At 40.9% G+C, this 144,179-nt stretch overlaps 2 protein-coding genes and 1 long non-coding RNA gene across 10 annotated transcripts in view; 1 reads left to right on the top strand and 2 right to left on the bottom strand.

Annotated features, from left to right (window-relative positions):
- Window positions 1–5,378, bottom strand: part of LOC119850091 — a 23,433-nt gene extending 18,055 nt beyond the window's left edge. Inside the window, exon 1 of the long non-coding RNA XR_005290702.2 lies at window positions 5,309–5,378. This is a non-coding gene — a long non-coding RNA (uncharacterized LOC119850091). The remainder of the gene's footprint in view (window positions 1–5,308) is intronic.
- Window positions 5,379–27,134: 21,756 nt separating this feature from the next.
- On the top strand, window positions 27,135–118,909 carry APPL2 (adaptor protein, phosphotyrosine interacting with PH domain and leucine zipper 2). Of its 6 annotated transcripts, none has more exons than XM_043519564.1 (21): window positions 27,135–27,965; window positions 35,887–35,985; window positions 43,128–43,187; window positions 43,601–43,672; window positions 48,517–48,604; window positions 51,529–51,570; window positions 51,677–51,735; window positions 53,176–53,322; window positions 56,020–56,102; window positions 63,077–63,235; window positions 64,786–64,974; window positions 66,039–66,081; window positions 66,163–66,219; window positions 66,301–66,389; window positions 68,336–68,494; window positions 68,652–68,698; window positions 75,079–75,253; window positions 76,329–76,365; window positions 76,509–76,649; window positions 79,134–79,181; window positions 80,113–81,208. In XM_043519564.1, exons 1-21 carry the CDS (start codon window positions 27,912–27,914, stop codon window positions 80,239–80,241), a joined length of 1,977 nt encoding a protein of 658 aa, XP_043375499.1. In that variant the 5' UTR covers window positions 27,135–27,911; the 3' UTR covers window positions 80,242–81,208. The 6 variants fall into 6 exon arrangements, with proteins under 6 accessions (XP_043375499.1, XP_038243706.1, XP_038243684.1 ...); XM_038387778.2 differs by lacking the exon at window positions 80,113–81,208 and adding an exon at window positions 118,561–118,909 and having other exon boundaries at window positions 27,518–27,965; window positions 68,324–68,494; XM_038387756.2 differs by having other exon boundaries at window positions 27,518–27,965; window positions 68,324–68,494.
- On the bottom strand, window positions 82,051–143,845 carry WASHC4 (WASH complex subunit 4). 3 transcript variants are annotated; one of them, XM_038387703.2, is made up of 33 exons: window positions 143,625–143,845; window positions 137,109–137,248; window positions 134,860–134,913; window positions 134,619–134,684; window positions 134,390–134,435; window positions 131,306–131,373; window positions 126,959–127,041; window positions 125,101–125,143; window positions 124,441–124,544; window positions 120,817–120,937; window positions 118,061–118,184; window positions 117,819–117,946; window positions 116,800–116,960; window positions 114,318–114,444; window positions 112,436–112,561; window positions 111,802–111,909; window positions 107,848–107,994; window positions 107,600–107,679; window positions 106,425–106,530; window positions 105,709–105,825; window positions 104,065–104,233; window positions 103,396–103,550; window positions 102,639–102,713; window positions 102,440–102,544; window positions 101,079–101,213; window positions 100,147–100,255; window positions 99,302–99,368; window positions 97,867–97,953; window positions 91,089–91,236; window positions 89,308–89,404; window positions 88,430–88,626; window positions 87,494–87,593; window positions 82,051–85,436 (listed from the first exon to the last, which is right to left on the bottom strand). In XM_038387703.2, the coding sequence occupies exons 1-33, from the start codon at window positions 143,683–143,685 to the stop codon at window positions 85,369–85,371; spliced, it is 3,522 nt and encodes a 1,173-aa protein (XP_038243631.1). In that variant the 5' UTR covers window positions 143,686–143,845; the 3' UTR covers window positions 82,051–85,368. The 3 variants fall into 3 exon arrangements, 2 of the variants coding, with proteins under 2 accessions (XP_038243631.1, XP_043375491.1); XR_005290678.2 differs by lacking the exon at window positions 82,051–85,436 and having other exon boundaries at window positions 88,430–88,561; window positions 143,625–143,778; XM_043519556.1 differs by lacking the exons at window positions 131,306–131,373; window positions 134,390–134,435; window positions 134,619–134,684; ... (1 more) ...; window positions 137,109–137,248; window positions 143,625–143,845 and adding an exon at window positions 126,532–126,683 and having other exon boundaries at window positions 126,959–127,034.
- Between the last annotated feature and the right edge of the window lie 334 nt (window positions 143,846–144,179).

Here is a 144,179-nt window from a genome sequence, read left to right as displayed (position 1 = left end):
CTGTCATTGCTCCCACCATTACTCCCAACAGTGGCAGTGCAAAGATGGGACATTTTAAGAAAATTGCTAGCACAGACAATGCTGGAATGGTGGGACATTCCCTAACATGGGACAAACTTAACAAAGTAATGTTTAAGGACACATTTCTTATAGGAAAGAAAGAAAAGCCACATTGGAGCTTCTAAAATCCATCATATAATAAAAAGGAAAATAGAGATTTGTTAGTAAAAACTCTCTATGGATAATAGGAAAGTTTAAAAATAAACATCCTCTATAACTAAGAGTATGGCTACACTACATCTTAAATCAATATAAGTTATGTCGCTCAGGGCTGTGAATTAGCCACCCCCTTGGGTGACAACTTATACTGATATAAGCACTAGTGTGGACAGTGCTATGTCTCTGAGAGAGCTTCTGCCACTGACATAGCTGCCACCACTTGTTGGCAGTGGATTAATTAAATCGACAGGAAAGCTCTCTCCAGTCGGCTTAGAGCGGCTACCCAGAGTGTACCATACTCCCTAGTGTACCACAGTCTAAGATTTAAAACTGCAGGGCTATAAAAAAAGAGGGTGTATACTTCAGTTTACTTGGATCACAGAAATTGCCATGTTGCAACAGACCAATGATCCATTTAGTCTTGAATCCTGCCTCCAATGCTTGATGCTTGGAAGAAGATTTAAACACCCCAGAATATATTTTATTGTGAAATACTACACCTAGGGTGAAAAGAAAAGGATACTTGTGGCACCTTAGAGACTAACAAATTTATTTGAGCATAGGCTTTCGTGAGCTACAGCTCACTCATCAGATGCATACTTTGGGTGGTAATTTTGTTCTTAATCCCACCTGTCTATTCATTTACATCCTCCTGACTCATGAGGATGAATAGCTCTTCTAGTGCTATAATAGCTAGCATAACTGAAGGTTCTATTATTCTATGCATTGGGCAGATGGTATAATTACATATATACCTTACTCAGACAAAACTCACGTTGTCATCAATGGCTATTTTACCTAAAGAAGGAAAGGGGTATTGGGCCCATACATGCCTAAGCCTTTTTGTGAAATTTAATAAAATATTAGCTTCTGTAACAGAGTATGACAGACCATGTTTCAGGTTAATTATATGTCATGCAATGCTAGCTTTGCTGTTCCTGATTGCAGCACAGCCATAACTTTGGTCTTCAAAGATGCAGCAGTACTGTACAAAGCACAAAACTAATTTCTTTGTAAATACAGTGTAATATTTTTATTAGTAATGTGATGGGAATTATTTTTTCTTTATAACTCCAGCATGATGATAGAAAGCTATATCTCTGTCCATTCCTCAAATAAAACAACATTTTATTTTAATTAGACCTACTTTTAAAAGTATGTTTGCCTTTCAGGACTTGTACTCTTTTTATATGATTTTATGAAGGAAATTAAATACTAGGATTCTGATTCTCTTATCACTTATGCCATGTTTACACTAGTGCAACTTCATTGACTTCACTGGAGTTATTCCATATGTACATTGGTGTCAGTGAGAGGAGAACCAGGCCTAGATCTGCTTTTCTTTTACGCTTGTCTATACACACAAGTTCCACTAGTATAAGTTACATTCATGTCTGTAAACCAATGTATCTAAACTCTCGTGCTCAATCTGGATCCATCCAGAATGGAGTTTTTAACCTATTACTTGATTGCCATTTAACATGAGCTAGCTAACATGTTTGTAAATGTTAGTCTGTTTGTGGTTTACCTGTATGTATCCTGAAACAAAAGTTTGTGGTGTGTCCAAGCTAGCATTTACAAACAGATTATATAATTTAAGTTAACTGGCAAACAATTAACTTAAATTAAAAAAATTCTATACTAGACAAACCCTCTGTTACACTTGCACCAGTGTTTGCATCTAGTTAAATCAGAAGTGGGATGTGTCCATGCTGCCACTAGCCTGATTTAACTCACATCAGTGAAGTTGTGATGGTTGTGAATTGGAGTGATTTCTAGCAACTGCAGCCTAGTGAACCAGTAATGGGAGAGAAAGTGTGAAGGAGGCACGGCAGCTCCCACTAATAGATGTAAAACGATAGTGGTGCAATTTTTGAGTATAGATAAGATGTCTGATGTAGTCACATTCATTATACTCATTAATATAAACAGGAGTCACACAAGCATTAATGGGATAAAAAAGTTCTAAACAATTAACATATAGTCCAGGGTTTAGTGAGAAGACCAGCAACTACAGCACACAAATTTAATTACATAAAGTTTGGAGAGCATATGACCAACATAATTTACACTCACAAACTACATGTATACTGCACTGTAGTGTGGACTACAGGGGTGTGACTTGCAGAGCACACCAAAGTGTTGCAATCTAGCTGCCCCATGTGGATGCTGCTGGAGTGAACTAAAAGGTACATAGTTCATGTTAATGTAGTCCTCTTGCAAACAAAACTATGTTAACCAAACTAGATACTTTTTAGTTTTCACTAGCAGCATCCACATGGGGAAGTTAGAGCACAACACACTGATGCTCTTTGCAATTCACACTCCTGTAGTCTGTACTGCAGCCCAGTGTAGATAAATCCTCAATCAGACATACCTCTGTAATTCATAGATTCATAGATACTAAGATCAGAAGGGACCATTCTGATCATCTAGTCCGACCTCTTGCACAACGCAGGCCACAGAATCTCACCCACCCACTCCTACGAAAAACGTCACCTATGTCTGAGCTATTGAAATCCTCAAATCGTGGTTTAAAGACTTCAAGAAACAAAGAATCCTCCCTTAAGTGACCAGTGCCCTATGCTACAGAGGAAGGCGAAGGCAATGACACTGAACTACAGAAGTTGGGGGGAAGAAAATGAATAGTTCCCCATCACATATTCTTGAGTGCTATGGGGCACACAGATACATTCTAGGACACTCTAACATGAATCCCTTTTACCAAGTAACCAACTCTTTTCACAGACCTGACCAGAGGTGTGTTAGGTACAACAGCCTCCAGATTGGCATAAAATAGATCCCTCAGGATCTTCCACAATAATGGAGAAGTTCTCAAAGAAAATCTAAATCTGGAAATGCTCAGTGCTGCTCTCAGCAGCAGAGACGTAGAACTTCATAACCACTGTACTGCAAGAATTGCAGGTTTGCTATAAAAAAAAATAGAAAGTAAAAAAAAGTAACAATCATGTACAGAAGTTTAGGGTTTGTTTTTTTGGTTTGTTTTTTAAATGTACAATAGTATGCTTTTAAAACCGCAGGGTTTCTTGTTTACATGTTAAAAAAAAACACTGCAGTTTAAACTTGTTCTAAAAAGATAGTACAAGTAGCAACAGAGTTTATAGAATCAGTTAACCAATCTTAAACAATCTCCTTGAATAAATCAAATTCTATTCTTTTATTTACCTGATTACACCAGTTAGTGTATCTACCTTTCTAGAACTATAACAATATATATGTCAGATGTTTACTAGTTAACAACTAGTAAATAGAAATAGCAACTACAGCTATGGTTGCAGGAGCAACTCCATTAAAGTCAATGAAGTTAGATCAATATAAAACTGGTGTAAATGACAAGAGAATCAGGCCCCACATTTCTAACAGAATCTACCTCTGCTTTACTGGGTAGTTTTAAATGATTGTGAATATCCTAATAACAAATAAACAAACAAATAAATAAGAGGGGGAAAACACTTAAATATATTGCTTAATGTTAACCAGATGATTTGAAGATGAAAAGTGCTATATAAATGCTCACTATTACTACCATTTTTAATCACAGGTTTCAGAGTAGCAGCCGTGTTAGTCTGTATTCGCAAAAAGAAAAGGAGTACTTGTGGCACCTTAGAGACTAACAAATTTATTAGAGCATAAGCTTTCGTGAGCTATGCTCTAATAAATTTGTTAGTCTCTAAGGTGCCACAAGTACTCCTTTTCTTTTTACCATTTTTAAATTATCATAGCCCTTTTTTTTACTCCAGCAGCACTGTCAAATATCAAATCTATTTTCAAAATAACACAACAAGGTATGGAGCCAGCTGGATGGATCAGTTAGTAACACACATTAACATGAGGATAACCTCCATGAAGGAACAACTTCTCAGACAAGCAGAGTGTACAGGAAGGTGCATGAACTGATTACAGAAGTGGTGTTCTTAGTCCTTGAAGGTCCAGGGAAGTGAAGAGGATACAAGTTACATCCCTAGTTGCATGTCCACATGTAGCTTTTGACTCCTGCTGCCTACGGCTGCAGGATGTAAATGCTTTTGAGACCTGAAGAAGAGCTCTGTGTAAGATTGAAAGCTTGTTTCTCATCAACAGAAGTTGTTCCAATAAAAGATATTACCTCACCCACCTTGTCTCTCTAATGCTTTATGGGGCTGATCTAAAGCTCACTTATGCCAATGGAAAGACTGTCAGTGACTTCAATGGGCTTTTTGGATCAGGACCTTTATGAAAGGAAACTGGAACATTGTTAGGGATAAAGATGCCATTCAGAATGAGAAGAATGTAAAGTCAAAGATCCCCACCCTGACCAATCCACATTCACAGATCCAAAAACAAAACCTCAGTTGTCTTATAGGTTGGACAAGAAATGCTTGAAGTTCCAGCCACCAAACACAGAAAGCGTTTATTACCAAAAATACACAAATCATAGTTAAAGGGCAGATGCAAACACTGCTCCTAACAAACATTTACTATTACAGTGTCCTTATATTTTTATTACTCTTTAATATCTTACTACTTGATCAAAACTGGCTCAAGTATGGTATTATTTATTAGCCTAGAAGAGTAATTTCCCAGTAAGCTGACTCCTTTTGATGGGATGTTTACACAGCATATTTTGCACAGTATGTTCTGAATTGTTAACATGTGCCTTCTCTAGCTTCAGCATTTTAACAGCTATTTGGAATGGATTTGGGGAGCCTTTAAAAAGCAGTAATTAAAAAAAATATTTCCCCCTCCAAAAAGATAAAGCCTGCACGCTGCATCCTGAAGCAGCTGGGGAGAGTCTCTTGTTCAATGTGAGAGCAGCCCTGGCGAAGTGAAATGTAGTTTCCAGTTCTAGAAACGCCCTGTCTCTTCTTCTTTAAGGAAAGAAAAGCCTCTTCTCCGTGAGTCTGAACCTAGGAACAGCTTCTGGGTCCTGCCTCCCCTCCTACCTCCTGTCCCTTCCAGACCCCCTCCGTCCTCGAATCCTACCTACTGCCCCCGGCCCCACCCCTCCTACCTCCACCAACCCCATCTCCTACCCCCGCCCCTGTCCCGCGAGTTCCCTCCCCTGCCCTTGCCGCCGCGCCCCTCTCACCTCGGCTGCCCGCGCCGCTGGCCGTGGAGTTCCCACAGCCCATGGCCCGGCGGGCGCCACGCGGAGCTGGGGCAGGCGGCGGGAGCCCGGCCAGGGGATGGAGCCAGCGGGGCGGTGGCAGCAGCAGGCTGCCCAGGGATCGCGCTGCGGCGGGCTCGGGAAGGAGGATGCGGGGGTGGGAAGGGGGGGGAACAGGGGAACTGCCCATCGCCTGGGTAACGGCGGAGACCAATCGGCGCTGCCGGCAGCTCGGCTGGCCCTGAGGGGAGCTGGACCCCGCAGGGGGCTAGAGGCAGCGGGCGATGCACCCAGCCCCCGGCCTGCCCAGTTGTCTCCTCCGTGGCAGCCCCAGCTCGCCCTGGCTCTCTGCTACTCCCTCTGCCCCGCAGCCCAGCCACCACCGCCTCCCGCAGGGCCCTGGGCCCTGCTCCCAGCTGCAGGGGGTGGGGTGTTTAATGTTCCGCTGTTCAGCAGTGGGAGTCTTAGTCCTCCGCCCTGGCTGGACCATACAACAGTCCATGATCCAGCTGGGATCCAGTCCCCTCCACTCTCATCCTCACTTCTGCCCTCCGCCGTGCCCACCTCCATGAGACTAAAGACTTTACGGGCAGGGAAGGTGCTGGGTGACAGCCCTGCTCTCCCACCTGGCGTGACAGGATGAGGTTGGGAAGGAGGTGAGCCCACCTGGCAGAAGGCTGAAGTTTGTTCAAAATTTGTGCAAATCTGACAGATGTGTTGCCTTGAAACCCTGCGGATTGCTCACACTTCGCACCCTTTGACCATTAAGCCACTATTCGAAGATTAGAGAGGGAGATCTAACCATCTGCTAATAAAGGCCTTATGGAGAAACAAAACCACAGATTTCTCGGGTACCATGAGAAATCCTGATCCATTTCCAATTAAAATGTGTCCACTGTAACATAGGTGATATATGCCTGCCAATCAGCTATCCTCAAGGTAATATATCTGTGTGCAATGTTCTATTTAGACATTTATTCTATGGCCATTGCTATAGTATCTGTGTAACACTGAGCCTGTCTCCTCATCTGAGAGACATCTTCAGATAGGATGTGTCCTCACCCCTCTGAACACTTTCCCCATTTTTCTAATGTACGCATTGAGAGCTTTTAACTTTGAGATACGATTAAATAAATGCATAGGTATACATAAATCCTGTTCAGTTTGACCCCAAACCATTAGCAGAAAACAATGTAGCTTCACATATTCTACAAATATGTAGTGTGCCTCATGCAATTCCATGGTATGCCTCAGTCCATCCTCCATTCAGTGCAAGTGGACACTTGTAACCATAATAAAACACAAAATCCAGCATAACTTTACAAGCTTTCTCCTGACAGCACTTCCGGCTTTATAGCAGTTAATACACAACTTAAAGTCCTCTTGAGTTGATTAAAAGGACAGATTTACTTTCCCTAACCAATTCCGCTAGCCAAGACAATAGAAAGCTGCAAGATGATTTTTGCAAAGTCTGCAAGTGATTTTTTTTATCCCAAAATCTGCATTGTTCCCTCAGGGAGTTTTATTTTTATTTTTTTTGCAACTTGATCCTAATTCCATACAGAGCAGTTGAGCATTTTCAGAATTTACAGCCTTATTCCTATCTAATCCTTTCAAATGAAAGGAAAGTGAGAATGTGAGAGATCCTCCAGTGCAGCTGGGTGTAACACACTAGCTGAATGTTCCTGCTACAACAAATCAGCACTGAAAGAGTTGACAATGCTGCCATTTAAGTGCTCATAAGCAGGCTTCAAATCCGCCAGTGCCGGTCCCAAGCCCAGATCAAAAAAGAGGAGGGCTGGTTGATGGGACGACGTCCCGTCACCGTAAAAAAAAAAGTTCTAGATACAGAAACTACTCACATCAACCACATAAACCAAAAATCATGGCCTGAGGAGGATGGAAAGCATTCAGATGCGCATATGACAGTGGATGATCAAATCCATTGGGAAGTTACCCCCTCGATGGTCCAAATTCTGACGATCAAAAAGAGTACATCCATAGCTACCTGGAATGTACAAACTCTAAAAAGTGCAGGAAAATTAGCACAGGTAATCAAAGAAATGGATAGATATAAAATTGACTTCCTAGGACTTTGTGAATTTAGATGGAAAGATCAAGGTATGATAACATGTGGCGAAAAAACAATGTTATATTCAGATGGAACCAAACATGAGAGAAGTGTAGGAATCACCATGAATAGGCTGCAAAGAAATCACTTATGAATTGGCAGCCAATATCAGATAAGCTACTGACAGCTAGATTCTATTCTTGTAGGGTGACCAGACAGCAAATGAGAAAAATCGGGATAGGGAGTGGAGGGTAATAGGAGCCTATATAAGAAAAAGGCCCAAAAATTGGGACTGTCCCTACAAAATCAGGACATCTGGTCACCCTACACTCTCGACACATTAAGTGCACCATAGTCCAGGTATACACTCCAATAAACGATGCAGAAGAAGAGGATAAAGAGATTCTATGCAGAATTGAATGATGTAATGAAAGAAATACCAAACCACGATCTTGTCCTGGTTATGGGAGATTTTAACACCCAGATCGGAAATGAAAGAAGAGGTAGGGAAACAGTCATCAACCCACATACAACTGGAACAACGACAGACAATGGCACAAGACTTCTTGAATTTTGTGCCGAAAACAATCTTAGCATCTGCAGTTCTTTCTTTCAACATAAAAACATACACAAAAAAATACATGGATTCACCAGATGGCCGTACACAAAATGAGATCAACGATATCTGTGTTAGTCAGAGGTGGAAAACATCAGAGTTAGACACAAGAGTATTCAGAGGAGCAGATATAAGGAGTGATCACTATTTGCTGAAAGCAAACATCAAATTGAAGTTTAAAGCATTTAAAAAGAAAGAACACAGACTCAGATTATTCAATACACAGGAACTACAAGATTGCAGGATACGAAAAGAGTACCAGATACAGGCCAAGAACAGGTTTGAGGCCTTTAAAGACCTTGAAGAAAACGAAGTGGAAAAATACTGGGATCTTTTCAAAACAGCTATGCTAGAAGCAGCTGGAAAGATAATGGGTAGGAAGAGAGGAAGCAATAAAGAACAGTGGATCTCAGAAGAAACATGGAAAATTGTAAACAAAAGAAAACAAAAGGCTCCAGTACAGGGGTGGGCAAACTTTTTGGCCTGAGGGCCACATCTCGGTATGGAAATTGTATGGAGGGCCCGCTGGGGCAGCGTATTGGGGCGCACAGGGAGGATGAGGACTCCAGCTGGGGGTGCACTCTGGGGTGGGGCTGGGGATGAGGGGTTTGGGGTGCAGGAGGGTGCTCCAGGCTGGGATTAAAAGGCTTGGTGGGTGATCAAGGCTGGGGTAGGCAGTTGGGGCACCGGGGAGGGGGTTAAGGGGTGCAGGATCTGGGCAGCCCTTACCTGAAGCAGCTGCTGGAAACAGCAGCCCGTCCCCACTCCGGCTCCCATGCAGAGGCAGGGCCACGCCACTCTGTGCGCTGCCCTGTCCTCAGGCACCATCCCACCACAGTTCCCGGCCAATGGGAGCTGCAGACTGGCATTTGGGGCGTTTGAGGCTGCCCCTGCTTCCAGGAGCCACACGGAGCTGCTGCACACGTGGATTGGAGCAAGGCAAGCCCCCTACCCCGCTCCCCGGCTGGACCACCTGAGTGGGGAAAGCTCCCAAATCTGCTCCACGGCAGGAGTTCAAGGGACGGATTATAAGGTCCAACAGGCCAGATGCAGCCTGCGGGCCATAGTTTGCCCACCCCTGCTCTAGTACTACAACATTCAGCTGAAGAAACAAAACAAACCTACAGGAACCTTGACAAAGCAGTAAAGAAACAATGTCAAAAAGATAAGCAAAATTGGATAGAAAGTAAGTCTAGCGAAGCTGAAGAAGCAGGGGAAAGAAACGAGACAAGACCATTGTACATGATCCTGAAATGGATCAAAGGATATGGATCAAAATTCAGAAGTGTCCCAGTGAAAGGGAAACAAGGAGAAATTTTGAAAACACAGGAGGAACAAGAAAATAGATGGGTGGAACACTTCAAAGAAGTGCTAAACCCATCAGAACCAATTACAAGACTGGAATTTAAAAATGATAGTAGCATAAGGGCCCTACTGTCAATCAAACCCTAACCCTGCCCCTTGACCCCTTAAGCCCTGCCCACCTGTCACCGGAAGTCCCGCCCCATGGTATTACTTCCGGGGCAAGGCGGCCATGTGACCGGAAGCAAGGTGTGTCATGTGACCCCTCTAACAACTCCTCCCACTGCCCTCTACCAATCAAGAGGAGTTTCGCCCCCATAGGACCGCCCCGAGAGGAGATTTGACCAACTGGGGGAGTTCTGGGCAGGGTGACCCATCCGGAAGTGATTCATGTGACCCCTCTAAGAACTCCTTCCGCATCCCTCTACCAATCAGGAGGGGTTTTGGCCGCATAGGACTGCCCCGAGAGCAGATTTGACCAAAATAGGGCAGGTTCTGGGACAGGGTGATCCGCCCAGAAGAGGGTCATGTGACTCCTCTCCCAATCAGAGCATAGCACCATCACCCCATAAGTCCCAGCGCTGGGCAGAAGAGACCATCTTTTACCAAGAATGCGTTGTTTAGAAATCGTGGAAACATGGACTCCTTCAACACCCCCGTGAGAACTTCAGACTTTGTTTTAGCCCCAAGCACTCTTGGACTTGTGTGGAGAAAGCGCTACATCAGTGACAGTTCCGAGGAGGACCCTTTGACTCAACCGTTGATGGATACACTGGAAACTGACCCCGAAACCCAAACCCTCGTGAGGCACCCTGATGAGCGTGATGGCCTCTTGTCGTCCACCCCCCTCGAGGAGGAAGGCAATCATGGCTTGGGGGAGTCACCAGCGGACAAGGTGTCCTTTTTCGGATTTTCTTCTTGAGATCTGTGTCTCAAACATGAGCAAAAACAGCTGATGCATGATAGCGGTTATGTGGCCACCCTGACCCCGGAAGTAATACCCCCATGGGGCAGGACTTCTGGTGACAGGTGGGCAGGGTTTAAGGGGTCAAGGGGCGGGGTTAAGGTTTGATTGATGGTAGGGCCCTTATATTACTAATGATAAACCATTAGACCTAGATACAGATGTATCTGAGGTAAAAATCGAAGAAGTAAAAAAAGCATTGCAGAAGCTGAAAAAACAACAAGGCATCTGGTTTGGATGGCATTCATCCTGAGATACTTAAATATGGAGGTGAAGATGTGAAATCAGTCATCTGTGCAACAAAATATGGACAGAGGAGAAAGTGCTGGAAGAATACACCCTTGGTATCATAATCAAGTTACCAAAAAAATCAAGTTACATTCTAAACAATTGTTCAAATTGGAGGGGAGTAACACTTCTATCTGTCACAGGAAAAGTATTAGCAGCAGTCCTCCTGAACAGAATGAAAAGAAAGATGAATACCATCCTACGTGAACAACAATCTGGATTTAGACAAGGGATCGTGCACAGATGCTATTTTCACCCTGAGACAGATTATTGAGAACACAATTGAATTCCAAGGCAGTCTTGCCATCAGTGTGTGGACTTTCAAAAGGCATTTGATAGTGTAAACAGAGAAACCATGTTGGAAAATTGTGGAACTATATGGAATTCCAACAAAATTAATTAACTTATGAAGGCATTCTATGCCAACTCAAAATGCTGCATTAAAATGGAAAATGGATTGAGTAAGCCATTCAGCATCAAAACAGGTATAAGGCAGGAGAGCATCCTATCTCCTTTTTTTGTTTATCCTAGTCATCGACTACAGATTAAATACATATGTCCTAAAATGGAACGATTCCAGGCTATTTGATCTAGACTTTGCTGATGACATCGCTCTTATCAGTGAAGATGCCAGCGGACTACAAAAATGCACAAACCAAGTAAAAGAAGTAATGGAGAAGATAGGTTTGAGATACAATGCAAAGAAATGTAAAGTCATATTAATGGGGACTATTGGGACAGAAATCAAAACTGAAGAAGAGAAACTGGAGAAGGTGGACAATCTTACATATCTTGGAAGTACAATCAGCCAAGATGGTACTAGTTCTGAGGAAATACGAAGAAGATCGGGAAGGCAAACACTGCATTTGGAAGACTTAAAAACATCAGGCAACATCACACTCAATATATCTCCCTCAAGACAAAACTGAATGTGTACAAAGCAATTGTTATCACCATCACAACATATAGCAGTGAGACATGGCAATTACCAAGAAAGATACGCAAAAGCTGGATGCATTTAATCACAAATGTTTGAGAAGAATGTGGGAATAACATATAGAGATAGGAAGACGAATGAAGAAGTCAGAAAAGTTACTGGACAAGGCACCCTCTCACAAATAATCTACAAAAGAAGACATCAGTGGCTGAGATATGTGCTGAAAATGGAAAAAGAATGCTTACCAAATACCGCCTTTGAATGGAAGCCAGAAAATGCAAGAAGAAAGAGAGGAAGACCACAAATAACATGGAAATGAACAGTTCCGAACGACATCAGGCACCTCAACGTGAAATGGGAAGATTTAGAGAGAAGGGCAGTTGACAGGCAAGGATGGCAAATGTGCAGCAAAGCACAGGATGGACTATGGTCTAAGGTAAGCAGGCTTCAGAGCCATCATTCAAACACCCATGGAAGACTGTTATGTGAACACTCAGGTGTACACTGGACATGCATACCTTTTACATCAACGTTTTCTAAAGAAGGACAAGAGAACAAGTAGCTGTTGCCAGGTTTCTCACCACCTCTTAAATGCAAGGCAAGACATCACTTTTTTAGGAGGAACATAAAAAAAATACCCAAACAGTTAATTATTTCATCCATCTATTCTATATGGTTTCTTAGACTGTGCTCACCACTGTAGTATCTGGGCAGCTTCCAGTAGGGCATTGAGCAATGTGGCTAACATCGGCCATATATTGTTTGTTCCCTCATCCTCTACCCAGTGGGAGAAGTGTGTGCAGTGCACTGTCTTGTTTTGGTAGGTGTTTTTGGGGGGCTGGTTGGATTTTTTGTTTTGGGGGAGTGGGTTGTTGCAAGGAATTTTTGTTTGGTTGGTTTGTTTTTGTGTTGGCTAAGTGATGGTAGTTCTGCATTTGTTCTGTGGTGTTCTGACATCCGCTCTTCCCCCACGGTAGCTGGGGCTCATGAGCTCACAGCTGGTAGCTGGGGCTCATGAGCTCACAGTGCCTCTAGCATTTTGTCATAGCAGTGCCAGAGCAGATTCTTGCCTAGAACAATGGGGTGGGGTGGGCTGGCGGTAAGGCATGGTTATTTGTGTCATTCACAATGATCCCTATCAATGCAGTATCTTGTAGTCCAGCTGCACATCAGCAAGCACGCCATGCATGCATGCACATTTATGTTAGAGAAGGCAAGAAGAAATGGGTTTTGCACTTGGAGTGAAAGGTAGTAAGGTTTGGGATGGTCCTTATATTCCTTAGAAATCTGAGATGGCTAGACGTTTTGAAAATGTATAAAAGAAAAATGAACTGCTAGGCTGAGACTCCGTATACCAAGCTTCAGTCCAAAGTGAATATTTATGGCTGAGTTATAAGTCCCTATGAAAAAAGAGGTATTATGAAGGTCAGGCTGAAAGGCATGTTACTTAATATCTAATGGGCACCATTATGAAATCTTAATGAATGTACAAGTAAGTACTACCCAGTAGTGGTTCCCCAATACAAAATGATACCAGATCACAGAAATGCCATTTTTTGGAATAAAGCTGAATATGGTTTTAATATACAGTATATAAGATGTGAAGCTTAACTGCTAATCACAGAGGGCTGGATCATCTTGTTCCAAATTAAAACCTGTGAGGGGGCTTTTGGGGTGAAAATCTCATGCAGATTCCCTCACTCCATGTCACTGCCCTTCCTCAGATGGAAGATGGCATTAGTCCCACCTACAAACCTGGAAGATTCTTGGGGACTGCCGGGCCATCCATGGGAAGGGCCCTGAGATTCAGTACTGGCTCTGGTCCCTGGTTATCCATTTGGAAGGATGGCTCAGTAGTCCCACACTAACAGGGATGCTATAAAGATCAAAACCCCAGAATTGGTGTGGTGCTTGTTTTAGTGATGCATTTGACTTTAGTCAGGAACTTTGAAAATAAACTAAAGAATGTCTGGGTATACCTCTCAAATGTCTCTCATTTTAAGGAACATGACTCATTTTTGTTCCTAAATTATCTATGTTTCATACAAATGGGATGTCCTCTTATTTTTATTATTAAAAATTATTTACAACAAAAACAAAATAACATGAAACAGATTATAAAAAGAGTTGTTTATGTGAAAGAAACAAATCCTTCTGAACTGTAAATTTCCTATATGAGCTTTTTTGGGGGGTGTGGGGGATCTCCCATCATCTTGAGGCTTGTTGCACACTGTGTCCCACCTTTGGCTTAGGAAAGTTGAGAGGAATTTCAGAGAGGTCTTCTCTAGACCAAAACGGAAATTGACCAAATTAGATTGACAGCCAAGTGGTAGATCTCAAACACATGAGATTAAAAAAAGAGGAGTAGTAGTGATAGAGAGTCCTGCTTTTTGCCTTTTGACCCTTTCCACTAGTTTGGTAGAAATCCAATCTACTGCTATTATTTGTGCTGGGCGGCAGGCTTAGGGAAGGAGGAGGTCCATATGAGCTCAAAAAGTAATTGGTGTGTATTAAGAATGCCCCCTAATAACACTGAAATGTTAAAATATATTATGTTCTTGATTTCTCTCATATTATAAGATATCTACATAGAGAATCTTTTGCACCATCCCATGACATAATACTAAAACACAATGTTTCTAATGGTTTGTGCCTCAATTTACGCAAGTATACAAAAATGTTAATTTACAATCTACATTTCCCTCCACTTAAAGGCTGTTGGCAGGTGCAGAACAGACACAGATGTTCTCAAATCCATAATCTCCCTGAAAAATCTTGTTCCTTCATCAGTAGTTAATATCCTGGGATTAATCTTCTCCAAATGAAGCTTACAAATGCAATTCAATTTAAACAAAAAGCTTTTCTGCTCTGATCATTGCTTTACAAATACGTTCAGCCAAAAGGTAACAATTTTAGCATGTTGGATTCTCAATTCTAGCATGTCCATAGTTCAGCTACTAGATTACCAATCATCCAGATTTCTCCTGGATAGTCTTAAATACCTGCTATGGCATCCTAGCAATATGGCTAGCAGACCCAAATTAATAAAGCTTGGGAAGCTAGCCACTGCTGTTATGTTAACATTTTTGTTGGGTTTTTAAAAAATTAATTGCACCATTGTGAGCATCTGATGCTATGAGTATGGTGCTACAAAACATCTGGTGGTTATGTGGCTATGGGGAGTTTAGCAAGGCATTCCAAATAAATCTAAAAGGGGGAATGGTTCTTTTAGGGCAGGATCACTAATGAAAGTCCCTAGTCCAAGTCAAGTAGGCACAAAGGTACTGAGTGTAGAGTTAGCTGAGGGCGTTGGTGTACCAATCACTTGGTGATGGGCCTTGACTCTGAGTTTCATATAACAAAGATCTGTAGCTTGCTATGACAGAGTGTGGACTAGGGGCAGGGCACTAGACTAGGGCTCAGGAAACCAGGGTTTTATTCCTTGCTGTGGCTCTACATTGCTGGGTGACTTTGGGCAAGTCACTTCCCACTCTGTACCTAATTTTCCCCATCTGTAAAATAGGGAAAATTATACTGATCTCTTTTTTAAAGTGCTTTGAGATCTAGGGATGAAAAGAACTTGACATTACTCTTTCAGAACACCACTTCATTGCTAAAGATACCTTTCATTTTTAATGGAAACAAAAAACAATTAAAAATGGAAACAGACAGCACAAACAGTAACCAAAGAACCATCACAACAAAAACAAGCTAATAAAAAATAAGTCTGAAAAAGAACCCCAAGTTGTTAATAATTATTATTATTATTAACATTTATATTGCACTAGTGCTTCAAAGCCACACCAAGTGGGACCACATACTGCCTGCTGTATAAACACAAAATAAATGATAATCCTTGTCCCAAACTGCTCGCAGTCTTAACGACAAGACATAGCAAGTGGAGGAGATAAAAAAAGTGACCCTGGAGAGGGGAAAGGAGGCAGTGGGACAGGGGAATAAATGTAATGGATGTGGTCAATTCTCAGTCAGTCTGTAGCAGAGATCACAACTTGCCACCTGCCTAGCTGCTATCAGGTGTAGTTAATCCCTTCTAAAGTATTTTAACTGCTAAAAGATTTTTAAAAATATATTTTAAGCACTGGGTCATGCTAATAGTACTTAGCTTACAGTAAGGGGGCAATGCAGAGCTCACAAACTGCTACACCTTTCTGAGGGGTGTAGGATGCTCCCTTCTCTATATGCCCAGCATGCATTCGTTGCTGGCAACAAAGTAATGGTGGACGCATAGCTGCCCATATTCACCTCCCTACCCCTTTCTTTCCCCTTGGGATGCCACACATTCCATTGTGTTCCGGGACTGCAATTCTGGCCAACCCTTGCTTTCCCCACTCCAGTGCTCAGCCACCCAAGGGCTAATCACAACCTAGCCTTAAATGATTTACGCCACATTATTTCAAATGGCGATATAACAAAAACAGCACCAAACTGCAAGAACAGTACATAGGAGAAAAAAATAATCAGGTCTCCCCTCCTGCAAAGTAATGTAAATTATACGTTCATATTTTACTCACCACCCCCAAAAAAGGAGACATCTGATCTTTTATTTAAAAAAAAACCCCGGAAACATGCAGGGGACTGGACTAGTCCCTTCCAGTCCTACAATTCTATGACTCTATGATTACCTGATTTGCCTCAAATTATCCATTAACACCATTTTTTAAAAAAAATCACATCTTTTTAAACCACTCTTTAAAAAAAAAAAAACAGATGTGCCAAGAAGCCAGCAAGAATTCTCTTTTTAAAGGCCTATTCTTTTTGAAGGGCTTATTCCTGCTGCCACTGGAGTCAGAGATAAAATTCCTATCCTTGGGTCAAATTTTCAACAGCTGTAAATAGAACATGGATTTACATTGGCTGAGGATCTGTCCCAGATAGGAGCAATTCCTAAATTACCAGGCAGAAGTTACCAAGCAATCCTGTTATCAGCAATGAACAAGTAATGTGCCATTTACAGTACTGATTGGAGGGTGTGATGGTGCCCCCCATAAGGCTTTATGGAAATATGTTTATGAATGTATATATGACATAAGTGGAATATGTTTTATGCTACATATGGCACATCTGTAAAGGTTTTATGTTACATTTGGCACATCTGTAAAGGTTATGATCTACTGAATCTATTCATCCTATTTGTATGCATGTGTCATTATCATATTCGAAGTTATGAATATTGGCTATATACTTGTTTGATTTTAAATAACCTTATTAAGGCATTTGGTCAGCTTCTTTAGAAAGGACTTTGCAAGTTAAGTGTCCAATCAAGAAGCACTTAACGCACAATGGATCTTGGAAGGCTCCAATCCACATAAGAAGTCTACCTGAGGACATTCAAGGTAGCATGTAAGCAATGGCTGCTGCCTATAAAAACCGAGTCATGCATGGACGTGTGTCTTGGCCATGTGACTCCAAAACTTCATCTTGGAGCTGGAATTTGCATAGGAGAGAGGAGGGGGTCTCCACCCACAAGAGAAAGTCTATTTAAGCCCGTGGGAGACCCCTCCATTTTGTCTTCAGCTGGCTAAAGAGATAGCCTGTCCACCCCCAAGGATACCTGAAAGAAACTGGAACAAAGGACAGTAACTACAGAGGGTGTGAGTGATTGCTGGACCCAAATTAGGAGACTAGTCTGTAAACGGAAGCTTATTGGAATTCCTCTGAGGGTGAGATTTTTATCTGCATTCCGTTTTCTTACCGTCTTAGACAGACTTGCATGTTCTATTTTATTTTGCTTGGTAATTCACTTTGTTCTGTCTGTTACTACTTGGAACCACTTAAATCCTACTTTCTGTATTTAATAAAATCACTTTTTACTTATTAATTAACCCAGAGTATGTATTAATACCTGGAGGGGCAAACAGCTGTGCATATCTCTCTATCAGGGTCATAGAGGGTGAACTATTTATGAGTTTACCCTGTATAAGCTTTATATCGGGTAAAACAGATTTATTTGGGGTTTAGACCCCATTGGGAGTTGAGCATTTGAATGTTAAAGACAGGAACACTTCTTAAGCTGCTTTCAGTTTAAGCCTACAGCTATTAGGGAACGTGGTTCAGACCTGGGTCTGGGTTTGCAGCAGGCTAGCAGGTCTGGCTCAAACCAGACAGGGCACTGAAGTCCCAAGCAGCGTGGGCAGGGAAAGCAGGGACAGAAGTAGCCTTGGCACATCAGGTGGCGGCCTCAAGGGGGTTTCTGTGATCCAACCTGTCACAGAGGGGTCTGGAACTACTAAGTGAAGAGTTTACTGATTGCTTAAGGAAATTAGCAATTTAAATCTCTTGTTAGCTAAAGTAACTGCTTTAAAAAACACACACAAAACGAAGAGTAAAGAAATTGACAATCTGTCAGAACTTGATTGTTGTATTTAATTGTCAAAATCATCTTTGTTTTTAAAAGCTAATACTCACAGTATCTGATACTTAGCTGTTTTACAAAGGTAACAAGCATGTTCAAGACACAAGACAGATTGTTCTCTTGGGAGAGGAAAACAAATCCAACACTATTATTCACAGATCAGTGTCTTCTTAGTAATTGACTGGCCCATCATCTGTTGACATTTCTATGATTTAGCATGTAGAGCAGCAGATGAGCTGGCAAGGAATTTGCTGGGAGCTAAGGAACTCCATTAATTTTATTTTAAAATCTTAACAAATATTCAGTTTGGAGCCCAATCATCCAGCTCTCACTGAGTTCATGGGAGTTTTGCCTGAGCAAGGGCTTCGGTCGGTGTCAAGCCCTCAGCAGACTTCAGCGCTAAATTTTATTAGCCTACTATTCCCTGAACCATTCTACAAATATGGATGATAATGAAACACGTTTCTGGTATTTACAGCACATTCAGGCTTAAGAGAGTGAGTGCTGTTATCAGTTCTCAAATGTGGTTACATTTGGGCTGGCAGAGTTCTTCCAGGAAAACGGTGGGGAGGGGAGGAAGAAGGATCCAATTGTCCTTTCAGACAACCTCTTTGGACATCTTTACAAGGATCCATGTTCTGATCACTTATGGGTGGATCCCATAATGCTTTGAGGAAGAGTAGGCGTGTCTGGACCAAATTCCAACTTGAGTAATAAATCTTTAAATTCCTCTTGCAACTTTAATTGGATGCAGTTTCTTGTTCCTCTTGTCTCAAACGTTTGTGTAGTGTTGGTATATATGGCTAACATGTCCCATCTCTGAGGTAGGTGCCTTTCAATGATGGGTGAAGAAATTCTTACACTGTACATACAGGGAACACTCCTGAATTCTTTCTGCACCCAAAAGTTTTGTTTCTATGGCATGTAGGGATCCCTTGGGATGAATCGTAGTGTATAAATATAAGATATTTCTAAGGGGCCTTCTACCCTGTAGGTCATTCAGCTTTCCTAGTGCCTACACTGGTAAAAAACAGTCCTTCTATGGCACTGCTCAGGAGGAAGATCACAGCTTCCCCTGTGCCTTTAACCTAATATGCAAGCAGAGCAACCGTCACTTTCCTCTGCCTCCCTCAAGAGTTTAGTCAAACCCAGCAACTGCCCCCAATAAGTTCAGCTGCAACAAAATCAGCTGTTACCGACAAAGAGAATCATAGAATAAAAAGATAATCACATACACACCTAGGCATATATTACAGAAAGAATCACTGGGTTGGCACATCACTACGGCCCCAATTCAAATCCCTATTGAACAAAACACTTGAGCATGTGCTTAAATTTAAGCACAGTCTTAAGTCCCATTGGCTTGGATTTAAGAACTTTTAAATCTTTTGATGGTTTGGGGCTTATGTTAGTAATAGCATATTATAAGATTAGTTTATCCAGATCGCTGCAAGAAAAATCTCTTCCTGCCTGGGAGAAGTACATTTAAAAAAGCATGCACCTCAGAGGAAGATGCTTTGGACAGCGTCGGAGTGTAACCCCAACCGTTCAGTTAGAGGTCTTCTTCTCATGAGGTCTTCTCCCTCTACACAAGATGGTTGACTGACAAAAGGAAAAGTGCATTTTAACACTGTATTTTAAGAAGAATGCAGGTTTTTAATCGATTGTTATATAGTAGTAGATTTTGAGGAAAAGCACTTGAAGAAGATATTTATTTATCAAACATCAACTATTTATTATACCAGCAAGGATACAAATGTACAGTGAAACTACACTGTGTATGCATGTTGTTCTCAAAATAGATTTGTCATCTTCTTAACTACTATATATAGGGACAGATTGGAATGAGTCATTAATTTTTGTGACACAATAACATCTAGTGGACGCCACATGCAGCTAACAAGAAATGTAAAAGCACAAGGAAGTAGGCTAGAGAGAGGCATGGAGACAGACTGAGTTTTGTGACTCTGTGTGGAAAAACTAAATCCACTTGCATCCATCATGTTCTTGATGTAATACTAGAAGCAATTTACTGAAACCTGATACTCCCTGCTTCCTTCAAAACTTATGTGGAGTTACTCCCAGTATTGAAAACTCCCGTGTTTTCGAAAATCATGACTTGAGACCTCAAAAAATCTTGAAAGAAGCTTAGAAAATAATAAATTTGGTGGAAGGGATAGGGAGAGGGTGTCTTTGCTTCTGGTTTTTGAGCTTTTAGATTACATTTGGGTCAAATTTTCCAACTTTTTTCTGCAATCACAAAAGGGCTAGAAATTTACTTTAAAAAAATTAAAACTGAAATTCTCACGTAATCACATGACTCCAGGAGCTGGGGCTTAATGCAAATATCATGAGACTCACAATAAAACTCCAAGAGTTGTCAACACTGTACAGTGTAATTGAGAGGAGAATCTGATCCCAGGTAGCTTCTTAGAAACTAATCCAATATTTCTTGATTTATTTTTCTAAGAATTGAAAATTATTAGCCTTGGCAATGTTTTCATGCTTTGGTACAGTGTAAATCAAACATAGCATGACTTTTTCTGATATACCAGATGTATTTGCAGCTCCTTCAAGGTAATGGCTGTAGGATTTCTAAAACTTTTTAAATTCATATTCTTATTTAAAAGCGAATAAACATTATTTAAATACTCAAGAGTGTATCATATTAATTTATTTATTCTTATTCTACCTTAAAGACATGCATTTTTGTTTTTTTTGTTTTTCTTGGTGTTTATTGCTCTTCAGTATGGTTTTTGTTTGGGAGACTTTAGGGGCTAGTTAGAAACTGGGGCCCCAATACGGAACCACTTAAGCAGATGCTTAGTCTAACTTGATTTAAACTGGAATTAAAGTAAAGTATGTGCTTCAGATCTTTCCCAAATTAAGGTGCTTTCCTGAACTGGTATCTTGGCTATGCTCCTATCTGTGGAGGGTGCTTGAATAATGATTCCATGTAGCCTTGTAACTGAATACTTTGTTTTTAAAATTTTAATTGTCTTTTTTTCCTTTTAAGTGAAAGCAAAACAAAGGCAAGCACTATTTTGTCATAAATAACACTCGCTAGGATTTGAACTGGAATAGGATATATCTACACTGCCCAAGCTCCCCTTTCTGTCCACACACAAATCAGTTCGATTTGGATCAGTAAGCACTCAGGACCCAGTTCGTAGGACACTGTTAGTGGGGTGGTTCAGACTCAGGTTCAAGCCCTGTCATTTTGCACTGTGGATGCAGGTCAAGCCACAGACCCAAGTCAGAAAGTCTGCATAGTGCAGTGTGGACATGTTAGCATGGCTGTAAAACCTGTGTCCAGCATCTGTAAACCCAGATTTATAATGCAGTGGCGATGGCAGGCTCTCAAATGCTGGCTTGGAAACACCAAGTCCCCAAGCCCAGGTCCCACAGGCTTGGGTTTACAATACAGTGTAGACATACCCTTACTGACCCTGCAGACACTTATGCACTGTGACAAAGTTCCTCCTCTGCGTGAGTCCTGTGCTTATTGGCGGATTTGCTCACCTCAGAGATTCACATCAGCCCTTAGTTTGGCCACTTTTGCTAGTGGCTCAAACCTGCCATTCGCTCAGCTAACCTCATCACTGGCCAGCATGGGGAAAAGGAAGGAGAATAATCCCCTCAGTCTCTGCTGCTCCGCCTAGTGGATCAGGGGTCAGGCCAGGGACCTTCCCCTTTGGTGGGACCCACAGTCCAGGTCAACTCCTCCTGTATCCAATAGGGAGTTGGGGGGATGGGGGGAACCCGGGGCCTCCCTCTACTCTGGGTTCCAACCCAGGGCCCTGTGGATCACAAATATATACAGTGTTTCGTGTAACACCTGTGTGATAGCTACAACTCCCTGGGCTACTTCCCCATGGCCTCCTCCCAACACCTTCTGTATCCTCACCACAGGACCTTTCTCCTGATGCCAGACTCCTCAGTCTTCCAGCAGCATGCGCATGCCCATGCCCACTCCCACTCCCACTCCCACTCCCACTCCCACTCCCACTCCCACTCCCACTCCCACGCCCTCTCAGCTCCTTGCGCACCCTTCACTGACTGAAATGAGGTCCTTTTTAAACGAGGTGCCCTGATTAGCCTGCCTGTCTTAATTGAGTTTAGAAGTTTCTTAATTGGCTCCAGGTGTCCTAATTAGCCGGTCTGCCTTAATTGGTTCCAGCAAGTTCCTGATTGTTCTGGAACTGCCCCATTACCTTACCCAGGGAAAAAGGACCTGCTTAACCTGGGGCTAATATCTCTCCCTTCGATCACTCTCCCGTAGCCATCTGACCAGATCCGGTCACAACACAAACAACATCATGTACATGACTAGTCCCCATGTACTCCATGGACCTACACACAGGAGTAGAGTTAAGTACATGTATAAGTATTTGTGGAATCAGGGCCTACAGGTCAGATTTTTAAAGTCACTATTTAGGCACCTCACTTCCATTGAAATAAATGAGTTAGGTGCCCAAATGCCTTTAAGAATCTGGTAAATTTCTAAACATGCATTTAATGTAAAGTATTACCCCAGTATAATTCCAATATACTGCAGGGAAGAAAACACTCACCTACATCACCAATCAGGAGAACAGGACTGAGCAGCTCCTCAGGCAGGGGAAGATTTCTAGGGAACTCAATGTGCCATGCTCGAAGTCAAATGCAAGAAGGACCATGTAACTAACCCCAATGTTCTTCACTGGTGAGGCTCAGACAGGCAGCTAAAAATGTGGCTCTATTAGCATGCTAGTGCATGCTCATACACATATATTTTGGTGGCATAATCTATCTAGCTTCACTAGAAGAGCCACATTCCCTTCCCTCACTCAAGATGGCAGATAAGCCAATTCATTTTTTAAATTATTCTAAGATTTTTTTTAAACTTAAAATAAATCACAAAAAAATGAGGCTTCCTCTTAGGAGTCTGTATATGGAGGTTAGCCTTCCCTTGAAGGAGGTATTCTGAGGGGGAGTGAAGTAAAACAGATAGATGCTTACAAGCACTGTTGAAGTCATATACTTTGCAAAATGCACCTTATCTGCACAATGAATGCAAATCATATACAGGATAAACATGTTTACTGAAATCAAGAGCATCTGTAAACATCCATTTTAGGACATTACTAACAGGTTTAATGGAAATAAATAAAGCCATGTGTTTTACATTAAAATGAAAATATGACCTTGTTTACATGAAAATCAAAAGTCTCAGTGGTATTTTATTTTGTCTTGGTACTGTTTTGTGATTCATAACTAAAAATCACAAGATATTATTCCTTTCTCTCAACAGATAAAATTCCCTGCACAGTGCATGCTTTGTTATTAAGCTATACCATCATACATGTGCTATTGACTATTGCTTTGGATTGCTCCAGATTTTAAGAGACATATTATTGTCATCATTTGGCATCAGGTTGTCATTTTTCAAACCCACCATTTTGCAGCTATCCTGTTGACTAAAACATCAAAGCTGTAATATTAAGTTGTTTAACCTTTTTATTTATCCAGGATAGTTACACTGTTTAGGAGAGATTGTTACACAAAAAGCCCACCTCTAGTCCAAAGATCTCACAGTGTCCCATTGTTTTTTGGGGAAGTTCTATGGACTGGGTACACAGGAGGTCAGCCTAGATGATCACATTGGTCCCTTCTGGCCTTGGAATCTACGAATCTCCTTGTTATTGAGCACAAAGCTTAAGAATATGAAGCACTCTGTGTTTAAATACATAAATAGACTCAGCTAACTTAGCACATGTGATCTGTATATTACTACTCAGCCATTTCTCATAGTGTTAAGTATAAGATATGCAGCTGAAAAGGAAGTATGATGTCATCTGCTCTTTAAAGTTATAATAGGATATGTGAAGGAGAAAACATAGTGATATGCGTTCCTCTATAACTAGTGTAGCTGGAAAAAATCATCAGATTTGCAAAATTACTGAAAAACCTGTTTCATACAAAGATTACAGCATATATGTAATGAAAACTATAATGCTAATTACCAACACATCCAGAATAAATATTTCACAAAATGCTAATACAAGCTTTCCATAAATAGCTATGGTACTTTAAAAATAAATATTGCAGTGTTCAGTATCATTATAGCTAATTATAATGATTAGACTTTGCATATAATAAAACAATTTAGAAAACTCAGGACAAGAGAGGACTCCTGGGGGATTTAAGAAAACTAGGTAAGTGGAAGATTAATTTCAATGTTCACAAATGCGAGGGAACAAATATTGTGGAAGAAGCAATTTAGGCTACTATTATGCATTGCTCATTTCTAAATTATTATTATTCTAAATCCTGGCCCATGACTGGGGCTCCTATGTGGTTCGATAATACAAAGTAACAATTCCTATACCCCTATTTTTAAAAGGGTTTTGGCTACCAATTTCAAAAGAGACTGGTGAATTTGGATGCATCAGTTTGGGGACGGGGGGTTCAACTTGAGGCACCTTAAATGTAATTTATAGCAAGTCTGCCCACTGGTACTGCTGCTTTGACTGATTGTGTAACTTTTCTTTATTGTGTTTTTAAGTTTATGTCAAGCATGCTCAGAGTTCTGGAGCTAAAATATTGAGTTTTAAAATCTAAATAAAATAGAGGGGCCTGATTTTCAGAAGTGCTGAGCATCCTCAGAGAGACAGGAGTATTTAAAGTGACTCAAGTTAGGCACCCAAATCGCTAGTCACTTATGACAATTTAGGCCTTTCTGACAAAAAGGCTCTACTTTCTCTACGATTTTGCAGTTTTTATTTTTTACATTAAAATAGTTACACTCCCCTTCACTAGAACTGAAGGCCAAGTTACTCCATTCATGAAGCTGAATAATCCCTGTTACACACAATTATGAAAAATTTAATTGTCTCTCCAGTGATCATGTGCACACTAAATAGCTTTGAGTCCTGTTTGCATAGAACTAGCAGAACCAGTCACACCAAATAAGTATGGTGCAGTGCTGGAAAGATAATTATAGGCTTCCAAACTTGAATCATTAACTAAACAAAGCCACCAAGAAAAACAGGTGAGCCCTCAAAGGTTGTGCTCTCGAGTGTGTCGAAGATAAGAAGCAAAGCCACAGGTGTTACCTTGGTTTGGGAAGTATTTCAGAGTACTTTGTTGTTGAACTACTCCCCCTTATGCAAAACCATTAGGAAAATGAAGTGGACAATTACCGGAGGAAGGAAGTGGCATGCTAGACACAGTTAAGAAATCATCCACAAATGTCCTGAAGCTAATTTAAGAGGCATGGATCCTCTGGTCATAGCATGGAGTCTGAGCCTCAAATGGGCTTTTAAAAAGTTTTTAAGAAAAACAAAAAAAGCCAGGACTCCAAGACAAATGGAGACAGACACTATCACATGCTATCAAGACAGGTTCAAAAGTGTCTTCTGTAAAGAAGTTTTCTTCACAGGTTACCACACCATCTTAAAGACTCTGAAACACAATTAATATTTAAAACTTTGTTATTTCTGTTTTCTCCAGACATGAATGTGTCGACTACGCGTCTTATACTTGATATGTGTGAAATACTAGCTGATTATCTTTGTTGCTATGCGGTCTCTTTCCTGAGGCAGGCAAAGGGAAGTCAACATGACAATCCAGTTTGCTGATTTTAATTAAGGGACTGGAACAGAGAGTCCAACTTCAGCGCCAGCCGAGCAAAGCCATGCCAAGGCAGACTTGGCACATTGGGTTAAAGGGTCAAATCAGAAGCAATACCATTCAACATCAGACCAACATAAATTCTGAAAAAATATAACTTAGCCAGAAGTACAGTGCCTGATGACTCTTTGTCAAACTTAATTAACGTTGACCGTCTTGCAGTTGATTTGCAAAATTTTCTTTATGCCCCACTTCTTTTGTACTTTCTGCAATCAGGAGGACAGTCTATTTTAGCAGTCACCTTGTTTACATTTTAAGGTGTTTATAATGTTTTAAGAAACACAAAAGCAGAAAAATTAACAGGGATTTAGATGCAACAGATGGGCACTGAGATTAATGGGAGCAGAGTTAGGCCAATGCTGAGCAGTTTTGAAATTCCACCCTGTATGTATTTAAAAAAAAAAAAAGAAAGAAAGAAAGAAAAAGGCGAGAGCAACATCATAACTATATGAAGAGAGTGGAAACTTCTCTGTGGGGCCAGTGTCAGATCATTTTAGACCCAAAATTTTACTTCCCTTAATGTTTCCTGTTTGATCAATGTGTAGTTCCTCTGGATTCTTAAGGCCATTCTTTTTAAAGGGGCTGCTGATTTTGGTTGCCTCAGTTACTGGTCTTCAGACACCTTGGACCAATGAGAGATACAGCTCTTCAGCACCTTTGAAAAATCAGAAAAGTCATTTGCCTTGGTCACCAAATGCTTTTTGGCATGTTCAAATGTGGAATTTAGACACCTCATACAATTAAGATACCCCAGGTTAAAAAGTTGCCCTCGTTAGTAGGGGATGAAGCACTCAGCGCATTCCCTCTTAGTGTAGGAACAAGCCAGGAGCACTCTGCTCCGGTAATTTTGGGCTGCCAAGCAGATAGACAAGTAAGGCTGCTCTAACTTACACCAGGGGCTGCACTGGGCCTACAGAGTAGCCCAGAATCTGGGAGTCCCCTTTACTTCCACTCTTGGGCTGTGACTTCTGTGCTGCACTTCTTGAAAAGCAGAGCACAAAATCTGGCCCACACAAGACAGACAACAATATGTTTAAACACAAAGTATGTGGGGACAGACAGGATGTACGAGTTCCACAACATCACCCAGGGGGGCAATTCTAGGAGAATAAAAAGTTGGAGGGGGAAAGGAAACATGTCTCCTCATACCCTTTACTGCTTCTGCCAGTGGACAGGGCTGCAGATGCGAGAGTGGGGAGAACAGATCAGTCAAACCTCGGGAGAGTAACTGTCGGGATATAGAGTAGCAGCCATGTTAGTCTGTATTCGCAAAAAGAACAGGAGGACTTGTGGCACCTTAGAGGCTAACAAATTTATTTGAGCATAAGCTTTCGTGAGCTCCAGCTCACTTCATCGGATGAAATGCATCCGCTGAAGTGAGCTGTAGCTCACGAAAGCTTCTGCTCAAATAAATCTGTTAGTCGCTAAGGTGCCACAAGTCCTCCTGTTCTTTTTGTTGGGATCCAAGTTCTAATCAATCCTCTGACGCAGGGTACCAGGGGAAAGTTGGAGACAGGTCACTCGCCTGCTGCAGGGGGAGGTGGGAGTGTTGGAGAGCAACCCCCCTGCACGCATTCCACAGAGGCAGCTCCTATCCTGGAGGGAGGCTTGGGGCTGGCCTCGCGCTCCAGGCATCGCGCCCCACTCCTGACCACCTCTCCATCGTGACAAAATGCAGCTGGTGGTTTGGGAACCACTGCTCTAAAGGCTGAACACTGCATTTGCTGTTAAACTCATTCTATTGTTGCAGTTAATTGAGTTGGGAAGTTGGGCCGGCAACCATCCCTCATTTCCAGGCACATCCCTCAGTTTAGTCCCCAAGTTCCACTCAAATTTAGCATCCCCGCACTTTTCCTGGGCTTCCCACCGGATACAGGGGCACGCGAAAGTGAAAGTACTGGGAACCCATCTTTCAACCCCCACGCAGCATGTTAAGTGTCCGGTGCGTGAATAATTTCCCCGCGTCCCTCACTTTGGCTCTCGGTGCCGCACTGAGTCACCCACGCCCCCGCTGGGCCTGGGCGGGAGTTTCGCGCCCGTGGCTCCGCAAAGAGTTAAGCCCGGCAGGAAGCGCTCAGCAGCCCCACTTCCTGCGAGGGGCTCTCCCCCGCTGTCCCTCTGCCTCGTGACTCGCCGCCTTTTGCAAGGAGGAATTGGGAGGGGGAGGAGCGTGCCCGGCTGTGTTTACCTGGCTCCTGCAGAAAGCAGCCTCCCTCCCTCCCGCCGGGGCGGGGACAGGAGCCCAGGTTGGGAGCCTCGCTCTCCGCTGCAGCCAGCCGAGCAAGACGTGTCAGCGCTGGGACGCCCTGCAGCAGCGGGGTGAATCCGGCTCAGTTACTCGCGCCCCTCGGAGATCCAACATGCCGGCCGTGGACAAACTCCTCCTGGAAGAGGCTTTGCAGGACAGCCCGCAGGTACCCGCCCCGCCCCTCTCTCTTAGCGCTGCTCTTGCCCTTTCGCTCCGGGGAGCCCGACTCAGGCTGGCGGGAGGCGCCTGGGCTGCGCGGCGTTTCACAGGCCGGCTCAGAGAGGAGGGTGGTTTTCGCTAATCCCGCCGTGCCAGGGGGCTGCTCTGGGGCTTGCCCTCCTCGGCGCCGTGCTGCGCCGCTGCCCGTGACGCACCCGCATTTGCAGCGGCGTGAAGGCCGCACGGGATTCGGCAGGCCCGAGCAAAGGGGGGCCGCGCAATCCGGGCTGGTGGCTGGGGCCAGGGGTGAGACGCTGAGCAAGGGTAACAACTAGTCGGAACAGGAGTTCGCGTCGGACCACCTTGTGCCTCTGCGGCTCCCGGTGTGCGTGAAAAAAGGCGGGTGGGGCGCATGCCACCATTTCCCAGATTGGGAAACTGAGGCACGGCAGGGGTTAGGGGGTTTACAGCGGCCTAGGTGAACAGCGTCTTTTTGCTGTGGGGGCAGGGAAGTAGCTACCCAGGAGTAGGCTGAGGAGATTCAAAGTGGAGGAAATTTAGGTCCCCTGTCACAGGGGGCCGGACTGCGGGGGAAGGTTTATAGACCGTATGGGAGCGGTTGGCACCTGGGATGAGAAAAGGGTGCCCTGCCCTTTCTTCTCTGTCAAACTACTCCCTCTCTCTCACTAGTTGGCTGTGACTGGCTCCAAGGCTTTCCCAGAGGAGGGACCCATGGGGGGAGGGCAAGGTGTCAGCCTGCGACGTGCTTGAGGTGCATGTGTACTTAGCCAGCCTGCTGTTGGTTTCCCTAGCTCCTCTGACCAGAGTGGTGAGAGACTGCAGGGCTTATAAAACTGGGACACGATATTGTTTGTTATAAAACTGAGAGAGACACCAGGGCAGTCACTGAAAACGGGGATGTTCCTGGGTTTTAGGGACACAGTCGCTGCGTGGATTCATAACACTTAATCCACACACTTACTGCCCTATCCGCTTCCACCCTTCAGGGACTGGAGAAGAATTTCCTTGTATTAGACTAGATCCCTTCCCTTCTGTCTAGCGTGCTCTAGACCACACAGTGATCTCCAGGCTACGCCAGCTGCAGCCAATGCTGCATCCCTATTGGAAAAGCGAACCATGGAGTTGGGGAATGCTCCACACAGAGGAGAGGCTAGCAAGTGCCCCGTATTGATGGTGAGAGGGAGAGATGGGTAAGAAAGAGGAATGCTGAGAATTGGGGGTGAAAAGGAGGGCAAAAAGAGTGGGGAGGGGAAAATCGGGGAAGGTAGGGAGATACTATGGGGGCACAGGGAAACAGAAGTCAGCGGGAGGGGTTTATGGATGGGGAAGAGAGGGGACTTCACCAAGGGATGGGAAGAGGGGCACATGTAGGAAGGTGTGTGTGAAAGGCATGATGAAGAAACAAACAAAAGAAAGTGGCCGTATGGGGAGGAAAGAAAGGAGGACAGGTGTGATTGGTAATTAGGAGAGAATTAAAGTCCTAGATCCATGGCAAGGAGAAGCACTAGTCTCAGCAGGATGGACCTACTGAGGCTCTGTGACCCCATTCTACTACCACCCCAAATTAGCTGGTCCCAGACCAGCAGGAGGAAGGAAATCAGTGCTGGGAGGAATCAGAGCCCCCTTCCTTTTGATACAGGGGGTACCCCACAATTTAGTGAACTAGAATAGATTTATTATTATTACTTGATAGTTATGGTGTTTACATCTCCAAGGCTCAATGCAAGTATTAATTCTGAAGAACTTTATACAGCCACTAAGTAAACTCATTTTTCTGTTCCATCAACACCATCTCACATGATTAAAAATTTAACAAAAACTGAAAGCAACCAAAGAAAGCACAGACTAAGGTTTGTAAGTCTCCCCAGTCTTTAATGGCCTGAAATAAAGGAGTTTAACCCTTCCTTTGCAATCGGTAGAAATACTGGAAGAATAAAGACTACATAAACCTAAACTTTTGCAGGATATTTTTCACTTGATTCCTTCATCATTTACTGTTTTATCTAGGTTTCTGGAAAAATAATTTCACTTTTCCATAATTGCCACATGGTCCTGATTTTTGTAATAATAAATTCATTTATATAAATTTTTAATTCACAAAATTAATTACATTTTCAATATAGTAACTTTTTGCATGCAAGAGGCCTGATTCTCCATTGTCTATTATTCATTTGTGTTGTGGTAGCACCTAGGAGTCTGTCATAGACCAGGACCCCATTTTGCTAGTTGCTGTACAAACACAGAACAAAAAAGACTGCCTCTGCCCCCAAAGAGCTTGCTGTCTAGCACCTCTATAGTAATTTACTCTTGTACAAAGTGGGCCTGATCCTCTTTTGGTCTATACCTTGTATAGTCATTTTCAGAAATGCAAAGGGAGAACAAAACGGATATAAAACAATTCCTTTCCGACAAGGTACCAGGCAGTGGAGAATTAGGCATAAGTTATTTATTAATAAGGTTTGCAAAGCTCACTTTCTCTCCAAGAGTAGTGTAATTATATCTTCATTGTCCCCAAGCACTATACAAAAGAGCCCCCACCTAATGAATGTATTCCATTTAAAGTGTTTGACTGCAAATTAGGAGACAGACTCAAGTAGCCACCCAAGTAGCCATCCTGAATTCAACACTCACTCATGTGAAGACCAGATTTGGCCCCAAGTTTCCAGCAGCAAGAGTGGTGGCATGATTAATGAAGCTTCCACAGAAATGTTAAAAGGTTATGTTTGGATTACCATGGTTCACTGGTGTAGCTTTCAGAGTAGCAGCCGTGTTAGTCTGTATTCGCAAAAAGAAAAGGAGTACTTGTGGCACCTTAGAGACTAACAAATTTATTAGAGCATAAGCGAGCTGTAGCTCACGAAAGCTTATGCTCTAATAAATTTGTTAGTCTCTAAGGTGCCACAAGTACTCCTTTTCTTTTTGGTGTAGCTTTATCTAATATGTAAGAATTTGACAAAACAGCAAAAAGGAAACTATACATCTGTTTGTTAGTTACACTGGTTTAAAATAGTGATTTTTAAAAAGAAACATCATAAAGATTTTGAACCTTAACGTCCAAACTATTTGAATCATTTATAGAGTGTATTATTTTTGAACAAAAGTGCTAATAACTGCGGCCAAGATGTAATGAATAAATAAATGGGTACCTAAAATTAAGTAGCTGACTCCATATTTAGGCATTTGAATAAGTAAAGCTGGGATTTTTCAAGGAGCCTATGCTATTTTCAATAGGATATAGGCATTTAAGGGCCATCTGTGCTCCATATTATGTAAATATATACTTAGGAGGCTAACTTTAGGCATCTATTTTTTGAAAATCTTGGCCTGAGAATTTTCTTGCTTAACATTTCCCATAATTCTGTTGCTTTATCCTGTAACCATGATCCTTTGTTTATTGTGTCTGGTGAATCAGTCTTTTGTCACAGCACAATATAACAATGTTCAGTGTTAGGTAAAAGAAAAGATGGGGTTATAGAGAATAGAAGTTTTAAATTGGCAAAACTATAGTCAGTGATTGCAACAACTCAAATCCAGGTATTTTTGCAAATTAGTATGTGTTTCAAGTATTAAAATCCAGACTGGGGCCCTGTCCTGGAAACTCTCAGAACATGGGGTTCCCATTGAAAGGAAGTTCCGCATGCCAAGGGCTTGCAGGATCTGGCCCTATGTAGCTTTCTGTTGGTGTGTGTTGAATTCTTTCCCTCTTTGATTTGTATGTGCTTTTGTTTTAATGAGAACAGTATTTTGCGCTTCTAATGCTCCTTTTTATCCTACCATCTTAAAATTCTTTCCGAGCATCAGTTATCCCCCACAATGTTTCTAAGACGGGTAGTAATATACCCATTTAACATTAGTAAACTTAGGTTTTGTGAGATTTAGTGATTTACCCAAGGTAAGCCAGTACAGCCATGCAGAGTCTAAAATAGGACTTCCAATCACCTGCTTTAATTACTAGACAACACGACTTCACACCGTAAATACACTTCTCAGCACCAGGGCTGGATTAACCTTTTGTGGGCCCTCATGTAGTCATTGTGGGCTCAAATTGTGGGCCTGGTGTGACAGTGCCATAGTATACCTGGTATTGAATCTCAGAGACATTTTTCATGTTGATATTACACCTCTGCATGACTATATGCATTGCCATACACAATTCCCTCAGCCCCCAGTTTTTCTCCTTGAGCTGTACACCCATATGGGTTTACCAGTGTCCACAGTGAGCAGAACTTTCATAGTGATCAGGGGAAACTCCCCACAGATTTATCTTCTTCCTCATTCAGACCTTCTGTAACTGTCTCTCCAGTACCACCCTATGTCATCAGTCACTGTATGTGGTCTAAGCCCAATAAAATTCCACAGCCAGCAGGTAACTGATCAATTCTGACAAATGCCTCCCTCAGCTCCCATCCTGCCATTTGAACAAGCCACTTGCAAACACCATTTCCCCAAAGTGAGGACTTAGCCCCTGGGAACCTGAAGTCACCAGTCTTTCTCCCTCTGCTCCCATCTACATGCTAGTCTAGTACCTGGTCACCACTACCACTCCCCATGCCTGTTTCCCTTCTACCTTGGATGCTATTCTCCCCTGCAAGCCTGACCTGCTTCCTCTTTTCCTGCTTCCCTTGACATTCCTTTCCTATGGGTGACCTCTGTTCCTTGAGGTTAACTCCAGTTTCTTTATCTGCTCCTAGCTCATTCGCCCCCAGTAGTCACAGGGCCACCTGTAGCTTCTCTGGCTGCAGCCATGGGGCCAATTGCCAGAGACCAGCCTTAGATAGCTGTAGCTACTAGTCTAAGGAGGGGTGGCAATTCCAAGGCTGAGCATGCTTGAACCTTGCAACGGCGGCACTATGGACTCTAAATCCTCAGCGCTGGCCCTAGGCAGCTGCAGACTCTGCAGTTAGGCACTTCCCTCCTCTAGGCCATGGCTTTAAGTACCTGAGATGCCCATCACCTGCAGCAGAGGCCACCAATTCTCACACACCTCTCAGGTAGCACATAGTCGAGCAGAAAGTGCAGCCTGAATGATTTTGGAGGCTGGAGTTCCAGGGGGCTCCCATCCCCGCAACAAGCTCACATGTCCCCCCTTCACCCCCCACCCACCCCCACCCCCCCGCTATGGGACAGGACCCTATGAAGACAGTGGAGTTACCCCATGTATAATCAGTTCTGTCCAAAGCCTGTTGAAGTGAGTGGGAGTCTTTTCATTGTCTTTAATGGGCTGTGTATAGAAGCAAAGGACCCCATTCTAGACTCTAGGAGCAAAATGCACTGGTTTACTATTACAACAGGAAGGTCTCGCATTACCTAGTGAATAAGCAACATCTATAGCACCTAACTTTTTTTGAGAGGCTTCCCACCCAATTACTAAATGTAAACCTGCTTCGCTTTCAAGGGTTGAAAATATCAGGTAGTATGGTCACAAAAGCAAGGCATTTCTGAATTCAGTAGGAATTTTGGATGTGCACAGAACAGAGACAGGACTGGTTCCCACAGTAAAGTGGAACAATTTTCAGCTTGTGTGATTGGAGGATATCTGGATCCATATTATAAGACTGTCCTATAGAAATGAGGAAAAGTAGAGGTGTCTTTGTTGTTCTTTTGTTCCACTCTTCATTTGTGTGGGAAATTTGCCAATGTAATATTACTGTCGTCTTTTTAAACAAACAAAAAATTTTAAAAAATGGTAATGGCTGTTGAAAATAGCAATTCCAACCCTAGTTAGCACTGGGCAGATGCCAGCATTTGTTGCTCAATTTTATCCTACTTTTTCTACAGCAAATCACAGTGGATCAGTATATTTGATTTGGGAGAAATGAAGTAACAGCAGCCTAAACTGAGCTTGAGCACTCCTGAATTTTGAGGGTGTTCAAATCTGGAAGGCAGGCGCTAGATTCCCTTTCTGAATATTGTAAAAATTGTAAATAAATCTAGAAAGGAAAAGCCAGTTTCTGCTTCCATGGCTCAGAAGTGGAAATCCTCCTGTACTGTAACTAAAGCTGCTCGGGTCCTCTAGTAGAGCCTTCCCTCCCTTACTTATCGTTTTAACTTCTGGTGGGATCCACATACCTCCCTTGCTAGGCTTCAGATAGAGAGGTGCACTGTCCATTTAGTCCACCCAATTCTTTCTTTGGGGGCTGCCAGGCGAGGTCACACCAGCATCCCTAATCACACCAGCAATCCCTAAGGCTCTGGGAAAGTCTTCTGAGGGTGATATCTGGGCCAAAGCCTTCTACTCCTTGGGCATAACTGTTCCCCATTCACAGTGCCACTCCCTTCTAGCAGCCAGCTCTTCATTCACAGCAAGCTGCAGTGCATGGATTCTCAGCTTCTCCACTCCCCCCACTCCCTTTCCTCTTGATAGCTTCCAAGGGAATGCTGGGAACTGTAGTTCCTTGCCTGCTCCAGGGATGGATCTATAGGCAGGGAGCTGCCAAGGAACTACAGTTCTCAGCTCCCATGCTGGATCCCTGCTGCTCCAAGGCTCGCTGTCAGAGCCTCCACTTCTATAGACTATGGAGCCATTGGCGCCATGGTAAATCCGGTACTGCTCAGGACAGATGAAATCAGACATTGTCTTAGTCTAAAAATCTCAGCAGAAGTGGTTTGAATCTCTCAGAAGCAATGTAAAATCTCTGCAAGGAAATTTGCAAAGAAAAGTAAATGTCTTGGAGAAGCAAGGTTGTATCCTCCCAAATAGTGATGCTTCTTACAGCTTTCCTAAGACTGTTAAAAAAATTCCCATGATTAGCACCTAGATACTTCGGGCACATTAGAAATGCATAAGATAGGATAAAACACTGATGAGGTGTCAGGTCTAATAAGATTATTAAAGTACTAGAGTTTATGGTAGACGGAACTAATGCAAAGTAATTTAGGGAAGACCTTTTCATTTAGTATCAAACAGATTGGATTGACCAGTTAGGACATTAGCTTTTTCTTTCTCCAATGGTGGAAGCACAAAAATTAATGTAATACAAACGAATACACATGACTAGTCAGTGCATTGCTACACACATTTTTCAAGACAAGTACTCCTTTTCTTTTTACTGCAGTTAGGACACTTTGAATTACCAAGGTGCTGAATGACTTTCTTAAAGAGACACTATCAAAGTTACACTGCCATCCCAACTTTTTACCTACCCTTTACTTTCCCAGCACTAATCCCTGGCCTTGGTTTCCTCCTTGGCACATAGCACTGCAACAATGTAATTTGCTGTCCTTGGCAAATCCACTGAAACAAGCCAAGTGGATGCATTTCTCCACGATATGTTTTCCTTTCTGCTGCTCCTCCGCTCACAAGAACAAAACGGAATGGCAGAGTGACGAAAACATGCTTACGGATGCACAGCACTAAGTGTATATGTATGACTATTGTCACAAACCTGCTGTTGGGTCTAATGTTAAGTCTACCAGTTTTGTTAGTGTTCTTCAGCCCAGAAGCCTCTTGAGATGTCATAATGGAAGATAATTTGTTTTATTACCAGGGGAGCTTTTAATTCATTCCAACAGTAGAGAAATAAGATTAGCGATGGTATTTTGACCACAAGTCCTTGGCATGGCTTTGATTACTGTAATCAGCAAGAAGAATTTCAGGATTTTAACATTCCTGACTATGTTGAAAGGAGTATCTACTAATTAGAGCAAGAAGGTGTTAGTCAGGAGGACTCTGCCATTGCTTTGCAGTGTAAACTTCAAGTCACATCACTATTTGTGTATCAATTTACCCGTCTCATTATAGTGATCAATTATGTTTTTTTATATTGTTGGATAATATAAAGAAGCTGTACACTATATATTCAAATTCTTATTATGCTGACTGATTTGTTTTGCTACAGTTTCTTTTCTTTTTTTTTTAAATATTTCCATTTGGGAGTAAAACCTTTTGCTTTTTTCTTTTATTAAAGACTCGCTCCTTGCTTAGTGTATTTGAAGAAGATGCAGGAACCCTTACAGAGTATACAAACCAGTTGCTTCAAGCAATGCAGCGGGTCTATGGGGCTCAGGTAATCTTTCATTTGTGTCGACTTTGTTTGCCAAGCAGTAGAGGCAACCTTATTATTCTGCTCCTAACAGATACACTGATTTGCAAAGGTGCAGAACATCTGCAGCACACTTTGATTTGTGCAGAAGTTGTGTGGTTGCTCTGCTCTTCTGAAAATCAGTCTCCATGATATTGTCACTCCTTCCTGTCTTGGTGTTTATCTGCTTATTCAGAAAAACGAAATAAGAATCATGGCATACACTTACTCTTGTGTTTACTGCAAGGTCAACATTTTCAAACTTGCCTGCCTAAAGTTAGGGTTAAATTTTCAATTAGATGCCTATATCCCCTTTGAAAATTGGGTTTAGGTATGTACATCATTCATATGATCTTGAAAAATTTACTCTAAATCCCACTGATTTGTAGTGAAGTTTAAGGCTTGTCTACACAGGGAGCTATTCTGGAATATCTGTTCCTGATTAACTCAACATGTGGACAGTCTTAATGCAGCATAAGAATGTTTTATTTTTGAATTAGCTAATTCCACTGGATTCCCTGGATTAGTTTGATCCACTGAAATAAACTAATTTGGAATAAGGCACTCTAATTCCATGTGTGGACACTCCTATTCTGGAATAAATCAGGAATCATTAATCTAATTTAAATTATTCCAGATTAATTTTTGTGTGCAGACAAGCCTTTAGGCTCCCAAGTGCCTAATGGACAGATTTTTAAAAGTATTTAGGCACCAAAAGGTGCAGATAAACACTTAGTGGGGTTTTCAAAAGTGCTTAGGTGCCTAACTAATTTAGATGTTTTTTGAAAATCCCACTGCGCATCTTGAGGCACCTAAATACTTTTGAAAAGATGGCTTTTGAAAATGACATCTGAACTCTCAAATCATTTAGGCACCTCAGAATTTACCCCCTTGATCCTTATTTAGATACTTTTATTAGGGGTCTAAACATAGATTTAGATGCCTAATTTTAAGCAATCAAATTTAAAAATCCCTGCCCCAGTGTTCTGAACAGGAAACGGAATCCACATCTTGGGCCCAAACCTGCACCACTCCACTCTCACAAGAGGTCCCTTTGACCATAATGGGACTATGCAGGTGAGTAAGGTGTGCTTGAATGAGTAAGGGTTTGCAGAATCAGACATCTTATTGTATTTTTTCCTTAAACCTAAGTGTTTGTATTCCAATGAATGCCCTGAATCTTTATAGGGGGGAGAGAGAGAGGAAAAAAAGGGGGTACAGTGTTGCCAACTCTCCCAATTAGATTGCAAGTCATATTTGAGATATTTGATGTTTTACTTAAAGCCCCAGCTCCAACAGACAAGTGACAACAAGAAAATCTCAGGTTTCATTAAAAAGTAAATGTCTAGCCCGCATACTTGTGGAGAAAAGACACAAAATGTGACCCAAGTGCACCCTGAAAGCTCAAATCCCACAATGTAAATGAAATGCCCAGATCCACAAAGATATTCAGGCTCTTAAGTTCCATTGATTTCAATGGAAACTAGAAGCCAAAATACCTTTATGGATTGGGGCCAAAGAAAACAAGATATCTTATTTTTTTTAAAAAAACTAGTGATTTTTAAAACCAGTCTTGTGATTTTGGTGGGCCTAACCCCTGACTTTTCATAGATACTAAGGTCAGAAGGGACCATTCTGATCATCTAGTCTGACCTCCTGCACAGCGCAGACCACAGAATCTCACCCACCCACTCCTATGAAAAACCTCACCCATGTCTGAGCTATTGAAGTCCTTAAATCATGGTTCAAAGACTTCAAGGAGCAGAGAAGCCTCCCTCAAGTCAACCATGCCCCATGCTACAGAGGAAGGCGAAAAACCTCCAGGGCCTCTCCAATCTGCCCTGGAGGAAAATTCCTTCCCGACCCCAAATATGGCAATCAGCTAAACCCTGAGCATATGGGCAAGATTCACCAGCCAGATACTACAGAAAATTCTCAGATCCCATCCATCTAATATCCCATCTCCCAGGGGATTTGGCCTATTTACCCTGAATATTTAAAGATCAATTACTTACCAAAATCCCATTATCCCATCATACCATCTCCTCCATAAACTTATCAAGTAGAAGCTTAAAACCAGATAGATCTTTTGCCCCCACTGCTTCCCTAGGAAGGCTATTCCAAAACTTCTCCCCTCTGATGGTTAAAAACCTTCGTCTGATTTCATGTCTAAAATTCCTGGTGGCCAGTTTATACCCATTTGTTCTTGTGTCCACATTGGTGCTGAGCTGAAATAATTCCTCTCCCTCTCCTGTATTTATCCCTCTGATATATTTATAGAGAGCAATCATATCTCCCCTCAACCTTCTTTTACTTAGGCTAAACAAGCCAAGCTCCTTAAGTCTCCTTTCATAAGACAAGTTTTCCATTCCTCGGATCATCCTAGTAGCCCTGCTCTGTACCTGCTCCAGTTTGAATTCATCCTTTTTAAACATGGGAGACCAGAACTGCACATAGTATTCTAGGTGAGGTCTCACCAGTGCCTTGTATAATGGTACTAAAACCTCCTTATCCCTACTGGAAATGCCTCTCCTGATCCATCCCAAAACCGCATTAGCTTTTTTCACAGCCATATCACATTGGCAGCTCATAGTCATCCTATGATCAACCAATACTCCAAGGTCCTTCTCCTCTTCTGTTACTTCTAATTGATGCGTCCCCAACTTATAACTAAAATTCTTGTTTTCAATAGTTGTGGTTGGCAAAACCCAGTGATGTTGTCTTTGACTGCCACAGCTCAGAGTTAAGGGACCTTAAGGGCTGTGTAAACGTTGATTTACAATATTCTTCGGAAGTATAACCCTTATTTTACAGATAAGAAAATTAAAGCAAAGGGGAATTGACTTGCCTAAGGTGAGTGAGTAGAAAAGCCAGGTTCAGAACTCAAGGCTCCCTACTTTTGTGCTTATTCTTCTATATCGTATTCCCTCTTAAAAAGGAACAGGACTGCTAGCACTTCCTGTGGGCTATCAGTGAGGTCAAGCCATGATGTATTCTAATGAAACAACTGCTAAAGTGTGTTTGGCCCCATACACAGATAGCAATTAATATTATGGGCCTGATTATTTAGATTATTCACAATTGAGGAATTCGTAACAAAACATGAACATACAACAGATATCACTTGCAGAGTCCACTACTTATTAGCAATCCACAAAGATATTATTTTCAGGACATTCTCTTTGGAACCAAAATAAATTGTCTAACAAGTCACTATTCTCCTTCCCCAACAAGGCAGGCAAACATCATTCATTTTGCAACAAGAGGTGTGTGGCTCAAAAGAGCTGCCTAAAAAGTCTAGTATGATATTTTCAATGCTCAGTTGCCATTACAATGAATCAGAACTGGCTTCCAAACATTCTATGCACCTCTGAAATTCTCAGCCGTGATACATTACCTTTCATTTAAAAAAAAAAAAAGAATCGGGCTCTAAAAAACCATCACATATTCTTTAAGATTACATGCAAAGAATATAAGGACCTTAGTATAAAGATTTACAACAAAACTGTGCAAAACAACCTATTTTATTGGGATTGTCTCTCAAACAGACAATATGATACTCTGGACATTAGTATTTTCTTGCTATTGATCCAGGGTTCATTTCAAACTGCATTTCTGAGCCGTGGGCACTCAAACCCAAGCTGATGTCATAGGATGTTTATTCCCCAGGACCGCACACTGTCCACTAAGAGATCATTAGCAATGCTGCTCACATTAGATGCAAGAAGCAATCCTAAAAGCAGCTAGCAGTAAGACATTATCATTGATAATGCTTCCAACATTACCCACTAGGGCCTGACTTTTCACAAGTGACTGATTTTGAGTTTCCAACTTCGGATGACTTAAAGCAGTGGTTCTCAACCAGGGGTATGTGTACCCCTTGGGGTACAGAGAGGTCTTCCATTGGGTACATCAACTCACCAGATATTTGCCTAGTTTTACAACAGGCTACATAAAAATCCCCAGTGAAGTCAGTACAAATCAAAATTTCATACAGACAAAATGAGAAAGTGAGCAATTTTTCAGTAATAGTGGCTGTGACACTTTTTTGTATTTTTATGTCTGATTTTGTAAGCAAGTAGTTTTTAAATGAGGTGAAACTTGGGGGTATGCAAGACAAATCTGACTCCTGAAAGGGGTACAGTAGTCTGGAAAGGTGGAGAACCACTGCCTTAAGGGAGCCTGGTTTTCAAAAAGGGTTAAATTAAGCACCTGCCCCCGAAAATGAGATTTCTCGAGTCAGGCACTCAAAATCAGGAGTCATTGGCAAAAATTTAGAGCCCAAAACAGCTAATGCAAGAAGTGCTTGGGAGGAGAGTGGCCAAGGAGGAAGAGGGAAATAAGTCTGGCAAGGAGTAGGAGACTAAGTAATATAGCAAAGCATGGGAGAGTGTGGTGGGACAGTGAGAAGAGGAAAGGTTATGGGGAAGCAAGAAATGGAGAAGACAGAAAACAGAAGGAAAAGAAAAGACGAGTTTCATGAGTCACAGTCAGTGATGGATGGAGCCTCCCAATTCAATGGGTGTACTCAGCCGTTGCTGCCTCCTCACCCAACCAAAGGGACATCAACCACATGGAGTATCTTGGTACTGCAACCGTAATTGTGGCCCGGTGTGACTTGACCTTGAGGGCAAATAGCAGAGATGTGAGGGTGATTCAAGCCCAGCATCTTCACATTCACCTGTATTGTGACAGCACCAACTAATAGCAACATGGGGTTTGCGGGAGCTTTACATAGTTTTCTCAGTACTACTTAAATACTATTTGTTGTTGAAATCTTCTCTGTGATTGTTCTCTGCCGAACAAACACATGAGAGACGGGGTTTGCAACCTAACCGGCCCACTGACAGCAATTCCCGGCCCCAGGGCAGAACAGTCAGTAGGCCCCCCCATATGTGCACAAGCCGTGCTCGCGCAGACATGGTCTGCCTGACATTTGGGTGGTGCTGTGTCTGCTCTGGCTGGTGCCCAGCGAGCTGCCAACTGCACCGCTGGGCGCGCTCTTCTGGCATGGTCAGGGCTTCTGTATGCCCACCCGGTAGGGTTGCCAACTGTCTAATCACACAAACCCAAAGATCCTTGCCCCCCCCCGCCCCTTCCTTGCCACACCGCTGTCCCGTCCCTTCTCTGAGGCCCCACACATGCTCACTCCATCCCCCCTCCCTCTGTCACTTGCTCTCCCCCACCCTCACTCACTTTCACGGGGCTGGGGCAGGATTGGGGTGCGGAAGAGGGTGCAGGCTCTGAGAGGGAATTTGGATGTGGGAGGAGGCTCAGGGCTGGTGTAGGGGGTTGGGTGCGGAGAGGCTCAGGACTGGGGCAGGGGGTTGGAGTGCGAGCTCTGGGAGGGAGTTTGGGTGTGGGGTGCGGGCTCTAGGCTGGGGCAGGGGGTCGGGATGCAGGAGGGAGTCAGAGGGTCAGTATTTACCTTGGGCGGCTCCCGAAAGCAATCGGCCCACCCCTCTGGCAGCGACTCCTAGGTGGGGGATCCAGGGGGTCTCCGTGTGCTGCTGCCTGCAGGCACTACCTCCACAGCTCCCATTGGCCGCAGTTCCCAGCCAATGGGAGACCCCCTCCCCAGGGATGTGCCAGCTGCTTCCGGGAGCGGTGTGGAGTGAGGGCGGTCAGGGTGCCTGTCTTAGCTCTGCTGTGCTGCGGCCAGGGGCCCCCGGGCCCTTTTAAATCATCTGGGCCCCTGGGAATTGCCCCCTTTGCGCCCCCACCCATCCCCATTGGCAGGCCTGCACCTAAAGACATACAAAATCTCTGAGTGAGAAGGAGTAACAGAGAGAAATCCTTGAGACTGGTGCAGTTCAAGTGCCTGGCTTCGTTCTGCAACATGAGCACCAAAATAATGGTGGTGCTTTAAATTGGCCCTTAGGGTTCAGTGGCTAAACCAGTTCCCCTCTTTGGCTTTGATTGATTTTCACCTGTTGCGGGGCTACTTTCCCACCCCTTTTCATTATTCCTCCTCAGTTCTCTTCACTAGCTGGCTCCTCCGCTGGATTGCAGATTTTAAGTGGGAAGGTGTAACTTGTGACTTCTTTAGAAGCTGCTGTTTAATGCATTCTGTGGGAAGGGGGGCATCAGACGTAGTTTGTGTCCTTTTCAATGTACATGGTCGCAAAGTTACTCCCAGACTAGCCATGTGTCCGCAAACAGCCTATTCTTTTTATTCTTGAATTTGGGCTCAGTCCTGTAACCCATCCATTATGTGTGTATTTAAATTGATGCATGTTAATAGTTCCACTGGCCCGTTTGGGATTGCTCTAAGCATTCCTCTACACACAGGTTTGTACGGCTACCATAGTTTGAAACCTGTATAGTTATACCAGTACAACCCCCTAGTGTGGATGCAGTGATACCTGTATATTGGCACAAGTTATTCCGGTGAATTTAGGCAAATAAGCTATACTAGTGTAAAGCACCTTTAAACTGGTATAACTGCATCCATGCTAGAGGTTGTACCAATGTAATTATTTCAGTAAGAAAAAATCATGCTTCTAACCAAACAGTTAAATTGATACTAAAATTGAATGTAGACCAAGCCTCATTCACACTGACTGGCCATGGATTATATGAATTGGTGTAGCACTTTGGGACTTCTCATGTACACAGAGTTAAGCATGTGCTTGAGTAATTGCAGAATCAGAGCCATACGGCACATCTACCCTGCAATAAAAGACCCACAGCATGGCCATGGCTGGCCCAGGTCAGCTGACTTGGGCTCGCAGGGCTCAGGCTGCAGGGTTATAAAATTGCAGTGTAGTTGTTTGGACTCAGGCTGGAGCCTGGGTTCTGAGACACCACAGGTGATAAGATCTCAGAGCCCGGGCTTCACCCGAGCCCAGATATCTACGCTGCTATTTGTAGCCCTACATTCCCAGGCCCGCGAGCCTGTGACAGCTGACCCAGGCTCTAAGACTTGGTGCTGTGGGTTTTTTATCGCAGTGTCGACTGAGATCTTTGAGGCAGGGAAGGTCACTTGCAGTGTGTGTATATCCCCCAGGGTCCTGGTCCTGTTTGTGGCCTATAAGCACAACCACTGTCCAAATAATAAAGTAGTAACCACAGTAATCCTAACTATGTTTGGTTACCTTTACTAAACTCTCCTTTTTGTTTTGTAGAATGAAATGTGTCTAGCCACACAACAGCTTTCCAAGCAGCTTCTTGCATATGAAAAGCAGGTACGTCGAAAATTGTTTGCCAGGCTCAACATTCAGCTGATTAGATGGCGCATATAAAAAATCTGTTCAAAGGGTAGGATTTTCAAAACGGCTCATCCTTGGCCTGATTCAGGTCCCATTGAAGCCATTGGGGCAAATTGCCTGTTGATGTCAGTGGGAGCAACGCTGAGTATTTTTGAAAATCCCATCCAAAATGTTTACGTTAGTAAATTAATGAAGATGCAAAGCAGCCTATTCTTGGTATGACCAGTCCTTTTAAATAAATCAGATAAACATTATTCCTTTAGACAAGGAAATTAAAATATAAAGTGCATGTATGAAAGTAGTATATTATTTGTACATATGTAGTACAACATATTGTCTGTATACTGACCTTGTTGACTTACAGTATCAATATATATTTTTATTTTCAGAATTTTGCCTTGGGTAAAGGAGATGAAGAAGTGATATCCACCCTTCATTACTTTTCAAAAGTAGTGGATGAGGTAATTTAAATGGTCTATAGCAATATCATCATGTTCTCTGTCTGTCTCTTTATCCATTTGCCTCTGACTACTACAGAAGGCTAAATTCTGCCTGGCCTTTGTGCAACTAGGTAATGGAGGGGAAGGAGGAATAAATCCCACTCGCTTTTTATAAGCCTTGTGTTGGAATTATTAATATTTTCAAATATTAATAAGGGAAACCACCAAACACTAATTTAACCATAAATTCCTTTATTAAATCCAAAGGCCTAATTGTATCGATACAATTGCTCTAATCATTCCTTAAAAGCCTAAATAATAAGCAATTTACTACAGCCAAACAGTAACAAAAAACATTTATAAGCATTTGGTCAAGATACTTACAAACAGGCTAATCCCAGCGGTGCTCGGCCCCATATTGGTTGGCTCCATGGTCAGGAATTAGCAATGAACCCTTGAAGAGTTCACTTTTTATACCCTTTAACAAACAAGTGATGTCATTGCCAGTTATTGACTTCAGCTAAAAAACAAATTGAGACAGTTCACCTTTATTTCCAGACTTAATCCAGATAAGATTTACAATCTCCTTTCTTCCCTCCTTCTTATCTCCTCCCCTCCTTCCTGCTGACCAGCACCTTTTTCATTGCACCTGGTTAACATAGGACATAACACTGGTAGGTGGGGTGGGAAGGTCCATGTTGGCTCCTTTTAAAAGAGATCCTTTTCCTCTTATTGCCTGTAGTCACCCCTATCAGTCAGAGGCCTTCCTTTTAGAAACTTCCCCTTATTTCATTAGTTATTCTTTGAACCAGACATCCTGCCTATTTCATTCCATTTGGCCTTATAACTCATTATTTTTAAGGCCTTCCTTCTACATGCTATTGAGGTCCATTTTTACAACACCTATGGATTTCCTTAACCAATAAGCTAACTTTCCTTCTTTAATTTGATACTTATCCTACACCAGGTAAGAGTTGAGCAGAGTTGCAACCCCACTGCTCAGGGGAGTGAGTGTAGGGCTGCTACTGGGATGCTCCCAAGTGGAAGCGTAATGCTCCAAGTGGGAGAACAATGCCCCAGTCAAAACCCCACTCCCATATGTGTGAGGGCGAGTAGATTGCATCTCTTAAAGGTGAGCCAATTTGTATTACTAGGGGAGTGCTGGGAATATTGGCTCAATCCACAAAGGTAGTTAGACTCATAACTTCTATTGAAAGTCCTGGTCTTTGTGAATATGGGCCATTCAATCTCTTTGAGGCTCCCCCGTCCCCTCATGCATCATCCTCAATGCAAGGCTATGCCAAATAGGCAGGGGAATTAGGGGAGATTCTGAAATGGGTCAAGTATCAACCAGATTGGACTAGTTTATATTCCCCTTCTTCTGATAGAAAAGGCCTTTACACTATTAGGCATTAAACTCTGCAATCAGTGCCCAGATTTTCCAGGGAAAGGAGCAGAACAAGCAACAGTTAATGAAGTTTCAAATAGTCACCACAAGATGACATAGAATTTTATGCTGTAGGATTCAGCAGGAGTTTGATGGCAAGAGGGTTGGTTTAAATCAGGCTACAGAGTTGAGTACACAATGCTTTTATTCTCTCCAGGCAGTACATGTCACTGCTAAGGAATGGGAGTTTTTCTAAATATGGCCTCACTGGGCATGAAATAGTGTTTCCCGGGTGGTCTAAGTATCCAGGTACTTGTATGACATTACTGTCGGAGTGGTTTGGTCTTACCTCATCCCTTCTAGGTTCCACGGGGTCTCTGCTTGTATAATCAGAAATACACTGCTACCTATTTGTTTACTTTTAACTTTTGCTTGCCATTAAAGTAAAAAAACAAAGGGCTGTATTGGGGCCAAATTTAGACAGAATAACAAAACTTGATTAAAATATTAGCCTGGGGTAACTCCATTGACTTAATCAAAGTTACCCCAAAGATTAATTTAGCCCTTACTTGCTTCCTGCAATGCCATTTCTTTCTGGTGATCTTTAAAAAGACTGATGGTTAATGTCACACAACCAACTGTCTCAGAACACACTCAAAGCATTGCTCCCTCTTACTGGAGTATAATGTTTTCTCCCTTCCAAGGTACAAACAAAGCCCTCCTCTTTGCTGGCTGTGAGCACGGAATCCATTTTGTTGAATCAAGACTTTTCTTCTTAAGTTACCCACTCCTTCCTTTCCTCAGCCTCCTGCTAGGCATGTCAGCTGTGCCCCTGGAGTTTACTGAATCCCAGTTATGGCTACTCTACATCCACTTAACCCCTCCAGTCTGGTTCCCTGCCTCTGCAGACTTGACAGGAAGAACAGGTTTGCAGAAATTGGCCTTACCTGGCAACCATGCCAGGGATCCAGACAAGTAACGTCCTGTATCTCAGTGCTCCCTGACAGTATACAGAACATCACATCTTTGGTCTCATCTATGGAACCTTTTGCCAAGCCCCAGCATGATTATGGGCATCCTAGCTGAGCCCAGTCTGATGCTCTCCCCTGCTGCTATTGACATGGAAAAAGGGACCTCCCCATCCATATATAACAACATGCCACAAAACTTGTCTTTTATGTGCTGGATCACATTCTGGCCTGAATTTTAAAGAGACACCTACAGAAATGCCCGGGGGGGGGGAGGGGGAGGGAAGAAGACTTGCCATGAGAGTAAAGCATTTATGAATAGGGTCCTTTATTTGTAATGATTCCTATTGTGTAAATTGAAATGTAGTCACAAATGACAGGAAAGAGAAGCTCTAGCAGTGGGAAATGGTTCTGACTTTGTTGTGTAGAGCATTAACAAAGAACGTGGTTAATAGAGGGTAATTACTAATGAAATCTAATCAAAGGCTCAAGTATGAAGGATCTGAAATGCTCTTTGAATCCTTTAAAAAAGATCAGGCAAGGATTAAATTAAGCATTTAGGCTGACATCCTTATTAACCATGCACATCTTGAGTAAACAAGCTTTGGGGATTGGAGAGCATAGTATCCTCTCACCCAATCCATTGAACTCAGGTGCAGAAGCCGTGGCCACTGCTATGGTGTGTGGGCTGTGGTAGCAGCTGTAACACACTGTAACACTCCTTCCTAGCTATATGGCTTTTCCCTGGATCACTGCTCAGGGACTTACACTGATTATTGAATGGTTCTACTTATCTCCTCCATAGTCCATCCCTACACCCCATTCCATGCATTAAAGAAGATGACAAATAATTTTAATTTGTATTGTAGTAGCAGCCTAGCAGTTTCAGTCACACATCATAGCCCCACTATGCTAGGCATTGTACAAACACAGAACAAAAAGACAGTCCCTGCCTCTAAGAGCTGATAGTCTAAGAGTTTTCTATATGGGAAAGTTTTTACAATAAGGGTTAAATATAGACAGCTACAGAATGAATCAAAAAAAGAACTTTTGTGTGTGGGTGCAAAGCAGTTTGTGCCGAGAAAACTAAAGTTAAACTGAAAAATCTTGCTTTGTAGACAAGCCCTTAAGTATAAGATGGAGACAACAGGTAAGTACAACAGACAGACGGGAAACACAAGGTAACAGTGAGATGATTATGAACCATACGACCAAGGATGGTTGTACCACACCTGCTGCCCAACCATTGTTGAGTTTCACTGGGAGTCAATTTCCCTTCCTCCTCTCCTCCCCTCCCCCCTTCACTCAAAATGACGATGGGGGAAGACATATTTTATAGAATCAGTGTTCATTTTATTGGCGATTAAATCACTCTCTGCCTGATCTTTCAGTCCATACTCAGGTAAAACTCCCATTGCCTTCAATAGAGAGGGTTGCATAAATCAAGAGTGTAGAATCCATTGACTCCAATAGGAGCTCAGCACTTACTAAAATCAGGAGGTGCCTAAATGTGGCTTTTAGAAGTCTAACTTGCTGCTGCTGCTGCTTTTTTTTTTATTAAATATTGGCCTTAATCCGTTTCCCTCCCCGTCCCAAAAAAGGGGGAAAATCAATCCAAATAAATAAGAAAATATTGATAAAATGTGAAGGACATGGTAGTTGTGAATGGTATCGTCATTCTGGTGAAAGAATTCTTTGAGGCAGACAGATGGAAGAATTCTTCTAGTTCTCCACATGTTAGTATGGTATCAGGTTCTGAGGTAGGACAGACGTTCAGTCCCTTAGAGCACAGATAATGCAGCTCCAGTGTGGGTTAGTCTTGATAAACGGATAATGTTTGGGTGTCGTGTAGTGTCCGTGTGGTGGGTACTGGTGCCATGGTTTCTCCCAGTGGTGTGTTCTGTGGTTGTGGAGTACTTGTAGTTGGTTCCATTTTTTGTTGTTCTGTTGGGTGGCCGTCATCAGTTGTTTTTTTTTGTTTGTTTGTTTGTTTGTTTTTTTTTTATAGTTTGGATTTCTTGCATGATTTCCAAGTAACTTTACTGGGTTTTTTTTAAACTCCAGTGTGTGGGAGCCTGTGATGATTTCTCATTTGAGATGGTCGCTTTTGGGGCATGTGAAATGCAGTAAATGGTTCCTCAGTTTCTCTGAAGTCTGTCTGCAGAGCTGTTCAGCATATTTGCAGTTGTATGTAGTGGTCACACGGTTATAGAAGGTGAGACCTCTGGGGATGCTTTTTCTTCATTTTACGGAGTTTCCATTTCAGATGGCTAAATTCGATATCTTCCATTGTATGCAATGTAGTTGTAATAACAATAATAAATATTGTTTTAAATATTTAAATAAATTGTTTTAAATGTTGTTTACCCACCTTGTCTCTCTCAGATCCTTGGACTGACACAGCTACAACTACACTGCAGACAGAGGCATATATGGCTCACGGGCTGATGAGTGTGTCTGTAGTACTCTGTGCACAATGCAGTATTTTAGATCATTTCTCTCCCTTTCAGCTTAACATTCTCCATTCTGAGCTGGCAAAACAGCTTGCGGACACAATGGTTCTCCCGATCATACAATTTCGAGAAAAAGATCTTACGGGTAAGTTTTGGCTAGATTCCAAATTGCTATCAACTCATAACTTTTGATGCCTGACATATTTCGTTGTAAGCTATTGACTATTTATCAATTTGTCATTAAGAAACTTGTTTTTGCATTAATTGCCAGAAAAATCTGATATTTTCTTTCTTGTTGCTAGACTGAGCATTTTTGATCAGACAGACATAAATTTGTGGAAGTCCAGCACACATGCTACGTATTTTAAAATACAAGGCCACATTCTCCACCATGTGGTCTATTTTTATACTAATGTGACTTAATTGAATTCAGCGGTGTCATACTTGCATAAAGCAGTGGTGCACCAGGCTTGTGAACATCTGAAAGGAGAGGTAGTATTAACCCTACTGTGAGAAAACTGGGTTTGAAAAACGGGCAGGATTTTTCTGACTACAAAGCATACCTGTTTTCCTCCTGTTTAGGCTACTCAGCCCTTTTGACTCTGTGCCGCCCCTGGAAATATCCAGATGGCACAAAATTGGAAATTCCTTGCTCACAAAGCAAAATAACAGTGCAAATATTTGGAATAACTTTGAAAGCAAGGTGCTGTGCAAGTTCAGAGAGTGTCTAACCAGCACATGCAAGAGAAGCACAAGATTTTATTGACTCTATCTCAACTTTCAATAATTAATAATAATAAATAGTTCCCAGGCTCAGCTCCCCTCAGAAGGCATTTAGGGCCCTACATTTGTTTGAACTGGTTGTACTGGAAGAGAAAACAACTGCAGTATAATTGTGAAAGAAAACATGCTTTGGACAAATGATGATTTTCAGCTCGTTTCATTTCCATACATCACTGTAGAGCAGTTAAGACTATGATGACATGAATGGGCCTGTGGTAGGTGTCCAGACAAGAGGCACATAATGTCCAAATACCAAGATCTTTGTCCTGCAAATGCTTTCATATCTGCTTAACTTTGCTCACTTGATTTCAGTGAGACCACTCACATGCTTACTGTTAAATACGCATGTAAGTGTTTGCAGGGCTGGAGTCTAAGGGGTTACATTTTTCTATTCTACTCTTGTATGTGTTCATCATAGTATCTGAGTGCCTTTCAGTAGTGCATTAGGCAACATGACTAATATCTGTCACATGTTTGTTCTCATCCTTTTCCCAGGGGAGAAATGTGTATGCATAGCAGAGTGTCTTGTTTTTAATTAACACATTCACACGCAATGCTATATCTATATCTATATAAAAGAAAGAAAGGCACCTTGCACTTGGAGCAGAAGATGGTGAGGTTTATGATGGTCTTTAGTTCCTGGAGGAGTTCATTCCATAGTCTTGGGCCAGCCCCTCAGAAAGCTCCTGTGTCTCTTCATACGACTGGCTGTGTGTGTGTGTGTGTGTGTGTGTGTGTGTGTGTGTGTGTGTGTGTGTGTAATTTGCACCCAAAATTTCAAATCACCTCTGCCCTTGTTCATAGGAGGGGAGAGAACCAGGAGATGTATCTCATCCCCACTATCTAAAGCCCCAGAGGTGTCAAGAACCCAAACTCTCCCAATTCTGTGGATGCCAAAGTCCCATCTATCACCTGTCCAGCTGCCAAAATCTCTTGCTTCCCCACCAAGAGCTTCCCAAGAGCAGCTATGCATTTTCAGTACAGAAATCTGTGGCCCACTGAAAATTTGGTATAGGATAAAATTAACTAATAATACAAGCGATTCTCTACTTACAGCCTTATTTTTCATATTTGATGCAATAAAAACCTCCATGTTCTGGTTTATTTGAAGCTGCCTCAGAATTCCCACCCTCTTACACTAGAGGGATGCAGACACTTGGGGAGGCCTTGAGCTATGGCACAGCTTTGGTCTAGCTCATCCAAGAGCACATGGTACCTTGATGATGAACACACATCCTGCAATTTCTCTCTAAGCTTTTCACAATTTCCTACTGGGTAATCTTACTGAAGAGATTACTGCAAGTTACAGTGCCCAGGGAGGGGGCAGTGAGAGCAGCATCTTTGAAAATCAGCTTATTTACTTAGTTACTTTCCTTGCCCGAATCAGAACATTTTTCCCAGTATCTTTAATATTGGCCCCAAACCAGCAATCGCATCTACATTGATGTCACTGTGGCTCTGCAAAGGCACAAAGGTCTGCCTGAGTAAGTCTGATCCAGTTAGAGGATCAGGGTCCTAGTTCATATGCTGTGGCAGTCACTGGTGGGCACACAGCTTTGTGTGTGTCATTTAAGCACTGGCAATATGTTGTTCAAAGCAGCAGATTTTTTTAGGCAAAGGACAGCTCCTCTTTGGTAATGGACAAAGTGGCTTGGAGGTTCCTTGTATAAATTACACCTGTACATACAGGATCTTTTTCCATATTCAGAGCTTGTACAGTAAAGGAAGTTTATCTAAATCTTACCTACCTACATGTACAGGTGCTTCCTTCCATTATTCCTTTCCTGAGATCCCAGCAAGGGACCAGCAGTGGAGGAGCATCATGTGACCAAGTGGTACATCAGAGGAAGAGAAGTAGTCCTTGCAGTAAAGAGGGAAGTGGATCAGTAAAGTGAATAGTAATGTAAAGCACAGCAGAGCATGAGGGTGGAAATTACTTATATTTCAGTTGACTCCCCCACAAAGGCCCAGTTAGGATAGGGAACTCATTTGTGCTTGCCTTGAGGTGTGTATAATTTAATTTAAGACAAGACCCAAATGGATGAAACAAATGGGGCATGGGTGATGCCAGAGACTCATTGCAAATATTTTGTAAGTGCTGCTCTTCATTTATTATTTTCAAGACACGAACATAAATTACACCTTTCTGTTTGTAGGAGTAAAATGACGTAGGCAACTGTCCTTCAAGTACCTATAAAGAGAGTTAGTTTTATTGTGATTCTGCTTGAATAAGCAATGTATATAGTGCTCTCTTCATTCTGAAGTGTTGACTTTTTTTTATTTCAGAAGTAAGCACTTTAAAGGATCTTTTTGGCCTTGCTAGCAATGGTATGTTTCATATTTTTGTTTGTTTCTAATGGCATGCACTAATTATGTCACCGGAGACATGTGTGTATACCCATGCCATGATGCTGAAAATGTTTCTTGTTTCCAGAACATGATCTCTCCATGGCAAAGTATAGCCGATTACCAAAAAGAAGAGAAAATGAAAAGGTAAAAAAAAGTCTTATAGTTTTGGTTTTTAATGTATGGAAAGTTTTTAATCAGCGGCTCTGCCTACATACTCATTTTTTAACTACAGCATTAGCAAATGTACAAACTTCTGGGTTTTGTGGATTGAATCCACAGTAGCTCAAGACTCCCAGTGATTGACTTTTGAGTCAGCAACAAAGCTTTTAGGCCTCAGTTGAGAAAAGTACTGAAGCATGTGCCTAACTTGAAGGAACTATTTACATGTTTCAAGTACATCACATTGTGCTGCTGCTTGAGGCACCTAGGGCTGAGTGTCAGCCTGTGTCACACGTGTGCTTAAGCGTTTTGTTGAATTTGAGGCCATAAAGTAGCAAGGGGAACTGTAAGGATGATGACTTCACGACAGAAGAAATCCAAAATGACCACAAAGATTTTTATAGGCCTCCTGCTGTAAAACCCATCTGTCTACCAATCTTCTACAGGGAGGATGCTGTACTAGAGGATTATTGATGTGGTTTGTTTGTACCTGAAGTGATGTAATAATGCCATATATCTGCTGTGCTTAAAGGACTACATTCTCCTCTTTAGTGTGCCTGCCAGGTCTTTGGATATTGATTCTCATTCCACCTCCAGCACATGAAAGTGATGTCAGTGGGACTGATCCTGCATTCTTTGCACACCCAAGCCTCCCACTCAGTACAAAGTGTGCAAAGAATGTAAGATTGCGCCAGTAGGAGATTTGACACTTTTAGAGAGATCCGAAGATCGTTTAAGGGATCTGCATTCTAGATCAGAATGCAATGTTTAGTTCCTGTATCGGATGTATGTGCTTGGACGTGCAGCAGATTGTGAGTTGTGCCGAGAATTATTAGTTCTATGAATTACACACACATAGGACCAAGTTCTGATCTCAGCTACAATAAAATTACTCCAGACTTACGCTGATGTGACTGAAGTCATAACCTGATGCTTACAATTTAAAATATGTAGTAGTTGTGCTATTTATAGCCCAGAGAGCTGTTTATATGCTTGAAGAGAGACAAGGTGAAACCTCTTTTGGTGAGAGAGACAAGCTTTCGAGCCATACGGCGCTCTTCTTCAGGTCCTCGAAAGTTTCTCTCTCTGACCAACAGAAGTCAGTCCAATAAAATATATTACCACAACCCCCTTGTCTCCTTAATACCCTGGGACCGACACAGCTATAACTACACTGCATACATCAATTAAAGTTAGAGAGGCAGTTAAATATGTTGCTAGGAAGAGCCTATATTAATTGATTTAATTAATTGTTTTACTTTAATGCTTGTTTTTATCTTGTCATGGAGATATTGTTTTCCATAATAAAAAATAAGTATTTAATGATGCCATTAAATTAATCAGTAGATGATCTGGATATATCCATAACATGATTCTGCATTGCATGACTGCCGGTTTTAAAGTTCTGCATACATTTTTATTCAGCTAAAGACAGAAGTAGTAAAGGAGGTGGCAAATGCAAGGAGGAAGCAGCATCTTTCATCATTACAGTATTACTGTGCCCTGAATGCTCTGCAGTACAGGAAGAGAATTGCAATGATGGAACCTATGCTAGGATACGCACAAGGACAGGTATGTACAGTAAAGCCAGAATAGTGGAAATGTCACTTAAAGGAACATGTCTCTGGGATATGCAAGACATTTTGGCATAGAAGGAGTTGTGGCAGCTGACGTATGAAAATAGGGAAAACCTTATTCAGAAAGTCTCCTGTTAGAATAAAAATGGTAGTACAACATTTTTTCTGTGTGAACCTGTAGATTTCCTCTTTGTATTCAAACAACGTGCATATTGAGCCAAATTTTACAAGGTAAAGTTGTACTTTATTTATTTATGGTCAAATAGTTGGACATTTAGCTACTCATAAAGATACTACTTTAAAACACACACGCACACAAAAGCAAAATCAGCACATTCTAGGCTGAATGGTATGGACACTAAACTGTCATCACAACAAAATTTACTCCCATGTCATTGTTTACTTTGTGCTTTTATAAGCTCACCTGTGTGACAGTTTACTTCCCAGCATGAGATATTCAGCATGCTGATGAGGAGTCTCGTGTGAACGGGAACTGGAGCATGTGTTGGACAATAGCAGAGTGAGTGTAGTCAAGTGGGTTGAGCACGAGGCTAGGAAATCCTATACACTAATCCTTGCTCAGCCACATTTGCTGTGTGGTTTGGCCAAGTCTCTGTCTCAGTTTCCAAGTCCATAAAATGTGGCAGTACTACTAAATACCTACTGCCCAGGAGTGTTGGGAGGATTAATTGATTAATATTTGTACAGCACTTTGAGGCCTCTATGTTAAGGTCCATTTACACTGCCAGAATGATGTAAAGGGTCCTTAATGTAAATGAGAACCAGGACCTGAAACTACTGAGTGTAAATAAGTCTACGCCAGAGGTTCCCAAACTGTGGGGCATGCCCCCCTAGGGAGGCATGGAGGAACGTTGTGGCAGGGAGGGCAGGAAGTGCCACCTAGTTCTGCTCTGGGCCCTGGCTGCTGGCCTTGGCCCCTGGCCTTGGCCCTCTTACCCATGTCCGCATCTCTCCTGGAGCCATAGCCCTGCTGCAAGCCTCAGCTCTGGAGGTAAGGGGGGGGTTGCGAGGTAAAAAGTTGGGGACCACTGGTCTATGCAGTATTATCTAGTGAGGGGGAAACCACAAAAAACACAAAAGTCAAGTAGTTCAGGGCCTTCTCTGCAAATTATCCACACTGGTGTAGTCTGCAAAACTGCTGGAAATCTCATGAGAACAGGCCTTTGCATGATATTTCTGATGCTTCATACTTCCACTTGGGACAAAAATTGAGTGGGTCTGTTTCTTCACTCTCCTGTACTTTGCATAATCATCTCCACCTGTGCAAAAGGGATGTAACAAGAATTCTATGTCCACTTATACCAGTAGAGGGAGTTTACTCCCTCTTAGGACAGGTGTCAATCACAGCAGGGGAAGACTGCACTGATTTTCCCCAGCTAAAATCAAATGATGCTCTCTCTTCCTGTCTAGAGAGAGTAGTGTTTTCTCACAGTTTCCCCCTCCCAGGCTGGTGCAGCAAGTGCTTCCCTTTCTGTTTCAATCTACTTTAACCACTGGGGCATCTCTGCAGAGTAAAATAAGGCATTCCCACTTACCTGCTTGTATGAAAACAAAGTGCCAAGCTGGAATCCTGGACTTTGGATGCCTTACATGGTAATGCCTTGTTATTGTGGGAATGCAAAGTGCCAGGCCAGCCCGAAGACAACTCGTATACATACATAAGAAGCTCTAAAATGCCTATCAGTCTTTGTACTGTAAGTTGTCCATATTAATCAATCTGCTAAAATGTGCGTGCCTTGTGTTTCATGTTTCCAAAGAGAAGGTGAGGATGAGGCTTAGCATATTGGAAATAATTTGGTGGGAGGAGCAACTGTTAGTGTCTATATGCAATAGCTGCTGCTTCCTATGCATGGAGGTGGGAGTAAGATAAGATATGGGATCTAATATGAACCAATAGTTAATGCATAAATGGTGTTTTATAGGTTTCCATCTAACTCAAGAGCCACTAACTAAAATAACCTCACTGAACTCTTCTTGGGAAGGATAGTCGGTCAGAATGGGTAGGGTTTGTTTTTCTTGCCCCTATCCACTTCTTCCATAGCATTCATCTAGTTACGCTGATTAAGAGCACAGATGCTAGGGAGGATCATCTTAGGCCATGTCAACACTAGGAGTACTTTGGTGGTCTTGCTATATGGGTATCCTATACCAGCAAAGCACTCCTAGTATGGACACAGCTTATACTATCAAAACTGCACTTTTACTGATAGAGCTTGTTCCAGCTCTTCCTCCCCCCCGCCCCCAAGTGAAACAAGCTATACCAGTAAAAGCACAGGTTTATTGGTATAACTGCATGTACAGTAGGGGGCATTTGCCGCCACAGCTATGTTGGTCATGGATCACACCTCTTTACATCCCTGACTGGCGCATAATTAGGTTCTTCACAATGCTGACAAATCTGGTGGATGGAAGAGGGGCGACATGGTTCTTTAGGCTAGTTAATAGCATTAATATTAGTAATTTGTCAGTGGCCACTAACCTTCATGTTTCGGGGGTGGAGGGGAAGAGATAGGAAGGGAGAGGTTGGTGTTTCAATAGTGCCTTAGATTTGAATGGCGGTCTATGACATCAGTCACCACAGGATCATGTTAGGCACCTGCCTCACCATCCATTATTTGATTGACAAACCTTTCTTAGATAATTTCCAGAATACCCTTATTATATTTTTCAGATTAACTTTTTTAAGAAGGGAGCAGAGATGTTTTCCAAAAGAATGGACAGCTTTTTATCACCAGTTTCAAACATGGTTCAAAGGTAACACAACACCTAGGTTTCCTGTTTGGTTTTCTGTATTTATTTGTGTTAAATTCAAGCAACATTACTAACATCCTTCCGTGCCTGGCTGGGGGCTTGCCCCACACAGGGCCCAGTCCTGCAGTCCTTACTCAGGAGAGGAGTTCCACCAGACGGCTGCAGGGTTGGGCTCAGACTAACAGAGTTTATTGATATTTTTTTTTTAAATTTCATTTGCACTACACTGTGTGAAAGAACAGATGGGTAGAGGGGGGTGTGTATGTGTAAAAGGAATATACTATCTGTGCATTGCAGGGAATACATGCATAGCAGAGCCAGAGATTTTTTTTTTTCAATAGCAATTGAGGATCTTCGGAATAAAGCCCAAATACTGTGCTGTACATTAAATAAGATCGTAAGCCCAGTTTTTTAAATCTGGGTACCTTTAGTAAGGACATCCAACACCCCATCTTTGGACACACAGATCAGCATTTAGGAGCATAAAGAGGTAAATAAACACCTAATTCCCTTCATTAGCACAGAAATTCGGGAGTTGAGCACCTGTGTTTGAAAAGGGTGTCCTGTATGTGATGTCACTAAAAACTTTTAAATGGGGAAAAGTGTAGTCTAAGCCAAAAAAAAACCCAAACCATTTTAATAACATTGTTTAATATAATCTGTATTGTTTGATTTCTGTTTTCTAATAGTTTAGGGCCTGATGTAAAGCCCATTTAGTATTAATGAATATTAATATTATAGTAGTGCTCAAACTCAGGATTGGGGCCCCATTATGCGGGGTACTGAACAACCATAGAAGAAAGACAATCCTTGCCCTAGCTATCTTAGAATCTACATTGAAATTGGTGGGTGTCTTTCTATGGAATTCAGTTTGCTTTTGGTCAGGCCCTTACTGAATATTTTCCCAATTTTGTCCTTATGCCTTTGGCAAACATTTGTTTTTCCTTCCATTTCTAATGGAGATGGAAATTGGTTTCCTTATAATTAATGCTCATTAGACCAGAACTTGAGAATGAAATCCAAACTTACAGACAGTCCTGAAAACATTTTAAAGCTTACATTCTTACTGGGACAGATTAGAGAAAGCACTAAACAGACTGTTAGGTGGAACATTAGATTGTAAAAAGCAAATAACGGTTCCAGTTTTTTTTAACAAAAGCATATCCAAATCCCTGCCTCTTCTGGGCGTGGTAGCCTTCTAAATATAAATTCATGTGAGAGCAAAGGTCATAAATAACCTGGAATATGTACTAGAAAGGAGTTACCATACCAGAATTGACCAGTGGTTCATGTACTCTGGTATCTTGAATGTGATAATGACTAATGCCAGCTGGTTGAAAGGAAGGAATAAACCCCCTCCAGTGCACTTGCCCAACTGTTTTATACTATCCCAAGATTAGAAAATTTGTTCCTGATCCCAGCTGGCAATCGATCCTCATGCTTCAGGGCATAAGTTGATAGTCACAGTTTTATCCACAGTTGTGCAACTGCAGCTGCCATTTTTGTTCATAGAAGTGTCTATTTTTCAGTTTCACTAGGCCATTCTCTTGAATAAAATCTTGCAACGGTGAGTTCTCTTTACAGTTTGCACAAAAGTATTTTCTTTTTCAGCTTCAATTTTGCTGCCTTCTAACTTCCAGTGAGCACCCTTCTTGTTTCTGGACTGTTTGAAAAGGCACATGACTGGCTTTCACTAAACTGTTCCTTATTTTATATACCTTTTTCCTACTTTGACTTACTTTTATGCTTTCCACATTAAACAGTCCTTACAAAGATCCCCCCCCATATGCTTCAAATCGTTTATAGACTAAAGTTCATTTTTAAGCTCCCCAGCAATAGTATGTATCTTCTATTTATGAGATGCCAGAATGTTTTGTCTATATACAGTAGATTTGTTTATTCAGGGCACTTGTCACACTCTAGTTAAGACCATAGAAACATGTTATAGAGTAAGCCCGGGTTTCCCAAAAGCCAGTGGACACTCCTGTGAGGAAGCACGAAGGACTAGCTGGAAGCAGACAGGCAGATGGGACTCACTTGTGCTCCAGAGTCTCAGCTTTCATTTAAAAAAAAAAAAAAAAAAAGGCTCTAGCTATTGTGATTATGAATAGAAGCTTGAAAACACAACCTAAGTGTAACCAGTGCAGTGGGGTCTGCCTGAATTTGCAGAGAGACTGAAACAATACCTTGAAGAGGCATGAATGGCACTATTCATCTCAATGTGTTACCAAGATGCAAATGATGATACTTTTAAATAGCAACACTGTTAATTATTTGAGTGATCAAAGCCTATAATAAAAAGGAAGGAATCATCATACATCCTCTGAGTGATCCATATTTTTGGTGCCACAAGTGGGTGGACTTAGGAGATGCCAGCCTTTCTCTCCCAACCCACCCTCCAGTTAGGGAGGAGACAAGCCCTAGGAGCCCAGCAGAGCCCCACTGAAAGGAAGCCCAGCCTGAGGACCCGCAGAAACTCCATATAGGAGAGATGTTTTGTTAGAAGAAAAACATCAATGTTGCCTCAATCACTACTGTTAAAAAAAAATCACTAAGCAACACTGTTCTAAACATAGAAAGTAATGTTCTGTTTCATGTTTAAATATAATTTAAATAACGTATTCAAGCATTTTATATCCAATATTGTTTGTCGTTCCTTACACTAAAAAGCTGACACATTTTAAAATACAATCTAACTTAATTAAAATTCAAATCGATCACTCAGCCTTTAACCTCACATTGTAGGACTGAAGGGAACACAGCTGGTTTTATTTTTCTGGGGTTGGGGCGGCACAGCTTTTTCAAAGTTGGGAAGTCCTGAAAATGAGCCATTGCAAAGCAGAGCTATAACACTGTAAGAATGAATATACCTTTAGTCAGTCGGATCCTGCCTAACCTGGACTAAAATGCAATGTTCTCCATCCAGGTTACTATCACTGCTGTGACCCCAAAAGAACAGCAGCAACTACAGGAGCTATAAAGTTTAGTCTCCCAAGCAGCAGATCAAGTCTGTAGGGTTGTGGTCTCAGTAATGGAAGAACTGGCCCCAAATGCAGTTGAAGCAGCTTGCTGTCTGGCTCAGGTAGGCAGTCGCCAGCTCTATTGGTGCCATATTTCATATGGGCTGTAGGGTTACTTTGAGTATTTGTTATGCCTTTGAAGCATTAAAGGAGCTGCTGCTGTCTCACACTTTGAGTTTTACATACAAGCTGTGAGGGGAATCCCAGCCAGCAGAAGTCCAAACATTCCAATAAGCATAAATTACATGTGCAGGTCCAGATGATTTTCTTTTTGTAACCTAAGTGACAGAACTATTTGATACCTCCTTCTCTTGCCTCTCCTTGCCATCTGTTGGGTGCAGTCAGTAACTCCTGGAGGGCTTGGAAAAGTGAGTAGGAAAAATCTGATGTTTCGTGCTGTTATAGTTTTTTTCTGAAAGGAGGGGAATGTCTTCTAGTATATTGTCCTTGCAAGGCACCTACCCAAATCCAGAAGGCTGACTATCTGGTCTAATATCTTCAGCCTATGTTTTGAAAACAGCTTTCCGTAGCTGAAAAAGGCAAGAACTTTTCCTTCATTCCATCTAGCTGGAGTCTCGCTCTTGGGGGAGTGAAATGACACAAGTATTGGGACGCTCCTCTGTAATTCCGGGTTCATAATTCTATTAGCTGTAGAACCTCCTCTCACCTCTTTTCTTGTTAGGACAATCAGAATAACAGCAGCATAGGTCAGGTATAGCTATACCTCCTTTTACCATTTGAGGGCTTCAGCAGATCAGAAGGCCGCTGGGTGTTTACAGATTCCCACTTCCCCAGCAACAGCTACCAAAACATCAGAAGGCCACAAAGGATTGAAAGTCCCATTCTAGCAACCAGCCCTATTATAATGGATCCCCTTCTTTAATTTTTCATAGAAGATGGGCTTAAATAGGGACCGTTTTGACCCTGAATGTTAATAGTGCTCAATAATATACCTTTTTCTTAATATAAACTGCTTTCTTCTTTCCTATTTTGAAAACAGTGACCTTCCTTGTCCATTATTTTAGAACGACGCTGTGGTTAGAACGTCAGCCCCAGCTGCTGCCTCTGAGGAATAGCCTGTACTAGGAGAATTCTCAGTGGAATAGGGCTGGCAGACCGCAGGATCAGGAACCAGAGGGTGCAGGAAGGTGGTGTAAAGTCACCTTGTTCCGCTTCTCCCCAGGTGAGCCGAATGCTATTGTGGTTCACCTGGGGATCGAGCCCATGGTGTCTCACTTTTAGCTAACCCCCATTTGTATAACCGGAGAAGCATATCCTCAAACTTACTCTGTCGGTCTTTAAGGCTTTTTTAAAATAGCCAGCACCACACAAGGGCATGCAGACCCACAATCACTTCCTGACTGAGCCCATAATGGCTCTTTGGGCAGGAGGGATGTCTGGCCAAATATGAGCTTCTAATGGAAGCATTGCAGAGGCAGGACTTTTAGTCTAATAGCATGTCTGATTGGTTCGTCAGATCACGGAAACCAGTCAAAATGTTGCCTTCTGATTGGCTTAAGCATTAGGACTAAAAAGAAGGTATAGAGGTAGTCTACTAGCATTTATTGACACAGACCACTTAGCGTTCTCTCTTCACATTAGTACAGGCAGCATCAGTTAATGTGAATTTACTCCAAAGCTAAAAATGCATAATAGTGAGACTGTGGATCCATGTTTGTTCAGCACTGTAGTTGCATCTCTGTATTTTTATTTCTCCAGGTTGAATTCTGTACTTTGAGACCCTTTTGCAGTTACCATTCACCACAATGGGAGTTACACAGGGACATGAAGATGGATTTGGGTTCTGCTTGTTTAATTCTAACCATGTCTGCTTTCTAAATCATATCTATGTGGAAGATTTTATTATTTTAAACTTGTTACAGAAGTGAAAGACTTGATGTCACTGCACTGGAAGGGACACTGTCAAGAAGAAAATAAAAATTAAAATCTTATTCATGTTTCCAATAATAGTGTTACAATGGAAAGAATTTTTAAAATCTGATATACTTAAGATTTATGCTGCTAAATTCCCTTTTTCCATTTCTTTAATATGAATCTAGAATGATCAGACTTTTGTTTAGTCTGTGTCACTTTCTGGTTTTCTTGCACTAACTAGTACGGCGGGTTAGGGTTTCCGGTAAGCAGGGAAATGTTTGAACCCATTCTGCCCCTCCTGGTTACAGTGATTTTTTTTAAAAAAAAGTCTATTCACAAGAGGTTTTGTGAGCCCCTACTAAAAAAGAGAACCTAAGTTTTAGCCCCAAATCACTTGTTTCCTTAAGTGACAATTCCTTGCATTGCTCTTCTAAGACCTCTGTAAATAAGACAGTTGTGGCAACTTTCAATTGGGTTAGATTCTGCAAACCATACTCACATGGAATAACACTCAGGTGCGTAAATCATGGAAGTCAACTCAGTAGTGGTCCTTGTGAAATCCATTGAGTCCAGGCCTGTGTGACTGATGGAGGACTCTCATGCTTTTCTGTATCCTTACAGCTGCCACCAGAACATTTCTGAAAGTGGGTAGCATGCTGTTGAAGGGCTCTGATCAACTAATCAGTGGTTCAGTGATAGGAACTCCAGTTAATCACACAGTTCTCAGAAAAAAACAAACCAGTTCTACGAAAGCCAAGACACATTATTATAAAGCCCAGCAGGAACATTACTAGGAACATACCGATTTAGTATTAATGACTGCATCTGTTTGCTCAGCTTCAATCAAAACGCATATGCACAATGCTGTTTGGCTGCTTGAAGTTTTGTGTCTCAAACAAGCAAGCAAGCAAACAAACCCAGCCTGATTTTCACTGTTAATGGTTAGCATTTCACATCCCTCAGAGTTTCTTCACCTCTGCTTCACTCCACAATCCTGCCCTGTCCCCCTCAGCCCCTTCCCTTTTTTTCCATGTAGCTTATCCCCTTCTAACTAAACTGCTCACTCACCCCCTGCCCCCAAAATAATGGAACTAACATGCTGTTTCCCACTATCACATTGCTCCCTCTGCTTGTGTATTCCACCCTCTTCGCCGCCCTGTGCCTGTCATGTCTATTTAGATTGTAACAACTTCGGGACACAGACCAAGTCCTATGCTGTGTTTGTGCAGTGCCTACCACAATGGGGCCCCTTTCTTGGCTGTTCCTTTGGCACCGCTGTGACAAACAGAAAATAATCTGCCATTTCATGCTTTTTGGTCATTTTCATATCTCCTCTCCATATCGCTCTCCTTTATAATGTTCGGGGAAGAAAAGAGCCATCCTTGGTGCAAACAGTAGTCATTCCAAGAAAAAACATAGTACTGTTTGAAATACATTCACAGTAAATGCTGTTTTTGTAGAAATACAGTAAATTGTTTGTACAGCATTCCTACAGTAAACTAGCTGCCAAGCACACTTGTTCTTAAACACCAGAATTTCAGGACAAACAATAAGTAAAGAACCTGTTGATACTGTCGCTTCCAAATTAAAAACATAGCCTTACCTGTACAAAAACAACAAGGAGTCTGGTGGCAGCTTAAAGGCTGCATCAGATTTATTAGGGCATAAGCTTTTGTGGGTAAAACACCATTTCTTCAAATACACAAGTGTTACACAAGCGTTCAGTGTGTCCTTAGCAGGTGCATCTTGTTTCTGTAATCCCAGATTAATTTACTGGGAGCAATTCTTTAATCGCCATCTCTTTCTCCATTCCTTCCTGCATTCATTGACCAAGTGCTCATAGAGATCCTTTCATGTGTATTCTTACTATTTTTCCTATTAAATCCATGTAAAAATCCATTCTCTTTCCACTACTCCAAACCAGCAGCGAACAGTGTTTAAACACTTTTGTGCATTTAATCCAGCTGTGCCACAGTAGTATACAATGTATTTAACATATTTTTGTTCTTGCAGGATTATATACAGGTTAGATGTGTCCCTGGGTTAACTGACTGACAGTAAAACGGCTTTGATTTTTTCCAGCATACAGGGAGAGTTGGATGCTGAAGCTGACGCCATGAGAGTATCCCAGCAGGACTTGCTTTCCATTAATGAGTCTGTTTACACCCCAGATTCTGATGTCACCTCACCAGCAATCAACAGAAACCTTATTCAGAAGGCTGGCTACCTTAATCTTAGAAAGTAAGAAGGATAGTTCACCTTGTTTGTCTGTGACTGGCGACTGATTTCTGCATTATCGCTACCATGAAGATTCTTTGAGTAAAATTTTCAGAAGCGCCTAAGTGATTTCAGGATGAAGTCTCATTGACAGTCAGTGGAATTAAGACTCCTACATCATTTAGGCACTTTTAAAAATGTTACCTTTCAGTTCCTAAATCACCTTAGAAAATGGGATTTAGGAGCCTAAGACATTTTTAGGGGCTTCTGAAACTCTTCCCCTTTGTGACTAATTGATTTTCCCTCTAGCTGAATTCACACATTTGAGTGTCTAAAAATAAAATGTCATGTTGGTTTGAGCTCTGCAGCTCGTTGGAGTCTCTGAGACTGGGATCAGGATGTTCCAGGGTGCTAATGAAAATGCAATACTGCTTACAAGGAGGAGCTAGATTTTGGATTTCCACAAATTTCCCTTTACACCAACAGGAGTTGTACAGAGAAACCAGGTCCATAGCGTTGAGCATATACCACACTAGAGCTCAGTCCTGCAGAGTTCCTTTTACTAAACCTCCCATTGACTTCAGCAGGAGTTATGTATATAGAAGAGCAGCAGAGGTGGATAGGGCCTGATTATTGTGTCTTTGAAATAACTTAAATGTCAGTTTGCATTTAATTTGAACAGTTTTCGATAGTTAACTGGATTACAAATGTTACGGTTTAACAGCAGTGTAAGAGATGGATTATAGCATTGTGTAAATGACTCCCTGGAAGGATGTACTTTCAATATAAGATTCTACTAGTAGAAGTGTAACTTTTCAAAACTTATAGCCATGTGTGCTGAACTTTCTGCTGCTCCTGATCACTCAAAAGTACAGTAGAACCTCAGCATTACGAAAACCAGAGTTATGAACTGACCAGTCAACCACACACCTCATTTGGAACTGGATGTTTGCAATCAGGCAGCAGCAGATACTAAAAAAACAAAAACCCAGGCAAATACAGTACTGTGTTAAGTGGGGGGGGGGGGGAATTTGACACGGTAAGGAAAATGTTTCTGTGCTTGTTTCATTTAAATTAAGATGATTAAAAGCAGCATTTTACTTCTGCAGAGTAAAGTTTCAAAGCTATTAAGTCAATATTCAGTTGTAAACTTTTGAAAGAACAACCATAACTCTGAGGTTCTACTGTATCTTTTTTTTTTATATAGGACAATAAAATTCCATGCAGCCTCATCTCAGTTGTTCTCCATAAACCTGCTGCTGTTCGCAGCTAGGAAGTATTGCACATGAGTGTTCATTTTAAACTTGGATCACTCAAAACCAACTGCTCCTTAAACCTTCAGCTTGCCCTGGGGATGTCTCTCCATTGTGGATGGGTGTCTGACACATTTGTTGAAATTTAGTTTACAAGTTTCAAAGATCCTTGTTTGAAAATAAGGATAAGTCCTGCATCTGCAGCCGGGCTTGCTCAGAGTTTGGGCAGAGGGAGGGCTTCTGATCCAGGAATTGAATTGAGGGTTATTTCTAACTAGAAATACTGTGCTAACTGGTATTAATACTGTGTGTTCCCTATAGTAAAACAGGCCTGGTGACTACAACCTGGGACAGACTCTATTTCTTCACTCAAGGTGGAAACCTGATGTGCCAGCCTAGGGGAGCAGTAGCTGGAGGACTGATTCAGGACCTGGATAACTGCTCTGTAATGGCAGTGGACTGTGAAGACCGACGATACTGCCTTCAGATCACCACTCCTACAGGAAAATCGTATGGGTCACAAGTTTTCTGTTAGAGAGCAATCAATTATGTCTGGTGTACCAGATGGGGTTTCAGAATGCCTAATCATTGTGTTAACAGTTCCCTAGTGACAGCCATTTTAACTGAGCTGGATTGCCGTCCTAACGCTGACCTACAGGAAAGAGTATTTTTGCACATTTAAAATCAAGTGCCCACATTGCATAAATGATGATTGTTGTGTCATTTAAGAATAGGGTATTCACACAATACTGTGTGGGGTTGCTGGCTGCACACACAGGCACAATTTAGTAGCCTGAGTGTAGGACTTTGGAGTCAGGTATTCCAGAATAATGCCAGCTCTGACATTGGCTGCCTCTGTATCTTTGATAGCTTAATTCTCTATGTGCAAAATGTGAATAATACCAACTTACCTATCTCGGAGCTGTTAAGGCTTCATTAGCTGAAGTACTTGTGAGTATCATTATCACGAGTGCAGAGGCAGGAGTCCAGTACAACCCTATGATTAAAGCTGTAACAGAGTCATGATTTTTTTGGCGCGAAAGTTGCAGTTGTGGCTTGTTAAAGCTGTGGTTTCAGTGTGATCAGTTTCAGTATTACAAAACAAATAGCCCCCATATAAGCTGCAGCACCTTCTGCCAGGCTATGCAGCCTGCTTTCCCGAACAGAGCAGCAGCACAGAAGGGACGCCATGTGTCCCACCTGGCTCTCAGAACCAGCATGACGGAAGTGCAGCTGGGCCAGGGTTGAGTGACATTGCAACCCTGCACAGCAGCTCGCAAAGCTGAGTTAGTGGTATTGCGACCCCGAGCCCCAGGTTGCAACAGCACTCAAATTCACAACTACTATAGAAAACTGTGGTGTGTGTTTAAAAGTTGCAGTTTCCTCAGCGAAATCCTGGCTTGTGATTTTCTTACACCCTTATCTATTCTATAGAATCGCAGTAGTTAAAGATGAACTTATGAGATTATTGAGTCTTTCCCCCTTGAAACGGTCTCTGTGTGCAGGGAGAGTGAGTGCATGTAATATAACAATGATACCAAGAAAAACATGACTCTAATGTATTTGTGTTTTAGGGGGATAACTCTTCAAGCAGAAAGTAAAAAAGAATATGAGGAGGTAAAATATTTCACTGGTTAACGTTTTTACTTTCTTATCCACTAAATAGTTTAGAGTGTTCAGTTTCTTTTCTCCTTACAGTGGATATGTGCAATCAACAACATCTCCAGGCAGATCTATCTCACCGACAATCCAGAGGTGAGAGCTTGTTTGTTTTCATCTGTTCTTTCCAGGACCCATAGCATTTCTGGAAGGGTGAAATGTCTTTTTGTTTTGTAGGCTGTTGCAATCAAGTTAAATCAGACGGCCCTTCAGGCAGTGACCCCCATCACAAGCTTCGGAAAAAAACATGAAAGTTTGTGTCCCAGGTAACGCTTTCGCTTTTCTGTAGGAGTGATTTTCGCTGTTGTGCGGTCAGTCGGACTCTGCTTACAGAGCAAGAGAGAGATGGAAGCCCAGACCCTGCAACTCTGTCCATCCCAGCAGACCCCTGTGCCTGTGCGGAATCCCAGTGAAGGCAATGGGATCCCATACGAGTTCAGGGCTCTGCTGCATGCAGTCCAGCTTGCAGGATCAAGGCCCCAGCCACTTCCAATTTTAACATACAGGTGGGGTTTCTCCTATTCATTTTTTACGAAACAGACACAGAACTTAGATTGTAAACTCTTCGGGCCGGGGACCATTTTGTTATAGGCTTGTATAGTGCCCAGCACAATGGGGTCCTGATTGTTAATTGGGGGCCCCTGAGTGCAGTCACCATGCAAATTAAAAATAAGGTTTTTGATGTAGATTGCCTTGCCCTATTCCTGTCTGTACTCTGAAACTAGCACAAGGAGCAGTCTTGCAGTCTTCACTGGGTCTGATCTCCTGGACTCATTCAAGTCAGTTGTTAAAGCCTCTATCCCCAAACAGAGGTTAATAATGAAGCTGTGTGCACCTGGATTTAAAAAGCAAATGTTTTCCATTGAACTTTTCTCCCCTCTTTTTTTTCTTGAGAAATCCAGCCTGACCAGCAAGAACTCCTCAGTCTCTGTAACTGGGGTCCAAAGCCAGCTCCAGAGACTGACTATATTCATGCTCTGAATGCATGACCCTAAAAGCAGAGCACTAAATAAAGTAGAGCAGAGTGTCTCTATCACACTTTAGTAGGTAAAAACTTCTGTATGAGTTTTGTATACAGTCCTGCCAGGATTTTTTTTACAGCATATGTATTTTTTACTGGCTTGTGCATATCTAATCTCTAACCCTTCAAAGGTTTCATATTTTCTCACTCCATACTGACCTCCAGCTAAAAACTAGTCCTTCCCAGTTCACTGTGATTCCTTAGGGACCTCATAGGCTCCCAAAAGCCATAGGGAGTGCCAGTCAAATGAGAAAGAGAAGGTGGGTAAGGGAATATCTGTTGCTCAAAAGCTTGTCTCTCTCACCAACAGAACTTGATCCAATAAAAGCTATTACCTCACTCGCCTTGTCTCTCTAATTTCCTGGGACCAACACGGATACAACTACACTGCATACTTGCTTTCCCATTTCACTCAGGAGGTGGGAATTTTACTTTGGTCAGTTTTAGTATACTCGATGATTTAATAATGAATAACCAGGGAAAATACCTACATCGAATTTTGTTACATGGAGGAAAAATATTAGTTGGGTTGCAGAGAGTCAGCTCTGCATCATTGTGTACAAACAGAAAATCTTGCAGGATTGAAACTAATCAAGATTCTGCTATCAAAATAAATAGGCATAAATATTGGTAGATTTCTACAGGTGCAGGAAATTCAAAAGCACTTCCACACTCTGAGGAACTTTGGGAGGAAGAACAGGGACAAATGTTACATAAAACAAACAGTTTGCTCCTGAGTATTGTACCAAACCTGTGACCATCTAGGAATTTTGGTGGTTGTCATGTCCATTCCCTTGGCATTCGGGACTTCACAGATAGGCAGCTCAGATCCTCTCTGCTCAGTAAACACAGGTCTCTACTATTTGGGCTGATACTTGCACAGTTCTGAGTATAGCCAGTAGAGGGCAGCGGTGCGCACATCATTCACTATGGTAACATGTAACCAAGAGCAGGCACTGCAGCTCATTTGGAATTTGTTCCCCTTCCTTTCGGATGTAGCAATATTTCTTTTCACTAGTAAGTGATTTTATTTATGAAAGGGAAGAGAAATTCAGTTCGTAGCCTCAGAGACATTTTAATATTGCAGTTAGCTTATTGTGGGGCAACGAACACTGGGATTTGGTGTAAACCTGCCTTCCTCCCAACATTGACATTATATTTTCATTCAAAACCTCTCAGTTTTCATTGTAGCCAGAATGTGAAGAATATGGAGATGGAGAGTGACAAGATCATCCCTAAAGAACTGTCCACCAAACCCAATTGCACAGAGTTAATTGCACCTGGAACACCGATTCAGTTTGACATGGTACTTCCTGCAACTGAATTCCTGGATCAAAACAGAGGTGGAAGGTACAGCCAGCTAACGTTCAACATATTTGACCAAACAGTTTGCAAGGAAAGGGCTATTCCCTTTACAACATTTGTGTATGATCGTTCAAACAGATACAGCTGATCTGCTGCTCTGAGCACATGTGTGTGATTAGATTTTCTTAAAAATATTTTTCAGGCGCACAAACCCATTTGGAGAATCTGAAGACAAGAACGATGAGGAAGGTAAACAATTTTTTGACTCATTATAGTGGGGCAATAGTCACAAGCATATGTATAGTGGTATTAATGGTTTTACAGCTGGTTTTTCAGACCGGTGCTGGGCGCTGACCAGCAGCCGTGGTTCTCACGACCCCCCCCCCCACAATATTCTTGCGACCCCCTTTTGGGTTGGCACCCCCAGTTTGAGAAATGCTGACCTAATATAAGGGGGCCATGATCCCGACTGAGGCTTATGGGTAGGGCTCTACCCAAATCATGGCCATGAAAAACACATCAAGGACCGTGAAATAGATTCATAGATACTAATGTCAGAAGGGACCATTCTGATCATCTAGTCCGACCTCCTGCACAGCGCAGGCCACAGAATCTCACCCACCCACTCCTATGAAAAACGTCACCTATGTCTGAGCTATCGAAGTCCTTAAATCATGGTTTAAAGACTTCAAGGAGCAGAGAAGCCTCCCTCAAGTCAACCATGCCCCATGCTACAGAGGAAGGTGAAAAACCTCCAGGGCCTCTCCAATCTGCCCTGGAGGAAAATTCCTTCCCGACCCCAAATATGGCGATCCGCTAAACCCTGAGCATATGGGCAAGATTCACCAGCCAGATACTACAGAAAATTCTTTCCTGGATAACTCAGATCCCATCCATCTAATATCCCATCTCAGGGGATTAGTCCTATTTACCCTGAATATTTAAAGATCAATTACTTACCAAAATCCCATTATCCCATCATACCATCTCCTCCATAAACTTATCAAGTAGAAGCTTAAAACCAGATAGATCTTTTGCCCCCACTGCTTCCCTTGGAAGGCTATTCCAAAACTTCACTCCTCTGATGGTTAGAAACCTTCGTCTGATTTCAAGTCTAAACTTCTTGGTGGCCAGTTTATACCCATTTGTTCTTGCGTCCACATTGGTGCTGAGCTGAAATAATTCCTCTCCCTCTCCTATATTTTGCCTCTGATATATTTATAGAGAGCAATCATATCTCCCCTCAACCTTCTTTTAGTTAGGCTAAACAAGCCAAGCTCCTTAACTCTCCTTTCATAAGACAAGTTTTCCATTCCTCGGATCATCCTAGTAGCCCTTCTCTGTACCTGCTCCAGTTTGAATTCATCCTTTTTAAACATGGGAGACCAGAACTGCACACAGTATTCTAGGTGAGGTCTCACCAGTGCCTTGTATAACGGTACTAAAACCTCCTTATCCCTACTAGAAATGCCTCTCCTGATGCATCCCAGAACCGCATTAGCTTTTTTCACAGCCATATCACATTAGCAGCTCATAGTCATCCTATGATCAACCAATACTCCAAGGTCCTTCTCCTCTTCCGTTACTTCTAATTGATGCGTCCCCAACTTACAACTAAAATTCTTGTTGCTAATCCCTAAATGCATAACCTTAAACTTCTCACTATTAAATTTCATCCTATTACTATTACTCTAGTTTACAAGGTCATCCAGATCCTCCTGTATAATATCCTGATCCTTCTCCAAATTGGCAATACCTCCCAGCTTTGTATCATCTGCAAACTTTATTAGGACACTCCCACTTTTTGTGCCAAGGTCAGTAATAAAAAGATTAAATAAGATTGGTCCCAAAACCGATCCCTGAGGAACTCCACTGGTAACCTCCCTCCAACCTGACAGTTCGCCTTTCAGTAGGACCCGTTGCAGTCTCCCCTTTAACCAATTCCTTATCCACCTTTTGATGTTCATATTGATCCCCATCTTCTCCAATTTAACTACTAATTCCCCATATAGCACGGTATCAAATGCCTTACTGAAATATAGGTAAATTAGATCCACTGCATTTCCTTTATCTAAAAAATCTGTTACTTTTTCAAAAAAGGAGATTAGGTTGGTTTGGCACGATCTACCTTTTGTAAAACCGTGTTGTATTTTGTCTCATTTACCATTGACTTCAATGTCCTTAACTAATTTCTCCTTCAAAATTTTTTCCAGGACCTTGCATACTACAGATCTCAAACTAACTGGCCTGTAGTTACCCGGATCACTTTTTTTTCCTTTCTTAAAAATAGGAACTATATTAGCAATTTTCCAATCATTCGGTACTACTCCTGAGTTTACAGATTCATTAAAAATTCTTGCTAATGGGCTTGCAATTTCAGGTGCCAATTCCTTTAATATTCTTGGATGAAGATTATCTGGGCCCCCCGATTTAGTCCCATTAAGCTGTTTCAGTTTTGCTTCTACCTCAGATATGATAATATCTATCTCCGTATCCTCATTCCCATTTGTCATGCTACCATTATCCCTAAGATCCTCTTTAGCCTTAAAGACTGAGGCAAAGTATTTGTTTAGATATTGGGCCATGCCTAGATTATCTTTAACCTCCACTCCATCCTCAGTGTTTAGCGGCCCCACTTCTTCTTTTAGTTTTCTTCTTATTTATATGGCTATAGAACCTTTTACTGTTGGTTTTAATTCCCTTTGCAAGGTCCAACTCTACTCGACTTTTAGCCTGTCTCACTTTATCCCTACGTGTTCTGACCTCAATTAGGTAGCTTTCCTTGCTGATCCCTCCCATCTTCCACTCCCTGTATGCTTTCTGCTTCTTCTTAATCACCTCTCTAAGATGCTTGCTCATCCAGCTTGGTCTACAACTCCTTCCTATAAATTTTTTCCCCTTTCTTGGGATACAGGCTTCCGATAGCTTCTGCAGCTTTGATTTAAAGTAATCCCAGGCCTCCCCTACCTTTTAGATCCATAAGTTCTTCAGTCCAATCCACTTCCCTAACTAATTTCATTAATTTTTGAAAGTCAGCCCTTTTTGAAATCAAAAACCCTAGTTGCAGATTTATTTTTGTTAATCCTTCCATTTAGTTTGAACTGAATTAGCTCATGATCACTTGAGCCAAGATTGTCCCCTACAACCATTTCTTCTATGAGGTCCTCGCTACTCACCAAAATTAAATCTAAAATGGCATCCCCTCTAGTCGGTTCAGCAACTACTTGATGAAGGAATCCATCAGCTATCGCATCTAGGAAAATCTGAGCCCTATTATTATTACTAGCACTGGTCCTCCAGTCTATATCTGGGAAGTTAAAGTCTCCCATGATCACGCAGTTTCCATTAGTATTTACTTTATTAAAGACATTAAAAAGGGCTCTATCCATATCCAAATTAGATCCCGGAGGTCTATAGCACACCCCAAGCACTATCGTAGGAGGGGCTTTACTAGTTTTCTTCCCCAATGTAATTTTTGCCCAGACGGACTCTTATCCATTGCATCGCTTCTTATTTCTTTACATTCTACCTCATCATTGATATACAATGCTACTCCACCCCCTTTACCTTTGTTTCTGTCTTTCCTAAACAGCACATACCTTCAATACCTGTAGTCCAGTCATGACTACTATTCCACCATGTTTCTGTTATCCCTATAATATCTGGTTTCACTTCCTGCACCAGTAGTTCTAGTTCCTCCATTTTGTTACCTAGGCTCCTCGCATTGGTGTATAAACATCTTAATTTTTGCTGTTTGGCCTCGCTCACATTTTGTACCCTATTAGGCACAGTCATTCTACAGCCAGTATAACCTATTAGACTAGTATCCACACCGCCCTCGCTCCTTATATACATTCTCCTACCCACGGCTGTATCCTTTCTTACTTCGTCTTCTTTCCTCTCAATGCTAAAATCTGGCGTGGAGATTTCCTGGACCTCTCCCAACCATCTCCCCCTAATTCCTAGTTTAAAGCTCTCTTTATCAGTTGTGCCAGCCTTGATCCTAGAAGTCTATTTCCTTCCCTACTCAGATGAAGTCCATCCCGAGAGAACTGTCCTCTGTCCATGAATGCCTCCCAGTGGCCATACATCCCAAAGCCCTCCTTATAGCACCACTGCCTAAGCCATCTGTTGACAGTCATAATCTTGTCACACCTTTGTTGCCCTTCTCTAGGAACAGGAAGGATCCCACTAAAGATCACCTGAGCCTCAATTTCCTTAAGCGTCTTCCCCAGCCTAGCATAGTCTCCCTTAATACTTTGCAGCGAGAATCTAGCTGTATCATTTGTTCCCACATGAAGGATAATTAGGGGATTCTTTCCCGCTCCCTTTAGGATCCTTTTCAACCTCAGGTCTACATCCCGTATCTTTGCACCCGGAAGACAGCACACCCTTCTATTCTCTGGATCAGCTCTAGTTACAGGCCTGTCTATTCTTCTCAATAAAGAGTCCCCGATCGCATAGACCTGCCTTTTCCTGGTGACGGTGCTATTCTCCAGTCTCTCCCCTGTTCCCTCTGGCTGCAAGTTCTTTCCATTCCTATTTTCCCTTATAATCCTCTTCAACCCATCCGGTATCCTCCTGGGGCTCATATTTGGTGTAGTCTCCCTTGACTCTTCCCCTTTTCCTATAGGACTAGCCTCTCTTCTCTTCTTCCTTACCCTTCCACCTTCAACAAGTACCTGTTGAGCCCCTTCTTCATTTTCCAACTCTGCAAACCTATTCCTAAGCTCTATTTCTCCTTCACTAGCCCATCTTTTCCTCTGCCTGGTTTTTAGTCACATGCTTCCACTGACCACTTTCCTCACCCAGTCTCCCCTCAAAATTCCCCAGCCCTGCTTCCATCTGTAAGTCTGAGCTTTTCCCTTCAGATACCTCATATCTTTGCTCCATCATCTGCTCAAACCCCTTCCTAAACTCAACCAGACTTTCTACCTGCATCTCCAAACCTCGAATCTTTTTCCTCCATCAGCTCTATCAGATGGCATTTCATGCAGACAAAACTCTTACCAGGTCTCCCTTCCAGGATCATGTACATACCACAGCTTCCACATCCAGTCATCCTCAATGTGTCTTCCACTATAGGAGTCACTCCCACAGCTGCCTCCGTATCTGTCATCGCCTTCCCACCTAAGTTCTGTTAATCTGGGAAACACAAGCCACACCAAAAAGACCACTCCCGCCCCAGCAAAAGCAAACCCCAAACAAGCACCACAATATAAACTCCTCTTTCAAACTCCCCTTTCAAACTCCCGTTTACAGCTCTGTTTGCTAGCTCCTGTGCCGCTGCCTGACTGGCTGGCTACCTTTATAGGACCTCTAGTCAGAAGCCCCACCCCCTAAGCAGGGTTCAGCTGCTCTCCTAGCACAAAGCCCCTACACACACACACACACAAATACTAAAAATACAAAACCAAGTACAACTACCTTCTCCTCCAACAGAACTCCCACTCAAACTCCCCTGTTTAGAGCTCTGTTTGCTAGCTCCTGTGCCGCTGCAGCTGTCTGAAATCAGATCTCCTCTGTGAAATCTAGCTGTTGGAGTGGGGGAAACATGGTAGGGCTGGGAATACCCCAGCTGGGGGCTCCTATCATACACCAGACTCCAGCTCCTAGTCCCAGCAGGGTGGGGAGGGACAGAGCTTCCTCTTCTCCTGTACAGCCACTGTTGGGGGGGGGGAGATAAGACCCACCTCCGCTGCCTGCAGCAAGCTCCGTGGCTGCTGCCTTCAGAGCCCAAGTCTGAAGGAAGTGCAGAAGCAATCCCGTGATGCCCTTACAACAGCTTTGTGACCCCTCCCAATGACCCCCCTTTTGGGTCAGGATCCTCACAGTTACAACACCGTGACATTTCAGGTGTAAACATCGGAAACCATGAAATTGAGTAATTTTAAAATCCTATGACTATGCAACTGACCAAAATGGACATTTGGTAGGGCCCTACAGTTCTGGGTGCTGCTGTATAATACAAATAGTAAATAAGAGCTTGTTCTGGAGATGAGCACTTAGCTTAGTATGCAGTAATCAAGGAAGGCTTACTAGGGCCTCATTAGAACAGAAAAGCAGCCATTAAAGTCTGAGGACCACAGAGAAAGGAGAAATCACCATGCTTTCTTTCCTGCCACCCCACAGAACAAACCGGAAAACGGAAATGTTATCACATGAGGATTAGACTCAGGGATTAGCTTGATTTAAGATGAGGCTTTATGCAAAATTATTCATTTATCATTTTTTAAAAATTGTACAGTCAGTCCAACTACCCAATAATAATCAGAGTTGGAGCAGCAGTGAGAGAAAGACCAAGTGTATTATTAGGGCAAGTCAAAAAGAAAAAACTTTAATGAAAAATTAATCAGTTACAAAATTTTCAATATATTTTTGTTGCAATTCTTATTGGTTACACTTGCACGCAATCCAAGCATTTGGTAAAGCTGGGTAAGACTAAAACCTGGCTAACAGGGAATATGGTTGAAGAGGAAATGATGTGAAAGGCACAGTTATCCCAAGTTAGGACCTGGTAATTGACCATAGTTTTTCAGAACAGTTCTGGTAGTAAAATTAGATATTAGATAACTCTGAACACAGGTATGAATCAATGTAGAACAGGAGACCATTCCTTTGTTTTCCAGATTCACTCTTGCAGCAGATGTTTGTAGTTCGGTTTTTAGGATCTATGGCTGTTCAATCAGATGATACAAATGAGGTGATTTATGAAGCTATGAGGCAAGTGTTGGCTGCTCGTGCCATCCATAACATCTTCCGTACAACTGAATCCCATCTAATGGTCACAACCAAGAGTCTCAGGTAGAGTAAAATTCTTAACACACTCCTTAGCCCTACTGTTCTGTTTTCCATTTGAGGTATCTACAGGCGACAGCTATTTTTAAATACACCACCTCTTTTTCCCCAAAGAGTAGGAGATTTGCACATATGGATCTCTACAGACAGAACAGCAAAAGTTTGAACTGGGAAAAGCCCCACTCTTACAGGCATTTTTTTTAATGATAAAGCTAATTGTGTCACTACAGTGGAGGGGGTTATAGCATCCACACTGTAACCATTGCCTTTTGTAACGGATCAATGACTGGGCCCACCACTCAGATCTCTTTAGAGCGAGAGTGTAAGTTCTAGCAATAAACAAATACAAAAATTGCTCCAGCATTATCTAAAAGTTTGAAATTGGGGTTTTTTCCTTACCTCGGTGGGCCCCAGCTCTGGGGATTTGCTTTTGTGGAGGACTCCACTCACATTAAAGTGGGTCCTTTCTTGTCTCTCACAAGTTAGAGATCATCCCATCCAAGCTTTCAGGATGCAGCAAGGCTGCATGTTACTTCAAGAACAGTATCAGAGAGGTCAAGAAAGATCACCTCTGTGCAGATACTCTTACTTCACTTTGAATTTGAAACACAATACTGCAAAATAATCACTTGTCCGGTTTTTATTGCTTTAAAATAAGTGTCAAAGCTGCCTCCCCATCAAAACTTTCAGCTAGGAGAGCCAGTGCACAAGTCAGGTCGGTCTCTCGGGGAGAAAAAAAACTTTATTTTCGATGTTTTTATTAATTTGATAATGTACAATTACAAACCTGTCTAGTACTAGTTCATGGCACATAGCATAGGAAACTTGGATAGCCTATCAGAAAGGCAGCATGGTCCAGGACAAAGGGCACTAGGTTGGGAGTCAAGGGAGCTGAATTCCATTCCTGACTTTGACAGTGACCTACTGCAAGACTTTAGGCAAATCAATTCAAGTGTGCCTCAGTTTCCCCATGTTAAATAGGTATAATGATCCTCTTTCTTTTGTAAAAGGTTTAAGCTATATGGCCGAAGTCATTACAGAAGTTTTAAGTAAGAATACTGAGCACTTCTTATAATTGCAGGTTAATAGATCCTCAAACCCAAGTTACACGAACAACTGTAAGTAATTCTTTGTGTTGATAGTAAAGTTTAAATAATTGCAACATCTTTGATTGTTTCCCTCTGCACTGATGACATTTAATCCCAGAGAGGATCAGTCTCCCAATCTAGTTGACCTTAAAGTTCTCTAATGTGCTTTTCAGTTTGAACTTGCCAGTGTGACGCAGTTTGCTGCCCATCAGGATAACAAGAGACTGATTGGTTTTGTGGTCCGTGTCACTGAGTCTCTGGGGGAAGAATCCATGAGCGCGAATATTTTTGAGAGCAACACAGAAGGCGAAAAGGTCTTGTGATTGATAATTTATATTTTATTTTTATACAGTTTATTAAAAAAAATTAATCCTCATGTCTGTCTGCCTTTAGGAAGCCTCCTATAGAGGGAATGTTACAGAAACAGAGTCAGCTGGATTCCTTTATTCTTAATCTAATGATTGAGGGAAATGAGATGGCATAAGTCCAGGCACAGAAAAAGAAAGGAACTTGTGTGAATGCTGATGCTACTATCTGGGGCAGAGGTGGGCAAACTATAGCCTGCGGGCCTGTCCTGCCTGGCCCTTGAGCTCCCAGCTGGGGAGGCTTGCCCCGGCCCCTCCTCTGCAGCCTCAGCTTGCTGCACCACCAGCGCTCTGGCCTTCTACTGCTGGGCAGCGCGGTGGCGTGGCTGCAAGCTCCTGCTGCTCCAAGTGGCATGGTAAGGGGGCGGGGTGCAGTTGGATAGGGGATGGGGCAGTCAGGAGACAGGAAGCAAGGGGAGGGTGGGGGAGCAGAAGGGGGCAGGGGCCAGGCTGTTTGGGGAGGCACTGCCTTCCCTACCTGGCCCTCCATGCAGTTTTGCAACCCTGATGTGGCCCTCAGGCCAAAAGTTTGCCCACCCCTGATCTAGGGTCTTAGGAGTCAGTGTCCAGCACCAATGCTGGCAAAAGTAAGGTTGTCACCTGTGTTGTGACAGCTACGTTTAAGTTGTTATATGTAGTTTAGTTGGAGCCGTGTCAGTTCCAGGCTATTAGAGAGAGAAGTTGCATGAGGTAATCTCTTTTATTGGATCCATGTGTATCGGTGAAAGAGACAAGCTTTCAAGCTACACAGAGCTCTTCTTCAGGTCTGGGAAAGGTCCTCCCAGTGTGACAGCTAAATGCAAGGTGGAACAGATTGTTTAGCATAAATAACACACATTCTAAGGGACCATTCAAGACCTGAAGAGCACTGTGTGGCTCAAAAGCTTGTCTCTCTCATGAACTGGTAGAAGATCTTACCTCACCCATATTTTCTCTCTAACTACCTTTAAGGAAAAATGAATTGTGGGATAGTGGGAGTGTTAACTCATTTCCTAATCTCCCAGACTTTACAACAATTTAGAGAAAACAAGGCAGAATATGTCTCTGGTTTGATACTAATGGATACAGCTGCACGAGATAACAGAAGGCTGTACAAAAACAAGTAGATAAAGATGGGATGGACAAGCCCACCATTTTGTTCTGCATTCTTAAGACCACTACTGATGTAGAAGAGCTTTTTCATTAGTAACTAAGGCCCTGATCCACCTAAGTTAGGCACCTGCCTCCCAATTTCATGCTGATGTGGGTGTTTCTTTCTCTCTCTCTCTCTCCTGTTGAAGTTGTTCAACTTTGTATAAATAATTAGTCATAGAAGCAGAGAGACTGGAGCTTAGTCTCCCACCTCCCAGGTAGGTATCCTAACCACTGAACTACAGCATCATTCTCTCTTGCCCAGTGACTAAGTATTTATCCAAAATGGAACAGCTTCAACAGGAGAAATTCATAGATACTAAAGTCAGAAGGGACCATTCTGATCATCTAGTCCAACCTCCTGCACAGCGCAGGCCACAGAATCTCACCCACCCACTCCTACGAAAAACTTCAGGAGCCCACATCAGAATAGCCCACAGCTCAATAGTTAGAGCTCTGGTGAGAGATCCTCTTCAATCAAATCCTCTCCCCCTCTGCCTTGGGGCGGGGGGCACGGCCGATTGAACCTGGGTCTCCCTCATCCTTAGTGAGTGCTCTAACCATGGGGCTAGAAGTTGTGAGGTGTATATCGCCACCACAGCCTCCAGCTGTTCTGTGCGGAGTGAGGTGGTGCGTAATTCCTTCTCCCAGGAAGCAAGTTAAGTGCCTGATTCCAGGCAGCAGGTTCCTGCTTGTGAATCACAGGCAGAGCGAGGCACATCCCTGCAGCCCGGAATTAGGTGTCTATCTTCATGAGAGAGTAGTTCTTAGGATGCAACCCTCTTAGGTGGCTCCCTGCCTAGCATGCTGGCTTTTTGTGGATTGCATTCTTAGACACCTCTCTCTCCCCATTCTTTGTACAGGGAGTTTAGTGTTGTGGAGCTTAGTGGTGTTTCTGTGATTTCCCAAGCATCTAAAAGCTGAGTGTCATAATGCTTTAGGTCACTAAGGGTCCATTGAAGCCCCTAGTCTTTCCATTGACTTCAGTAAGCATTGGAGCAGACCCTAATTTTGTAAAACAGATGTGAGCTGTAGCTCACCCAAGCTTATGCTCAAATAAATGTTAGTCTCTAAGGTACCACAAGTCCTCCTTTTCTTTTTGCGGATACAGATTAACACGGCTGCTACTCTAAAAACAAAACATATTTAGACATCCATTTCTATAACAGGCTTTTTTTTTAAAAAAAGATGCTTTTGCTACATGAACGGTCTCAGATGATTTTTTCATTCATGCTTCATACAAGTTAGTTTTTAGTAAAACTTAGCAGATTTTTAAAATCCACTTACATTTTTTTTTTGCAGATTTGTTATGCAATAAGCTTGGGAAAGGAAATTATTGAGGCTCAAAAGGTGAAGTATACTTGTTTTATTTTGATTTCCCCTCACCAATCTCTCATTGTAATGCTCATTTATGTCCCATAAATTTGACTGCACTGTTTGGCTATCTTACAGCGTATATAAAACACAAAACAATGTGAGATCTGAAGACTACTGCTGCTACTGCACAGTGAACACAGACATGCATTTAACTCAATCAGCTAAACAGCACAAGTTTACATTTAATCTGATTCTGTACCAACCTAAATCAAATTTTTATTTATATAATACATAAAAACATGCGCAATTGTCCGCTGCAGGGAAATCCTTGTCAAGTTTAAAAATATGCGCTCTAAGTTAGTGGAAAAAGGAACCTAAAATTGAGCTTCCCGCATTCATCCTTCACTGTAACTATCCCCAACTCTTCTCCTCTGGGCTGAAAAGTTAGGATGTGGTTTTTCCACCCAAAAGAAGTGAAAGTTACAATTGTGAAGATTCATATAAGAAAATCATGATTTTCCAAAATTTTCCTACACGTTTCTGATGTCACAAGTTCCAAAACAAGTTAGATGTATCAACAGTTTTCTCTGGAAAAAATAGTTTGCACAATAAGCAAAAGTACCCTTCTCCCAGAAAACTGGGTAAATTCATTATTTCTTCATTAGTTGACAAGTTACCCACCACTTTCACCAATTTTTTCAAGGGCTGGAGTAGTAATGCTAGGCAAGAGCAGCAAATGAAAGCTCTAATCCTGAAAAGTCATGTGTTTAATTTTATGCACAAGTAGTCCTACTGAACTGCAAGGGCTTTGTTTGTTTCTCCAGGATTGGGGCCAAAATCTCATTTACATAGAGTGCTAATTTTAAAATCTCATGCAGAGAACACAACCTTGAACAGAAGTTCTATATGCTTAAAAAAACACACAGCTTGTTGAACTTAGTATTCGTTAACATCTTCATTTCAGGATCCAGAAGCACTAGCTCAGTTAATGATGTCCATGCCACTAACAAATGATGGAAAATTCAAATTATTGAATGACCAATCAGAGGATGGAGCCATACCTGAAGAAAGGGGGGAGGAGTCAGAAGCATAAACTTTTCATTCCTTGTATGTTGGTTGGGAAGGGGGAAAGCAGGGTGTCTTTTTTGCAAAGATCTCTGGTTTTCAAGTGTTTGTGCACCCCCTAGGCCAGATTCTCTCCTCTCTTACACTAAGGAGTAACTGAGTGTAGTTTCTCTTGATTTGGAGCATGGAATGAGAGCAGAATTTTGCCTTCTGGGTTTGGAATAGCTGACAATCTTTTGTAGAATGTTTCAATGTTAACCCCTTGGTGCTGGCAGTCAGCTGAAAAATGCTGACTGTTCAAAGCAAAAGGTTAATATCACATTCATACACTTTTGGTTAGTTTGGAGGTACTGATCACCTTCTCATTGACTTGAGTTGGAGTTATGCTCAGCCTCCCTGAAAATTAGGCCACTGTAGAAATTTTGTATCCATAGTCATCAGTAATTTCTATAGTTTGCATGATATAGTGTATCTGAACGAAGGTTAAGAAAAATGCACTATTTACTTTATTTGTAAATGAAGTTTTCTAGTTTCTAGTGTACTTTAAGTGTAACAAGTTCATCTTTTGTGCTAGTCTATTTACAAAACTATTTGATAAACACTAATTTTTTCCTATTAATCTATTTTTGTATTGCTCCTAAAATAAGCTTACAAAATAAATTTAAGTGCCTATTCATCTTCATGGGGACCACACTTACTCAATTACAGAATGTATAAATCCTGGATATAAAAACTCCTGGATTTGTTAGTTTTAAATACAACTAAATGCAAACAGAATCCAGAAATAGTCAAGGAATTTGCATGTTTGTGTGTGGTTTTTATATGGTTAAGCTTCTTCAAAGCAGCAGCCATGGATAAGGGTCAGAAGTCAATATGTCTGTAGCATTAAGTATGGATGTAAGTTTAACATTAATTTTATGGTGAAATATAAAGTCTGATGGTCTGCAACAGTCTTCAATTAAAAAAAGTTTACCAATAAAATGCTAGATTATAAATCTGTGGTATAGTGACTGGTGTTTTCACAGAGCTTGCCTGAAATGAGGCACTTTGTGCACTGGCTAGGGAGTTTTCTCCAGTTTCATTTGTAGTAAGTTATACAGGACTTGCTTGTGGAGGTTTGGCCATTTTGTGTTGCATAGTCGAGAAGCAGCTGGTCTGTCAGATCACTGAAGACTGTATGCAGAGGCAAATACTTGAGACAGACACCACAGGAAAACCTTCTAAAACTGTCCGAGTGAGGAACCCATATAGCATTGGTTCATGCTGTTCTCTATATCTAGTTTCATTTAAAAAAAACTTAGCTGATTGCTTAGAACCAATTAAATTAGCTTTTCTGATCATAGCAAATATAAGGGTTGGAAGGAACCTCAGGAGGCCATCTAGTCCAATCCCCTGCTCAAAGCAGGACCAATCCCCAATTTTTGCCCCAGATCCCTAAATGGCCCCCTCAAGGATTCAACTCTCAACCCTGGGTTGAGCAGGCCAATGCTCAAATCACTGAGCTATCCCTCCCACCCTCGGATACTAGAGAGCTTAAGGTTAACTAGAACAAGACAAGGAGGAGGATCTTCTAAAATATCTTTGCAGATGCCCATTTTGCATGGAATCAGTATGATGAAGGCTGGACACCCATCATTGAATGTTTGAATGTGAGTACCATGCAAGTTAATTATAATTAGAGCAAATTACTTCTCCAACCCTCTGTATGGATTTGTTCACTTTACTCCTGCCACACAAGCACTGCTTTGTAAGAACAGCCACACTATTACCTATTTTTATGAAAGGAAAACTGAAACCTGCTTACAGAACTATGAAGACAAAAAATTATAGAATGATTTCAAAATTACATTTATTAACTTTCTGTACATAGTGTACTCAGAACCAAAAAAAGAGAGGTAATAAAATACCCTTTTTGTAAAATGAGTTAATAATACATGTTACATTTGGTCCTTCATACCTGAGAAATTGAACTTTACATTGGATGGCCATTGATGACACCCATTTTCAAATTTCCCTCTAACTTACAGAATGCAGTAGGATCTCAAGAATCTGCACTTCAGCAAGCCATCAGCCTACAGATATACACTGGAAGCATATTAGCTGCTCACTGAAGTGTAGACAGGTCAGCTGTTAGTGGAGCCATCACAGTGGAATCTCTTCCCCCACCCCAAATTGGGCCAATGGAAAGGGCACATGAGATTAATCTTGCATTCAGTAAGACCCTGAAATCAGACTAGAGCACATACTAGATGCAGACTTCTCCCCCAGTACTGCTGTTGTAGGGGAAGGAAAATGGGGGGGGGGCAGAGGGATTTGTAAAGCTGGGCTTTGTTGCTGCTTGATTGGCTGCCATATTCTTCAATCAGGAGAGGGTCATGGGCTTTTAAAAGGGCTGTTACTACACTTCTGCTTCCTGTGACACTCAGCCCAGCTACAGGAATAAGTGAGGGCAATTGCTGCTGCATTCTTGCAAAGACAGGCAGCTTTCAGCAATTTCCCCCACTCCCCCCAATTCCTGACTGAAAGGAAAAGGGGAGCTAATCTATCAGTCCTCAGCAAAATGAAGCCAGCCATGGCCATCCTTGTTCTCTCACTAACAAGGGCTTTTTGGAGTGAAGTGGCAACAGCAACTTTCCAAGTTTCTGCCTTCTGCAGCCCAGAGCCTCACTTCCACAATCATGCAAGAGCTGCTGGGCCAGGTTTTCACTGTAGTAGCACAGCAGGCAATTATAATCCCTAGTAAAATGGATGGATTTAATGTGGAGCTCTCCTGCACTGGCACATGTGGGAGTGTGCCCGTGTTCCAGCTTGAAACTGAATGAATCCATACAATGGTTGCCCCCATTAGTGAGATTCTACTGCATAGGGAGATGTTCCAAATATATTAACTACAATCCTATATTAGCAAGAAGAGTTATCATTGTACATATGTATATATTCACACATACATCCACATATGCTACCTCTAAACAGGGTACTAAAAATAGCCTTCAGTCCTTTGTGGAATTTCAGTCACTGGAACCACACTAATCTGTTTGCACTGTATAGATCAGGCATATACACTACCCAAGATTAACTGTGAAGTATTAAGGGTTTGTAATAGCATTCTTCCAAATGACAGGGCAAAAGGAAAAGTACAGACTTTATTATAGCATAGATATGCCATCAATGTACATGTTTACATAGAGTCAATCTACTGGAGAAGTGAGAGACTCTCTAGCCCCAGATTCTTCAGACCCCCAAGAACCTGTGAACTATAGGACTGAAGATTGTTCTGGAACAGCAACATATGTATATGCACATACAGGAGCAGGGAAGTTAGCAGTAGTAGCAGCACTGCTGAAAATGTTTTCTATTGGCCCAAAGAGGTCAAACTAGACACAAATAATTTAAAATAATTACAAATTAAGTATGAAAGTCTCATCGAAATAAAACAGCACTTCAAACAAATACAAATTAGGGTATGCAGCACTCTTTAGGGCCATCTCAGCAATTATGACAAATTGTAAATAAAGGATTTAATGAGTGCAGCCAAGTAAACGGTTTGTGATGCTTCTGCATCATGGTTTCAGCATTAGGGGAAAAAAAATTCTATGCCAGTCCGGTCCCTTCAATTTCAACAAAACCTCATTTGTCCTAGATTTCTACATGAATCAGTGACTGATTGGGGGGCAAATATCAGGTGTGTCACACATTATATTTGTCATATACATATATATAATCAATGACCAGCTTTGGAGTAATTATGAAACATTTATAAAACAGCATCTTGCACTGTAATTAGGAGATGAGACTGGCAACTGTGGTCCAATAAAACATACCAGATGTGCCAAAAACTGCACGTCACAGTTAAACTAACTGACGTGTTATTTAGCTAGCAAGGCATTGTTTTATATTCTGGGCGATTAAAACATAACAGTATCTTTTCATAGTTAGTGGTAACTGGCACTTAATGTTAAGATAAGTCTAGCCATTTGCTTGAATCAGGAATCTGGATAACTTGTCTAACTCTTGCACAATCTACAAAACTAGTAAGCACATGTTTAAGTTATACAGAATTCTCACAGTGTACAGCAGCTTTTATAGCCTGCAGTGCAATTATTGTTGATCATAAAGCATGTAAGACTATATTTGGACAACACAAAGGGTGTAACAGACCTAAAAAGGTAAGGAGATACAGACTTGAGGCTGAAACTTGTGCTTAGGTACTACAGCATTCATGAAATGTAAGATCACTTAAATATTCAGACACCCGTTCATACAGTGCCTGGTCATAAGAGGAAGCGCTAACTCTGGTTTTCTCCTCTCTGAATTTCCTTACTTTTGTAGATGAAAGTCAGGCCTTCAGTGTAAACCTAAAGTAGTTTCATTAGCTTAGTTTTCCTTTGTCTCCCCTTCTTTGGTATGAAAGAAGAAAAGGCAGGGAAAGTGAGCTACTGAAGGGGCCCTAATCCCTTTAGGTCAGATGATATGCCAGTGGATCAATATCAATGAAAGATACAGGCTTTGAGATATGCTAACATTAATAAGGGTTTCTGAACTGTGTATCAGTCTCAATTTACATTCACAAGGTATGCAGAGCATCATTATAGTGTGGTATGTGACTACAGTATTAAGTGCCACATATGCTCTGGATATGATGCATTCCCAGCACCCAAATTATTTTTCAGACAATAAGATACTAGAAATGCAAATTATGTCTGTCTTTAAGTGTTTTTCCTGGTTGAAAAGATCAAAATGCCCTAGCGCTAACCATGGAACAAAGGCCTACAAGGTTTTTTAAAGTGATGTTTTAAAGTTAGAGATGCAAGAAAACATCTGAAATTAGTAAACTAATAATTTTGATCTGCACTTCTGTAACTTAAGAAAACAATTGTTCCTAAATCAAGGTTTTACATGCTGCATTTCAGCTCAGAGCAAAATTCTGTAAATAATCTAATAAACTCCTGAAAAATAGGGTTTTCCAAAGGAAATACAGAGACACAGTCAGCTATAGCAGCCCAGTGGGTACTACTACAGTATTGTACCATTTTCTATTGATTTTAACACAACAGGTAAATCAAATCTAGAGATTTTATCCCTACAAAAAGTTATTGGCAAGAACAGGATAATGAATAATTCTGATAGCTCATACAAATAACGCATACCAGCAATATCATTTCACAACAGGATCTGCAGGGGCAGCAGTGGAGAGGTCTCCATTGCTTGTTTTAACAGATTCTTCTACAGAAGAAAAAAAGAATTAAAAAGAGAAGTTGAAACTAATAGATATGTTATATTTAAAACAATAATTTGTTTTAACCAGACATTGTGAAAAGTAAGCTTGCTGTATGCCATGAACATTCCAGTTCTATTCTCTGGACTGAGATATCCTAACTGACTGTGCAGCAATAAGGCCCTGACCCTGCAAAGCACTTGTGTGCACAACTTTGCTCCTGTGGTTAGTCCCAGTCAGTGGGACTACTCACTTGAGCGAAGTGCTGGAGTGCTTTGCAAAATTAAGGTCTAAACACTGAAGGGAAAGCCTGTGATATTACTTCATTCAAAGCATTTCAATTTAGCATAAACTTTCAAGCCTTGACTACTGCAGAACACACTTTGCACATGATTGGCAAGTTTACCATGACTATGAATACTTACCCTGAAGTGTCTTTTAGAGGAATACTCTATATAATTGTGGCTGGTTAACTCAAAGTTATCACAGTATTTGTCTTTTTTTTTTTTTTAAAGTCTGAATAGTAATTTGAGCATCTCCACTCAGAGTGAATAGAAATTTTAAAAATGTACATGACAAACTAATGCTATTTCATCCTAAAAAAAGTTTCCTTAGTGAACTAGCCAGCTTCCCTTGGTAGAAATAATAATGGATCCTTTCAGGACAGTCCCCTTGTTCTGTTTATTTCCTTGTTGTTTCTGGCACACTTACAGTGGCACATTTTATTTACATTTTTTAAATGAAAAATTGTGTGTGTTTTTAGCCAAAAACTCATAACATCTGTGGTAGGAACCTTCCAGAACTACAGACAGGAAGTTTAGGTTGTATTACCTTTAAAAGAGGCATTTGCTGGCCAAAGGCTACTAATTCTGTTTTCAACTTCACTGCATTCACCTGTGTGGGATTAACTATAGCAATTTTCCTAAATTCCTTGGGACAACCATATATCTACCTCACAATCCTTGTGAGCACTTTCCATTTTTTAAAGAGATAGGCTTTCAGCCACACATGCTAACTCTCCCTGCCCAAGAGAGACTTTAGAAATTTGTGTGGTAGGATTATTCTCCTGACACTGAACATATATATAGCCTACTAATGTTAATTGGGCGCATCACCTAAACCATGAATCAACAATATACTTCCTAAATCCTATATTAGCAGTTCGTTAGCCAAGACAAAATACATTGTGAACATCTGCATGTTAGAAGTATAGTATGTTCAAGCCTTTATCTCCCTACATGTTGCCAATGATATTTGTATGAGAGTTAAAAATAGTTCCTTAATCACAGCTAAGGCTACAATTTAGTCATGGGTATTTTTAGTATAAGTCATGGACAGGTAATGGGCAATAAACAAAATTTCATGGCCTGTGACCTGTCCCTGATTGTACTATAAATATCCATGACTAAATCTTAGCTGTGTGGCTGGCTGTGGATCTGCTCCAGCAGTGGCCAAGGTGGTTCTCCCCACGGCCACCTGAGCAGCTGTCCCTGGGGCCAGTTGCTTGGGTGGCCCTGAGGTCAGCCACAATGGCTGCTGCAGAAGTCACAGAGAGAATCTGTGACTTCTGCGACCTCAGTGACAGACATGGAGCCCTAATCACTGCCACTGAACTGTAGATAGTAGCAGTGATGAATAATGCAAATGGAACTCCTTCAAAGAGTTTACCATAAAGACAGTGGAGGGGAGGAGTTTACCATTACCAGACTGGTGCTGGTGAGAATGATAATGCATTTAGCCCATTAAGTGATGTTACTGTTATCTGCCTTCCTCCCCCATCAATGGCTTTTGGGCTCAATAATCCAGCTTAAAATTCACTCCACTCCAGATACCACCATCATCAGCTGTCCTTGAGTCCTGGATCACCATTAGGCTCTGACAACAATATCTGGAGTTCTGCTGAATCAGCTGACAGTAAGAAGAATGTAGTTACACAGGACAAGGAGATAGTGCCCCATGTTGAAGTCTGAGCCATATTACACAGTAAACCACAAAATCCTAATCAGGGTATCTCTGAAGACACAAGAATGTCAAGATCTGAAAAAGTTCTATAACATTCACTAACCTTCTCTCTCTCTCTTTTCTTGGTTTTCTTCTGCTGCAGATTTGTCTGCTCTAAAAAATATTCTTGCACTGCTTAGCGAGAAATAAAGCAGTTCAAACTCCTAATGAAAAGTATTGAGACAAGAAAGAGACTTTCAGTAAGCATAGTATATCACAGAATTATTATCTACAGCATATGTGAATTGGATCTGCAGAAGCAGCTAAGTGAAAGTCAAAGTCACTTAGGTGCTTTTGGAAATCCCACTTTATACATTGTTCACATGCGTTTTACAAAGCACTTAAACTGGCCAAAAGAACTTTATATTAGTGCATTAAATAGATTAAGTCTTGTGTCACGTGTGTTACTTCTATACATTTGAATTACTGTTTTTCCATGTTACTTTACAGCTATAAGAGGTGGTATTACCTACATAAGGCAGAAAGAATTGTAATTTTTGTGCCTAGAAGTTAAAACTAATATATTTCAAAAGATACTGAATAAGGCTTGCCTTTCCTTGGTTTGATAGCTGGGACATTACTCATCTTCACAATTCACAGAAGTCATAATAGCCAATGCTATGAACCAAGCTCCTTTGACTCTCTATACACAAACATATACATCATCATATTGTTTATTGCTACCTACCTCCTAATTCCATCGTCAGTCATTCTCTGTCAAGTTAGCCATCTATTATAGATTTCAAGCTCTTAGGAGCAAGGTATTTCTCGTCTAACACATCTTAAAGCACCAAGCACACTTTCAGCATTAAATATATAATTAATACCACCCAGCTCATCCCTTCTATAGAGAGGGGCATTTTTTTGTGCTAGGCAGCAGTGAATAGTTTAATGGTCTCTACAAATTCTTGATAGTGCTTTCTATAGCTCTGTTAACCAACTGAACCAAGACAAGCAAATGTGGAGTTCAGTACAAATCATAACTGGAACCATAATGTACCTGTAAACAAACTTCCAGTCGCTTGTGAGTAAGGTTCATAGTCTGTAGTAGCTTTTCATCTTGATTAGTTGATTGCACATTCTGTTGCTTAGCTACTGCTCTTATCTCCTTCACATACTTCTCCCTGACTGACTGGAACCAGTGAAGTGAATCAAACTCCTGGTACTGATTCAAAAGCTTTAGAATGTAAGCCACACCTGCAGTCATTAACAAACCATTTACCAAAGTCAAATTGAACAAATTGAACAAACGAAGGCACATATTCTATATAGGTTTCAGAGTAGCAGCCGTGTTAGTCTGTATTCGCAAAAAGAAAAGGAGTGCTCACGAAAGCTTATGCTCTAATAAATTTGTTAGTCTCTAAGGTGCCACAAGTACTCCTTTTCTTTTTGCATATTCTATATATACACCCTTGAATATCCTCTAATATCTGTATTGGGACTATTCACTTTACATGCTACATTACAATTAAGTCTTAACTATGAAGCTATAATAAAGAACAAGTTTTACTTTGTAAAACATCACAGCTAGATGTGCTTTTATGCATGCTCCCCTGAAAATAAAAATGTTGAAATAAATAAAATCACTAAAACACCCAACGAATGATGAAACAGACTTGTGTAAAATTCCATTTTCCTGTGGTGAAGTGTTGTCTGTCCTAGTAGTGCGCACAGAGAAGTAAGAGAACTAAGTATTCACCATTGAAACTGGAAAGCAATAATCTACACAGGTCAGTCATGCTGAAGTAAGAACAACTCAAATTTTAAAATCACAAATAGTGGGCAATGCTAAACATAAAAGTTGTGGCAAAATTATTATTTTGTAAACTCTTAATCACGCCAATTGACTGGAAGATTAGACAGTATGGTCAAACTTACCCATGGCAAAACCATCATCAGTGAAAGCTGCTCCACCTTTGTTCTTTTTATTCAGCTTCTCTTTACAGCTAATTGAATGTTCTACAAAGTTGAGAGTCTGAAATGAAGGAAAAGCAGTTGTCCCAAAGAATGTCATTTCAGACTTTGTCTACACTAGCACTTTTGTTGGCAAAACATTTGTCAGTCAGGGGTGTGAAAAAACACACCCCTTGCCAACATAAGTTTCACCAACAAAACCTCCAGAGTGGACAGCGATAAGTCGACAAGAGAGCTCTCTCCCACCGGCACAGAATGGCTACAGGGAGACCTTACAGCAGCGCAGCTCCAGTGGTACAGCTGTGCCGCTGTAAAATCCATAGTGTAGACATAACCCGAGAGTAAGATTTGGGAAAATAAAAGGTGGTCATTTGCAACGTTGTCGGTTGTAAAATATAATTATATCCAAAAACCCAAGCTACATTCCGAGTCCCTGATTTATAAGGGTTTTGGATGGACAGCCCATCTGTTTCCTAGGCTTTTGGGGAGACAGTCAGCTGAGGATTGGAGGGTTCTGAGTTTGTACAATATAACTAATAATGTACGGTATAATTTTCATTATATTTGCTGGTTATGTCAAGTGCTTTATATTATATCATTGTTTAATATAAGGGACATAGAATAGGAGCACAGAGCAGGTGTCCAATGGAGGTTTTAATAAAACTAAATATAAACAAAATAAATACCGTTTCTTAAACCTAACCCAAAGATCGAAGATGTTTTTTGAAAGCTCACTAAAGACAGTGTTTTAAATTAGTATTGAATTAATTTTGTTTAGAAAGTCACACAGGAGAGTCTCATGCAGTTTTATTACTCTGTTAGATGGAGCTACTCTTTCATATAATGGTAGCACTAGCACACAATGGATGTGTTTTAGGTGAAATGCCAATTCTCTTCAATTCACCCAGTGAGCAAACCAATAGTTTATTAATACATACACCAGAGTGGTGCATTCATCAGAGTGTAGCTCAATATAGTTAAATGTTCAAAAAGATATTTAATGAAGCTTTCTGAAATGCAGTCATCTCTGAAAAACAGCTGAAAGATGTAGGGAGAAGGAGAGAAACTTTCCCCCTTCTTGTTTGAATATATTCATTCATTAGTTTTCTAGCCTTTCCTTGGATTATGTGGCCCTATTTTCTTCATTTATCTTGCCCATGATGCCACCTTATCTTTCACAATCACAGCTGGAGGTTCAGCCACTTTCAGCTCATTTTCTATTACAAAAGCTAGTTTTGGAATAGTGAACAGTTCCCAATGTTGGCCTTGATCATGCCATCAGATCCAAGTGGGCAGAACCCTGCTGAAGTCAGTGGGGCTCTGCATGGAGGCAAGGATCTTCCAGACCAGATCCAACTGCAGGATGAGGACCTTAGAGTTTATACACTAGCACTTGGAGTTAAAAGTGGTTGGAGGTCCCCAAGCTGCTGCTGAAAGGACACTTTTGGGGAAGAGGCAATTTAATATCATTGCTTTTTCCCCTTTCATTCCTGTCTTTTTTCATCGCATGCTATCCCAGATATCTCTTTTGTCTCTCCGCCATTAAGATTCTTCCACTGACTTAATTTAATGGATGGAAAGATTTTTAAAGTTACTCTTCCAGTAAAGAGGTCCCATCTGTGCACTATTGGGAGTTGGTGCTCAAGTCGGCTTGAATAGCTTACTACACATGTACTTATGATGCATAACATTAAACCACACATCAAAAAAAAAATCACATCAATATAAGTGGCAAAAATACTAACCAGTGGGGGAACAATAATGTAAAAGTTGCGCAAGTGCATGTTCTTTGGACTACGGAATTCAGGAGCAAACACGTCGACAAGCATTTTGAAGTACTCTGTGCCTTCTGCAGAATTACGTGTGAGATCAGTGAGAACCGAATCCAATTGCCTGCAAAGAATGAGAAAATTTTGTATCTGATCGTTTTCTGTTGGACAGCTCTTCTCATCATCACTAATAGTTAGTACCCCACCTATGGGATTTGGAGGCAGACCAATGTTTGTTGCTAGAGGCTCCAGGAGTAAACCCAGCCCTTCAGTTCAGGCCATCAGAAGAGCGGTTCTAAAGTTGTAGAAACACTTCAGCAACTAACTATTAGTATTAAGACAACTGGGTATAATGTATTAAATAACCTAAAACAATTATATGTCTAAATCTCCCTTTAGAGAAAAATTCCATTTTGTATTTTGGTAATTTATCAGATTGTCAGGGTGGCTGAATGAGGAGAGAAACTGCTAACAGAAAGAAAATTATTAGGTAAGGAATTTCTCATTTTGTTGCACAACTTCTCTCCTAATTCATCACTAACGGGAAGTAGCCAGCGGTGAATCTTAGAAGTGGGGGGGAAGAATATACAGAGTTTATTATTAATTATTATTACTACTACTTCTACTACATTAGAATAAAAGGCAGGAAGGGAAAGGTTTCCCCCCATATAAGGCAAGGAATTAGGTAGAAACCAACTTAGAAGCATCCACCTACCAAAGGCTCTCTTCTGCAGACGAATGGAAACTTGGGCCTGGTCTACACTGGGGGGGGGTGGGGGAGGGAGGGAAATCAACCTAAGATACGCAACTTCAGCTAGGAAAACAGCGTAGCTGAAATCAATGTATCTTAGGTCGACTCACCTTGTGTCCTCACAGTGCAGGGTCGACTGCCGCCACTCCCGTCTCTCACTGCAGTGGAGTACAGGAGTCAACGGCAGAGCAATCAATTTATCACGTCTACACTAGATGTAATAAATCGATCCCCGATAGATCGATCACTACCCGTTGATCTGGTGGGTAGCGTAGATGTACCCTTACTTTGCAACTCTTCGGATGAGGCTCATACACATTTTCCCCAATGCTCCTAGAGACTTCTGTGAATAGTTTCCCAGATTCCTAGCATGCCAACTGATACAGGATTCCAACATCTTGCCTGCAGCAACTTTGAGGTCATAGAGCCTTGGCATTTTGGATAGAGTAAGCTGAACAGGGTACACTTGGCTTTTGTACTCCATATGCTTGAGATATATCTTTAGAGTGCTAGGAATACCGATGTATACCACAAACTTCCAAAAGGATGGCTAACAGAACAAAATGGTGGGAGAGCTAATTCCAAAACCTGCCCTTTAAAAGTAATGATGACAAGAAAAGCCAGCCACATGATTGCATAATCTGTCATTGATTAATCTGGGCATTTGATGATACTCAAATGGAGACTCTGATGTGCCTACATAAGGAACACCACACTAGTGCTGGTTCCCATGTTTCTCATTCTATTGCACACTCTGGTGCTTGGCTGTAGGAGTCAAATCAACCATTCTGGAGAAATTAATGTAGCTGAGATCACCAGAACTTTTTATTATAATATTTGTATCCAGGTAGCACCTAGAGGTCAGGTCCCCATGGTGTCAGCTACAGTACAAATTAAGAGGCAGGCCCTGCTCCAAAGAGCTTTCGGTTTCCCTTCACATCAGAAATTCAAATTTGACTAAATCAATGAATGAAATTACCTGGTTGAGTTCTGTCTGGATACCAGAATACATCCAAGGCTAATGGAGAATCCATGTTGAACTATACTTCTCTTCCAATAGCCAGGTGGTTAACTGTACGTGTTGCAGTTGTGGATGAAAAAGGCCCTCCTTCAAGAGGACTGTCTTCAGGTGCTATGTGGTTTCCTTGACTAACTAGCAAATCCGAAGTGTCTTCTGGGACAGTGGAGAACTTCAACTCTCCCTTTTTTCTGTCTTCTATATCTTACATGTGAGTTGTCTTGAAAGGCAGAAGATTCTTCTCTGCCCAAGACATTATTTCCATTGCCATGGAGAAGCTATGACCTCTGGTTTCTCCCTGGATTTGGAAGGGGTATAAATACTCATGCCTCAATCATAAGCCAACCTCTAACTCTTACAAGAGGTAGGAGACTTTGCCTGTGAGCACATAATTGCCTGGTACGTGGTTTCTTGCACTTTCAACTGAAGGAGCTGGTACCTAGCCACCGTCATAGGCAGGATACTGGACTTGATGGACCACTGGTCCGATACCATCTTGCCTTGTTTATTTTGGTGGGAAGCAGAGACTGAGTTTTTTTGGTTCAGACACACCACTAATATAACCATCAAAGTGAATTAAAAGGATGTGTGCTCAGATTCTGGAAATGTATCTTTCAAGGGGCTTCCTTCCATAGCGACTATACAAGGAGCAAAAGTGAAAATTGGATTGGCTTTCAGCATGTTGTTGGTGCTCACCTGCCCACAAAGGGGCACTTGGATGCAATCTGAGAAGGACACCTAATTTTGCATTGTATCAGCTGCCATGTCCTCAGAAGGAATTTCTGCCAGGCACATTTTGAGAAACCCGCTCAGGGGATGAAGCAGATGTGTGACACCAGCAATTCTAGCCACTGGAAAGAACTGGCTATAGATGACCATAGCCAGGAAATGACAGGCTTTGGATGTTTGTAAATATTTACTATGATTGTATAATTATGGCCAATACCAGGCTTGTTTTGACACAGGGGAGAACAATTCTCTGCATCGGTTTCAACGCTCATCTTGATTTTGAACAACTGGCGAGTATGAATCCTTTCCAGCAACTGTCTAGTCAGCATGCATAATTTGTGACCTGTGCCTTGCTCTTACTACTGCCAGCCCAAATAAGACTATGGGTGCAGATTGTGGATCCAAAGGAAATGTCTTGTATGGGAATTGTGAGCTCTCATACACAAATGCTCTTTTTGTCTTTGTCATGCTGAGGATTTTGTTGGTTTGCAGGAAATTTATCTAACTTTCCTTGGAAATTTCTCCAGATTTTTCCCTCTGCCAAGGTAATAGTTCTCTCTCAGAAATCCTTGGTGCTGAAGTAACCAATAGATTGCTATGCCTGCTTTGATAGGTATGGGTGAAGGCCTTTCTGCTATCTCAGCTACTAATTTCTTTAATGTTTCCCCAAAAGCTCCTCCTGTAAATTTGGAGGCACAATATAAATATTCAAGATGACTGATTGTTATTCATGGGTTTAATAGGATTTCCATGTAGCCACTGAGTTAGAAGTCACTAATTTTATCACAACTACCACAAAAGGTTTGACTAGGTCACAACCAGTGATGTTTCACTCCAAGCAGGATCATAGCCGCAGACAACGAGCTACTTACTTGCCACCAAGTACACTTTCCTTACTGAGTATCTGAAAAACCTCTGGTCTCAACTGGTTTCAGAGTAGCAGCCGTGTTAGTCTGTATCCACAAAAAGAAAAGGAGTACTTGTGACACCTTAGAGACTAACAAATTTATTTGAGCATAAGCTTTTGTGAGCTACAGCTCACTTCATCGGATGCATTCAGTGGAAAATACAGTGGGGAGATTTATATACACAGAGAACATGAAACCTGGTCTCAATTGCTATAGTAGAGGCTTTGAAATTGCTGTACTACGAGTCTTTAGAAGGAAGTCCTCTTCTGAAGTGTGGAGCTACTGCTGCACCCCAGCCTTAGGGTCCCAAAACTTATATATAAACAAAAAAATTTCATAACATTTTAGCTTAACATTTGGTTTTAAATCAGTAGTCTGTCCTCATTTGGATCTTATGATGGCCTCAAAGGAGACATCTAGAGAAAAAAATCTATTTAATAATGCTTGAAAGGGAAGATATTTTAGAGTACCTTGCAAGCCACTGGCATCCTGGCCTGGAAAAGTCCTGCAGATTGGTTTTGTTTGGTTGGGGTTTCTTTAATTTTGGTTTTGTTTTTTGGTAGTGTATGTGTGGTACTTCCCCTGGCAGTTTACAGGTGGAAGATAGCATGCTATTTATCCTAGTCTGAGGACCACTCAACCAATGAGGGGTGCTAGTACAAATACCTCAACTGTAGAAGTCACTTTTTAAACGTCCGCAGGAAAGGTTGCCTGCCTGTTCCCTAAAGGATGGCTGGCTACAAAGTAAGTACTATAGGAGCAGCCCTGTACCACTCAGGGCTTTACTCAGTCACAGGATCATTTTGAACATGGAAAGGCATTTCTCACTTAACCCTCAGTAACCCCATGATGGTGCAACTTCATTGGGAGCAGAATCCTCAGAAGCCTCTGTTCTGGTCACAGGCTGCCTGAAGTACTCTTACACTTTAATGAGCAGCCAGCCAGCCGAGGGGGACAGAGAGCAGGAGAGAGAAAACCCCTTTCCCTGGCAGAGCAAGGTTTTATTACTATGATAAGCAGGCACAATTCCCATTTTGCTGCTGCCTGAAACCTGCAACCCTTTCCCCTGGCTGTGAGTGAGGGTCTTTGGACTGAAATTTCCTCTATGCAGCAATCTGAGGGAGGGCTTCCTGGGAATGACAGACTTCTCTGCAGGGCCAGACATGCTGTCGGGTAGGAGGAGGCAGTGAGCTTGATACAGAACTCAGAGAATCTGTGTAGAAGAAAAGCACCAGCACACACTCCCTCGAGGGAACAGGGTGGTGAAGTCAAAGGAGAGGGGGTTAGACCCTGCATTTTCACCCCACTTGCTCATTAGTGATACTAATTGCTGCCTTGAAAAAGGTGATGCTAACTTTTGATTTTTGGGATTCCAGAATCTCAGGGTTTGCTAGATCTACCCCTGAGTATCAGGAGAATGCCCCAAGTCCTAGTGGAAGGAAGGGGAACAGTATAGGAGCCCCACTTCTTTCCCCAGGGAGCAGAGGACCCACTTCAGTATCTGGATGATGGGGACTTTGGGATCTTTTTTGGGGGGGCAGGAGGGGATGTCCCTCCCATCTGTTGGAGGACTTACCCCAAGCTGGCTGGATAGCATCCTCCTCATCCTTAGACTCTGCATTAGAATTGCAGCTCTTGGGATGGGGACCTGACATGCCAGTCCGGTCTGAGCCCCATGCCCTGACAGAGAACAGGCAGGACATAATTTGCCCTCTGAAGAGCCTTAAATGGTGCCTCGCATGGAAAACACTGCTTAGATTTAGTCCGCTGTTTTCAGAATAACTCTGCCATGCCTGAATGGGGGCAGAGGTGTCCTGGAGAGGAGGGTGCTTCAGTGGTGAAGCTTGGTGGTTGAAACCATCTCTCTGTCAAATACTCAATCCAGGGGAGGAAGAGAAGGAAGATAAATTGATGCTGCATGAAGAAAAAGACGGTAAGGGGAAACCGAACCACCAACTTGTTCCATTGCTGGAGACAGAAAATCTAGAGGCCTGAGCTGAAGGGCTAGGCTTTGTCCTGGAGCCTCCATCAGCAACACTGGACTGCCTCCAAATTCCATAGGTGTGGGGTATTAACCATTACTGTGAACACAGAAAGAAGCTGTGCAACAGAAAATTATACATATACACTCAAAGTTCAGAATTATGGGAATACATTTTCTGGAGATTCACTCCAAGCCAGGACAGCTCCTTTCAATGACAAAAATGTAGTGTGAAAGTGAGTGCAAAGTTTTATTAGTTTACATCTCAAATCAGATAGCATATAGCAAGGAATTAAGCCAGATCTGTATAGCAAGTGTAACTGCACTAAAGGTTGTGAAACTCTATGGCAACATAGTAAAACTTTCCTCAACCTCCTCAAAACACCGCTCTGTTTAACTCAGAATTTCCACCTGGATGAAGTGACAACAAATCTAGTATTTGCTCACAGCAGAAATGATAAAGAAAGCTCATGGTTTGTTAACTGGATCTATAGCCAACTAATAGGTGAGCAGAATACAGTTATATTCATAGACTTAGAACAAGAAGGGGCTTATTTTAGCAGCAGGTAAAGAGTACGGGCTATAAAGCAGAAGATTTGCCTGTTTCCCATCCATAGCCCCAAAAGGGCAATTTAAGATTCAATTTTAAGACAGGCTTTGAAAGATGACTATCAGAAAGTTTTGCCAATTGAGATATTCCCTGTACCCATTGCTAGTCACACTCTGATGCCTCTAAACAAGGAAAGAAAACCAACAGAAATCTAAGCTTCAATCACTTAAAATACGTCAGTGTTCAGAACACATTTTAGCAAGTGTGGTTCAGATAAGCAACTCCAGCGATTGCTATTCTCTGTATGAGAGAATGCTTTTGTGAAGAGCCCAATAGAGTTGAAAACAATGGTTTCCTCCAACACATTTTACCAGTGTATTCCAAATGGAAAGTGCTCATTTTCCTCCATTCCTTCCACTGCACAAGCCAAGGTGGCCATGTGGTGCTTTCCCCAGAGTACTCGATATCTAAACAGGCCTTGGAATAGGATTAGTGAAGCAAATTTGTTTTTAAAGTCTCTCTGTAACTAGAAAGGAGACTTCTAAAACTTGAGACATTTACAGGCTAAAGAACTTTCCTCACCAAATGACTATTTTACAGAGCAGCTGAGTTCAAAATGGATCTGATTGGTACAAATATCATTTTCGGTTTAGCATCTTTAAAGCAATAGTTTCTATTGTTTCTGATTAAACAAAGACATTTTAACTTCATTTTATCTTTTGTAAAGCATTTGAATTTTTTAAATAAGAAAGGCACAAAACACAAGTTTAAAAACAAAGATGCTTGCCTCCTCACAAATCAAAACACATCGGGTTACCTGGCTGCTTTTTGCGTTTCTTCTGAAAGTCCTTCTTCTTTCACTAGTTCCTCAAAATTAACAATATCTTCAAGGTCAGGAACAAACCTACACAATTATTGTGTGTTAGGTTTACATTTAACTGTGGTTTACTCACTGATGCATTAAGTTAAATTATAAATAAATTACACAATGAACCACCCTTGCCTTCAAGGCTCTGACACTACTCTGCTTACATCTTCCATCTCTTTCTCACCCAGGGTCTGTTAATTCCACTAACAGCCGTGTTCCCTTCCTATCTTTCTTCCACAAGAATCTTTGCGCTCTCTTCCATGCTGCCCTGCTATGCCTGCAGTGTCCTCCCAAATCAAGCTCCCACTCCTCCAAAAGCATCTTTCAACCATGACCCATACTTCCACACCATCCAAACAAAATCATAGCTAACAAACAAGAGGAAACATGATGAACACCTTGAGAAACAGCCAGCCTCATAACACTGCACATAAACCACCCATTCACCTCACCTGACACAATCTCTTTTTGTGCCACATACCATATGGTATAACACCTAGCTTGTAAACTTTACAGGGTACAAACTGTGTCCTGTTCTCTCTGTAAAATGTTATGTACACTATGGCACTATATGCAATGATAAATCAATATCTTGGGCTTTAAGAGCTCATCTATGTAATGTGCTATATTATACAAATGGTTATGGTTTTGTAGTTAAAGGAACTCCAATTAGTCAATTTTGCAATTGGAAATATTGCAATTTTGCAATAAGGGATTCTGAACTAGTTTGCAGGACAAGAGATACAATTCCTTTGTATCCTTATACAGTGTCCTTAGCATATGATATCAGACATTTTTCAAAACTCAATTGTTATTTGAATAGAAAGGAATGGGTTAAGTGTGTTTGTAAACTCTTAAGGGCAAGGAGAATGGCTTTACTTGTGTCCTTAGAATGTACAACACTCTTATGGAGGCTCAAAAATGTTCAATACATAAGAATCAGAACTTATAAACTAAGTTAGCTCCCTTCTCTTGGCTCTCCTTCAAGTCCTGTGGGTGTGTCTTTTGCTGTTAGGGGCAGCAACTGTCTCATTTGTACAGTGCCTAGAATATTGCTGAACTATTTTATTAAGTGCACAATCCTTCTTGGTGCTGGGCTCCTTAGCTCCCATTGACATGAATGGGACCTGAAGGCACTTAGTGCTTTGCGAGTTCAGTGCTAAATAATGTGCTAGCTGGACTTTTCTGTAGGACTTCTAAGAAGATTAATATAAAATACAGAGTTGGTATCTTGGAAAACGCCATACTTATTCATAATACTCTTCGCACTTCTGAGTCAAATGATGCATATGTGAAGAAAAAAAAACAGACCTTCCTAAGAGAATATCAGTATGACTGTGATATAAAATATTAGTCGCAGCACGAAATATATTCATGTAGGTACCTAATTGCACTACTACAGCAGTGAAGTCCACCAGATCTTATCATTCGCACATAGCCCATTGCATTGCCTTTAAAAAACAAAAAAAACAGGAACATACCTAAGTTAGATATTTACATGTACACATTTCAAAATCCCTATTAACTCTGAAATTCTGATGCCTTGGGGTAGCCAGAATGATTTTACAAGAGAAATATTCTGAAGCTAATTACATGGAGAAAAATGTAGATGTTTTAGAGTTTAATGGCACAAAGTCCAACTAGAGGAACAAAACATGAGCCCTGACTGGCTTCATCTAAGGAGATTGTGCTCACATGCACTACATTTTTAAACTCCTTAACTAAGGTCCAAATGCTGCAGTAAGATACAGTTGGTAGGAAATGTTTGTAAGAACAGGCTCTAGATGCCTATGCTATTAGTGGCATCAGTGTGCTAAAAGTATTACTACAACTAGTAAATCAAATTTAACTATTATAATATATGCATATATTAGTATTTGATTCAAAACACCTTTTGAAGTATCCGAGTCTTACAGAACTGTACTTAGTGGGAAAGATACTCCACCTGGATGAATGTTGCCTCAGTCAAACAAATAAAAACTGAACCCAAAGCAAATAAAAAAACATTCATACAAACTCTAGATATGTTTTATATTAAAACATTCAGGACCCATTTTTTTTTTTAGGAAAAACTCCAATTACTTCAATGGAAGTGCACCTGCTTATATCAGGCTTGAATTTGGGCCTCAATCTTAAAATATAAGTAAAATAAGCAGTGTAGTTATAGGATTACAAAGATCTCTGTCATTAAAATGTTTGTACCATATTTTTAGATACAGTGATGCATACCTATTTGACTTATGAGCTGCCTGAATTGGTCAAGGTAACTCTGTCCATCAGGCGTTATTCCAAGCTTTCTGATGCCCCGGTTGAACTTCTCTGCTCTCTCAAAGGGATACTAGAGAAACAATTTTTGCAGTTTGTAAGAACATTGATCTTTGAAGAATCTACTTGACCTTTCAAGTCAAATACCATTTTACCTTCCACCACCACCCTACAAATATTCACACACATTCTTTGTTCCGTCTTTGAAAGTGTAACCCTGTCTATGCATAGTAGTTTGTGAAAGTGTTATTTAACCAGGTCAGCTGTGCAAATTGCAAAGATGAGATCTGTTACTGCTATATATAAACAAGACAGCACTCTTCTTATAAGAGCAAACTACATACAAAGAACATTCCAGTACATTTTTATTCCAAACAGTAAGCCTCAAATTTTTCAGAATTAGACATACAATGGTGGGAGATGAGAATTAGGCACAAGGCCTTGAGAGAGGGATAGATACATTACCCATATACGATATTTCAGCATTAATGTCAACAGTGACCTCTATTACAAAATAGAGGAATATTTATTGTAACTGCGGTAAACTTGATTTGGACTGAAGGTTTAGGACAACACTATACTACATCTGCACCAAGCATCATTATCAGGTTAACAAGAGAATAAACGTACTCCATCCTATAATACAAAGGAGTGCCATGTTGTGTCTGATGATGAGGCAATTAGAATGAGATAAGCCAGTCTCAATGTAGGAATTTGTATACACTGCAACACTGTATTTTGATAGACCAGAAGGTGCCACTTGTCTATAAACATATAATTTTCCTTTTATTTAAAAAGTGACATTTGTAGTTCAGTGCATATCAGCTTTTCAATGAAAAGGCAGCACAGGTTTTAATCAAGTTATTGTTTATCCAAGAACTCCACACATAGTGTACCTTATGATCATTTTGATCCTTGACTTCCCTGAAGAATCTGATATCTTTGATCAATCTGGATTTGATATGTTCATCATACATGAACTGGCTGAAGATATAGAACTTTTTCCTCAGAAACTGGTAAGTGAAATTAACCTGGAGTAAAATTAAAAATTCAGTATTAGAAAAACCCTTTCAAATTAACATGCTTCTCTAGTGACTATCATTCAGTAGCTTTTTGAAGCTTTTATTCCATATTATGACATTTTTTGTAAGTGGAAAGTTCAACACAGCCTGCCTCATTTTGTGGATCTCAAAGAGACTCAATCTGAGCAACTTTCTTCCTAAAAGAAGGTAAATCTTTTGTTGGAAGGTTTAATTTCCTTTAGAAAGGCTGGTAAGGGGGCAAAGGGAACCTGGAATGTAGGCTGATCTTTTAAAGTTCACGACTAGTATAAGAACTAGTTCTGGAGTATCCAGTTTCTGTCCATCTTTTTAGCATATGGGCAACATGCCTCAGGTGGCTTGTGACCAGGATTCATCATAGCAGGACAACAGTGAAGCTCACTGAATGTCTGCTTTCATTATAGTAAATTCTATAGCTAAGATTACATGCAAAGTTTCATTATAACCGTCCCACCTTCTTTTCACTTTCTCAACATTTTCTAAAATATTATCCCTTGGAATTAACCACCCCCCCCCCCAAGACACAGTTCATTCCCTGGTCTGCATGGACAATGTAGACCACAGTCAAAAGTGAATAAGGGAGGAGGCGTCCACTTGACCAGGAAGTACTGTGACTAGTTAGACAACTCTTTCAGCCCCTGATCTCTCTGCGACAAGCAACTCCAATTGCATTGCCTTTCCTAAATTCTAAAATGGCAGTCTAAGTTGACTTAGTAGACATCAGCATCCCCTTTCTCCTGATCTGCTTAAATGAAATGCTATAAAAAAAATGCTTAAATGAAATGCTATAAAAAAAAATCCTAGCAAACTTTAACAAGTAGTGATATATGGCACTCTAATTATAAGGGCCATTATTTAGAAATTAAAGTGTTGTAAACATAGTACCTCTGTTTGATAACATTTATTTTCATCTTTAAGGAAATTCAGAGGTCTTTCAGGACATTTCTAAACATCTTGTCAGCTGTGGCCTTTGTGCGAAGATCTGACTTTATATAGTAACTACAGTAATTTAACTCATAAGAGACTTTTTATGTTGACTGCTTGGTGTTTGAGGACTACTGTGTTATATTTAATTAAAAAAGCTATGTTCATGCAATATTAAAAACTGCACAGTTAAAAACTCAAGGGTCAGGAAATGCTGGAGTTCCAATGCTGTTCTGTACAGATTAAAAAGAAACAGTCCAGAAGATACTTACTGTTGTGTTCATGATTCCTGTGCCATGAGTTCGAATTGAATTAGCAATGTGCCGGATATTGATAGTGTTCAAATGCTTATTATTGCTAGTTCTCTCAATGAAAATCTGCAAAGAAAAGGTTATCATTTACCCCACATCAAAACCAAAGCTTACAAAAATCAGATATGAACTACCCATAGAAGGACAGAATACACCTCACCTGATTATTGAGATTGTAGAGGTAGCGAGATACAAAAACATGAATATTTCTCATGATTTCCAAAACATCCAGACCCTGAAACAATATGGCACAAATTCTAAATGGATTATAACAGCCTCTTGGGAGTCGTTCAAATGTATTCAAAGTAACTGCTAATTGTGCAAATTAATTACCTGAAAGTCTTTTGGAAGCAAATTAAAGTAATTAGTTATCTATGAAATTCACCACTTTTCCTTTCAATTTTGTGAAAACATCTTTCAATTTGTTCTGGGCTACTTCAGGGTCTAGATTTATTTTATGGTCTGTTTTGTTTTAAGTTTTATAGTCAGTATCACATTAAAATTCAGGTTTTTTGCTTGTATCTTCTAACATTTTTGATGTCAATGTTCTTTAGTCATATCTAATAAGTGCAAAGCAAAAATGGAAAAAGTGGACCATTTTCCTCAACTTCCAAATAAAATGTAAGAATATCCATATTTAAGGTTCACAAATTAATAGCTACTGTAAAAAAAAATCATTTACTGTTAATTACACCGTTTCACTGCTCAAAATGAAGAAGTATGGGTCTGGGAATTCGGAGTTTTACGTTGGTTATGCCACAGACTTGTTAGTCTTGGGTAAATCGTGTCAGCCCAAATTTTAGAAAATGGCCTCTAATTTTGGGTTCCTCAGTTTCTGTACCTTGTTAAAGCCTTGAATAATTATCTAGGACTTCCAGAATAAAGTGGCACATACAATACTCACACATATTCCTTACCTGTTCTAAAGTCTGACTGGGAAGATGTGCTTCTGTCATAATTAAGCCATAGCGCTGAGTTGCTAAATTCCTCATTTCACTGTATGTGGCCCAGTCATGAAGAGCTACAGTTGTTAGGTTGTAGAAGGTCTTGTCTAGGTAGTGTGTTACATAAACTGTAAAAAAGAATAATAAAGTATGCACTAAACTATTAACTGCAGCTCTTAATTTACTGGGGAACAGCAAAGGAACAAAAAAGGAAAATCCATAAATTCTTGCACTGCCACTTAAAACTGGGTTCTCTCGAAGAAAAGACAGTGTAACAATAGCCTTAGTAGGGTCATCAGTGGGGACTGAACCCAGAACCTCTGGATTTAAAAGCCATGAGCCTCTACTACTTCAGCTAAAGGACCAAGCCTACTAGCTCAGAAGCAACAAACTCCTAAACCTCTATATGTAAGCTAGCCACTAGAGGTGGGTAAAGAGCCACAACATTAGTAACTATGGATTATGCTTGCAATGCCACTTTTGTGTATCTAAGCTATTATTAGGGTGCAACTGCGATCACAGAAATCGGTAAAGGAAATAGTAAGCAAAAAGAAAATAAAGGAATACCAGAAGGATTATCAGAGAAACTAAAGAGATGCAGAGAAGTGTTGAGAAAAAAAAAGTATATTAAATGCAACCTACCTTTGATGTCAATGAACCGATTGAAAAATCGAATTGGGTTCAGAGAGAAAAAGTGGGCCAGATCCTTCATCCCAACTCTGTAAGGATTTCTGTCATCGAGCTTTAAGTGTGTGTGCACAGAAAGGCGTAGATCCTTTTCTATTTCTTTACACAATTTGTCCAGCAAGTGCTATTCAAGGGAGTGACAAAAATTATGCTAAGAGTCCATTCAAAATCTTATTTCAATAGAGATGAAATTTGCCTACAGAGCAAGAAGGCTGATGACCCTAGTGACTGTGACTACACCTTAGAAATAGGTGAACCTGCAGCAGAAAGTCCTTGTTTGAAAATTTCAGAGAGTTCCAGGGACTGGAACTAGCTCTAGCAAAAGAAGCCATGTTGATGCCTTGATAGTCAAACTAAGGACGAAGGCCTGGTCTACACTGGGGGGAGGGGATCGATCTAAGATACGCAACTTCAGCTATGAGAATAGCGTAGCTGAAGCTGATATATCTTAGATCGACTTAGAATCACTTCGTGTCCTCGCGGCACGGGATCAATGGCCACCGCTCCCCCGTTGACTCCGCTTCCGCCTCTCGCCATGGAAGAGTTTCGGAGTCGACGGCAGAGCGATCTGGGATAGATTTATCGTGTCTATACTAGACATGATAAATCAATCCCCGATAGATCAATCGCTACCCTCCGATCCGGCAGATAGCGTAGACATAGCCTAATTCAGAAATTTACATGGATACCTACTTGTTATTACGGATAATATGAGATGTCCAACTTATAAATGAATAGTGTGAGTTCTAGGACACCCACTTACATTGACTAATCAGAAGTATTTAGAAAGTGAGGCTTCCACAATTTTTTGCACCATGTGGTTCCTACCTAGATTTAAGCAGAGGCCCATCCATTCCCTGCAAACAGACACTCATTACTGCAACCATTCAAACTAATTAAAAAACCCATTTGGTGTCAACCAAATTCAAGACATGTTTGTTACAACAGTTCAGATGGGACCAACAATATGGGATGGAAGGATGGTGGCAAGCCCCCAGTGCCTGTTTGCAATCCTAGGTTGAGCACCCCTGATTTATATAATGAGTCTACAACAGATGTGATTTACTATGAAAGGTGTGGTTCATTTCCAATAAGACTTTGTACAGTTTAGCAAAACCTTTGATATATTATTTTGTCTGAGATTTTCTCTAGAATCCCAGAATAGACTGCATTTGTTGTGGAACTGGAGAGAGAGGAAGAACGGTCCACTGGTTAAATCACTAGCTAACAACTTGGGAGATCTGGGTTCAATTCCCTGCTCTTCCTGTGTGACCTTGAGCATGTTACCTAGTCTCTGTGTGTCAGCATCTGTAAAATGGGGGTAATAGCCCTTTTCTAACTCACAGGGATATCTGTGAGGATTAAAGATGGTGAGGTACTCAGATACTGTGGTAACAAAGCCAGGTAAGCACATGAGATTGAGAAAATGTTCATTTTTTTACTCTTATCACCATACTTCACAGCAGTTTCAATGACTTCTATATAGGTTTTATATAAAATCCTAAATTTCAGTCAATAAAAGCTGACTTTAATACGCAATCCAAATCAACTGTCACCATTAGACCACACTCACAGTAAACCCCGAACTTGTACAATTACCTCATTTAAAATTTCCATGATTTCTTTGTCATAGCACTCAAGAAGCATCTCATAGGACTCCAAGTGTCTTGAATGCATCATAGCAGGTACACAGTCCCGTAATGCACTAAACATGTACTAAAAAACCAGAAAGAAACTAATATGCAAACCATAAGACAGATATGTCAACAAACATCTCAAAATATTTAGCATGTAAAAAGGCTAAAATTCGCCCAATTTAAACAGTTTAAAATCTCAAATCCGAAGAACAAGGATCACTTTCTAGTTGATTTTATTTCGTATGAATAGTCACTACAATATTGTAAAACCTAAGTATCAGAGGGATAGCCATGTCAGTCTATATCCACAAAAACAACAAGGAGTCCAGTCTTTAAGGTGCCACTGGACTCCTCCCTGTTTTTGTAAAACCTAATATACTGTAACTTTAAACCTTTTTAAAAATCATCTATGTGATTGGAACACTGATATTCCATTTTGGTTTCAGTTATCCTAAAACAATGAAGGAAAGAATGTTAAGTAAGCCCATTTGAATTGGCTATCCTTTGCTATCATCCCTGCATGCCCCCCCCCACCCCATTAGATTAATGAACAAGTATTCGGTTCTAGCCTTTTGCAAGCCCATTTCTTAAAATAGTGATTAAACATAAATTTGTCATAGTGGATCAGACAAGTGATTCATCAAGTTTAACATCCTGGACCAGTGGTTTTGTATTTACCTGCAATCTAGATGCATCAACTGCATTGTCATACACATCATCTAAATAAATTGGGAAGACTGCTCGATGCCAATACAAGAAACAACAATCACACTGTGTTCGGACTCTAAAATGCAAGATTTAGTTATTAAACAAAATCTGAAGCAGTGCAAAAGAACACGTAAAGGACAGTGAACTGCATGTCAGCAAGACCATATTTTTGCAGCACTGTCTCCTTTTTTGTTTTTTACGATCATCTACACCACAGGTTATTTCACAGCACTAATGCTCAAGATACACCTGTACATGGTATTTATTATTTTTCCATTGGCCTTCAAAAGAAAACGTAAGCTCTTTGATAAATGGATACCCATTTTCACTTATATCTGTAAGCATCATATCAACCTACTCAAATGCTGTTTCAAGGTATACCATACCTAACCTCTGTAATGATATCTTTATGCTTCCTACAGCAACATTAAGGAAAAGGAATTATTCTGATCTCTGGCTCAGTATTTTGTATACCAGTGACAAAATACTGAGCCACATGCAGACAAGCATCTTCCTCACTGATGCTAGCAGTAGATATTGAACTTGAAAATGTTGACAGTTTATACAGCATTAGGAAGGTACACTGTCATGATACAAATTCATTTACATTACTAGAGTTTACATGACATGCCCAAAGTATACATGTAGGTCCACAGACCATCAAGATTCTAGGAATAAAATGTGTGTATAATAGTGCTTGCACAAAATCATTACTAAACATTTCACAGCCAGTTACAATTTACACCAGCTTAGGAGGGAGGTTTTTATGTGAAATGCAACATACTGCAGGAAGCCTAATCTTTAATATGGAGGTATAAAAACCAAGGAGGCTATAGGTCCCAAAAGTGATGGTCCATGTCAAATCAAACAAAAAGCATGGTGCACCACTCAATAAGACCTGCATTTCTGCAAGCTACTCCCGCTTATTAAAGATTAGGGAAGCCACAGACTTCATTATAGAATTCTGTGGCCCACATTCTGGCCAATCCTGGTCTTCAATGTACATGAAAACAGTCAATTACACGTAGCTAAGTATAGAACACAGAACATCCGGCAAGATTTCATAAACTGCATCATGAAATCTCAACACACGAGCTGACACTGCTTTCTCCCCTCCCCCCATCCCATCCTTTTGTGCTGATTACCGCTCCTTAAGTTCACTGATTAAGTCCAGTTTCTTCATAACTACTTGGAGGGGAAGCAGCTCTTCATCTTTAAATGTTTTCTGTTAAGAAAAAAAAAAACAGAGGAAAATGGGCTGAGTCATTTATTACTTAACTGGAAAATAGCAATTACTGTTAAAAGTCGTCACAACAGTTGAGTGATAAAGCTGTTTATTACAGCTAACAAGGCAACACGCAGTAGTGAGGGTTTGAGTAATAGTTGCACTTACCAGCTGTGTGCCCACACTAAGTGCAAGGGAAACAATAAGGCGCCTCTGTTTTGTACTTGGTCCGTTGAGGATATTCTCAGCCAATACCAGAGCAGAGAGCACATCCAGGCGCTGCTCACTGTATTTTTTGTCAGAAATTACTCTTTTCTTGATGGGAGAAACAAAAATAGCAGCTCAAATTTTATATTCATGGAAAAGTTATCAGAGACCAAAAGCAGCAGCACATTCTTTTATTTGAAAATTTGGGCACTTGTCACACCATTTCCAGTAATATTCTATAAATTAGGCTTTTTGAACCAAGCTAAGTGAATCCAGATTACTTCGCCTACCAAATTTAATTGGATTCTCTATTGTAAATGCTGGTAAAGATACATAACTCAGCACTGGCAGAAGACAGGTATACAGTAAACAGGCATTGTGCTTTGCATGTACACATCACTTCTGTTGTATACACCATCTCTACTGTTCCTGTAGGAGTGCTTTCTTTCAGTAGGAAGAAATCTAGCAGTGCCCAACTTTATGGGCTGAATAACCACAAATCTATAAGTGCACATGTGAAGAAGGTCCACAAGACAACCAGCACTTGTCTATGACATTGTGCAAGCAGAAAAACATAGCAAGGACCAACTGCCAAAGTGAGCTCCCAATTCTGCTCCCACTGCAGTATGTGGAATTTTTTGCAACCGACTTCAGTGGAAATGTGATCAGTTACTGGCTAGACTCATATTTAGGAGTATGGACTTGATTCAAAAAAGGTATAACTCTCTGCAAGCTTTGGTGCAATAGGAGAGAATTCCTTCGCTGATTATAAGAATATAAACTCAGCTTGAAACTCTTCCCCTTCAGTGCTGTCACATGTTCCAGGTACATGCAGCAAAACAACTGCTGTGCTACAGAATAACTATGTATACCCTAATGCTGCATTAATTTGGAAAAACACATTAACAGATTAGCAGGTACCACAGAGGGCCTGCAGTAAGTGACTTTATGCTGTTTACTGATATTAGCCTTTTGTTTACTTTTAAAGAAGGGGATTAATTAAACATCAGTCTATTCATACAATGGGTTGGGGGGTGTAAATCTCTTATTCCTGCTATCTGTTTGACATACAAATCTTTTAGTGTGCTTGGATCACATTGCTATTTTTTAAGCTTTTACGTTACTAGAGTTTACAAAGCTTGAGTTTATTTAAAGCTGTAAAAAAACTATAGAACAATTATCTGAACATCTGGGTGTTGCCCATTTCTAAAGCATGTGTAGTTTTCATAGCACCTTTATTGTTTCAGACAGGTTTGCTGGTTTTCTGTTCAACAGTGATACCCTTGAAATGTGTTAGATCTGTCTATTAAACTACAACAAACATTTTGTTTATACTAAAAATGTGATGGAGGAGATGTGCTAGATTACAGCTAAATTTGTGTTACATATATTAAGTAAAAATCTGAAAAATATGCATATCGACTGTTTAAATATGTAATTTATTAAACACTGAGCAGAATTATGTGCACAAGAGAAATGGAAAATCCAATAGCACCATTTACATCATGCATGTATCTTCTTTTGGAGTTCAGCTGCAAGAGAACACATATACTAGCATTTCACATCTGCAGAGCTAAGCTGAAAGCCCCATTTTCCCCTTTGCCCACATAACGTAATTCAGAAATCCAAGGACAGCTAGTGTTCCAAGTGAGGTGCATTGGTCCCACTTCTGGGGAAGCTTGCAGAGCACCTGTGTACATTTTATATAAGACAACTGGCACTTCCATAAGCATTAAATTTACCCTACCCTTTCCTTTTAAAGAATTTTAACATTATATAGTAATCTTTGAAAGTATTGTATATGTGAGGCCCTAAAACTGTAACAGCCTGCATGCTTATACACACCATCGCAAATCACTTTAATAAAACAACAGTAAAGTAATAAAGTAACAAAGAACAGGCAGGCTAACTGAAAGAACAGCACCCATCTCTGGAGTCACAGGTAGGGCTGTCGATTAATTGCAGTTAACTCGTGCGATTAACTCAAAAAAATTAATCACGATTAAAAAAATTGTGATTAATCAGTTTTAATCGTACTGTTAAACAATAGAATACTGTACCAATTGAAATGTATTAAATATTTTGGATGTTTTCTACATTTTCATATATACTGTATTCTGTGTTATAATTGAAATCAGTGTACATTTTTTATTACAAATATTTGCACTGTACAAACGGCAAACAAAAGAAATAGTATTTTTCAATTCTCCTCATACAAGTACTGTAGTACAATCTTTGTCACAAAAGTGCAACTTACAAATGTAGATTTTTTTGTTACATAACTGCACTCAAAAACAAAACAATGTAAATCTTCAGAGCCTACAAGTCCACTCAATCCTACCTCTTGTTCAGCCAATCGCGAAGACAAACAAGTTTGTTTACATTAGGAGATAACGCTGCTCTCTTCTTATTTACAATGTCACCAGAAAGTGAGAATAGGTATTTGCATGGCACTTATGCAGCTGGTATTGCAAGGTATTTATGTGCCAGATATGCTAAACATTTGTATGCTCCTTCATGTTTTAGCCACCATTCCAGACAACATGCTTCCATGCTGATGACGCTTGTTAAAAAAAGAATGAGTTAATTAAATTTGTGACTGAATTCTTTGAGAGAGAATTGTCTCTCTCCTGCTATGTTTTACTCACATTCTGCCATATATTTCATGTTATAGCAGTCTCGGATAATTACCCAGCACGTTGTTCATTTTAAGAACACTTTCACTGCAGATTTGACAAAACACAAAGAAATTACCAATGTGAGATTTCTAAAAATAGTTACAGCATCCGACCCAAGGTTTAAGAATCTGAAGTGCCTTCCAAAATCTGAGAGGGACGAGGTATGGAGCACGCTTTCAGAAATCTTAAAAGAGCAACACTCCAAAGTGGAAACTACAGAACCTGAACCACCAAAAAAGAAAATGAATCTTCTGCTGGTGGCAGCATCTGACTTAGATAATGAAAATGAACATGAGTCAGTCCACACTACTTTGGATTGTTATCAAGCAGAATCCGTCATCAGTATGGAAGCATGTCCCATGGAATGGTGGTTGAAGCATGAAGGGACATATGAATCTTTAGCGCATCTGGCACTTAAATATCTTGCAACGCCAGCTAGAACAGTGCCATGAGAACGCCTGTTCTCACTTTCAGGTGACATTATAAACAAGGAGCGGGTAGCATTACCTCCTGCAAACGTAAACAAACTTGACTGGCTGAACAAAAAGTAGGACTGAAGGGACTTGCAGGCTCTAAAATTTTGCATTGTTTTGTTTTCGAATGCAGTTTTTTGTACATAATTCTACATTTGTAAGTTCAACCTTCATAATAAAGAGATTGCACTACAGTACTTGTATTAGGTGAATTGAAAAGTACTATTTCTTTTGGGGTTTTTTTTACAGTGCAAATACTTGTAAATAAAAATAAATAAAAAGTGAGCACGGTACACTTTGTATTGTGTGTTGTAATTGAAATCAGTATATTTGAAAATGTCAAAAACATCCAAAAATCTTTAAATAAATGGTATTCTATTATTGTTTAACAGTGCACTTTATCGTGCGCTTAATCGCATTTAATTTTTTTAATTGCTTGACAGCTCTAGTCACAGGAAAAGATCAGAACAAGGCCAAGACACGAGGAGGAAGCGGATACAAGAATGGAGCGAGTGTGCGCGCCACTGGGGGAAGACAGAGGAGCGACATAACAGAAATATCATCTTTGTTGCATGTCAGTACAGTGACTAGAACAATGAGGCCCTGATTCTTGGTTGGGGTTCTTAAGTGCTATAATAAAAATAGCAGCAATAGAAATCGTAATGGACAGGGTGGAGTAAGACCACAGACAGTTTCAAATCAGACAAAAAATTTTGATTTTGAATGAGAGGTTAAATGAAACTATTGAAACTTGGATTACATACCTTGGCTATAGAAATAGAGTTAAGAGCCTGATGCTGGAGATGCTGAGTTATGTGCGTCACAGAATCTGCCACAACCATACTTCTTCTATAAAATGTATGTTCTATTGCCTGCAGTCAGTTTCAAAATACAGTGGTTCATATTAATTATAAAGTGGCAATTTAAGTAATTTCTTTCTATACTAACCATACTGTCCACCTGGCAATATAGGATTTCCCTTCACCACCCTTGTATTTTAGATTAGCTGGAGATGCTGAACACCCAACACTTTTGCAAAAAATCAGGCCACTTATTAAGACATCCATATATGGTTTTCAGACTCTAACTTGAGGTAACCATTTCTCTTTTAAAATCTTAGCCTATGTGTTTTCTCTATTTCAGCTCAACTTTAGAAAGATACTCTTCAAAACAGTGAACATCTTTCCCTGCAAAAAAATAGGATTGAGATAAAAAGCAAACTGTGGAAGGTTTTTAGAAATTACATAAATATACCTTCCCTTTCTCTCCTCCATCCCATCCAACCTTTAAGTAGAAGTCACTTTGAAATATTCTGTCACTCAGTTCTTTGCACGTGGTGTCTCACAGCAGCTCTATAATAATGCTTAGATGAAATCATAACGCAATCCTATAACCTACCTTGAGAAGTTCCACAAGTCTGCATAATGCTTTCACTGAGGTTTTGGTCATAGGTTTTTGCATTGACATGTAGAGATTCATTGTGGTTTTAATGATGGTGCTAAGGCTGTAAGCATAAAGAAAACCCTAGAAACAAATTGGGGGAAAAAAAGAATCTCCACAGTAATGTCAGACAAGTAAATACTCTCGATTTTTTTTTATTACCATACAGAACATAAATTCCTGCCTTTTCACTAGCCCCTCCAGAGCATAAGCAGCTCTCTTATGGACGGTCCAAGCCTGTATAGTCACATGAAACTAGAAGTGAAGATCTGTCAGTTAGTTTGCAATTATGAAGCTGCAAAGGAATCAGCAAGTCATTAAGTCAGCTAACTATAGCTTTAGAAACAATCAGTACAATTAAATCATAAACCAACGAACCAAGCATTCAGACAGACTAATCACAGTTCGAGTTCACTGTAACCCAACTAGGGTCACCAAATGTCCCGATATTAGAGGCTGTGTCTTATATAAGCAACTATACCACCCTGCCACTCCCACCGATTTTTCACACTTGCTATCTGCTCACCCTAAACCCAACCAAGAGAGGCATCAAGGTAGAGAAATTGGACTAGGATGAGCAAAAAACAGTTGCATAATCCCCAAGAGATAAGTGAAATTAGTAAGATATGAAGTCATTGTAAACCTCTACAAATTCTTCAAAAATCCATATTTCATAATAAAAAACAAAGGAATGGAAAACTGGAAAAAAAAATCCAAAGAATATCACTAACATAGGCGTTGAAATGTGCAAACTCTTTCAATCAATTTAGGCTACATCCAGAAAGACCAGAAGAGCATCCAAGTATTCAAAACACAACTTTCAAATGGAATACAGCAAAAACTTGGAAAAATATAGCAAGTTAAAGGTGAAACTTTCAATTTGGTATAGAGAAAAATAGCAAAGCATATTAAAAGTAACTACTCAAAATGAGAAGAATAGATTCTCCCATTGGGATATCTTCAGATCCTTAATTCTTTATTTATTCTCATTTTAAGGAGAGTTTAAGTATTAAAAACAAAAACAAAAAAAAAAACTTTTCATGTATACTGTGAGCTCAGAAGGAAAAAAATTAATACTGAAACCTGGAACTAGCAGTATCCATCAATAAAGGCAGAAGCGAGGACAGAACTGCTACAAATTAATGGGGAAGACACTAGTGTTGTGTCTATTGTACATTCTCTATTAAACTAATTTATTTTTGATCTATGTTTTGTCAGGAAGCAGCATACAAAATGTGAACGAAATAAATGCAGAAATCATGTACACATACAACAAAACTATGCAGTCTTACCAGAAAAGAAAATTAACTGCATCAGATGCTAAAGAGATCATCCCAAAGCACTGTCGTTGAGTGCAACACAATTAGGCACTAGCCTGGAACTTGTTGCCAGAAATAAGAATATGATAAATACAACTAAATTTGACCCTCATCCCTGCCCCAATGTAAGCATCTCAGCATTGACAGTATAGTCGAGAAAGACTACATGGGAAATGGGAACTACCTTGGGAAATCACTGAAGCTTCATTGGAAAGATTCCAGCTTCAGCCCACGAAGATTCAGTCAGACATACTACTTTTTTCACTTCCCAGAAAGCCCCATTTCTATCATTCTATTCTATACCATTCTAGTTCTATTAAGAACTAGACTGGACAACACATTTGAGAACATACTGCAGGGAAAAACCCTGCATTTGCAAGGGAATGCTGAGACGACCACAACTTCTATGATTTGTTTTCAGTACTCATTAGCTTCCTTCTAATCACCTAGTTCCTCATGCAAAAAGCAGCACAAATACACTACATATAATTCAACTAGCAGCATAGTGAAAAATAACCCACCTGTATAAAGACATTACATCTGTTAGAAAGGTCTTCAGCAAACTTATCCATCCGCTGTTCCTTAGACAAGATAGATTCCATTTTTGTCATCCATGAGCTCACAAAGACATAATATGACTGCATCTCTCTGGAGAAAAAAACAGGTTACTCACTTCAGAGAGCAGCTGAATGCCGTTACCAAGCATTGATGGTTACCATTACCAAGCATTGATGGCTCGTCCCTCCCAAGGAAAATGATAGGAATATTCAGTCTCAAAATGCAATACTTTGCTCCCTTTGCAATGGGTACTAGAGTGCCTCAAACACAACCTTAAATGCTCCATAGGGTAGTTACTAGCCTGCATGTGACAAGTGAGGTAACTAAGAAATAGAATTTAAGAGACATGTACAAGCTCGAATAATGAATCCAAGTCAGAGTCAGAATTAAAACTTAGGCCTCCTGGTATTTCAGTCCTCCCATTTTCTTAACAGAGGCCATGTTGCAGAACATCTCATTGTTATTACCTTGAATGAATAGTCCACTCAGACGCACTACATTTTTTTCCAAAAAAAAATTAAAGTAGTGACTAAATCGACAAAAATAAACTGTGTAAAAAAATTTAAGTTCTTTCATGGTAAAAAGTTTTACCAAGTTTAAACCATAAAACAAAGATAATCTATATAATCTGTTACCATATTAATGCCTGACTCAGTATTGTACAATTTGTTTTAAATATTGCAGTTGTAGAGGATGCATATACCGATTACATTGGATATTATTAAAAATTCATTAAAAGTTAAGAACATAAGAATGGCAACACTGGGTCAGACCAATGGTCCAACTGGCCCGATATCCTGTCTTCCAACACTAGCCAGTGCCAGTTGCTTCAAAGGGAATGAACAAAACAAGGCAATTATCAAAGGCCCATCTCCTGTCATCCACTCCCAGCTTCTGGCAGTTAGAGGTTTTGGAACACCCAGACCATGTGGTTGCGTCTCTGACCATCTTGGTTAATTGTCATTGATGGACACGTCCTCCATGATTTTGTTCTTTTTTGAACCCAGTTACACTTTTGGCCTTCACAACATCCACAGGCAAGGAGTTCCAGAGATTGACTGTGTGTTGTATGAAGTACATCCTTATGTTTGTTTTAAACCTGCTGCCTATTAATTTCACTGGATGACCATGGTTCTTTCATTTTGTGAAGGATTAAGTAACACTTCCCCTATGTATCCAGTGCTGATTTAGCCATGTTGGTCCCAGGATATTAGAGAAACAAGGTGGATGAAGTAATATTTTATTGGACCAACTTCTGTAAGTGAGAGACACAAGCTTTTGACACAGAGCTCTTCTTCAGGTCTGGGAAATGTACACAGTGCATCACAACTGAGTGGACACACTGAGTATGTTTCCCAATCCTGAAGAAGAGCTCTGTGTAAGCTCAAAAGCTTGACTGTCACCAACAGCAGTGGGTCCAATAAAAAAAAAATATATTACTTTCCCTATTCACTTTCTCCATGCCATTCATAATTTTATAGACCTCTATCATATTCCCATTTAATTATCTCTTTTCTAAACTGAACAGTCCCAGTCTTTTTAATCACTCCTCCTCATCTGGAAGCTGTTGCAGCCCTAATCATTTTTTTGCCCTTCTCTGTACCATTCCCAATATTAATATATCTTTTTTGAGATGGAGTGACCAGAACTGCACACAGTATTAAAGGTGTGAATGTACCATGGATTTATACAGTGGCATTATGATATTTTCTGTCTTATTATCCAATTCCTTTCCTAATAGTTCCTAAAATTCTGTTAACTTTTTTTTTGACTGGTGCTTACCACTTAACAGATATTTTCAGAGAAGTATCCATAGAGCCTCCAAGATCTTTCTTGCATGGTAACAACTAATTTGGAATCCATCATTTTGTATGTATCGTTGGGATTAATTTTTCCAAAGTGCATTATATTTTGCATTTATCAACATTGAATTTCATCTGCCATTTTGTTGCCCGGTCACCCAGTTTTGTGAGATCCCTTTGTAACTCTTCACAGACAGCTTTGGACTTAACTATCAAGTCATTTTGTATTGTCTGAAAACTCTGACACCTCTTTGTTTACCCCCTTTTCCAGCTCTTATGTTGTATAGCATTGGTCCCAGTACAGATCCTTGGGGAACCCTGCTGTTTCATCTCTCTCCATTGGGAAAATTGATGTTTATTCCTATACTTTGTTTCCTATCTTTTAACCAGTTACGGATCCGTGAGAGGACCTTCCCATCTATCCCATGACTGCTTACTTGGCTTAAGAGTGTTTGGTGTGGGGCCTTGTAAAAGGCTTTCTGAAAGTTGAAACCCTTAAAGAATTCTAACAGACTGAAGCATGATTTCCTTTTGCAAAAGCCATGTTGACTTTTCCCCAATATATCATGTTCATCTTGTTCTTCTAAGTTTGTTAATGATCATAAACAGTATTTCAAAAGGTGCAGTCCTTTATAAAACCTACTTGGTAAGTAACTGAGCCTTCTGTTGTAGAAAACTCTCCCTTTGAGTTTTAATTGCATGATGGCTTCTCCTATCCAGAAGTTTGGCAGCAGCTGGCATTTTCTGGATCAGAAAGTTATCAGCAAACCAAATAATATTAGCAGTTAATGTGATGGCGGGCACCTAGAGCACCAAAAGAAGAGAAAAAATTAAAATCAAACAAATGGGTAGCAATTCCTAATTTCATGTCAATCCTAATTATTAATTCCACTTACAAAAATCTTAAAAAAAAAAAATCAACATTATACCACTCCCCATAAGCTCAGAACCTTTTTACTTGAACTATTTGTTATACATCAGAAAGAGTGCAAAACTTTAACAGTATTAATCAACTATTCTTTGTATGCACCACAAGTGCTATGCATTAAAAAAAAAGTTCCTGCCCTGAAAAGCATATATTTACATCAATATGCAGAATTATTATTGTAAATTTTTCTCTAGTGTGTTAAGCCACACACTGCTCATATGTTCATGTATTTTGAATGAGCTACAATATATTCTATTGTAGTCAAGATTTTCCATTTTGCATGAATGCCAGGAAATCTTACAGCCAAAGTGTTAAGGTATAAAGTCTTCCCTCAATCCCCTAATGTACTAGAAAAAATACACATATAGAAACCACAATAAAAAATATTTTTTCTCCTCAAGAACATTAACTATCTTTAATAAAACCAAAACATTTCACTTCTGTAACTTAGCCAAGCTTGTAGCCCAATCTAGAACCATCGAGAGTAAATAAGTCAACTTATCCAAAAATAAGCTTTTAAAAAGTCAGAATAATATTAAAGCTGATACATCAAATACTGATAGCAAAGAAATGGAGATGAGGTAGACACAACCTCCTTTTGTACTCAGAATAATTATGTTTTATTTTTGAAAAACCTAACCATACTGCATTTTAATAAAAACTAAAATATAATTAATTTAATTTTGCTTTTAATATATTTTTTAAATTATTAAAAGAAACAGCAAAATCTTCACCTTTTTGCCAATGTCCAGTAACGATTTGTAAAATTTCTTGTCTACTGTCCGAAAAATCTGAAAATGCAGTACAAAGAGACCACAAATTCCTACGTACTTATCTCTCTGGTCAATTTCTGAGGGTTCACCTTGTATAAATACATACAGAAGAAAATATTTTTGAAATCTGTTTCTAGACAAACAGTATAAAAACTTTTACAAACAATGAAGTCCGCATGAAAAAAAAGCGCATCTTGAATTACCAAGTTTAGCTTCAACATTAGCAAAAATTGTACGAATACTATGTGCAAACTCTTCAGCAAAAGTGCTATTCTTCGAGACAGCCACTCCTCCATTGAGAGTATCAAACTGTTGTTCTACACAGGCCTGAAAGAAAACAAGACTCATTTACAATGCTAGTTTCATAAAGTCTGGGCAGCCAATGAATATTGTTATTACAAATAGGTTGTCTCGTAGCATGAATCTGGAAAGTCACAGTTTCAATTTAAAACAGCTGAAGTCAATGTTCAAATGTGTTTTGTCTGGTTTATTACATTGAATGAATTTTAGTAATGGGGGGGATGAGGTTTTTTGTTTTTTTTTTTAAAGCAAGAATGGGGGCTTTATGTTTTGTTATTGATTGGTTTTGCTTATGTAAGGCACTCAGACAACTCAGTTGTGGGAGATTATATGCATTTCCAAAATAATACACATTACTAAAAAGCTCTTGGCTGATCAAGGGTATTGCCTCATTTGTTTTTAGGATGTGACTCATGAAGCTGAGATGTTCAACAACAGGATACACATGATATGGTAACCTTAGTAAGGAAAGAGGAAAAGTATGTTGGTGGATATATTGGAAAATATTTAATAATTTATAATTTTGTTTTAATATTTTCTTCACATTCTTTGTTCTGGTCAAGGAGGAAAAAAACTGTCTTGCTTGCATACTGGACAAATCCCCATTGAGCGATCCAAATCAAACGTACAATAAAGTCTTTGTGTAAATGTGACATCGGAGAGAATTAAAATGGAAAATTCTTCTTGTATAGCTGGCAATCCGATTCCATAAAGTAAGAAGCATTTCTCGCTAAATAAATTGAACTGTTTGACAATAAAGTGTACTTACAATTGGCATTTAGGAGGTTATTTTTAGGAGGACAACATTAATTAGGATATAACAATTAGAAAAGACCTAAGTGTGACATAACATGAAATGTCTATCTTGTTTTAATGCTTGTTTAACATATCAAAAAAAAAAGTTTACAATTTTAAATTTAAGTATTAAGGGCCAGATCCTCAGCTGGTGTATTTCAGCATAGTTCCACTGAGACAATGCAGCTACACTGATTCCCATCATCTGAACCCCTTTTTATTTCCATATTTAAAGTTTAAGAAAGATTTTACTTAAAACAAAGATCTCGACACAGTTTTAGGTCAAGATATCCAAGACTGTTAAGTTTGTAAAAGAACACAGAATTTTTGGCTTGAAAGACTATTCATGCCTGTAGAATCCAATTTATTTCTTACATAATTTGCCATCGCTACATGCCACCCACTTGCATCAGTGGGGACAGTCCCAGCAGCAACGAAAGAAGACTCTCGCCAAGGGACAATAGATAGCTCCTCTCCTGGGAGCCTCAAGCACCCATTGACCAGCTGGGGAAGAGGTATGCTGATTGGTCAGCATTCCCAGCTCCCAGGATTTAGCCCAGTGTAGGGGCCACATGGAACCTGTTTCAGCTCCGTTTCAGCAGCCCACCCTACCCACCCATATTAGGAACGGGAACTCAGCCTGATAGATGCGGCAGATCTAGCCAATTGCCTGTTTAGGGGGTAAGGAAGGAACTTTTCTCCCATGGGCCAATTGGTGGAGGACCAGGAGTTTTGTGCCTGGCTCACAGCACCTGCACGCCACAATGGGTTAAGTATGAACACGCATGGTACCTAACTGAGGTATTGGGTGGTGCTGTTTACTTGTTGAAACTTGCAGCTGGTTTCCAGTTCAGTTGAGAGAATACAATGAATGGTTCCCAGAGGTAACAGACCTGGGATTTTGGTGATGGGCCTTATGCTCATGTGATAAGTGGAGACTTTGTGGTCTTCATGGTCCCAATCCTACTGCACCCGAAAGGGGGAAGGTGCTTGGACTCAGAGAGCAGAATCCTGGGGGGTAGACTGAAGAGTGCTACCCAGCACTATAGGTTATATGGTAAGAAGCCCTCTAATCCCCGCACTGGAACCAATTAAATGCCTGATATAGGAGAGTGTGGGTGATGGGCAGGTAGCACCCTTCACTTGTGTTAAAGCTTAATAAAAGTTGTGGCCTGCCATTTAATTCCATGCCTGTGTCTGTTTTCATTTTTCCACTGTGTCCACATCAATGAAATTCTTGTTACAAACCTGATTACAGTATGGCATTTCTTACTCAGAAAAAACTCCCAGTAACTACAACAGAAGTGCAGGTCTGGGCTCATTATTGATTTGTGACTATAATTTACTATTCAGTGCACCAACTAGCTTGATCAACACACAATTTTCCCTAGGCTCTGTCAATACCATAAATCTGCCTAAAACGTCAGTATCACAAATGCAGTCACTTTTCAACAAGACGGCTACCAGCAGGCTTATAAACAATATGCCTTTAAACTGTATTTTCAAACATGTTTCAGGTTTTTTTCCCTGGCAAGAAATACTAGCTATGAACTTGCACATTTCTGGGCTGAACAAGAAAGGTACAATTACCTTTTAGCCACAAGTTATTTTGTCATGCACAAGCATGATGATGATTAAGGGGTATGATGAGAAGCTGCAATTAAAATTCATGTTTTAACAAATACTTTCAAAATCAGAAGTATTGTAGCTGCAAGGAAAATATCTAAAGTTAAATCATATCCAAAGAAAATCAAAGCACTTACAGATCAATATCCAATTATACAACATTTTAGAAATTAAGTCCCTAGGATACAGCTTCCCACAGTACTGTGGAATGTGTGTTAGATGATCTAAATTTATTTACCTGGAATATCATTCCATCAAGTAACTGGCCTTCCAGTTTTAACAACAACTTCTCAAATGGCTTCAGTTTATCTTCCTGAATCCCAAACTTTGAAGGGTTGTGATGGACAGATTTTAGTAGCCTTGAGAAAGAAAATACATAATCCAATTAAAATAAAATAACACAGTTTGTATCGCATCTTATATTTGTTTCAAGGAGTCCTCCATTCTCAGGGTATGTCTACACTACAGCTGGGAGAGTGCTTCCCAGCATAGGTAGACAGACATGAGCTAGCTCTTCTCAAGCTAGTGTGCTACAAATTGCAGTGTAGCCCAAGGTAGCTTGGGCTAGCCACCTGAGTTCAAACCTGAACTCCCCAAGTATACACTTGGGCAACTAGCCCAAGCTGCCACCCATGCTACCCCTGGCTGCACTGCTATTGTTAGCTCCATTAAAGCTAGCATGTCTGCTTACCCGCATTGGGAAGCACACTTCCAGTTGCAATATAGTTGTACCCTAAGAGTCTAGAGTCACTAACACATAGGTTGCAAACTCTGGGCTGTGACCCCAAATGGGGTTGTGCCAGCAGCAGATGGGGTTCTGGGTCCAACAGGCCAAATTCAGCCTGCAAGACAATGCTGTCTGCCCTAAACATGTCCAGACCTGCTCCACAAATGCCATTCTTATGATCTACAAAACGGCACTGTCTGCACATACGAACATAAAGAATGGCCCTACTGGATCAGACCAAAGGTCCATCTAGCCCAGTATCCTGTCTTCCGACAGTGGCCAGTGACAGATGCCCCAGAGGGAATGAACAGAACAGGTAATCATCAAGTGATCCATCCCATCACCCATTCCCAGCTTCTGGCAAACAGAAGCTAGGGACACCATTCCTACCCATCCTGGCTAATAGCCATTGATGGACCTATCCTCCATGAATATATCTAGTTCTTTTTTGAACCCTGTTATGGTCTTGGCCTTCACAACATCCTCTGACAAAGTGTTCCACAGGTTGACTGTGCGTTGTGTGAAGAAATACTTCCTTTTGTTTTAAACCTGCTGCCTATTAATTTCATTTGGTGACCCCTAGTTCTTGTGTTATGAGTAGTAGTAAATAACACTTCCTTAACTATTTTCTCTATACCAGTCATGATTTTATAGACTTCTATCATATCCCCCCTTAGCCGTCTCTTTTCCAAGCTAAAAAGTCCCAGTCTTATTAATCTCTCGTCATACGGAAGCCATTCCATACCCCTAATCATTTTTGTTGCTCTTTTCTGAACTTTTTCCAATTCCAATACACTTCTACCTAGATATAACACTGTCCTCGGGAGCCAAAAAATCTTACTGCATTATAGGTGAAACCGCATTATATCAAACTTGCTTTGATCCACCAGAGCACTGCTTTACCGCATTATATCCGAATTCACGTTATATCGGGTCGTGTTATATTGGGGTAGAGGAGTATATCTTTTTTGAGATGGGGAAGTCACATCTGCACACAGTATTCAAGATGTGGCCGTACCGTGGATTTTTATAGAGGCAACATGATATTTTCTGTCCTATTATCTATCCCTTTCTTAATTATTCCCAGCATAATTGTTCTCTTTTTTGACAGCCACTGCAGATTGAGTGGATGTTTTCAGAGAACTATCCACAATGACTCCAAGATCTCTTTCTTGAGTGTTAACACCTAATTTAGACCCCATCATTTTACATATATAGTTGGGATTATGCTTTCCAATGTGCATTACTTTGCATTTATCAACATTAAATTTCATCAGCCATTTTGTTGCCCAGTCACCCAGTTTTGAGAGATCCTTTTGTAGCTCTTCGCAGTCTGCCTGGGTCTTAACTATCTTTAGTAATTTTGTATCATCTGCAAATTTTGCCACCTCACTGTTTACCCCTTTTTCCAGATCGTTTATGAATATGTTGAATAGGACTGGTACCAGAACAGACCCCTGGGGGACATCAATATTTACCTCTTTCCATTCTGAAAACTGACCATTTATATCTACCCTTTGTTTCCTATCTTTTAACCAGTTACCAATCCATGAGAGCACCTTCCCTCTTATCCCGTGGCAGCTTACTTTGCATAAGAGCCTTTGGTGACCTCACATGTACAGCGTGTGCAGAGGGTGCAGTGGGTACAGCAGTGCAAAGGGTATACAGTGGGTGCAGAGGGTGCAGTGGTGACCTCACATGTACAGCGTGTGCAGAGGGTGCAGTGTGTACACTGGTGACCTCACATGTACAGCATGTACAGAGGGTGCCATTCTGTAGATCAAAACGGCTGCCTCCTGGTGCAGCATTTGTGGAGCAGATCCGGACACGTTGGCCGTGTGGAGGTGGCTGTGCAGACAGCAATTTGGCCATTTGCACCATCCGGCCGTGTAAGCACCCAGCTGAGGGACTTGAATGCAGAAGATCCTTATCAACAGCCTCATCAACAGAGCATCCTCTCTGCTCGAGCTGATAGGAGCCTCTGCTAGCCTTTTCTGAGATGCGAATCTGCAGTGGCTTGTAAGTTCGTTAAGGCAGGGCCCATGTCTTCTTTTATGCCACCCTGAGTACCCTGTTGGCACTCAAGGATAAAGAATCATAGTAAGTCACTGTCTCTGTGCTGCCCTATTATCAGCACGCAGGGCCTTCCTAAGTCGTGGCCTCATTTGCTTAACAGTGAATTCCTCTTTCTGATTTGTGATCAGAGTCATGGTGAATTCATTTTTACACAGTATCTGCTTCAACCTCCAGCAGCAAGTCTACTAATGCAGTTATGAATGGAAAACAAGAGTCTGAGAAATGTGCTTCCACATATGAGGCTTTCTTTGATTATGGCTTCACCAGTGTTTTGGTAAAGAATGAAGAAAGGCCTTAATGCCTGCTATGTCACACAGTGTTATCTAGCAGAGAGCATTAGAAAACATATTTAATGTGTAAATTCCTTGGATTCCTTGGTCACTATGTTGCCTTGTTGCTGTCTGAAGTCACAGGAAATGATAAGTCTCAAAACAGGGTCATGTAGGCCCCCAGCACTAAACACATCCCGAACAGAATCTGTCTCTGCCCTGCAAAAAGGTAATAAATTTAAAGGTCACTGTGTCAGCATAGGCAAATTGCAGAAGAACAATCCACCTCTATTGGAAGATTTCTATGAAATCTCAACTGATTTTGCACTACAGTAATTTTGCACAGTACTTGATCCTGCAACCCTTATTCAAGCAAATATTTCTATTCAAGTCCATAGAGCGACTCAAGTAAGGGTGACAGGATACCGTACAGTTTTAGCCACAGTTCACACTTCCCTTTAAGATAAGATTTCTTAACAAATGCATTCTCTCTCAAACATCAGCAGCCATTACCCTTCTACTCAAGGTTGTATCAGCAACCCAAGTAATAGGCTGAGTTTGTACGGGTTTTGATCTGGCACCATAAGTTTTTACTTGCACCAGTAAGATGACACAATGAAGAGCCAACTCTGCTCCCACTGAAGTCAGTGGCAACTCTCATTGACACAGGCTTAAGCCCTAGAAGTTTAGCAAATACCAGGGCTTTCAAACTCATTTTCTTTAGACCAAAATTTACCCACCTGTTTTTAATATTTACACTGGGAATATGTCTAAGGCTCCAACTGCATACCTTTTGTACATGGTCCAGTGGTCTTTCAGAGTGGCATGATTGTCAACTATTTCATCCAGCGTGAGTAAGACTGTCAGCAGCTCCCCTAGATGCTCATACATAGACTGTTAAAGAAATTCCAGTAGTTACCAATGGTTTCATGCAATGTAACCAAAGAATTTTTTACCCTATTTTAGTGTTCTTTCACTACAGAGAAGGAATGTTACAGTTAGCATGGAGGTGCCACTCATAAGTTAGCTGACCTGTCTTGACAATGAAGATAGGATTTTCAAAAAGTGTTTGTGACACAGACGCACAAGTCCCATCCACTTTTGATCTAAGAAAGTTAGCATGTGCCATATCTAGATGTAATGACCATTTCCATATAATAATCAGAAACAGTGACTGGACAACTCTGTCCTGAGCGCAGGATTCCAACACACATTGAAAATGATGCTTAAATTCATTTTTCTCCTCTCTCTCACAAGAAAACTTAGAAATGTTTTTCAGGTTTGTTTATAAAACTAAAAAAAAAAATTAAAATCCTCTAAACCAGTGTTTCTCAACAACTTGTCCATGGACCAGTGCCAATCCCTGAGATCTCCCTAACACAGTTAGGAAGGCAGGAAGCCTGGCTCTGGCATCAAAAAGGTTGAGAAACATTGCTTTAAATCATCTCACCTGAAAATGAACTCCTGATGTCACTATAATTTTAGGTGCATTCCTGCAATAGATAAGCAAACAAAACAATATATCTTATTTTTCCATTATTAGCTAGCACTTATTTATTTTGTACATTTTAACTGTTGTTTAGAGGTATCAGTCTCAAAGGTTTTTATTGCATATTATACTTCAAGAAAGTCATTGTGGTAATTGTTATCAGTAATGAAAAATATATTTCAACACATAATAAAAATGCATATTAAAAATTGGTTTTGACAACCAATATAGCAATATCAGGTTGATAACATTTTCCAAATCATAATGAACCATTGGTTTGCTAAATTGTAGGTCTAGGCTGTTGCGCATGTATATTAACAAGTCCCACTGATGTTAATAATTAGCATTTTTATAGTCTCTTTCATCCCATAAGCATTCTGCCAAAACACTTTACAAACTTAACCAACTGATATGCAAGCTAGACACCCAGCTTCACTTCATTCACCACTGAAACAGTGCAGCTGTGTAGAGATGCAAAGTACTGTTAAATAGCAGCCTTGGGCAGAAGAATACCATAATCAGTTAAAACTGCAGAGGAAACATAGGCAGAAAGAATTAACCTATTTAGAATATGGCCAAAGCTCTAGCATTCACATCCCTAATTCTAAGACATCATGAGATCTTTCAGCAACCATAAGTGGTCCCATTCTTTTATTTTACATCCGATTTGTCAGATAACAGCTCCAGTAGTACAGTGGCCCCTACAACAGTAACATTGCATTGATTTAGTACTGACTCATTTATGGGAATACAACAGAAGTTATACACATATCATGGAGGAAGCATATCCCCTTCAATAACGTATGTTGTATGCATACTTTTTTCAACCATTTTATAAACTGCATGATTTTTTAAAATTTTATAAACTGCAAAAATTCAATCTAAATATGCTTCCCATGTGACTTTAGCCAAGGAGTGTTGCTAGTACATTGAGATCAGATATACAAATTGGCTTGAGTTTCAGAGGTGTCAAGCACCCACACCTCCCACTCACTTCAACTGGAGTTTCATGTCTGAAAATCATGCCCTTAGTCTCTGCAAGTGATATACACTAAAATTCACAATACAAAAATGAATAACTAAGACTAATTAGCAATCATAGCATCTCCACCTGAACACACATATTCTAAATCCTACAGATGAAACCAAAGACAAAATAAGTAAATGCCCAAGACCCTCTGATGTAAGACAGTCTCCCATATACCAAGACATTACTGTCAAATTGGCATATGAAGACATAAAGCCATACTCAAGACAACATCTATGATACTAATGTTTAAATAAAAAACTAATCAGGTTTGCTCAAATAGATATTATGATCATACATTTATAATATTAAAATTAAATAAGTTGACCTAATTTTTTTAAGCTTCTGAAACAATTTGATTTTACCATTTCTTCAAAATGTTAGACTGGCATCTCCACAGCATCTCTCAGCTAACATAAGGCATCCATTCCTCCTGCCAGTAGGACAGGGATTAAGTCCAATAATTAGAGGCATAAGGATATAATGTCAGCCACATTAGCATCAAGATTTGTTCCTTCTGAAAAGAGACAGCTCTCCTGAAATATGCCTTTTAGTTTAAAAGACATTCTTGCATCTCATCACAAAAAAAACACTTAAAGCAGATTATGATTCTTTTAATAAATAAAATCCTTTTAAAAGTAGCTTAAGTGGGCACATAAGGCTGCATTAAGAACCACTCTCGATATTTTCTGACCAGAGTATTACAACGTTTACCATGCTTTAGGGAGATCATAACATCTTGCACTTTGTTTAATAATAAAAAGGGGACATAGCATTTCTGCCAATAATTACTTGTTGCTGGTATAGAGAACAGCCAGCTGATGAATTACATTCATCACCACTTCGTAGCACCGTGTAACAAAACAAGACAGCTCCTGAAATGACAAATTTTGCATACATTGGTATTATTTCCAAGACAGTGAACAACAATCATGCAACCAGAACCCCAAGTTCAACTTCCTAATTCCAGTCTGAGGCTTCTCACAACTACAGCCTGGACAGGAAGTCAGACACATTTCCTGAAGCGTGTTTCTTTAGGATTTAGGGCTAATGAAGCTACACAGAGGCAGAAGAGAGAGTAAGGATCCTTATCCTTATTGAGTCGTCATCAATAGGGCTAGTTAGAACCACAGTCCTGATGCTCAGGGGAGCTTCACTCAGATGCTTCCTCCCAGAATAAATGTGCAGTCAGTGGGCAAGGCTTTGCCCCACTTCATCCATGCAATGGCCAAGAGCTGGTGGTTGCTTGGGGGAGTATAGTACACCTTTAAAATGGATGTAATAAGTTACACCCCACCCCAAACAAAGAGCCCTAGAAGACATTACGCTTCTGAGGCACAAGGCCTCCTACAACTCTCCCTCAGGCAGTGTGTGTAAGCACCACCGCTTTCTATGAACTCCATAACAAAAGCATGCTCTAGCCCAGTGATTTTCAAACTGGATTACGTGTATCCCTAAAGGTATGTGAGTTCTTGTCAAGGGGTATGCGAGAAAAATCCTATAATGGTGGACAATACATTTTATTTAGTACAGAGGTGCACCCCACCCCCCAGGGTCCTTGGGCCGGTGACGTTGGGCAGGGCTCGGGGAGGGAGTGCCACCTCCATCCTTTGACTCTCCTCAGCAGGGCAACCCAGCCTGTCTGGATTTAGGGGGCAAACAAGGGAGGGGGGAACCAAAAATTGTAACTCAGCTGAGGAAGCCCTTTGAGTTACAATTTTTGGTTGTAACAGGCTGGGTGGCCCACTGAGGTGAGTGAGAGGGTGGAGGTGGTGCTCCCTCCATGAGTCCCGCTATGTGGGAACAGCCAAGCCACCTACCATCTCCGCTCCCCACCCCCCCGAACATTCCTCCACACCCACCTAGGGAGGCACACCCACAATTTGAAAATCTCTAGAAGCTGTTGCTAAATGGAAAGCAGAAATCTGCGGGGCACGTGACTCTGCGTGTCCCTCCATGTGTCACCTCTGTCTATCTCAGATGGGGATACACGATAGACTACATTATTTGGAAAGGGGTACGCAGCCTAAAAAGTTTGAAAACCCCTGCTCTAGCCCTAAACAACCATTGTTCTCTTTTAAGCCATGCCAAGCTAAAGCCACAAATCAGACAGATTACACATAAATAGCTACACTTACAGACAGAAAAAAAGATTATTTTCATGAGTTACTGGCATGCTGGATTTAAAACTGAAAGCGGAGAGGACAGAGAATTCAGCAAGGGACACAAGAACAAGAGTGAAAATTTGAAATGCAGCCATAAACTGGATAGGATTATGAAGTCATCTGGCAAATTTCCACTGGTGATGATACACACTGAAATCAATGGTGGAGTGGTAAATAACGAGGGCAGAGCAGTCTTACAGAGCGACTTGGATCACTTGGTAAGCTGGCCCCATCCAAACAGAATTCATTTCAATACAGCCAAAAGTAAATAAATCTAGGTACCAGGAATACAGGCCATACCTATAAAATGGGGACTGTATCCTGGAAAACAGTGACTCTGAAAAGGATCTGAGGTCATAGTGGACAAACAAATAAACAGTGTCATACTGTGGCAAAAAGGGCTAATGTGATCCTTGGATGCATAAACAGGGGGAGTAGGAGGTGATTGTTACCTTTTTAATACAGCATGGGTGAGACCGATATTGGAATACTGTGTCCAGTTCAAATATCCACATTTTAAAAAAGATGTTGAAAAACTGAAGAGGGGGCAGAAAAGAGCAAAAAAAGTGACTCTAGGGCTGGAGAAAATGCTTTACAGTGAGACTTAAACAGCTCAATCCATTTTGCTTATCAAAAGAAGTTTGAGAGGTGACCCAATTACAGTGCATAAGTACCTTCACTTGGAGAAAATACCAGGTACTAAAGGGCTCTTTCATTTAGTGGAGACAGGTATAACAAGAACCAATGGATGGAAGCTGAAGCCAGACAAATTCAAGTTAGAAATTAGGCCAAAGAAATTCAAAATGCAGGTACTTAATTATAACAAATTACCAAGGGAAGTGGTGGATAATTTTCAACTCAAGACTAGATGCCATTTTGGAAGATGTGTTTGGCTAAAACACAAGTTACTGGCTCAATACATGGATAACTGGGTAAAACGTTAATGGCCTGAGGTATTCAGGTCAAACTAGATGACCTATTGGTACTTTCTGGCTTTACATTATATCAATGTACGGAAGAGTTTGAAAAATTCTAAATTGGCTTTTTATCATATATGCAGTTGGTTTACATTTCACTCGTCTTGGACATGCGAACAGCTTGGTCAGTTTCACTTTTTGCTTTTCACTTGCTTAAATATGTTGTTTGGGTTTTAACTTCATTTTCATTTAAACATTCTTTCTGCATTTGGCTTTGAGGTTTCTAAAAACAGAACCTAAATTTCAGGCCTAGAACCAGTTAACATTGCCCCTTTAAGCCCTTAAGGCAGAAAGTCCAATTTCATGGCACATATCCAACTGTCAGCAACAGACTATGCTGCAAACAACTGACAGATTTTGAAAATTTTCTAAGTACATTAAACATTATGTGGTTTAATCCTGCAGAGGGTAGTGAAACATTGCCAGGTATTCCTAAATTAGTATGATAGTTTGTCTCTTTAATATCACCTCAGTAAATATTTAGCTGTTACATCTGCTGAGAACGATCTCTGGATACCAAGAACTGTCAAATCCATAACAAATAGCCAATATGTTTATGTAGCAGCTATACGAAAACAGCATATTCTGATCCCTCTGCCAGCTCTGCACATCACTGACCATATCAGTGTTTCCCAGATGGTAGACACTGCCACCAGCCTATTCCTACTGGGGACTAGAAAGTGGAGCACAGCAATGGGAACAGGACAGACTCAGGAAGGAGAGATTCTTCCTACAGATTCTTATAAAGCAGGAATCAGATACAGCTATTTGAAAGCTCCCCAACTTTCCCTCTGTGGTCCTGGGGTGATATCTTACATACAGGAGTGTAAGCAAACACCCACTCAGCCACTCTCTCCTCCTAGCTCCCAGAACTCTCAGCTGAGCCACAGGAGCACATGTAGCATGCGCGCACAGAGCCATCAACAAATCTTCTCCACTGAACAGATGAGTAGGAGAAATTGGGAGGTAAAAAGTGAAAAAAAAAGTTGATGGCTGAGTGGGAGAGAACAGAGATCAGGAGACAGAAAGTGCACAAGAAAAGGCAGAGATATTAGCAACTGCATGCAGGAGAGCTTAGCAAGTATTTTCCTCTGATATTTGGTCTACCAAAGGGGACCACTATGAACTCTAATACATGATATTTACAAGAAGTAAATAAAGTCCTGTTTAATGAAGACTGAAATTATATTTTCTAGACACAGTTTTGCTTAAGCAGCATATATTTTTCATTTTTTACTACAAGTACATTTTTCATGACAACAGGATCCTGTTTATGATTGGACAATCACTTGCTATGGAAATCATGCCAGAAAAATAATGATAACTTCTAGTGTAGAATGAACATCAAGAACAAAGGAAATCCTTGGAAACACAGATCCTGTTTTCATTCAAGTGTCCTTGGTAATAAGCACAATTGTTTCTAAAAGGCATGTTATTCCCCAGAATTACTTTTGTGCGGCATCAACAATTTTTTTTTTTAAATTGCTTGTTTTAATCTTACCTTTTTCTATGAGATAAAGGAAGATGAACAAACAAATGGTTTAATCCAAGCCAGCACTACCACTTTTTATATTATTCAATGGGAAACTAAAATTTACCATCAGAAACGTGCAACAGAATGCTAGACCTTTAACAGAAAGTGACAGAGTCCCACTACATTTTTTCCTGTTGAAGTCTGTTTAGATAAACTAGTTTATTTGGGAACCGAATCTGAAAATCTTTTAACCTTCTCACACTGGGCTTACAGTGCTTGAAACAGCTTTAAGTGCAGAAACACAATAGTGAACAAACTGCACCTAACAGCTCTCTATTTGAAAGAATGAGTGAAGAAGGTTGGTTGAGACAGCTGTGCAGGCAAGAAATTGTAATCTGCATACAAAAGCGACTCCCAATACCTTTGAATGGGATGTAAATAGGATACTGTAACTGATGAGTCCGTTTGAGAAGTAGAAAAAAAACAAAGTACAACTGCTCCAAAGCCAAGATGCACTCTTTACCTGTAAAAATGAAATAAATCTTCCCATCTGTATTTGGGAATCACCTTCCACCATGCTGGAATCTGTCGCTTGAAAGAAAAACAAAAGCTTCACTGACTTTAGGAATATCAGACAAACCTATTCATTACACTGAAGTCTGGACTGGATGACAAACCAATTTTGTTTGGCCTTTAATTAAAGCACACTGCTATAAGGCAATGTATTTCCAATGAATCCTTAACAAAGACTTGACTGTGCTTTGCTAAACAGAGAACATCTTCTTGTTCTGTATTTCTACAGGACCTAGTACCATGGGGTCCTGGTCCATAACTTGGGCTTCAGGAGCACTACCCTCAACATAAATAATAGGATGTTACAAAGTACCAAGTTTCCTGGAGTACCAGTTTAATGTTGTGTCAGCATTTATGTTTGTAAACGCATTATTCTGGTGACTATAATTGGCCACAAAATCTCATCTGACAAAATCTGGCATACAGGGTTTTAAAATGTATCCACCTGGGAGTTATTAAAAACTTAATGACAGGTTTCAGAGTAGCAGCCGTGTTAGTCTGTATTCACAAGAAGAAAAGGAGTACTTGTGGCACCTTAGAGACTAACAAATTTATTGAGCTGTAGCTCACAAAAGCTTATGCTCAAATAAATTTGTTAGTCTCTAAAGTGTCACAAGTACTCCTTTTCTTTTTATTAAAAACTTAATGCGTTAAAACTTTTATACAAGACCACTATGAACAACAATAGCTTTAATTTTAAAAATTACATTGGGTAAGAAGTTAATCCACAATAGGGATTAAGCACCTGTGGTATTGTGGATTTAATTTGAAATCTTACTATAGTATGCACAATAATTGCTTTTCTAATGGCAGTCCGGAGGAGGCTCATGCAAGACTTTGTTAAAAGAGCTGACTTCAGGTCCAGTGAAAGAAGATCTCAGCCTTTTAAAGTTTCTACCCACTTTGTTTTAAGAAGATAGCCTTGAAAATGTATGTCAATATAAACCAATCAATGGGGATCAAAGGCACAAGCAGCTAAACTCTACTCTTCTGCAGTAGGAGGCTCTGAGATTCCTAAAGACTGTATCTTTCCCCAACACGCACTTTTTTATATACAAATCACTGTTAAATTTGATGTGTACCCCAAATAAACATCTTGCTGACACCACCCCTAGGCCAGCCCTGTGCATAGTGATGTGATGATGGAGAACAGGAATTTGTCACGTTGGGAGAGGAGGGATGGGGAGGACGGATATTTTTTTCCCCCCAGAGGCCAACTCAAAAATGCTCCGCCTCATATTTTCACACCCCTCCAAGGCAGGGACCTAGCTAGCTTCTGCTCACCCAGGTAAGCCTATAATTGCTATGGCAGCTGCTACAAGAGGAACAGCTGGCTCTCATGCATCTAGAGGTGTTGCTGGTTGGAGAACTGCATTCCCTCCCACCCACCCCATTGCTGGCTTCTCCAGGAGGAAGAGGAGAAACAGCAGGACCAAACTGCTGTCACAGAATAAGAAGCTTATAGCTACTGCAGCCCTCTTTTCTCCTTGCCAGTGAGACAGAACATTTTTGAGGGAGACATTTGTGACAGTTTGGCAGTATGTCACTATGATTCAAAAGGCTTTAAACACATGTCTCATAGAAGTCTGCTTTAAAAAGTTATCTGCAGTTAGAGAAATGGTTCATCAAAAGAACCAAGACAGTTATATTTTACATAGCACCTAGAATGTGCTAGTCACAGTCTCTACCTGAAAGAGTTTACACTCTTCTATAGCTCCGTCTACCCAAGGATTTTAAAAGGCTTTACAAAACTCTAATGAACTGAGCTTCCTGAGGCTACTGTAAAAGAGGCATTATCTTCATCTTTCTGATGGGAAAAACCGAAGTTTAGTGACTAGCCCTGAAATCGCACAGTTTGGAGGAGAATTCAGATCTCCTGTCACTTTTACGCTGTAAAAAAAAAAAGTAACTTTCACCCTGAGTGAGATCTTATGATCTATCAAATGGAAAAAAGCCTATAACCATGTTTATATAAGCAGAGTCTTGTGTTATGTCAATATATATACACAAACACACATACACACTGGCATGAGACGCTGTAACCCACCCCTCAGGACTTTAAAAACAAGTGTCTATGTTAAAGTATTACAATTTGGCTTACACGATCTTAAATTGCAGAAATTCAGAATTAAGTATAGGCCTCCATCCTTTAGTATTATCACAGCCTTAAATCCATTGCCACCAGTGGCTTTCATACTAATATAATGACTCAAGTGATTAACCAGCACTGATATGCCTATGTTTTGATGGCACAAGCAGTGTCAAACCCTGCTCACTGTACTCATGAAGTACTGAATACTGAGTACATTATGGCTCTTCATGAGTAAGGCAAGCAGGATTTGATTCATGATATATATTGCCACATGTTGTCTGAAGACACCTTGCAAAAATCTATGCACTAGGGAGGAGAAATTGGATACGAGTTTTAGGACTTGTATTCAATATATAAACCTTGAAAAATAACTGCAATAGTATGTGTGCTCACAAAGTACTTTTTTTAAAATACAAGGCAGTGTGAATCTACATTAAAGATTTCAGCGTTAAAAGGGAAGATGAAATCTTTTTTTTTTTTTTTAAAGCCTCATGCTGCACTTTCTGAAAGAAATGGTCTCCCTGACTTTGTACGACTAGTGCTCTGCCCTCTCTCCAAATCCTTCCTTAAAAGCCAAAAGTGTTCAAACACTCTCTTGTCATCAGTCCCCATTTCCTGCCTCTCACATAAGCAGTCAACACATACGTAAAGCAGAGACAAAATATCAAGGAAGTTCCCATTACTACACCAGTGCTTCACTGCAGATAATGGCTCTTTCTAGCTAAAATCTTAAAGATGTTTGATGTTAATTCAGTGTAGTTACAAGACACTGATATGCAGGTCTTGTATTGTAACAGCGACCAGGAGTTTCAGGTTTTTATCAATAGCCAAAATGTAGTAAAAGTACATTTCTAATGTCTAGAACATGAGACTGCAATTATTTTAATATAAGAAGCAGCAACAGCATAAACACTAATTGTCATTATAAAGGGAACTACTTACCTCCTTCTCCATAAAACAAGAGGCCATTATAAAATTTAGTTTCCGCCTACCAACAAAAGGAGAGATTTTTTTCCAAATTAAAATGATATAAATACTCAATTTACAAAAATACATGGCTTATGTTTGCAGGATTAAAAGCTAAAAAAAGCCAAGATGTAAAATCTACATTTCAGTTTGCCAAACTGCAAACATTTTTGTAACAATAATAAAGACAGGTTGTAGGAATTACCTCATATTTTAACTTCTTGATTTCACAGCAAAGGGCAGCATACACAGTTATTACTTTGTTCAGAACCTAGACTCATCAAGGAAAAAACACAGTATTACACGGGTAGTATAAAAGTGTAATAAAAAAACATGTGGCACTTGTAGCATTTTTCATGTTCAAAGCGCTCTACAGAAAAAAAAACTTTACAGATTTTACTACAGAGTTCTTATAATTAAAAAATTCTAAGTTTAAAGCATTTTACCTTGTTTTCCGTATTTATCAGCTCCAACAGGGAAGACTGTTCATAGGGCAAAAGCTAAACATTAATTAAAAAATAGAAATATTAGAAGACTTTCTTTAAAAAAGCATCTTTAATTACTAAAAGGAATCACCATTTATGTGATTATGTTAAGCAACTTAATTTTTTCAACCTAGTTCCAAATGCACTCAGTACCAAAAAGACACTAAGTGTATGCTACTGGCACGCTACCATGGAGGAAATATCCAGTTCTCATATTACATAGACTCATCAAGTCGTGTTTCGTGAAGGTATGTAAGGGTAAAAGACAAATGAACTATGTGAAATTTATAACAATTATAGAAATATTAAAGCAAAAAGTCCTGACTGCTATAAGACAAATCTACTGGGCCCAATGTTTAAATGGCTTCTAATCTTGTAATCACAAAAATGTGTGCATACTTATTTGTGCAGGCAGGACATGTATTTGCATATATAAACACCTATTTTGGATTTGAAAGTCAGCCAAGAGCTTTTCCACCCCATTTGTGCACACTAACACTGAGACTGGATGCACAAGTTCAAAATTTAGCCTTCTAGGCAGGCATGTTCCAGAAGGGGATAAAAGTTAAATTCTGTTTTTAAATAATGCCTGTAAATTCAACATAAAAAAAAGAACTAATATTTTGTATTTCATGAAGGACAGGAAGTTTGTGACCAGGGAAATAACTGGCTTTTAAGGGAGGATGACTATTGTGTTGGGGATTTTCGCCCTCCTTTAAAATGCAGTCATTGAGCCTATTGAGACAAAATGTAACCTAACTTGTATTTTAGTTGCAAGTATATCTATGCATGGTTCAGTTTACACCACTGTGCTCATATAGTCTGTTCTTCTGTACAGAAGAAGAATTGTATGCAAGAATTTGGTTCCTTGAACTGCTCAGAATGTAAGATGCTTTTAAGTTTCACTAAGCTCCAAAGGACAAAGAAAAAACAATAATAATGTGAAATTATATTCTCCTACAATCATCAATGATTTGCTATTTTATGGTTAAAACGGGTTGGGGAAATTTTTGGGGCACAATTAAAAAACTGAACAAATGTAAGGGCACAATTGCATGGATCTTTTCCTTTCCAGGGTAAAGGGAAAATATATACAAGTGACTGATTACAGTGCAAGCTTAGCCTCAAAAATATTTTTGTTTTAGCTTTTTAAAAATATCTTAATACTAATATATTTTTAAATATTTTACCTGAAGGTAACTTTACTAGAAAGATATTTGAAACAGTTCTCTGTAACTTGTAAGATTCAAAAAAGTTTATAGTTCTATTTAGGTCTACCAACAGAAACGTCACTTTAAATAAATCACAACTAAAAAAGGCTTCAGGTCCACTCCAGACAAAAGGCACAACGGCTACTGGCCCACAGAAGTGCCATGAACATCCTAGACTCTACAGCCAGTGGTTACTAACACTTCTAAAAGGTTTGAACAGGATACAAGAAAAAGATGGTGTACACCTTTTCCAGCAGCTGTAGATTGCCAAATTAGACACCCTGAATGCACCCTTTTCCAGAGAGCTTGTGTCTGACCAACACAATCGCTATCTAGGCTCCAAAGATCCTAATCAATGACAGAGGGACAGGACTCATTTAGAGTCCCAATATCCTAACATGATCAGAAAACAACCTGCCCTAGGTCATTTGGGGAAGAAAACTCTAAAGCCTGAAATATGCAGGCAAAGCTTGGCTGACAACAGCATTCCACTGATAAGATAGGGAGATAAAGAGGCGATTAGAACAAGACCATACCCTCAGGATGATTCTACTCTCTCGTAAATGCAGCTCAGAAATCTGACTAGTACAGTTCAACGGCAGAGACCTTACAATACCTTCAAACACTCTTCCAACTATACAACTCATTTGCAAGCAAGAGATTTTTTTTGGCTTCCAGATTGGCACACCATGACACCAACAGCTTCAGCCTTATGATTCTCATGCAGCCCTGGAGAGAATAAGTATTGTATTCTGAAATGAGGGCTCCATCTCTGAAGGCTTTTCATAGATGCTTGGTAACAGACCTATAAGCTACTGGACAATCAAATTTCTCCATTTAATTTGACAGTTTTGTATTGATTGAGTAAGAAAATGTTTTCCCAATAAATCTGATCATTCCAGAGAATCATTAGTGAAATCACAACTGAATGCCTCCAAAATGCATTATTTTAATTTGTAGAAGACAGATAATTCCAATATGCATTAAATATATACAGACCTTTAATGCTATAGGATCAAGTTTGAAGTCCCAGACATCTCCAACTGAGTCATCCAATGCATCTTCTATTCTCCTCAGCTGAGAAGTATACTCCTCAAGAAATTTCCCATAATTCTTTAACTGTACTTCAGCATGAATTTCTAAGAGTAAATAGTAATATTTATGTAGTATCAAAGTTAAAGTATTCTACAGGATACTCACTGAACTGCAATATCCTACAGATTATTTAAAGTAAGATCTAGTTTAATCTGTTACTTAGTTTATAACATTGTCTCCTTAAATCACTTTCAGTTAACAAGGTTGACACCAAGAAGATGCAAGTTTTTCCCTTGCTTATAATGAGATTTTAAACTCAAATGTATCAATTTAAAGGGAAGTTATGTTATTTGCCAGGAGCAGCAAAATAGTTACGCATAAACTAAAAAAAATGACATTTTCAAGACTGACCTTAAACAAGCTAAATTACCAGAGATGTCAACTTTACAACAAGAAGATACTAAGGAGACAGCATATATGGACAACATAAATTATGACATCCATCACTTAATATTGCACAGTAATTGAACGAGAGATCCCTAGCCAAACATCTATGGTAATATTATACCCCTGAGGCAATGAGCATCTTATCACTTCTTAGAACTCACTGGTAACTGCATTAAAAATAGCTGTTTCCACCACTACCTCTTACTTTGATTGCAGGATTATGTTGTCTTAAATCACCATCCAGAATTCTAACCTTCAAGCTAACTCTCCCTCTGTCAGAGCATTCTGTTCTACCACCACTCAGAAATTAGATGGCCAAATGAAGTGTGGAAACCCACTCACTGCCAAAAGTGGTGATATATTGATTCCACTGCACAAATATCAAGAATATTTGTGTTAGTTGGTAAATTAAGTATGCAGGTCACTTATCTTTATAAATTCCACTTATTTTCACCATGATACAGTATTTAAAAATCAAAAATCTGAATGAGCGCCATATTTCTGATTTACCTGGATTCATCAAAATATACAAAAAGTTATACTTGTTACTACAGCGTCACAGATTACTGCTCCATAGTTAAGACAGAGTTGAGTTTTGCATATAAAGCAAGGATTCAGCCTATGTGTTAAGACTACTGTATCTTACCCAATGGTAGAATAAAGCAACAGTATGTATACCACCACATTAGAATATTTTAATATTTGTTGAAAATAAAGCTACCTAAAAATGTCACTTATACAAAGTCAACCTGGGCAAATCAAGCAATAAAACTTTACATTAACACAATACCCACTATGCTGAAGGGTTCTTTATTTTTTATTTAGTTTCAGAGTAGCAGCCGTGTTAGTCTGTATTCGCAAAAAGAAAAGGAGTACTTGTGGCACCTTAGAGACTAACAAATTTATTAGAGCATAAGCTTTCGTGAGCTACAGCTCACTTCATCATAATGCATCCGATGAAGTGAGCTGTAGCTCACGAAAGCTTATGCTCTAATAAATTTGTTAGTCTCTAAGGTGCCACAAGTACTCCTTTTCTTTTTATTTAGTGTTATATTTGCTCAAGGAACTTTGCGATACAGTAGAACCTCAGAGTTACAAACACCCTGGGAATGGAGGTTGTTCATAACTCTGAAATGTTCATAACTCTGAACAAAACGTTATGGTTGTTCTTTCAACAATTTACAACTGAACAATGACTTAATACATCTTTGAAAATTTACTATGCAGAATAAAAACACTGCTTTCCCTTTTTTTTTTAGTAGTTTACATTTAACCCAGTACTGTACTGTATTTGCTCTCTCTCTCTCTCTCTTTTTTGGGAGGGGTGTCTCTGCTGCTGCCTGATTGCGTACTTCTGGCTCCAAATAAAGTGCATGGTTGACTGGTCAGTTCATAACTCTAAGGTTCTACTGTAGTTAAAATGCCCCAAAGAAATGGAATACTTGCCCCAAAGACTTTACAGTATAGATCAGTGGTTTTCAAACTTATTTGACTGTCCCCGCCTTTTTTCTGTCTGTAATAGTTTATGCCCCCTGACTCCTGCCACACAAATAAATATACCAATTAAAAAAAAATCAACATGCAACTTTCACTATCAAAAACAGTAAGGCATTGTTCAAACAGAACCAATGAACCATTGCAATAAAAGCAAAAGCAGAACTGCGATTGTGATCGATGCTTACAATTAAACGTGCACACCGCATCATAGCAAATGGATTAACGTAGAGGTGACAACAACTTTGTATAATGCTATGCAAGCTTAACAGAAATCCAATAAAATGCATAGTGCCATCTAGAGTCAAATGCACAGTGCTATATGAGGACCTGATATGTCTGAAGGAAACAGTTTTGCTAGATATTCATTGCTGTGGGTAAAATGCGTGCAATAAGTTTTTTTTCCCTGGGAGCCAGTGCAGAGAAAATACTTTATAAACAATATTAACAAGAATCACACTATTCCAACACTGAAGTGCAGCATCCTGTAGAATAGAAAAACAGCTGTTCTATCTTGTCCCCATAAAAAACAATTAGTGGACAAAATATAAGCTTTGATGCAGCAAACATACACACAAAACTATTAAGCATATAAGTAGTCCCATTGATTTCAATTGGGCTACTCATGAGAATAAAATTAATCACGTACATAGATGTTTTCAGAATCAGGACCAGAGTAGGTTCAACTGGATACTGAAGGAATTCGGTAGCTATCTCAGTATTTGAAAAAATTCATTCACAAGAGGCAAGTAGAAAGCTTGCCACTTCCTGGTAGTGGGGCAGATACCCATTGGTTTCTATAGGATTAAGCTTTAACTGAATATAAACATTTCTAGCTCTTATGATTGTGAAGGTAACCGTCCAAAGGGCAAAAGTTACAAATGCCAGGCTAGATGCTTAGCCCCCAAAGCAGCTGATGTGTTACAATGGTATCTACTAATCATCTCTCAATCACGCTAACATCCAGGCTAGAACAATTTAGAAGTACCTGTCGGCGGCGGCCAAATTTAGAGAAATGTTCAACCACTGAACTGGTAGAAGCTGTTTGCCAGGCAGTTATAGAAAGAGTTTGAATAATAAGGCAGCTTTTGTTTGTAGCCTCTCATGTAGGTGCAAAGATAATATTTTCTTCACTTGGACAAGTTCACTCATTTGAGAAACTAATTGGAAGGACAGCAGAAAACGCAGTAAATCTTATTTTGTCATTTCCATGCAATGAACAAAAATCCTACTTCAGAAGATACAGATATTATACAACCGATAATATTTTATAAACTGTACTCAGATTTGATTGATTCAATTTCCTCTAGGCCATTAAAAATGAAGCCACTATTGGAGAATGCAAAACCTTACTCAATAGTGAAGATTATAAAATTTCTCTAAATGTATTCATATTCATTAATAAAACAGGCAGTAGTTCTATACTGGATATACATCATCCCATGAGGATTCATGAATGAGAACTGCATTGTTATATATAGGCATGGAAAGATTAGATATTTATTGGTAATATGTTGGTAAACATGAATTTCACCATACACACACAAACCAACAAAAAATATTTCCATTGATAATCAAAATTCACAGATAGGCTTCTTGAGAACTTCTTAGCATTTGAGATAAGGATATTTACTTTGTTTATTTTGACATGTGATGTTGACAATTTCTGTTTTAATGGTTATCTAGCCTTAACCTTTTGAATCTCAACATCTACTGTCACTCTATAATTATTGTCTAACTCTCCCACAATTTCCTGCAACATTGAAAATTTAGACATATAAAAACAGAAAAAGTGGTTAAAAATAAACATCAATATTATCTGTCAAAAGAAAATAAAAGCTGGATTCTACCAAGCCTAATTAAATACAAGACATTAATGCAACATTAGGAGCAGGTTAGACAAACACCTGTCAGGGATGGTCTAGATCAGCGGTGGGCAAATTTTTTGGCCTGAGGGCCATATCTGGGTGGGGAAATTGCATGCAGGGCCATGAATGTAAGACTGGGACAGGGGGGTGGGGTGCAGGAGGGACTGCGGGGTGTGGGAGGGGGTGCGGTGTGCAGGAAGGGGCTCGGGTCAAGGGGTCAGGGTGCAGGAGGAGACTCAGGGCAGGGGTTGGGGCACAGGGAGGGGTATGGGGTGCAGCAAGGGACTCAGGGCAGGCGGTTGCTGTGTGAGCTGCGGGCTCCAGCACAGCGCCACTTATGTGGAGCGGCTCCGAGGTGGCAGCGGCGCACAGCGGGGCTCAGGCAGGCTGCCTGCCTACCCTGGCACCACACCACTCCGGGAAGCGGCCAGCACCACGTCCCTGCGGCCGGGGGCAGAGGGCTCCGCACGCTGCCCACCCCTGCAGGCACCTCCCCCGAAGCTCCCATGGGCCGCAGGTCCCCGTTCCTGGCCAATGGGAGCTGCGGGAGGCAGTGTCTGGAGGCAAGGGCAGCGCACAGAGCCCTCTGCCCCTCCTCCCTCCGGGGCTGCAGGGACATGGTGCCAGCCAATTCCTGGAGCGGCGCAGGGCCCGTGGTGCGACGGGGGTGGCAATCCCGTGGGCCAGATCCAAAGACCCTGATGGGCTGGATCCGGCCTGTGGGCCATAGTTTGCCCACCCCTGGTCTAGATAATATTTAATCCTGCCTTGAGTGCAGAGGACTGGACTAGAAGACCTCTCGAGGTCCCTTCCGGTCCTACACTTCTATGAGTCTATGGTTCTACACCAGACTGATTTGGTCCCCCCTTTCCTCTGTTAAAGCAATTATGATACTTAATAGTAAGATATAAGATTTAGTTGTACAGTTAAATGAGACTAAGTTTAAAAAAAAAATCTTTCATATCGTGGATTTTTATCCAGCTTGCTTGGAATATAAGAGACTTCCTTTTAAAAACAGGCATACCTATTTTGTTTTCTTATCGCTTTGCTCATTGACAAGTAAGCTGCTTGTCTTCTATCAAGCTGGTGTGAAAGAAGTACCTCATATCAGAGGTTCTCAGCTCCACACACCTGCTAATGTCTGGGAAACAATGATTAGGCACCGTTTTATGAAAAGCTGTACTTTAACCTTTCCTTTTTCGGTGCATACAATTGTTAGAAATCATAAATAAAACCTCAAGTCAGTTTTCATTGAAAGTAAATAACATAAATACAGCATGAACAGACAACCACTTGGGAAACTTATATTGTATATGTGAAACATCTGCTCATGACAGACACATTTGCTCAGTAATAACTGTTGTAATTAATGCAGCATGACCATTCATTTTACAACACATGCACTATCTGTTTAGAAAGTAAGTTGTCCACAAGGACAGAGAAAAAATGGATTTTTTCACAGGCACACAAGCAGGCTAACAAAGAGTTAAGCATCATTTTAAAAAAAGTTGAAGTGAAATTGCAAGCAAATGCCCTAGTTCCTTTCCGGTCACAGCAAAAACGCATCACGGAACTAATTTATTCCAGCATGACTTATCCGGCTAATCAAGACAGCAACAAAGGAGACTTCAGTATTTGCACGAATTGTGGATTTTTCCTGCTGAAACAGTGATTTTTTGTCTGGTGTATCTCCCCATGTTTGATTCCCACCTCAGTGTTTGGGACATTTGCTAAAGCCTCTCAAATAGATCTAGGGGATGTGGAGGAAGGAGAAACAAAAGAAAGATGAACCTTGGAACCACAAATTGAATACGAGTCAACAATGTCATGCAATTGTGAAAAAGGCTAATATTCTGAGGGAGTATTATCAGGAGTGTCGTATGTAACACAAAGGAGCTACTTGTCTTGCTTTACTGAGGACTGGTGAGGCCTCATCTGGAGGCCTGTGTCTAACTGGCATGCCAGTTTCAGAAAGACGTAGACAAACTGGAGAGTCCAGACCAGAGCAACGAAAATGATAAAAGGTTTAAAAAACCCTGACCTATGAGGAAAGGTCATGTTTAGTCTTGGAAAAACAGACCACTGAGTGGGGGACCTGAAGATAATCTTAAAATATGTTAAGGGCTGTTGTACAGAGGAAGTTGATCAATTGCTCTCCATAGCCACTGAAGCCAGGAGAAGAAGCCTTACACTGCAGCAAGGGAGATCCAGGTTAGATACCAGGAAAAACTTTCCGACAGTGACGCTCCGGAACAGGCTTCCCGGGGAAGCCCCATCAGTGGCGGTCTGTAAGAACAAGCGAGGGGCAGACGCCCGCCAGGGATGGGCTAAGGCAGGTTACCGGGCCCTGCCGCAGCGCAGGGGGCTGGAGATGGTGACCCCACCCCCAGCCCAGGCAGCCAGGCACAGCAGCGACAGGGACACTGACCCCCGCCCCGCGACCGGCTCGGGGCAGGGCGCGCTGCCCCCCCCGGGGGAGAGGCCCAGGGCGGAGCCGGGCGCTCGCTCCCCGGCCCCGCCGGCCGGGCAGGGTGCGCGCGTGCCAGGGGGGCCGCTGGAGGACCGGGTGCGACCATCCCCGTTCCCCACCGCGCGCCGGCCCTTCCGCTCCTGCCCGCGCCCCGCTGCGGACGGGAGGGGCCCGGGGCTCGACTCTCGCCCCCGCGCTTACTCTGGGAGCCGTCGTCAAAGCGGTCGAAGTCCCAGTCCGGGGAGAGGGTCTCCAGCGCCATGGCAGCGGCAGCAGCGCCCAGCCTCCGACACGGGACTTCCGGCAGCGCGCGCCCGCGCTGCACGCCGGGAAATGGAGTGCGGCGGGAGGGGGGGGGCGCGCGCGCGCGCGCGCGCGGCGGCAGGGAGGGAGGGAGCCGCCAGAGGAGCCCGGCCCCGGCCCGGATCGGCCGCCGCAGCAGCGCCCCCTCCTGGGGCAGCCGTGGGAACTGCAGCAGCCGCCACAGCTCGGCCGGAGACCGCGGGTGCCAGGGCAGGTCCCGCAAGAGCCTCGCCAGGTGCCGCGCTATATGGGCAGCCGGGGCCGCTACGCCTGGCGCTAGCTTGGGGCTCAGGAGCCCTGGATGCTAGTCCCGGCTCTGACACTGAGCTCCTGGGTGACCGTCGTCCCCCGTGCCTCAGTTTCCCCACCCGGTGTCGCTCTTGTCGACTTGCATTGTAAGTTCTTCAAGCGCAGGGAGTTTGTGCTGTGTTTGTACAATATACACTGGGGCCC

Source organism: Dermochelys coriacea, chromosome 1 (assembly GCF_009764565.3).
Source record: "Dermochelys coriacea isolate rDerCor1 chromosome 1, rDerCor1.pri.v4, whole genome shotgun sequence".
In the NCBI taxonomy this organism is placed as follows: Eukaryota; Metazoa; Chordata; order Testudines; family Dermochelyidae; genus Dermochelys; species Dermochelys coriacea.
This window is presented reverse-complemented; position numbering and strand designations above follow the sequence as displayed.

Bases quoted from the DNA above. Each gene is read 5' to 3' on its own strand.
- APPL2 (XM_038387756.2), top strand. From the start codon at position 27,912: ATGCCGGCCGTGGACAAACTCCTCCTGGAAGAGGCTTTGCAGGACAGC. The intron at 48,605-51,528 runs GTAAGTTTTGGC...TTTTTATTTCAG, and splicing joins TCGAGAAAAAGATCTTACGG to AAGTAAGCACTTTAAAGGAT. The intron at 66,082-66,162 runs GTAAAATATTTC...TTCTCCTTACAG, and splicing joins GTAAAAAAGAATATGAGGAG to TGGATATGTGCAATCAACAA.
- WASHC4 (XM_038387703.2), bottom strand. From the start codon at position 143,685: ATGGCGCTGGAGACCCTCTCCCCGGACTGGGACTTCGACCGCTTTGAC. The intron at 89,405-91,088 runs GTTAGTATTTTT...CCTTCATTTCAG, and splicing joins ACATTATTGTTCCCCCACTG to ACTCTCAACTTTGTAGAACA. The intron at 85,437-87,493 runs GTTAGTGAATGT...TTTCTTCTGTAG, and splicing joins AGAAAAGAGAGAGAGAGAAG to AAGAATCTGTTAAAACAAGC.